Genomic DNA, 141,692 nt, shown 5'->3' with positions numbered 1-141,692 from the left:
TGGTCCTAAACCACAGTTTTCCTTTTTCTTCTCCCCCACCCAAAGTCTTTCAAGATTTCCCCGTTTAAGGTTGAGAGCTATTGGTAATTGTGTTTCATCTCCATGCATGATGCAGCCTGATGAAATAAATGCCTCCATTGATCTGAAAGTGGATTTCTTTGTGTGTGTGTGTGTGTGCGCGTGTGTGTGTGTGTGTGTGTGCACGCGCATAATTACTGACTGCTCGTCTCCAAAGATCACGGTATGACGGGGGAGGCATGAAAAGCCAAGATGTATTATCATGCTGTAAATTTTGGCCTAATCCCATTGGAGCCAATGATTCTCCCTAGCTGAGGTTCTGGCCATGGGCTTTTAGCAGGCGGGACAGAGGGAGGATTTGTTTCTAGGAAAACTCATGAATGCTGAGCTTCTTGGGAAGGCGGATCTCCCTCTGGTGGCATTTGATAGACAGCCTTGGTGTGCTTCCCCCCTCCCCGTTCCTCTGCAGCAGCTTTGGTACTAGGAGGAAATTAACAAAATAGAAGACTTCCTCTTTTGTTTAATTAAAAATTAAATATTAATGGTAATGGAGGATGGTGCTGGCTGCCCAAATCCCCCCCGTCTTATTGAAGGGGGCACCCACTGCAGTCCAATTGCAGCGTGAGAATGGGCTGCCTGAACAATACCGGAGTAGCCAATTAAGCTGAGGGCCAGCTGGTGCAGGCTAAATTGGCTGACATTGCCCTGAGGGAAACAATTCTGACTCCAGCTTTCGGGAGGAAAACTTCCACTCGTTTGAGATTCATTATTCTGTAATTGACAATTGAAGACTCTGGCTCGATGAGGGGCCCGTTTCCCCTTCCCCCCTCTGGGTCCTACATTGTGGGTGCAAGCTCAGTGCTCTGGGAGACTGACAAGGCATGAATCCCAGGAGATGAGCTGGCTGCCTTCCTTGGGCCGGAGCCTGCAAACACTTGCTCCCAATTACTGGGCTTTTAGTGAGGGCTCCATGATGTAAATGGGCTTCTCACTGGTGGTGAGCACTGTTGCTGCTTGGGGCCGGATCACAAATCTGCTGCCATCAATGGCAGTTTTACCATTGACTTTAACGAGCTTTGGATCAGGCTCTGTTCGTGTGGAGACTGCTCTCTGGGAAGGCTGCTCACAGCTGCTTTTAGAGGAGGTTCCTGAAGTTAAATACGAGCACTCTTGTTTGCTGGCCACCTTGGGCTGTGATCATGTGGGCTCTGATAAGCTAAGCAGAGCCAGGCCTTGGATGGGAGCCCTCCAGGGTGCTGCAGGGAAATCACTGATGTATTTCAATAGATCACACATTGATCTGCAGCCCCAGGCCTGCTAGGAAAAGGCACTGGTGGTTCAGTAGGATGGGCTTTCCCCCCAGAGTGAGTGTGGGGCTCTGCTGGAGCAATTCTACACAGGGGTGAGAACACCAAATGCCCTGCCCGCTAGCACACCCTCCTGGCATTGCTCTTGCAGGAGTCAGTTATTGAACATGGTGTACTGGCCCGATGCTGCTGGGAGTCAGTGCCTCCTGCACTTTCAGTTGGCTACGGCTTGACTTCTATTCCCTAAAGTCAATGGCAAAACTCCCACAGGTGTCAGTGGAACAGGATCAGACCCTCACTCCCCTACCTCACTGTGTGTAGCATTCCCATGTGCGGTTTAAACGGCTGCTGTGTCCATCCCAGATGCGGCTGCCTTTCAGGGGCGAGGGTAATGATTCCTATGGACAGCATATAGGGCAATCTTGTGCCTGTAGGGCCTGAGCCGAAGCCAATGGAAGCTTCCACTCCCTGCAGTGGGCTTTGGGTCTGGCCCCTAGGACACAGCCTTGTGCGGGGTGCATTGCCCCTGTGGGAAGGATTTGTGTCAGCAGTTCGGAGCTCTAAGGAGCTCGCCTGCTGCACTGCCCTTAAAAAGGCTACAATGTCGGTGGCAGTAGGACAGGGAGGCTGCAATTATGTTGGCTCCACTCTGCCTCCTCGGAGAGGCTTGCAGCGCTGCTGCCATGGAGTCTGTGTGCACCCCAAGTGCAAAGGCTGATATTGGGCTCCCCATTCCCTGCCCAAGGGATGGAGACCGTTCTCTTGCGCAGTCAACGAGCAGGCAGAGAGTTGCCTGACATCTGTCTGTCTCATGGGGTGGAACGCTGCTCTATATTTGCAGCTGTCCTTTGTGCAGAGTGCTCCCTTGGCCCCACAGCGTTAGAGGCAGGAGAGTGGCACCACAGGGTTAGCAGGGCAGGAATTTAGTTGATGGATCTCCCAGCAAATCAATTTCTTACACGTAAAACATTGCCATAAATGAGGAGCAGGTTTCTCATCTAACCACTTTTTCACTTCTGGGACCAAGAGGCGGCCCTGAAGTCTCAGAGAAATGAAATACACAGCATGCAGGATGGCTCGATGTTCTCGTTTGTGGGGGAAAGGGTAGGGGAGAGCTGTAGTCAAGATTAAAGGAGGAGACAGCTGCTACCAAATGGTGCACTCTTTTCTAACACAATTTGGAAAGCGAGGGGTGGGGGCACAGGAGTGGGAGTTTGTGTGATGAGAGATCAGGGAGTTAGAGAAAGGAGTGGATTTAGGTTTCTCCTAGGACTAGGAGGTTGTTTTCCTGTCACTAGCGATAAATGATGTTTGACTTGCAGTTCATATATAGCAGCCTTGTACCAGAGTGAAAAGTATGGGCAGTAAAATTTATTTTGCAGTGTTCTTGTCACTGGCTAATTACATGCTCATTTACTTACAGAGAGGAAGGATGGGCCTGCAGCTAGGAGACCTGACTTCAAGTCCCTGCTCTGTGTGTGACCTCAGCCAAGTCACTTAGGCACCCAAGTCCTAGTTATAGGTTTCATTGTGATTCACTGCTGAACCCTGTAGGCACCTAAATTCACTCGTTGCCTAAGGCTTTGCAATGAAAGTTTCCTAAGCATCTCTGACTGTCTCAGAGCCAGCGCACTGGATGCCTGGCTGCTGCCTGAGCCACAGAGCGCTTCACAAACCAGGGGATGTGATGGAGTAGGGGCTGTCTGTGTGGGGAGTGGGAGAGCAGGGGAGGACTTTAGGGGATGGACGATGCCAGGGCCTGTAACCTGAGCTAGGTAAGGGAGGGGAAAGGTCAACACATTTGCCCGGAAGGGGAACAAAGGAAGGGAGTGGCAGGAAGGAAGCAGTTTGAGTTTGGGCTTGGGGCTGGATGGGTGGAATTCAGGGTATCCTAGCTAGGATCCAAGCACCCTGAAAGCCCAGAAGGACTCGATGGAGGGGTCCTGACTGTGCCTGCAAGCCCCGCTGTAACCTGTGTTCCTGTTGTCCAATAAACCTTCTGTTTTACTGGCTGGCTAAGAGTCACTGTGGGTCCCAGGAAGAGGGGTGCAGGGCCAGACTCCCCCACACTCCGTGACAGGGGAAGAAAGGCATCCAGCCACCTAAGTGGTGTGTGGGGCCCAATCTGGTAGGTGTGCTCAGAGGCTGCCCACTGGATCAGGCCCCTTGGGTGATTTCATGCAAAACAGCTGGGCTGGACCTACCTTGTGACTTTTAGCCCAATGGGTTGGGGTACTCACCTGGCCTGCAGGAAATCCCCAGTTCAAGTCCCCCCTCCACCTGATGAAGAGAAGAGGTTAAACAGGGATTTACCACCTCTCATGGGCGCACTCTAGCCATCGGGCCATTGGGGATGCTGATGTGGGGCTCCCTCAATCTCCCCTGTTGAAGCTGTTTCACTCTGCTTAAATACTTAGTCATCTGGGCCAGAGAGATGCAGAGCACCAGAAGGGAACGACTCTGTGCCCTGGTGGTTAGAGCACTCCCCCAGGCTGCAGAAGACCCACGATCCAGTCCCACTGCTCCAATGACTCTTTAATTATAGTGGAACAGCATCAACAGAAGAGACTGAAGGAGCCCTGTGACGGGGTGTCTGGCCCATAAGGGGTTAGAGCATCCCTTTGGAGGCTGCTTAGGAGACAGCCAATCCGAAGAGAGCTTATAGGAGCGCAGGTGGCAGCCAATCAGGACCAGGCTGTGCCATATAAAAAGGGCTGCCGGGCAGAGCGGCTGGAGTCACTCCCTGGAGCTCAAGGAGGGAGGACTGGCTGCCTTGCAGAAGGAAGGAAGATAGCACTTGGGACAGGGGAGCGAGCTACCTGCTGACAGACTGAGGCCCTGAGACAAGGGTGGAGAAGGTGCCAGGGCTGTGCGGAAGTGGCCCAGGGATGTAGACTGCGGGGCTGTAAGGGACACAGCACATGACTGCCGGCTATCGGGTCCCCCCCACCTTTTGCCGCCACTTGCCACTGAGGAGGAAGTGGCTGAACAGTGGATTGCCGGTCCCCAGGACGGGGGAGAACCAAGTAGGGCACAGCCGGAGGGCTATGTCTGGAATTGGATGCTGCGGTCCTGGCCCTGGAACAGAAGTGATGGTAGCAAGATGTCCCCAGATGAAGGCGCACTGGTGAACTAAGCTAATTCCCTGGACAGCCAGCAGGAGGTGCCACAGCAGTGAGTCCACATACCCCCAACAGAATATTCCATAGCCCTAGGGCTAGGGGACTCACCGGAAAGGTTGCAGGTCCTCCTAGTGGGCCATTGAACTTGGGGTCTCCTGCATGCTAGGTGAGTACCCTAATGTCTCGGAGTGTGGGGGAGTCCGGTCCTGCACCCCTCTTCCTGGGACCCACAGTGACTTTTAGCCAGCCAGTAAAACAGAAGGTTTATTGAACAACGGGAACACAGGTTACAGCAGAGCTTGCAGGCACAGTCAGGACCCCTCCATCGAGTCCTTCTGGGCTTTCAGGGTGCTTGGATCCTAGCTAGGATACCCTGAATTCTGCCCACACAGCCCCAAACCCAAACTCAAAACTGCTTCCCTCCTGCCACTCCCTTCCTTTGTCCTCCTTCCCGGGCAAAGGTGTTGACCTTTCCCCTCCCTTACCTAGCTCAGGTTACAGGCTCCGGTATCGTCCATCCCCTAAAGTCCTCCTCTGCTCTCCCATTCCCCACACAGACAGCCCCTGCTCCATCACACCTAACCAGTAGGCTAAAAGTCAAGGGAGGGTTCCCCCTTTATCCTCCTGCAGCTTGTTGCAATAAAACACCCTACGTGCCTAACTCCAAGAGGGTTCCTCTTTGTGGCTCGCCAGCAGAGCTAGGTGTCTCTCTGCAGCCTGGACTTAGGCACCGATGTCTGTGAGATGGGCAGGGCTTTGCACACGACCTTGACATTGGCATCCCCTATTGGCTGGCTTAGGTGGTGCCCCGCCTAGTGTGCTGGCTTTTGTGAGTTGCTATCTCAGCCCCTTCATTCAGTGTAGAGGGAGCCTAGGAACCTGGCTCAGGCTTTGTGAATCACCGTGATTTTCTGGACGCCTAGGTAGCTTTGTGAAGTTAGCCCTTAGCCTCTCTGTGCCTCAGTTTCCCATCTGTATGATGAGGAGAATAGCCTTGCCCTACCTCACAGGGGCATTGCAAGGATCAGTACAGCCACCGTTAGGATGCCCTGATGATGGGGGCTGGAGACAGATGGTTCTGCCATTCCTTGTGCCTTTACAGGTTTCATTGGGCCTGAGTTTCTGGGGGATTCAATGAGACCCAGGATTAAACCAATAGGGAGTAAATCGGAAATCACTGCAGCCATTGGCTAATACCTAGACCAGTAGGATGTGCCTCTACCACCCTTGATTTCTAAGCAGCCTGACTGGATCGGGGTGTTGGGGCCCTTCACAAGGGAGAGCAGTATGCGTGGCAGGTCAGAGCGCTTTAAACAAGACTGAGATGTGGGGTTGGGAATGGGGGAGAGGAGTTATTTCACAGTTAATGACTGGTTTATATCCAGAGGGCAGATTCACTGTGTCCCTAATTGTCCCTCATCAGAACAGTTCCAGCCCCAGATTGAATTGCCTGGTTAGGTCATCTCTGGGTCTCCTAATCGTGTGTGACATCAAACGCTTATTCAATGAAACTCTCTTCCCCAGAACTAATTATTAAGCATGAAAAGCTGATATTGAGCGAGGCCATTGAGCCAAGACAATTCAATGACTAGTGGAACCGAGCAGAGATCATTTTAATAAAATAAGTCCTCTCGAGCCAAATGGAGTTCCGGGGGTGCGCTGGGAGAATGATACATGAGATTGTCCTCTGGCTTGTGTTGGCGACTCTAACTGCGCTATTAAAAAGCCATCAAAGAAACCAGCGTTAGGGGTTGTAAGAAGGGAGACAATGAGAATGAGGGGAAAATTCAGGGCATTTCAGACAAAACACAGGGTCATGGAGGGGAGGGGTGGAAAAGCAGCCAGATGTGGTTGGGAGCCTGTGAACTTCCGTGTGACCATAAATGAGAGAGTTCAGTATTCACAGGGCAGGTTTACTTATGGACTTCCACAGGGGTGCAGAGGCAGAGATTACAAGATGACCCCTTAAGGAAGCTCTCCACACCTCTGGTGGGAAAAGCAGGTGAGTATCTGAGACTTGAGGAGCCCCAGTCCCGGAGCAATAGTATCTGAGCTCTTCAGGAAATAAAGGGATTGCTCTTCACTCTGTCCTCTATTGCTACGCAGATAGGTGCTAGGTTAACATTTCAAATGTGGCCTCCTATCCTGACTGGGTCTGCTTTTTGGGATCCTGAGTTGAGACATCTTAAACTGCTCTTAGACGAGAGGATAGCGGCAATGACTAGGACATCATCTCACCGGCGACCTCTAGCCAGGAGGTTGTAACTGTTTTAGATGTAGACTTTGCTGTCCCCATCTCTGCCTTGGTCTCTTCAAGATTAGTCTTGCAAAGCATTCCATGCATACCTGGAGCACGCCTCCTCTGGCCGGGAGGAACTACAGAGCTCGCAGGAGTGTAGTGGGGGAGCTATGGAGCCCTCTCTCCTGGCCAGCAGACACGTGCCTCGCAGACCCTTGCAGAGCAGACACTGAGTAGTCAGCACTGCCTGCCAGCAGAGAGCATTGTTGCATAGATCAGGAGAACCTTACTAGGGAGGGTGAAGGAGGCACTGGAGGAAGGCACTCGAGGACATCGGGGTCTTTGTCCTAAGACCAGATGCATGCGTGGTGAGGCTAGCAGCCACCCGAGACAACGGGAGGGGTGGGATGCGTGAGCAGCGTGGTGCTGCTGGGGTAGTTGGGTGCTTTGGTGGCGGTATGCTGGGTTGGCTGGGAGATACCTGAGGAAGAAGGAGTGGGTGGGTCGGGTATTGGTTGGCTTGGGGTTGAGCAGGGGAAGTTGAGGGGGGGCACCTTGGAGCTGGGAGTAGCTGAGGAGGTGCTGGGTGGGAATTATGAGATGGTTGCATGGCAGCTGAGGTGGTGTCTGTGGAACGGGGGTGGCTGGTTAGGCTGAGAAGAGTCTGGAGTTGATATTGAGGGTCCTGGGAGGTGAACAGGGAAAGCCGGGGGTGAGTCTGAATTGAGGCTGGGACCAGTCAGTGAGGCCTCTCCACTACTAATGGTTTAGTGGGTGGGTGTATAGCCACCTGCTGCGGGGTGGGATTTCACCCTTAACTCTAGTTACAGGGCTTCACTTGGTGTAAAGCACTTGGAGCTGCTCGGAAGGAAGGTGCACATCACTGCTGCTGTGTGGAGAATGGCTGAGCCTTGCAGCCCTCCCAGCTCCCTTCTACACTCAGCCCGGGTGGGAAACAGCCTTCCACACAGATGTTCATGGAACAGCCGCACTCAATGGGGGGAGAGTAGGCCCACACTCAAGCAAGCTCAGCATTCAGCCCAGCACCTGGGAGCTGGTTTTCCCACTGAAGCCCAGGTACGTCTCTGTTCTGTGGCTAACACTGGGGGTCTGAACTGAACTGGTTACGCAGCGATCCCTCAGGCCCCCATATTCTTCTGTTCTGCTCCAGCCCCTTCCTGGCACCCCTGCTCTTCCAACTGCAATCAGATTTGGGAAGTGGAGTAGAGAGGGGATGCTCAGCCTGAGAACTGCCGCCTTCCCATGGCCTGGCAGGTGCTGGGACAGCTCCACCAGCACAAAGTACATTTTGCAACTGGCAAATACTTACTAATTCTCACATAGCCGTTGTTCAGAGACAGTTACACTTTGGACACCGCTATGAGCATCTTCACGGGCATGGCTGCCTAGCCTAGACCATCTAAGTGACACCAGCCTTATACTAGGGGCCATGGCTGGCGTCCTGGGGGACCCACCTGGGCATCCCAAGGAGGAGCTTTATCTGATCCCCAAACTTCCCTCACCCTGTAACTGCCCCGTGAGGATAATGTTGATCAGCTGCAGGTTTTCTTCCAGCGAAGAAAGCACATTCTGCTTCATCTGGCAGCAGAGACGCAAGAATAAACTCATCTTCTGGCTGGGCATATTTATTTCATTTTAAAATGTATGAAAATGTAGATTCAAATAACAGGCAACCGCTATGTCCTGGACAGGTGCCAACACACCCGTTGGCCTTGCAGTACAAGATACCTGCCCACGGGTACCGGGTCAGTTTGGCCTGCCCTGTTCTGAGTCCTAGACCACAGGGTTGTTACACTGCTGCTGTCACTTGACTCTGAGGGTGTCTTTCCACTTTTGCCCCTCATTATTACCTGTATTAGCGTAGTGCTTAGAGACCTAAGCCAGAACCCCACCTTCAGCTGTCACCAGCTTCCAGTGTCTCATCTGCTATTTCTGCAGGCGTGCGGGGAAGAAGGATGCCTTGTGGCGAAGGCACTGGGCTGCGACATAGAGTTAGAGTCATAGATCATTAGGGTTGGAAGAGACCTTAGGAGATCATCTAGTCCAACCCTCTGCTCAAAGCAGGACCAATCCCCAAATGGCCCCCTCAAGGATTGAACTCACAACCCTGGGTTTAGCAGGCCAATGCTCAAACCATTGAGCTATCCCTCCCCAGGGCTCAGTTCTCAGCTCTTTCATTGACTCAGTGCGTGACCTTGGGCAAGTCACCTTGGCCAATATTTCCAAAAGGGGCCTGGTCTGAGGCACCATGTTTTTCTGTGCCAGATTTGAGACAATTTAAGATTTGATTCCTAGACTGAGAACTAGAGTAACAAATGGCAGAGAAACCCCCTGACTCCAAGGGGCAGATGCAAACCTCTCTGTATCTTCTAGTTTCTTCCCCCAGTCAGCCAGCATAATTTCCTCCACCTGTGGAGCAAGTCTCAGCCAGTTTGCTCCAATCCCTGCCCCTGTGCTGAAAAGCAGATCTCAGACCTCACCCTGGAAGGCTGCTCAGCAAGAAAAGACTGCAGCTACCCCATCCATCCGGTGTGGCTCACAGGTGAGTCAGCAGTGCCTCATGCTCAGCGTGACTGTGCTAAAAATATCCGACATTACTCTTCATCCATCCCCAGGCAGGGGTCATCTCTCAGAGCTGCTATTAGACAGCACAGACTCTGGGGCCAAGCTCTTAAAAAATGGCTGGTAATGTGAGTGGTCAGCTTGAAAGGATCTGATCCTCAGAACGTGCTGTGCAAAATCAGGCTGCTCTGAGGTGTCTGAATCTGGGCACCCAAACGTTGAGTCAACCAAACCAGCAGATATTATTGAAAGGCTTGGCCTTGTGTACATTTGGACTCCCTGGCCCTGCTTCGATGCCATCTCTTGGAAGAGAAGATGTGTGAACGGCTCCCTTCTATCTGCATTTGTCTTTTCACTTACTTCCTCTTGCTTTTCATTCCACGGCTCATCACTGGCCACATTTTCCAAAAGACTTCAGACCGATATCCATGTGCACGCTCACATGTCAGACTGTACATGCGCCGACTGCGTTAGCCAGGGGTTTGCATGCACAGAGAAGATTGGCGGGTCCATTTTGCGCTTGCAAATGATAAATGTGCAAAAATTGCATGTGGCTACGTGCACAAAACTGTATGTGCACAAAACAGAAGCTGTGCTTTGAAAATGAGGCTCTCACTGTCTGTCTTTACCCACTTTCTCCAGCTCCCTCTCTTTCTCTTGCACCCTTCTCTGATCTTTTTTGTGTTTGTCTTTCTTCCCTTTTCATTCTCTCTTTGCCTTTTTTGCCTCTGTCTGCTATTTCCTTCCCTCCTCAGGTTGGCCTGATCCTTTGCACTCCCACCTCCTTTGAAAGTCAGTGGGAGCTGTGAGTGATCAGGGCCTGTCTATCCACACCTCCTTTTCCCCTTCCTCCTTTCCCCCACACTGTATGAAACCTCTGCCTTGCACCCTGAGACATTGCGAACAGCCCAGAGAGGGAAGGCAATGCCATCCTATAACAAGTCGGGTGGTATATGACATCCAATTATCCGAACAGGATATAATGTAATTTCACCCATGGGCAGCGCTGAAAGGAATGAATTTCCTCGGTGTGTGATGTATGAAGCCGCTGCTGCTATCTCTGTTTACCGAGCCTTCTGCTTCATTCTCGGCTCCTTGGTAAATCTCTAAAGCTCAGAAGATGCTGGAGCACAGCACGTTTCACAGCTGAGGAACCAAGATAAACCCTAGACATAGCAGCTTGTTGTTAAAATCCCAGAGCTAACAGAGGGAAATTAATGGGTCTATCTATACCCCTCCTTTTCGCTCTTCTGTTTGTCTTTTCCTTTCTTGTTTCCTCCCCTCCTTCCTCCTTCCTTTGTTCTCTTCCTTCCTTTGTTTCTTGTTTATGATAAACATGATTCATGCCACAGTGGCATTTAGCTCTGGGAGCTTTGCTTTACATCAAGGAAAGGGCTTGGACAAGACAGGACAGTCAGGGATATTAGCGAAGAGAATGTAACTAAGGCTTTTCCAAGGGAAGGGGAGAATGGAGGAGCTGTGCTGTAGGGAGAGGCAGACAGTTCCTGGCTGTAGTGGCTGGCAGAAGGGGAGCTGGGTGCTTTCAAATATGTATTGTCCCATCTATTTTGAAAATGCTGTGAAATAACATACTGTGCAATAGCAAACAGGGAATCTACCGTCTTCCTGGTTGGACAGCTTGGGCCAGATTTTCAAAGGTATATAGCTGCCTACAGGTGCAGATAGGGAGCTATAAAGGCTGTGTCTACACTGCATTCGCTACAGCAGCACACCGGCAGCAGAGCTGTGCTCCCTTAGTACCGGAGTGCAGATGCTTCCTACATCGATGGAAGAAGGGCTTCTGTCGGTGTAGTTAATCCATTTCAAGAGACGGGAGCTAGGTTGATGGAAGAATTCTTCTGTTGACCTAGCAGTGTCTACAATGGTGGTTAGGCTGGCCTAAATAAGGCACTCGATGAGAAATTTTTCACAGCCCTTGAATGATATAGGTTGATGTAAATTTTAAGCATATACCAGGCGAGGTGCCTAACTCCCCTGGGTGCCTATCTGCATCTCCTGGTGCTTACCTCCCTCTGACAATGTGGCCTTTTGTTCTGGGCCCTGGTCCATAATACACAAGGCTGCTGGGACTCATCTGAACAGCATCTGTGACTTTGCTAAGCACCTTGCACTCCTGTGGCTGAGTCTTGGACCCTGAGCTGGAATCTACTCAATATAGTGCCATCCCCTAACCCAGAGTGCCTCAGACAGCTCTGAAAGGGCAGTAGAAAGACATGAAGGCTATTAACATGCCAGCCCAGTGCGCCTGAGACTTGCCTTTTAGAGGAGAATTGTCCGGCCGGGAGAAGCAGATGATACAGTGACGAATGAAGCCCAGGTGTGGGAGGAAGAAGAAGGTGTGGGGGAGGAAGAAGGAGAGACTCCCACCTGCTGAGTGGGACAGTAAAGCGCTGCCCTCGCGGCCCCTGAGTGCAGCTCCCAGTGACAGCGATGACCTTCAGGCCAGAATTAGACCCTGTGTGGCTCAGCCTCAGCAACTGGCTGAAGAAATGTCTTGTTGCAGGTTGGAGTTGACGGACCTAGGGTCAGAACTCCATCATGTTGCAGGCTGACCCCGTGGGGAGACCCGTTTTGATCATTCCCGGGTGTTGTGGGAGGAGTTCTCCAAGTGGGAATCTTCAGAGCGGGTGGCCATGTCCAGCTCTCATTCACGCCACTGTAAATTGGGAGTAACTCCATTGACGTTGGTGAAGTGACTCTGAATTTACACAAGCGTAATTGAGATCAGGCTTGGGCCCCAAGGAATTCAGATGTTAGGCCTAATTGGAGGACAAAATAATAAGGGGATGGGCTACTCCACTCATCTGCCGCTTTGTGGGTCCTTAAAGAAAGACTTTGCGGGGGCAAGAAGAGATGGAGGCTACTGGGGAGAGCTGCTCCATCATGGCCACTGCTCCCACTGTTTCCTGGAACCCGGGGCCTTCATCAGCCTGATGCCCTGACCAGAGAGAGGGATCCAGGTGGCATCACCACCCTAGCTAGCTCCAGTTGAATCCCAGCCATCACCTGAGGTAGAATGAGATCGGACTTTAACAACGGCAGCTCCAGCTCATCGCCACTAACTTGGTCTCTTTTCTCCCAAAGCACAGCGGTTACCATCTTTGATACCATCAAAGAGACTGTCAAACGAGGGGGAGTGGGGGGTTTTTCCTCTCCAGCTAAAGGGAAAGGCAGCAAGAAGTGCTGTTAAAATGAGAGCCTGGCTTAATATGTTCCCTCTCAAACCCTTGAACTGCTTTTCCTTCTTTTCTGGTCCATTTAATGATGCATCTGTGCCGCTGAGTGGTTGGCCCAGGTGTTTGTAACTATTCCTGGGGAAATTCCTGTCTCCCGAAAGCTGGACGAGAGGTCTGCCCTCACAGCAAGTGGGTGAGGATTGGGGGAATCCCCACCATACGTAAAATCACGAACAGGATTTGAGGAATACAGGAAGGACTATCTAGGCCGAGAGCTGAGGATAATCCTCCACTGGCAGCAGACGTAATGCCAGAGATGAGGATATACCACCTAGGGTCCCGGGCCCACTGGTGACTGGTTTATGGGGAAAAGACCAGACCAGCTTGGTGGTTTCCTGAGAAATTTGGAATGCAGCCTCCAGGATCTATCACCGACCTGAGCATCAGAGCTGGGGTCCTGCATGGCTGCTGGGGAGGAGCTGTAATGAGGCAAAAGGACACAGATGAAAAGAGTAAAAAGCCCACTAGGAGTTTGCTGTCGGTCTCCAGCTGGCCCTGCAGTGTGCTGAGTGCATGGATCCTACACTGGCACATGTCCCCAACAGGCCCTTTCTGCCAATTGCCCTGCCAATTGTCTATCTCCTTGTTACTTAGCAGTTGTGAAACAAGAAGACCCAGTACCTGGACCTGAACTTCAGGCTGATTGGGCAACAGACGCCTGGTGGAGCACAGGAAAATCAGAACCAGTCCACCTCCCACATGCTGTTCCCAGCAGCGCTGGTGGCATACGATTTCCACTCAGTATTTGGGGCTTGGCTGGGGATGGACTGGAGCTCTCCAGTCAGTGGAAGAACACACAACATCATCCCTGATGATACAGAATCGGGGGAAACAAGTGGTCCAGATCCCCAGGCCAAATGTCTTTGTTTCTGCAGCCCCAGGGTTGGTGGCTGAATGGTCCAACTGCCTCATTGATGAGGGGTGTGGAAGAATGGAGATGCTAGCTGAGGCCAAGCATGGTGGTGAGGGGGAAGACAAGGAGTCAAGAGAAGGTCTGGGAAGAGGCCTGTGACAAATTCAACCAGACAAGTGGACTCTTTTGCAAGTGGTGTGGGGAAGCCAGCTATGCTGAGTGGAGTTCTCAGGGCGCAGGATAGAGCTTTGAACAGAAAACAATGAGGCCTAGCACCTAACTGGGAGTGGTCTCTGTTCATGGGGCAGTCCCCAAGCATCTCTGTCCTCTGCCACAGCGTGGGGATGGCTGCCCTGTGGGACGCTGGCTTGCATGAGGCTAACATCCAGCAGGGAAGGTTCTTCAAGCACTGCCAACAACACGTCAAGTCAGTTCCTTTATGAACTGCCTGAGGTCGTTTGCACTGGGCTGTCAGTGTATAATTGCTCTGGTTAATTAACCATGTGTGTAACTCCTGTACCTTGTCCTTTCATTGGCACTGGTTCTGAGACACGTGAATGAGGTTGATAGAAGCGTTGGAATAGGTCCTTGTGTCGTAATGATTCCTGGGTGGATTCCTGCCTCCCCAGAGGTTATAGGAGGCTTCTCCACTCTGCAGCCAGTGTCTGGGAATTTGGGACAGCGGAGCAAAGAGGACAGCGGCTGCTGCAGCACCATTCAGTCAGGAAACATGAAAGGGAAAGTTGTCTGAGGAGCTTTAACTCTTCCCCGCTGTGCGTACACACTGTCACTCAGCTGTGAGCGCACACAGTCTCCTCCATAATGCAATAGATTGAATACCATGCGCTGTCTGTTCTAACTGCTCAGTTGCGGGCCAGGACTGCAGCGTTTCGTGAAGAGAGCCTGGTCAGCCTACCCATTGGTAAATGCCAGCAAATGTCCCCAAAGCCCATGGTGCAGACCCCTATTTGTTGGGTGTTTCCTTTTACTCCTGGCCTTGCCAAGGCCACCATGCAGGGGAGCTGTCTTCCCAGGCAGAGCAGCACCATCTATCCATGTTGCATTTGTCTTCCCCTCCTCCTCTGGACCTGTAGAGTGGGGTTCCTTCCTCCTCCAAACTCCCCTCTGCCTTGCTGCCCCATGTAAATGTGAGCGGGGTGCTCCAGTGGCGGCACCTCTAAGATCTGCCCTTGGAAAGGGCCCCTGTCCGGAGCCGTTCGCAGCGTGTTCACCTTTCATGCTTATTGGGTGTGGGTTTGTCAGGGGTAGAATTTAGGACTCTTGGAAAGAGCCTGAGCACCTGGCCGACTCTGTTTGCTGAAACCAACCTTAGAAAGGAGCCTGTTGCTCTTTCATCCCATTGTATAAATTAGAATAACTTGACCCAGGCCCTTTGGGATGCAGTGCTGGCTTAAAACAATTCTCTTCAGTGGCTGGCTACTCTGGCAGCCCCACTGTGGAAGAGCTGATTTGGGGGGAGGGTTTGAGGGCTTCTGCTTTCAGGGGCTGCCTGTGTCTTCTCCGTGCCCCAGAGGGCTCCAATCCTTTCCAAGGAGCCATGGCTGAGTCAGGCCTGAAAGTTAACCTGACACGCCATCGTGGGATTGAGGGGAATGGAGTGCAGCCAGGGTGTGTGAGCACTACAAGGTCCGTGATGCTTCCCCTGGTGTTGCAGACAAGTGAATGGTGCACAGCCACACTTCATCGTACGCTGTGGTCTGTGATCCCACCTGGCTGGTTCAGGCAAAGGGCTCACGCTGGGGATCTGCAGGGATAATGGAGTCTTGGGACCACTCACTGTATCTATGTACAGCTGACTGTATGACGCTTGAATCTCTCGGGTCTGGGACTCTCTCACTGGCTGCGTGTACAGGTGCAGGGCTCACGTTTCCAGGTTCTGTGACCGCGCCTCTGGCCCCAACCAACCAACTGGTTCTGTGTGTCTGTGAGAGCTGGACCCATTTGTGTGCTGACAGTCCATGATCTCTGAGGTTGAAAGGCTAACACAGAGTTCGGAGTGAGAGTTCCTAGGCCCCGCAGGGATTTCAAAGTTCCGTAGCCCTCCCAGGGCGGGTAACTCAGCCCCCTCGTGCACAATTGATTGCTGCCTTTGGTGATAAATTCCCAGGCTGTAATAAATGTGGCCAAGTTTCAGTTGCTGTGGGAACCAAAACTTTGAATTTCCTGACTTAAATAATAATAAAAAAGAATGTATTTGTAGTAGGGGTGTTTTGCTTATGAATCAACATGTTAATATTGATGCAAGGGAAGAAGAAAGGGAAACAAACTTCTAAACAGAAAACACAACATCAAATAATGGTCTGTTTATTTTCCTTTCTGTAAAGTCCTCCTAATAGGCAGAAACCTAGTGATAAAAGGAAATATATTTATATATAAACCAGGAAGCAGAGGGAGAGGAAATGACAGTTGGGGGAGTTAAATGAAATTGATGAGAGATCAAATGAGGCCATTTACTGGCTGGGGATTGCAACATAATTGGAACTGCTGGAAAACCCCAACCTATAAACTAATCCCTGAGCTCAGCAGTCTCTGAACCTGTATGGGCAAGACAGGGCTGTTGACCACTCTGCCTGTGTTGGAAAGGAGTGTGCGGCAGGTCAGGGCACTGGTACCCAGGGCAGGCACTGAGGAGCACTAGGAGCCTGATCCAGTGTCCATTGGAGTGAAATGGGAATCTTTGCACTGGCTTTGGATCAAATCACTATGGGAGTGAAGCCCAGAGCAGCTCCCGTTTCACTCTCTTACAGGATACAGCATGCGCCAAAGGCCTTGTACACCAGCCAGGGGAACATGAGGAGCAGGGCAAGGCCAGGCCATGGCCCTACCCCCTTTGCAGAGCCCATCTGCACCGGAGCGAATATAGCAAATGGCTTTGTAACCACGTAGGATGCTGTGCAGCTAGCTTTCAGGGCAGGCATCCCCATCCTGGTGTGCACTCCCCTTACCTTGCTGGAATGCAGTAGCTGCACTGCACAGGCACTGGCCAGGAGACTGCCTGAGCTTGTCTGCACTGCGCTTTTACCTTAAAGTTTCTGACCTTTGCCCTGCCACCAGCACCGCTCGCCCACAGTAGCCGCGGTGAAATTATCAAGCTTCTGCTCCCCCAGGACCTAGAGAAGGCCGGGAGGTGTTTGTATAGGAGGCTGGGTAAAGGGTGGGACCTTCTGGGTGGAAAGTTCTTCTCACTCTTGAAGCGTGAAGCCTGATTCTGATCTCACTTTCACTGGCGTGAATCAGGACTGACTCCATTGAGGTTCACGGTGTCACAGGGCGTAAATCAGGATTAACGGTGAATAATTAGGCCCTGGTTGTGTGCCTCAGAGTTCCTTGCCCTCCAAACAGCGTAGGCAAGGTGCTGGCATTTTGGCCACCCTACTGGCTAAGCCTCAGCACGCTGAAGATGGTAAAACGCCTGTGCCCTGTTGACACCAGACTTCTACCATCATCAGTGGAGCTGCACTCGTGGGAAAGGTAGGGAAACGCTCAGAGCAGAGGCTACCTACGGTGCTGGGGCCTGGAGAGTTTGCTAGTGCACTGGGGTGCTCAGCTCAATTATCTTCTTTTAATTGCTGGCTTATTTTTAAAATGTTAAATACTTTCCCTTTCCCAGCCAACAGTTGTTGTGTTGTTATTTTATTATTACTGGGTTATTTATTTGTACTGAGGTAGCACCTACAGGCACCCGTTAAGGATCAGGGCCCCATCGCGCCAGGCGCTGTACTAACACAGAGCAAATGACAGTGGGAAACGTGCCATGGGTGGACAAAGTTGAAGGGCAAACATTTTGGCCATGATTCCCAAAAGTGATTTTGGGCACCCAGTTTGAGATGCCTTAATGGAGCCTGGTTTCCAGAGGGAAGTACTCAGCGCTTCCTGAGAACCCCCCTTCCCGGCATCCCCTGCCAAACCTGAGTCACCGCAAATCACTAACTGCTCTTGAACCTCTTGGCCAGCGTGTTCCTGACCCAATTGATGGAATAGTTCAAACAATTTGAAAGATAAAATCAATTGGGGCCCCTTTTGGAAGCTGTTGGGTGCAGGAGACAAAGGCAGACATTAGCAACGTGAAAAATTGATGGTTTCAAAAGCTTTGGCTGGGCCCTTGTGTGACAAAACCAGCTTTGTTTCCTAAACACAGGCGGGGGATTTATTTACCCAGCAGCCAGCGCTGACTGAGCAGGAGTCACTCTGGTGTGCTAGATAAATAATGTTTGTAAGATCATTGTGCACACCACAGCCCAGAGAAATCATCATGGTCGAAGGGAGAATACATCTCTGGAGCAGATTATGGATTTAACATTTTAGCTGCTGGCTGGCTCTGTGATGAGATTTTTAACCGTGTTCCGCCGCAATCAATTGACCATCAAGGTGGACCATTCTATGCTCTGTTAGGGTCAGACCCAACTCTCATTGACCTTATTTGAAACCATGTGCATGTCCAAAGGGCCTGCTCTTCCTGCCATTGTGGACAAGCACCCGGGCTTTCCAACAGAGCTAGATCAATGGACTTAAATGGTCACCAGCTCCCTGGGAGCAGAGAACCTCGCAGGTATTTCTAGATTTAGCCCACAACATCTCTGGGAAGTCTTACTGTCCCCACATTACGGGTGGGAAGCCAGAGATTAAGGTGATTAAATATCTTTGAGGATCTGGGCCGATGTGACTTGCTCAGAATAACGCAGGGAGTCTGGCAGGAAAAGAACCCAGGTCTTCTGAGGGTATATCTACACTACAGTGGCGCTGCTCCTGTGCTGCAGCACTGTAGTTGTAGATGTTTCATATTTCGATGGAAATGGTTTTCCCATTGGCGTATGTGATCCACCTCTCCGAGAGGCGGTAGCTATGTGGATGGAAGAATTCTTTTGTCAACCTACACCGGGGGTTAGGCCAATTTAACTATGGTCTTCAGGGTGTGAAGGTTTTCACATCTAAGTTTGAGGTGTAGACTAGGCCTAAGTCCCTGTCCAGCACCTTAACTGCCAGCCCATTCTTTTCCCCCTCTGATCTTCAGCAACATGTACACTATCAGAGGGGTAGCCATGGTAGTCTGGATCTGTAAAAAGTGACAGAGAGTCCTGTGGTACCTTATAGGCTAACAGATGTTTTGGAGCATAAGCTTTCATGGGTGAATACCCATTTTGTCAGATGCATGTAGTGGAAATTTCCAGAGGCAAGTATAAATATGCAGGCAAGAATTAGTCTAGAGATAACGAGGTTAGTTCAATCAGGGAGGATGAGGCCCTCTTCTAGCAGTTGAGGTGTGAACACCAAGGGAGGAGAATCTGCTTTTGTAGTTGGCTAGCCATTCACAGTCTCTGTTTAATCCTGAGCTGATGGTGTCAAATTTGCAGATGAACTGAAGCTCAGCAGTTTCTCTTTGAAGTCTGGTCCTGAAGTTTTTTTTGCTGCAGGATGGCTGCCTTTAAATCTGCTATTGTGTGTCCAGTGAGATTGAAGTGTTCTCCTACAGGTTTTTGTATAATGCAGGGGTCGGCAACCTTTTAGAAGTGGTTTGCTGAGTCTTCATTTATTCACCCTAATTTAAGGTTTTGCATGCCAGTAATACATTTTAATGTTTTTAGAAGGTCTCTTTTCTATAAGTCTATAGTATATAACTAAACTATTGTTGTATGTAAAGTAAATAATGTTTTTAAAATATTTAAGAAGCTTCATTTAAAATTAAATTAAAATGCAGAGCCCCCCCGGACCGGAGGCCAGGACTCGGGCAGTGTGAGTGCCACTGAAAATCAGTTTGTGTGCCGCCTTCGGTAGATGTGCCATAGGTTGCCTACCCCTGGGTATAATGCCATTCCTAATATCTGACTTGTGTCCATTTATCCTTTTACGTAGGGACTGTCCAGTTTGGCTGATGTACGTAGCAGAGGGGCATTGCTGGCACATGATGGCATGTATTACAGTGGTGGACGTGCAGGTGAATGAACCAGTGATGTTGTGGCTGATCTGGTTAGGTCCTGTGATGTCGCTGGTGTAGATATGTGGGCAAAGTTGGCATCGAGGTTTGTTGCATGGATTGGTTCCTGAGTTAGAGTTACTGTGGTGCGGTGCGTGGTTGCTGGTGAGAATATGCTTAAGGTTGGCGAGTTGTCTGTGGGTGAGGACTGGCCTGCCTCCCAAGGCCTGTGAAAGCGAGGGATCGTTGTCCAGGATGGGTCGTAGATCACTGATGATGCGTTGGAGAGGTTTTAGCTGAGGACTGTAGGTGATGGCCAGTGTAGTTCTGTTGGTTTTTTTTCTTGGGCTTGCAAGCAGGAGGCTCCTGGGTGCATGTCTGGCTCTGTTGATTTGTTTCCTTATTTCCTTGTGCAGGTATCATAGTTTTGAGAATGCTTGGTGAAGATCTTGTAGGTGTTGGTCTCTGTCTGAGGAGTTGGAGCAAATGTGGTTGTACCTCGACGCTTGGCTGTAGATGATGGATGGTGTGGTGTGTCCAGGATGGAAGCTGGAGGCATGAAGGTAGGAATATAGGTTGGTCGGTTTTCAGTATAGGGTGGTGTTAATGTGACCGTCACTTATTTGTACCGTGGTGTCTAGGAAGTGGACCTTCCATGTAGATTGTTCTAGGCTGAGTTTGAGGGTAGGGTGGAAGCTGTTGAAATCATGGTGGAATTCTTCCAGTGTCTCTTTCATATGGGTCCAGATGATGAAGATGTCGTCAATGTAGCATAGGTAGAGAAGGGGGGTGAGTGGACGAGAGCTGAGCAAGTGTTGTTCCAGGTCAGCCATAAAAATGTTGGCATATTGTGGGGCCATGCAGGTGCCCATAGCAGTGCCACTGGTCTGGAGGTATATATTTGTCACCAAATTTGAAATAATTTTGCATGAGGATAAAGTCACAGAGCTCAGCAACCAGTTATGCTGTGGCATCATCAGGGATACTGTTCCTGACAGCTTGTAGTCCATCTGTGTGTGGGATGTTTGTGTAGAGAGCCTCTACATCCATGGTGGCTAGAATGGCATTTTCTGGAAGGTCACCATTGCACTGTAGTTTCCTCAGGAAATCAGTGGTGTCACGGAGATAGCTGGGAGTGCTGGTGGCATAAGGTCTGAGTAGAGAGTCCACATATCCAGACAATCCTTCAGTGAGAGTGCCAATTCCAGAGATGATGGGGTGTCCAGGAGATTTAGATTTGTGGATCTTGGGTGGTAAATAGAATAACCCCAGCCGGGGCTCTAAGGGTATGTTGATTTGTTCCTGTGTTAGTGTAGGGAGTGTCCTGAGTAGATGGTGCAGTTTCTTAGTGTGTCCCTCAGTGGGATCTCAGGAAAGTGGCCTGTAGAATTTGGTGTTGGAGAGTTGTCTGGCGGCCTCCTTTTGGTAGTCAGACCTGTTCATGATGACAACAGCACCTCCTTTATCAGCCTCTTTGATTATAATGTCAGAGTGGTTTCTGAGGCTGTGGATGGCATTGCGTTCTGCACGACTTAGGTTATGAGGCAAGCGATGTTGTTTTTCCACAATTTGTGCCTGTGCACGTCGGTGGAAGCATTCTATGTACACTGTGAGTCTGATTTTTCAAAGGGGTGCAGTGACGATCTTGCCCTTCTCCCGGTGGAGTGGGGGCCTCACATGGCTGCTTGCATTTCTTGGGCCAGCTCCTCCGCTGGTGGAAATTGGGGTAGCTTTGTAGAAGTCAGTGGAGTTACTTTGATTTCTACCAACGGAGGAGCTGGTGCCTTGTGTGTGGGGCCGTGTTCCCAGCTGGGTTCATTTCAGTATCTGCATTTGGTTTCTAAGAGAGAGAGCAGTGTCCTGAGGAGGGTGTGGATTGGTGGGACGGAAGATGGGATCGGATGGAACAAGACGGCTGGAGCTCTGGAGAGACTCCTCCCCTCTTTCATTGGAAAGAGCAGGGAGAAGGGAATGTGACACAAGGTGAACACAATGGTGAGACCTTCCTGACTGTCCCTGGGCATAGCCTGAGACAGGAGAGGCTGAGATCTGTGTTCAGAGGGGACGAAAGCAGTGGGTAAGTTACTCAGCAGTGTGTGGACGCTGGCATCACTTGCGCACTGAGGGGGACGGGCAAGAGGTGGGGGCTGTGGCAAGAAACTAACCAAGATGAAAGTGTGAGTAACAACGCGGAGGCAATCCCTGCTCCCCCGTGAGCGAGGGGTTAACTGGCTTCCCTCCGCTCACACAGGTACTTAGGGAACCTGGGAAAGGAGATGACTTTTGGGAAGGAATGGGTTGGCACCCTGGTTCTAAGGACCAGCTTTGAACCTGAGACAGGACAGGGCTTTGTGTTATAGTGATAGAGATTAGCTCCTGACTAATGCTATGTGTCTACTGAGTCACTCCACCCGGCTACAGGGGGCCTGTCTTACCATCCACTTAGCTGCTTTTCCTGCCACAGCCCCGCCTATCTGCCCCATCAGTAAGTAAGTTATGTCCACTCACCCTTGTTTACTGATGTCCAGTTTGTACCATCATTTGTATCACCTCTGAATTTGGGCCCGAGAAAGGGAAAGAAACAGAGAAGGAACAAAAGGAGTTCCAAGCAGGGAACCTCTAGGATGTGATCATCATGGCATAGATTGGTGATCTCCTGAGTGTATCTTTGTTCCGATTTGTAACAAACGTATAAAACGGGGAACCGCCTTTCCTTATTCTTGTCATATTGAAACAAACTGCCAGTCTCAACTCATCTTGGGATTCTTCATTGGTTCCGTTTCCTTTCAGGAGGGAAACAAAAGACACCAGCTCAGCTCCTAGTTAAGAATGAAAAGGAAAATCACACATTCCTGCAAATGTCAGAAAACATTAAAAATTATCCTAATGGTAAAAATGGCCCAATTATACATTGAAAAAGATCAAAATATCCTGAGAGTCATGTTTTGTTTTATGAAACATGATTCAGGCACTATATTTTGGAACTGTCTCTCCACTTAGCTCAAATTAAGGTTTTGTTTTTTTTTTAATTTGGACTGCAAGATCTTGGCGTGGCAAGAATATGAAGAAAACCAGGCTTCTCACACATTTCAGAAGTGTGTATATAAATCTGTATATGAACAATTCAGTGTGACAGGGGAACTTTTCCTTTTCCTCTCATTATGCAGCAGATTTAGAACGAGAGGGCTTTGTTATTTAGCTTGTCTAGGAGTAGATTCCTATAACAATATCTTGCTTTTGTATAGTTCCTTTCATTCTAAAAGGCTTCGCAGACTCTAGATATGTTCAGGAAACACTTCACCCTCATTTGACCGCAGCCGCTTCCTGTGTAGGGGTAGCACCTTTGAAACAGCGTACAGCGTACACGATGTAGTGCTGTCAGGCCTGATTGACTCTGTCGCCTTGCACCTCATGTCATTTACAGCTGTGCAAAGGGAGAGGGGAACTCTACCATTTTGCTTTGGGAGCATTTAATGGCCTCTGTGCATGGGTGTTAATGATGCCACAGGCCCCAATTCCTGGATACCTTTTCTCTGCTTAATGCCAGCTAGGTTGTGGCAAAATAGCCACTTGGCAGGCTTAAGGAGGGGCTTAAACGTCCTGAAGTGTAACATGCTTTAGAATCATGGCTCTAAATGGGAAACTCTTACAACTAAATCAACGGTAAACCACCCCAAAGCGAATGGACCCTGGCCGAGCCTGTACTTGGCGGGTGGCCTGTTCAGAATGTCTTGATTTCTAACCCCTCGCTTTACCTGTGTAAACACTAAACAGCAGCTGTGTCCCAGCTCACTAAAGCAGAGGGCAGAAAGCCCTGGGCTGGGAGAGCTCAGGGTTCCCTACCAACAACCCCTGTGCCAGTCATGGGTCATAGCTCTTGCCACTAGGCTCTGCTTCCCAACCAAGCCCTGAGTGAGGATCGTTACAGGGAGAGAGCGAGCGGGAGGATGAGACTGAGATTGATGGGAGGCTTGTGCTGCAAAGGCAGCAGTCAAAGCACAGGGTATTCTCCAGCTCTGGGATTAGCCTGGCTCCGGGGTCCAATATTTCAGATTATTCTCACTAAGACTAGTTCTGCATGGCTACTGCCTGCACCTTGCATGACTGCCAGATGTGTCCATAGGCATGTCAGCAAAACAGCCCAAACAAACCGTGCCCAGACAATGCTCTGTCTGCGTTTCGCACAGAGCATTGTCCCAGAGAGGGCCCGGAGGACTCTGGAATGCCATAGGGCTGGGGAGGTTCTCCCGGAGTCAGTCCTGCTGCTGGCATCCTGCCGTATGGCTCCCGGGCGTGCCTCGCCTTTGATTTCCTCAATAATTTATCAGTGTCTTTAGGGTTCATTAAAGTAAGGGACTAATAAAGCTGGCGTCAGCATTGACTAATAGCAGCCAGCCCTGTGGGCCTGTGCTTGGAAGCTTCCCATCCATCTCTAGAACAGAGATAGTTAATTACTTGCTGGAGTGTAGGGCTCATAGATGGCACCGTAACCTCCTTCCCTAGAGGGCCCTCTTCACCAGGCAGCTCTGAGTGCGTGCGTTGCACCGACCAGCATTCCCACAGCCTCTGGAGCAGTGTGTTCCACTCACAGCACGGGGACTGCCCTCAGCTGCGCTGTTCCCCTCTGAACGTTGTAACCACCTTCCCATGGGATACAGCACTGTCCACACATACCCCCCAGCACCCGAGCCTCATCCCCTGCAGGGTGCTCTTCTGCACACTCGATCGCATGTTGAAAGGCTATTTGGAGTTGGCTGGATGGGCCTGATCAATCCTGAATGACTTCCTTGTGGGAAGATGCTAACACTACAGTAATTTTGGGCCTGGGCTCTGCTGATGGAAACTGGCCTCCCTCCATGTGGTTCATCGGAGCTGCGCTGACTTACACCTGTGGAGGATCAAACCCTGGTGTTGATAGTTAGGCAACTGGAGGGCCTGGTGCCATTGGGGTTAAATCCATGGCATACTGCAAGCAGCAGCAAGGTCTCCTGCTCCTTGAGATCTGTAGAGAGAGGCAAGGCTGCCTGAGAATCCATCACTTGGTTGCCAGCTGCTCCTCTGAGCTGGGCAGCAGAGCCTGGGGACTGCAAAGAGGAGTCCAGCAAAAGGCCTTGCAAAACTCGCTCACGCACCCAGTGACCCAGCTTCAGGGATCCGCAGAGCACGCCAATCCCACTCTCTCAGATGTGCACAGCCTTTGAATTATAGCCACATCAAATATTTGATTTCAGTCTAATGTGAAAGGAAAGGAAACTTCCCATCCTTCCCAGCTCGGGGTGGGGGACGGTGGGAGGGCTGGGGGAGCAGTGCTCTGGAAGTGTGGATTAAACAACATGAATATATATGAGGCTCTAATTGGCTCCCAGACATAACCAAGGTGCCTGAAGGCCCAGGCATCCTGGCTAATTGTTGTAGACAATTAATAACTTGAATTTTGTTAATTCCATATTGTGCTGTGGAGTTCATTCGAGGAGCAGGCACCCGGAACCTCTGTGAACTGCTTAGAGCTAGGGAGGTTTTGTCTCAAGGCTCAGTGGAATGGCAGGTCATAGCTAGGCAGGCCCCGTTCCCAGACTGCAGGGCATGCAGGGGTAGAAGCATGTCATTGCTAATGCAGCCCATAACTCCAGAAGCCCCTGCCTCTCGCTGTCCCTGCACCTGTCTTAGTCGCTGTCTGGGCTGTGGGGCTGCATCTTGCCCTGGCCCATGGGTCCCTGCAGGCAGGAGCCTGGGAATGGGTCCATGAGCTCAGAGCGGTGCTACCGTCAAAGCTGGGTAAGGAACGGATTCTGTGGTGCGGTGGCAATTTTGAAAAGTGAACTGAAAAATCACTTTGGGTCGGACTGAAATCAACAAATGTGGAACTTTTCAGGGAGCTGAAGCAGCAACAGCAACGTTGACCGTTTTTCGGCTTCTTTGGAATTTTTACATGAAATGAAAGGAAGTGTTGGACTAGGTGTTTTGTTTTGAAAAATGTCCACATGAAATGGTCTGAATGTTTTCGAGGGGCTGCAGGCTCTTGGTGCAATTTGCACAGACGCAGATTCACAGAACGTTTCATTGCTGCTGAATCTGCGGGTGTTTTTTAATGGAAAAAAGAGTTCTGAAACTTCACCCAGCTCTTCCCGCCCCCTCCAGCCAAACTGACCATGGGCACAGGGTGTATGTGTGGGGTCAGGCTGCCGGCTCCTCTCCCACTCCAGCTGCAGAGGAAGGAAGCAGGGCCCAGTGGTTAAAGGAAAGGACTTGGGTTTAGTCCTGCCTCTGCCACTGGCTCACTATATCGGAATGTCTGTGTGCCTCAGTTTGCCTGCCTGTGAAATGGGGATAATGGGATTTCCCTACCTGACAGGAGATTGATTGCAAGGCTGTATGGAGCCAGTCCATCACCTCTCAGTAGCAGCAGGGCTCTGATCCTCTTTGAAGGCTGGTAGAATGCGCCAAAATCACAAAGAGGAGAGAGGGATCCAATTTTACCCGCACTGAGGCTAACCTGCACGTTCCAAGTCCATTTGAGACTGATCGGGAAAGGCAGAAGCCTCCCACCACAAGGCTGTCCAGGTGGCCCCATCTTATAATGCTTTGATTCCCTCATGCTAGAAAGGCTACGGTTCTGTTATGCTCCATCCAGGCTGGGCCGGGCCCTGCATGGTCAGATGGGCTCTGGCTGGTTCCTGGTCCTGTTCTTTACTTCCCGATGGCTGGGGCCCTCTCTCCAAAGAGGCGGGTGAGGAAAGCAGCCGGGCTGCAACCAGACGGTATATTTGGATGTTTCGTGACTCCACACTTCAGCCCTTCATGCTCAGCACCCTTTGGCCTCCTGTATCCACACCCTGCCCTCCAGTCCCCATCGTAGGCCCAGAGCTAAGAGACCAGGCATAAGGGAGGAGAGTGAGGCATATTCCAAACTCTCCCTCTACAACCAGCTGACACTCCCAAACCCCTGGCAGGCCTGGGAGTGGGTGCGAGTGCCTTGTGGTGGTGGGGACTCCTGCTGGGGTTGGCGGTGCTTCCTCAGGTTTGGGCTGGAAGTGGTTTGAACAGCAACAACCCCTGCTTTGCAGACTTTAATAAAGTCCCCTTTCCTCAGGCTTAATTATGTGTCACAGCAGCGTTCCTCAAATGCAAACAGCACCGGGGAGAGCATGGCTCAGCCGGCCTGGAGAGCCTAGGACATGGATGGTGCTTGGTGGCTGAAGCACAAGGCCTGGCAGCTACCAATTTTTCATGGCATTTGAACAAGCAGCCATTGGTTTCCCATCCTCCACCCCCCTCTTTCAGCCCATCAGTAGCATCAGCCCTGGATTCTCATGGCACCCTGCGTGTCCAGCAGCCTGAGCTTGCTGGGCTTTTAACAGCACTGCCCCAGCTAGTTTTTGTACCTTCTATTTCCCTTAATTTGCTTGTCTCTTTTCTCCCAAAGGCAAGTTTCCCTAGGTGTTCAGTCTGAACATGAGCCAAGCACCCCTGTGTCTGTCTTCCTGTGTGTCTTTGGTGTACCCTTCAGCATAGTATCTAGGTACCGGCTTCATATTGGGCTTTCCTTTACTGTCTCTCTCTGACCCTCCTCTATCTCTCCTACACTGTTTCTTTCCCTCTGTTTCCCCTATTCTCTCCTCTTCAGTCCCCTCTCCTTTCCCTGCCCCCCACCCCACCCCACCCCACCCCGTCTCTGTTTGGAAAGCTGGTGGGTGATCTGTCAGCCAGCTGCTGGCATCTAGATCCTAGATGTTCAACTGGGAGATGAAATCTCACTCCTAACCTGCCCGTCAGCCTCCCAAAGCTCCAGGATGGGAAACGTGACTGAATGGAAAGGCCCCTTTCCTCTCCCTCGCAAGAGGCAGTCATGGGGCTGCATTTGGTTTCTATGATCTTCTGGCTACAATACTGACCTTTCACCCTGGGATGGGAGAATCTGTGGCTACTTTGTGGGGAAAGGAGAGGGGGTGGATTTGCTGGCCTTCTAGAATTTTTTTTTTTTTAAATATTTTTTAAGTTTTGGGGTTTGCCAAACTTCTCTGGAGTTTTCTGAAGCAGTTTCCCCTTTAATTTAAACCATCGCTCTTCCAAAGGGGGCACTGAATGTAGGAAACTCCCCCCTGAATTGTCTCTGAAACAAGTCATTCTAGTGCCTTCTTCCAGGCTGGCCAGGGGAATAAAATTAACCAACAAATCCAAAGCAGCAACCCGGAGCTCCTGTACTGTGAGAAGCTAACGGAAGTTTGCACCTCGCAAGTGTCAAATTTAGTCCTAACTCCATATTGCCACATTTCATCGATCAGTGTATCTAATCTGCTTTTTATCTATAGATTCTCTCCCTCGTCTCTATCTAACTTGATGACTTGTCTTATCTATATATCTACACATGATCTCTAGCTATAGCTTGTCTATTTATCTAGTTAGCTAGCTGCATTGAGTTGATCTCTTGCCTAATCCATCTCTTTCCTAGATCTAGCTTGTTTTCCTGTCTCTTCTCTATCCGTCTAGTTGATCTCTCACCCATGGCACTACCAATCGCCATAGTGTCTAGGGAACCAGTGAGTGCTCCTTGGTTTCCTCCCCTGTCACACAGAGGAGTCCTTTTCCCAGCTCTGTGCTTTCCGCAAGGCCTGAGCCGCCCTGTGAACTGCAATGTTTGCATTAAATGAAACAAGGCTTGGGCTGTGCATAAGCAGAAGCATTTCCTGCTTGCGCCAGGTAAGAAAACCATATGGGCTTTTATTCCATTTCATCCTCTAAGGCGGGCTGCCTTGCTTGGCAGGGTGGACGGACACTGCGATGCGTAGTGTCTCAGTGTATAAATAGCTGTGGCTGAGATAACTCTGTCTCAGCTATCGCAGAATGGGGACAAAGGTTTATTAGCCACACAGTTACCATGCAAAATGCCTCCCCACCCCCAGATATATGTAGGGGGGGCGCATCTTCAGCTGGTGTAAATTGGCTTAGCTTTGCTGAAGTCAATGGAGCCAGGTCGCTTTACATCAGCTGTGGAACTGGTCCATGGTAGTTTTCATTTGAAAGTCTCTCACAAGAATGAAATAGATGCACAACAGAAACGAGTGGTGTTTGAAGAGAGATGATGAACAATGCAAAACCCTCTTCTCCTTGGGCATTAAGGCAGAACTGGCACAGCCTTGCTGGAGGGACATGGCCATTCAGGAATACTGAGGGCACTGCTAATTTATGGCTGGATTAGTGAGCCTGATTTGCATATGTTCTGCACACCCGCAGGTCCCATTGACTTCCACTGGGGATGTGGCTTTCAGAGCTGCTGAGCGTCAGGATCCTTGTTGTTATGAAGTCTGAATTAAAGAGCAGTAGCACCCAGAATGTGACAGGTGCTGTAAAGACAGATAGAAAGACGTGAGGCCTGATCTTCCAAAGAGTTCAGGGACAGGTTTACGAGTGCTTAGCCCATAATGTGCACCCAGTATGCCAAGGTCTTTTGCAAACCTGGGCCAGACTGCGACCCCTGATTTTTTGATATTTCATTTCCCTGCATTGTGCGTCGTCATTTATACCAGTGCAAAGTGAAATGTAACCACTGTGATTTGGTAGCTTTCTGCACCCGCTCACTCATTTTGCACTGGTATAAATGACTACATGACTACAAGGCGCAGAGCAATGGAGACCTGGGTGTAGAGTCCCTACCCTGAAGAGCATAGGTGTATCATCATCTAATGCAGGGGTGGGCAAACTATGGACTGGGAGCCACATCCGGCCCTTCAGATGTTTTAATCTGACCCTCAAGCTCCATCCAGGAAGTGGGGTCGGGGGCTTGCCCCACTCCACGCGTGCTGTGGCTCTGCACAGCTCCTAGAAACAGCAGCATGTCCCCCCTCCTGCTCCTATGTGTAGGAGCAGCCAGGGGGTTCCGCATGCTGCCCTACCCCAAGGGCCGCCCCCACAGCTCCCATTGGCTAGGAACCAGGCAGCACGCAGATGTGCCTGGCCACTCCTCTGCATAGGAGCTGGAGAGGGACATGCTACTGCTTCTGGGAGCTGTTTGAAGTAAGCGCCACCCAGAGCCTGAACCCCTGACCCCCTTCCATGCTCCAACCCCCTGCCAGAGTCCTGATCCCCCTCTTACTCTCTGAACCCCTTGGTCCCAGCCCAGAGCACCCTCCTGCACCCCCAACCCCACATCCTGAGCCCCACCCTGGAGCCCTCCCCCCTGCTCCCCAACCCTCTGCCCCAGCCCAGAGCTCCCTCCAGCACCCTGAACTCCCCATTTCTGGCCCCACCCCAGAGCCTGCACCCCCCAGCCGGAGCCCTCACCCCCCTCCCGCACCCCAAACCCCAATTTCGTGAGCATTCCTGGCCCGCCATACAATTTCCATACCCAGATGTGGCCCTTGGGCCAAAAAGTTTGCCCACCCCTGAACTAAGGGCTGCATGTGGCCCTCGTCTCTGTGCTTGGCCTTGCTCTCCTCACTATGTTTTTTCTCAACCCAGTTGCCCAAAAATAAATCAAATTGGGGATGGAATTATCCCCTCTCTGTCTCAGCTCCGAGGTGAATGTGTATTGCAAAATCTGAGCCAAACTGGTTCTGCTGGTTTTGAGTCATGCAAGAGGCGTGATCCAGAGACCCCTTTTCCATATGTTCTAATGGAGACATTTGTGCTGCCATCACTCAAAGAGGGCAGAGGCTGGGAGCATCAGGTGGGGTTTGTTTTATAGTCCTTGTGGAGAGAGCAAATACAGTCCCAGTTTCAGGGAAATCTGTTCCCCAGCTCCATGAATGTTTCCAGTGCCAGGTTCATCTGTGCCCATTAGACCATCTTCTGGGCAGCTGTTCATGGTGCCCTTCAACTAGAGCCATTTAGGCTGATGGGCAGCTCAAGCCCACGTCTACTCACAAACTTGCCTTAGTTGAGTCAAACCGGTTCAGTTAAATTGGTGCAAACCCTTATGTAGACATTCTTAATATGGTGTGAGAGGCGCTTATTTCACTTCAGCGTGCACCTGTTCTCAGCTGACTTAAGCTACACCAAAATAAACCTAGTTCAAACCAAACTACTCTACACAGCCTTTTGCCAAACTACTCTACACAGCCTTTTGCCCTGGTTAAAAATCACACCTTAAATTAACCCAGTGCAGTTCTGTGCCTGACTTAGTTAATCCGGTGTCTGTTGGTATGTGGACAAGGCCAAGGACACGTAAAGATGGCTGAGTTAAAGATGCCTCAGTGGCCCTTTCGGTCTGACATTCCACTAGTGCGATGCATCAGGGAGGCTATGCAAACCTCAGGCTTCAGCACTCGGGGCACCCCAAATCCTCCATCTTACAAAGCTGGCCGGGAAGCAGCTCCCCCACCCCCTGCCAGATCTGCAGTGCCTCCCCTCTCTGGCTGCCCCATACCCAACAACCTCTTCTCCTTGCCAGCTAGTTGACATGCACTTCCTCTTGTCCAAGAGCGTGGCTGACAACCAACATACCCATCCTTGCCGACTGGAAGCTGTAACTTCGTGTGTCTGGTTCATGCACCTCTTAGTCCCTTGATAGGCTCCCCCATTGGGCTTCCACTTGTTTCATCTGATCAACCTGCACCCAGTTCTCCTTATGCTGCCTCTCCTACTTCCTCTTCCATTCCACAGCATCGCCTCCTAGCACCTCGGGTTTCTGCTTTCCATTGCCTGCCTGTCTCTCCCCCATCTGCTCCTGCTTCCCTCTACCCATCCACTTCTCTCTCGCTGCACCTTGTCTCCTGCTACTTTATCTGCCCACTACTCCTCCCCTGTCCTCTGAGTCTGCCATTTGGGCCTCTCGCACCCAGCGCTCCCTTCCTCCCTGCTCCTTAGGAACATCTTCCTCCTCCAGTGCACCCCCTCCAGCAACACCCTCGCAGGAGGAATTAAGGATGCGTCAGTTAAGGAGATCCAAGTTAAGGATGGTTAGATTAAGGGAACCTCATTTAAGGATGTTTCCTTTAAAGATGGCTAAATCAGGTGTGATTGTATTAAAGTTTTCTTTTCTTTCACAAAACCCCTAAGGAAATACAAAACCTATTGTTACTGGAGCATTAAGGTTGAGAAACACAGAAGTCAGAACATTCCAAAAGGTTAGGTTTCTAGCACTATCCGCCGGGCTTTGTTACGCATACGTACACCGTCCTTTGTCAAATGTCAACCGTACGATATTGCAGTTTATTTGATTGTGTCGTGAAACACGTGGGCTGGGTCACGTAGCTGAGTTAGGGCCTGATTCGGTGCCTACTAAAGTCAACGGGAGTCTTTCCACTGACCTCAGTGAGCATCGGATCAGGCTCTTTGGCTTCAATTCTGCAAAGCACTTAAACTCGTGCTTAGTTTTAATCACATGCTTAAGCCACATTGGTTTCAAGCAATGAGAGTCAAGCAAGTCTTCAAAGTGCTGTGCTGAATCAGAGCCAGAATGCATTGGGAATCAAGGCCAGCATTTTCAAATCTAGGGGCCTAAAGGCAGGCTCCTATCAGGGTTGCTTGGAAATGTTTCATGTAAACTATTTTTTGACAGAATTGGGTTTTTGACTAAACACTTCCCCACCCTCCAAAAAACTTGTCTTCTTTTTGTGGAACATTTTGATTAGTTTTCGTCGTCACCCCCACAAAAAAGAAATAAAGTGAACACCCAAAATATTTCAGCCCAGAACTGACATATTTAGATTTTCAACCACAATTTTTGAGGAGTCAAATGGAAATAAAACACTTTGCAGCCAGCTCAAGCTCTCACTTTTGAAGTTAGGCACCTACGTAAGTGGCCTGATTTTCAGAAGGGCTGAACCCCCAGAAATAATATTGAAGTCAATGGAAGCTGCACGCCACTTGTATTTCTGTGTTTAAATCTGGATTTGGGAACCTAACATTAAACACCCTGGTCTGAAAATGTCCCTTAAATTCTGGAATGTCCTGACTTCTGAGGGTTTGATTTCTCTCTCTTATGGGACTTTTGCCTTTAATATATGTAATATTTCTATTTTCTCCCATTCATCAGGGACTTTTCCGAGGGTTTTGAAATGTCAGTCTGTGGTGCACACCAATCGAGACAATTCGAGATTCCTACTGCATCTAGGTCAGGCAGCTGCTCGGACATTACTGGCAGTGAAAATGCAGTTGAGTAGCTCAGTTAACAGCTTTCCCTCTGAGGTGACTGGGTGGCTTGAGGGATTGGTAATGGAATAAAAAGCCCTTCCCCTCTGGGTCTCAAGTGCACATCCATCTCTGGTGGGTAATGACTGAAAACCATTATCAGCTGAGAGCTTGTTCAGTGGCCTCTGTGGAATGAACTGGGTGGTGAATTCTCAGCAGGGGTACCAGACCGGGAGGGCTGGTTCCATCACTTTTAAAAGTAGGAGGGCTATGGGCAAGTAATGGGGGGAGGGGGCAGAGAGGAACAAATAGGGAGGGGCATTGCCATGGTTCAGATGCCGGTGGCTTCACCCCTCACTTTTAGGGAACTTCCGCTGCTCCTCTCAGCCTAGTTCTTAAGGGCTAGATCTCGGTGGGAATGAAAGACCGTGCCCAGGAAGGGTGGCAGCTGTGAAGGTGTGAACCCTTGTATTCACCCCTTGCACACGACTGTAGTAACCTTTGTGCAAAGTATGCTTCGTGAGATACCGTTTGAAAACTCATAATTTGCTGGTCAATATTGTCCTGATAAAATATAGTTGGCAATATTGTATGGAAAGTTATAAGATTCCACTGTATGGTGTTAGTAACACCTGGTCCAAACCACAGCCCTCCCCAGACAGAAGTTGGCAGACAGGTCTGTCTCAGACAAAAGTAGCAAAGAATCCTGTGGCACCTTATAGACTAACAGACGTTTTGGAGCATGAGCTTTCGTCTGTTAGTCTATAAGGTGCCACAGGATTCTTTGCTGCTTTTACAGATCCAGACTAACACGGCTACCCTCTGATACTTCAGACAAAAGTGTGCTCTGCTTAATTTGCATTTTAAGCAGTAAGCAGAGTCATCAAAGACAAAGAAAGTTCCAGCAGGTGGAGAAACCAGCAGATCTCCTCCCTTGGAGACTTTTTGTCTCCTCAGCCCGAGGGCAGGTCTACATTTCAAACTCTGCATTGGCACAGCTGCATCAGTGCTTTAATGAAGATGCTCTAAGCCGAGGGGAGACAGTTTCTCCCGTTGGCTGAGTTAATCTACCTCCATGAGAGGTGGTAGCTGTCATCAGGAGAAGCCCTCCCGCCGACACAGTGCTGTCAACTGCTGTGCAGCGACTTTACCATGTGGGGGGTGCTCGACCCCTGGCTCTGCCCCAGACCCCGCACTCACTCCATTCCTTCCCTCAGGGCTCTACCCTCACCCGCCTCTTCCCACCCCTCCTCTTCCCATCCCTTTCCTTGCTCCTCCCTAACCCTCCCCGAGCTTCCTGTGCACTGCAAAACAGCTGTTGGAGGCAGGCAGGAGGCGCTGGGGAGAGGGGAGTTACTGATACAGGGGCTGCTGGTAGGTGCTCAGCACCCACCATTTTCTCCCTGTGGGTGCTCCAGCCCCGGAGTTGGTGCCCTATGACTACACTGTTGCTTAGGTTGGTATAACTGTTGCTTGGGGTGTGGATTATTCACACGCTTGGGTGATGTCATTATACCAAAGTAATTCTGTAGCATAGACCAGGACTCAGCTGAAAATGTTTTCTAAGAGGTGGACTGACACTATGAAAGTGAGGGACAAACACCCCACGGCACCTCTCTTCCTCCTCTTTCACGCTCTGTCCTTCGATGGTCTGCTCCAGAAGGAACAAAGGAAGCAGTCGTTACGTGGAGTAGGGATCCTGCCCCAGAAGTTTTGCCAGTAACACTATTGAGAACACTTGGTGAGAGAAACTTGCTTTGAATTTAACGTAGGCATTAGTTGCGGTTTTATCTTCATTTCTTGTGTAATCATTTCTGACTTTTATGTCTCATTACTTGTAGCCACTTACAATCTCTCTCTTTGCAGCTAATAAATGTGTTGTATTATTTTATCCACACCAAACGCTGCATTCAGACTCTATTTATGTTAACAGGATTTGTGCATATCATTTCTACTAATAAATTGGCGGACTCTAGCTGAGCTTGTATTGTCCAGGAGAGGGCTGGATAGCACGAGGTGCATGTTTCTGGGGAGAAGGCTAGGAGAGTCTGCTGGCATCACTGAGGCTGGTAAAAGCCTGGGGGTGACTGGCAGGTTGCAAGTGCCCACAGCCGTAGCCAGGAGCAACTTACTGTTTGTGAGCAATCCAGGAGTGGAGGCTACAGCAGCAAAGCAGAGTAAAGGGCACCCCAGGTTACAGGGCGGGGTGACACAGTTACTTACTAGTCTGGATTGGATCCTGGGTATGTCACACACACGTGTGGGGTCACAAGCGAGCTCTTGTGGCCAGAGAGGCCGGCTGAGTCTTTGCTCCCCTCCAAGCACCTACAGAGAGAGCCGCAGACGAGGGAACAGAAGACAACTGTGCCACCATAAAAAGCACCCAGGCCTTTCTCACCAGCTCAGGATCTGCCCCACACTTGGGCAGTGTGCTGCATTGGTAGCTCTTGCCTTTCGCTATTATTGTTCTGTTTGCCAGAAGCTGGGAATGGGCGACGGGATGGATCACTTGATGATTCCCTGTTCTGTTCATTCCCTCTGGGGCACCTGGTATTGGCCACAGTCGCCAGACAGGATACTGGGCTAGATGGACCTTTGGTCTGACCCAGTATGGCCGCTCTTATGTTCCATCTGAGGATCTCAAAGCTCTTTAGAAATTCTTTGATTTAGCCTCTTAGCCTGCCCTTGAGACAGACATCGTTTAGTCTTGTGGCTGTTGTAATAATGCAGCAGCATCCAGAGGCACTAACTGAGATCATGGCCCTGTGGTGCTGGGTGCTATACAGATGCATAGTACGAGTCTATAGTATGAGACACTCCTGCCCCAAAGCTCACTGTCTAAACAGACACGACGGGCAAAGGATGGGAGGGAGAGCAGAGGCACCGTGTGCGGCGAAGTAGCCCAAAGTCTCACAGCAGGTGGGAGGATGAGCTGGGAGGAGATCCCAGGTCTCCTGACTTCCAGTTCAAGGCCCTGCTCATTGGACTGTGCTGCCTGCCTAGAAGCTGTGATTATTATTGATTTTATTTACGAGCAGAGGAATCATTTAAAAAAATTTGAATTGAAAACTGTATTTGGGATATTCCACCTTCGTGCCCCTTCTGGGGCCAATTCCCTTTGCCATTAGAACAGTGGAGCTTCTCATGGCCAACCCAGCAGCTGCATGGAAGAGATTATTCATTATGTATTATGTGTTGAGCTCTGATTATTATCCTCACTGGACAGATGGGGAAACTGAGTCCTGGAGAGGGGCTGTGACTTGCTCAAGAGAATAAGCGAGTCAGTGGTAGAGGAGGCCCACACTCCCATGCTCCTTCCAGAAGACCCTGGTGCCTCTCAATAGTCAGAGGTAGTTTTTGAACTAAAGGGAAAGTAGGTTGGTTGGTACTTCCAAGTGGGGACGTAGGAGAAGGGTTTGCCTGTTGGAGATGGTTTCACTGCTTGGTGAAAATTTCCCCTGGTGGGCGAGTGTATATTATTAGTAATTGTGTTAATTACAGTGGTGACTGGGAAGCAACCAAGACCAGAGCCCCATTGTGCGAGATGCTTTACAGGAGAGCAGACAGGCCCCGCCTCAAAGGGCTTCCAATCAAAATGGATGAGACAGCCCAGGGGAGGTGAAAGGTCCAACACACAAGCGGAGGGGTCAAGGGGATGGTGACTTAATGTCAAGATTGTGTTTGTGGGGACAGACAAGATTGTGTTCGTGGGGATTGGGGTGGGGATCAGCTAAACAGAAACACAAGGGGAGAGGAAAGGGCAATGGGGACAGAACAGGTGAGGAGAAGAAGAGCAGGGGGGTATAAAGGGGAGAAGCGTGTTGAGGTTGAGGTGAAGAGACACAAGGGTGGACGAGGGGGGTTGGTGCCAACAGCCCATCATCACAGGGCAGAGAAAGACCTGTCAAACCTGTAGAAAATATTATCGTTGTCAGTCAGTCCTGATTAAGCTGCTCCTGCACTTCCTCCACCGGCTTCAGTTTCATCATAATCTGTAACAGATAACCTCAATAACATGCAGCATTATCCCCCCCACCCTTTTTGTACAGATGGGGAAACTGAGGCAACTGGAGCAGGGCAGTGACTCTGCCAAGGAGCCAGTGGGAGAGCTGAGCACAGGACTGGGATCTCCCCAGCATGTGTTCTATTGACTGAAACACATAGGGCTTAGTAAACCCTGAGTTTGTTACGAGAGGATAAAGCTTTGCTGCCTCTGTCTTTTTTTACAGTGTCTTTCAAAAACCAGAGACTGATTTGCATTTTAAAAAACCCACCAGTTACTGCACAGAAAAATGCGATTCAGATGTTCCCAGAGCTCAAGAATAAAAATTCCTTCCCTTGCTCTTGGTTCTTCTGTCTCAAATATATTTGGGGCCAAATTGCACAATACTTATTGCTAATGTTTGTGCCATGAATATTCATTGCATCCGCGGGGCCTCGAGACTCCAGTGGAAAAGCAAGTGCAGGCGGCTTAGCAGCCCTGCATGCTGCTGTGCACTGCTCTTTGGGGAAGGTAAACACATCGGGGTGGGGGAACTTGTTTGCATAGGATGGGAGCTGTGGGATACTAATGGCCTCTCGGAGTCTTTAGGGAGTGCTGGTGAAACTCCATTAAACAGCGCAGTGAAGGCCTTTTAAACAAACAACTCACATAAAACCATTAAACTGACTTAATTGCAAGGAAAAAGCCCTGCACTCAGCTGGGCTTTTGAACATACTTTGTCTCGCTCTCCGTCTTGTTTTCTTTCTTTCTCTGAGGCGCTCTTTGGGGGGTATCCCTGCCCCAGGCCACAGGAGATTCTCCCATTGACCAAACTCATAGGGTCAGACTAGTCCCCACTGGGAAGGCTTTATTGGATTGTCAAGTGCAACCCTGTGCTGGGGCATCTACCCCACACAAGCCCTGTGCAGTTAACCCTGTGACCTGCTGCACCCGGAGGAGTGCCAGGGCTGATTGGGCCTAATTAGGGTGACCAGCTAATAAGTGTGAAAATTTGGGTTGGGGTGGGGAGGTAATAGGCACCTATATAAGATAAAGCCCCAAATAGTGGGACTGTCTCTAGAAAATCAGGACATATGGTCACCCTTGGCCGAAGGGCTGATGAAGCCCAGCTGGCAAAGGAGCTGGGACAGGTGTAAAAAGAGGACGTTGAAGGTAAGAGAAAGGGCTGCAGGAAGGAGCTCTTTAGTCGCTTCCAGGAGAGAGTGGGGTCTGCTCTAGTCTAGGGGGAGTAAGCCCTGGGATCCTGCCTGCGAAGATAGACTCTGGCAAGAATCTGAGAGGGTGGAGTATCCACATGGAGCAGAGGAGACTCCAGGGGTAGGCCAGAAGACAGAGAGAGGAAGGTAGGAGAGAGTCCAGGGAAACGGTGATAGGGTCTGAGGCTGGGTAGACTGTAATTGCTGGATACAAGGTCCGTAGAACGTGGAGTAGTGGATGGACCCAGGTTCCCTCCTCAGCCAGTGGGGAAGTGGCACAGTCTAAACAGTGGAAGGGAAGACTGCCTGAGACAGATCATCCAGTGGGACTTTGATCCCCAGAAGGAGAGAATGACAGTGTCCTAGCTGGAGCCATGAAGAGGTAGTACTAGAGTTCAGAGAGAGAAATAGAGGGAGCAACCAAAGGTGGGATTGTCACACTGGCTGAGAGCTAATCCCTAGATGTGGCCCCAAGTGGTGAGTAGCAAACCTCATGTCACACACACACAGCTGCAGATGTTGCTCAAATAAGGGCAGCCCTACCCCTGCTGCCTGGGGCTCCTTTCCTTCCCCAATCAGTCTAGTAGCTGCTTTCTCCCGCCCACAGCCCTCCTCAGGGCTACTTTTAACCCCTTCCTGGCAGGAGCGGGTGATCACCCCGCTACAGCTTGGTTTGGGATTGTTTTGTGTGTGCCTTTTTGCGGTAGCCAACCTCTGCTAGAGACACCTGCATAGGATCCAGGGACCCTTTGCCAGCTGCTTGTGAAGCAGAACCTCCCTTTGTTTGTGGACAGGGCCTCTTTTTGTCCTGTGCATGGTGGACTGGCTTCCTTGTTTTTTCTCCATGACCTCATCCTTGGCTTAACCTCATTGCTTTGCTCAAACAAACAGCCTCATTCCCCCTCACTTCCCCTAGCTTTGAGCTCTAGCTGCAGTTATAAGGAACATCAAGCACTACTTATTTGATTGGCAGATGGCTAAAGCTATTCAAATAGCAGCAGGGTAGACTCCCAGGATCTGCCTCTGCCCTCAGTTGCTGCGGTGTAAACCCAGACTGACTCTACTGACTTCACAGGAGCGACTCCAGATTGATGCTAGCCTAGCTGAGCCCAGAATCTGGCCCGCAGACCCGGGCCTGCTCCTTTTCACGCTCACACACGGACAGTCTCTCACTCGCTCATGCAGACCATCACCTTCCTCTCTGTATGTCTCCTTGCAATCAGCAGGCACAGCACATGCCACCGTGCAAACCCTTGTAGGCCTGGGTACACTCCAGGGGCACGCAGGCAGGCAGGCTCCATGTGTACACATACCCATCAAAGTCTGGCTCCCATGCCACCGAGGCTGTTTAATAATGTTCGGTTCTTGGATGTTACCCAGCTTTCTGGCTGGCTGGCTGGCTGGGTACAAGCCTTTCAGGAATCAGGCAGTAATTGAGCTAGTGGAAGCAGAATGTCCCCCAGATAAAATTTACAAGGCCTGAGTGAGCCTGCTGGTGGTGTCGAGCGCTTTGGTAATGAGCATCTGAGCAGGCCAGATTGCTTGGGTAGTTTTATTCTGCATAGATGAGCAGACAGAATTTCAAAAAGAAGTCATAAATATAAGCATGCCCAATACCCGGCAGTGGTTCATTTTTGCATGGAAGCTGACCCTGGTAGGGGTGGGGAGGATCAGAGAGCCAGGAGGAAGGAAACGTTTCCAGCTGAGAAACACTTCCAGTTAGAAGCTTTAAGCTCCCTCCTCCCTAACCCTAAAGACTTTCTTTAGCAAGTTTCAATGGGTTTTTAATCCACTGACAATTCTCTTTTCTTGTTTCTCTGTGTGCGTTGTGTGTGTTCTCAATAAAGATTGCACTACAGTGCTAATAGCTCTCCGAGTGTACATGTATTGTGAATGTAGATTAGGATAGTGTGTGTGAATGTTGGTTGGGATACAATTCTAATGTGTGGGTACGGTATGTTTAATGGCACTATGTTTAAAATACAGTTCTATTACCTAGGTGTGTGGGTGTGCAGTTGTAATATTACCAGGTTTACAATGCATTTCTAATACCAGTGGGTGGCTAAATATGGAGGAGGTTACATGTGATACCATTTGTGTATCTGTCAGTGCAGTTTATGGCTCACGTTTGAATGTCTGAACATGTATGTATTAACGTGCACTAAGGCATAGCTGAGGTCACTGGGAACTGTGGTCCAGTGCTTATGTCTGGGTGTATGGTAGAGTAAGGTGTTTCTCCTGTGTGCACATCTCATGTGTGATCGCTGATCAATTCTAATACTTGTGTGCTGGGAGGGAGGCGTTTGCATATATTGCACATGGTTGTCTTGTGGAAACTAGAACACAAGTCTAATGTCTGAGTGTACAAAGTTTGTGTGTTGTGGTATGGAGGATTGCGATACAACTTGTGCATGTGAGTGTGAGCAGCCCTATGACGATGGGTTTACATCTGTTGGCTGCTGTGTGTGTGTGTGCGTGCGTGCGCTCAGCCAGGTGGCACAAGGAATGTCTGTATGAGGATGGGTTTACAGGGAGAGATTGGGTTTGCAGGTACGTGCCGACTTGTGCTGGCACAGTTGCTGCTGAGGAAGACTGTGCTTGGCTGAACGCCTGTGTGCAGCACTGAATGATAGCTCACGGCTGTTTCTTGGGCTCTGTGTGTGACTAAATACTGTCCCTCGCATCAGTGTGGACTCAGCTCACATTATTGAAAGTTAGAAAAAAATGATTTTTCTTCTCATTTACTACACACTCTCCGCTTTCAACAGAAGCGCTACCCCGAGTGCCGCCCTCTCTGCAGAAACTTCCATCACTGGCAGACAGGCTCTAAGATGGTGGGGTGTAATTTTTTTTCTTTATTTCAGGAGCCTCATTAAATCCCCATTTACTGGAGCCTCCGCAAGCCAAGGGTTGGTCTGGTTTTGCCTGCACAGCTTCCTAATCCCTGCGAGTAACACACTGGAAAAAGGTTAATACCTCCCATATGGACCACCTGCTTGGAGATGGTGACTCAGGTCTGTTCCCCGTTTTTCTCTGCTGTTCTCTGGATGCTACTGGTTGACACCTCTGTGTGATCGGATAGGCGTGGGGTGTCTGTGTGTGGAAAGCGTCAGGGGCCGTGGTAGGATCAGGGAGTCGATGACTGGACCTAAAGTGGAGCTTTACACTTTTAGTTCAATCTGGCATAGGCCAGAACTGATTAAACATTGTTACCATCCAATGGCTGTGTGGCAGTCTGTGTGAAGCTATAACTGGCACCATTATTGGCAGTCCCAGCAGACAGGCAGGACCTGAATGGGGAGTGAAGGTTGAATGGCCATCTGGCTTCCTGCAGGTACAGTGGCGCTGCTTCACCACTGTAGTGCTTCAGGGAAGATGCTGCCTACGCCGATGGAAGGACTTCTCCCATGGGTGTAAGTAGTCCACCTCCCCAACCAGCGGTAGCTAGGTTGATGGGAGAATTCTCCTATTGCCCCAGCACTGACTACGTTGGGGCTAGGTCAGTTTAACTGCATTGCTCGGGGGAGGGGATTTTTCACTCCCCTGAGCCACTTAGTTATACTGAGCTAATTTCCTAGTGTAGACCAGGCCTAACTGATACTGGCACATGCCATTGCTCCTGGTTGTGCTGTAGATACATGCATGACTCCAGTTTCTGGTGCTCTCCCAACAGCACCACTCATCAACTACCTCCCCCCTAGCATTGAAAAATGTCTGTATTATAAGCATGACTCATTTGGTTCCAGAAACCCAAAGTTAAGTGACCATTGCCTGAGTTATAGGAGAAGCTATGCAGGCTGGTTAGCTGCCCTAGTGGGGGACAAGACCATAAAAAGGACTCTCCATCACTTGAGCTAATAACCATGGTCTCCCACCTCTCCTCACTAAATGTTTCTTTCAGTCTTTGTCAATGGGTAATCCTGACACGACAGTTGTAGAGAAAACAGTGTACTAGATAACTACTATATGGAGCATTTTCTAGAGGCAGGGGTACTTGGGTTGTGGCTTAAAAAAACAATTCCAAAAATTCTAGAGTAATGGCTCCCAGTGCTACTGTGATACCGCAGTGCTAGGGTGTGACTGCAGAATTCTGTCGCAGGTTTGTTGTAAGGTGGTTTCATTAAATCCCAAGTCGGATAAGGCTAGGTCAGCATGATGCCAGAGAGATTCACTTGCACCAACAATAACTAGATTTCCGTGCCCACAATCTAACTGCTCACTGCTCTAGAAATCTCTGTCCTTCAAGTTCTGTCCTCTCTGCCATCCTCTGAGATAGAGGGAGTCTGATGGGCAGCCGTGAGGTACAGGGAAAGGGCACTCACTATACCAGAGTTGCAGAGTGCAAGTGGGACTCCTACCCCAACAGAGAGTGCTCCCACTTGCTTCTCCTGCCATCTGCACCCTCTGGGAGAGGAGACTGTTGCAACAGAATTAGAGGCCCTGTAAGTAAGAACTGCCCTATAAGACCAAGTGGGTGGTCCTGCTACACTGTCAGTGGCCTCCCTGCCAACAGTGGCCAGTAATAGAAACGCAAACACTTAACCCTTTCAACCCTTTCTGCACATTAACTAGCAAATCCTCACAATATTCAGCAGAAGAGTCTCGTGGCTAAAGCCCAGCAGATCTGGGTTCCAGCTTGCGTCAGAGCTAGGAATTTTGGTGTGAGCTTGAGTCAGTCACGTAGCCTCTCTGTGCCTCAGTCTCCTCATCTATAAAACACGGGTAATATTATTGCCTTCCCTGGGGATGTGGTGTGGAGGCTCATGTGTTCCAGTGATAGCTGTCAGGAGTCCTCTCAAGCTGAACAGGGTGAAGTGAAGTTCTGGAAACCATGCTGGCCATCAACCCTTTTTTGTGCCTCAAAGCAACATCTGATGGCTCAGGATAGATTCAGAACATTATTGAGCTGCCAGAGGCTGGGAATGAGTGACAGGGAATGGATCACTTGATGATTGCCTGTTCTGTTCATTCCTTCTGGGGCACCTGGCATTGGCCACTGTCAGAGGAGAGGATACTGAGCCAGATGGACCTTTGGTCTGACCCAGTATGGCTGTTCTTATGGGGTGTTTGTGAAGCTTCCTTCACCAGTGTGGAAGTGGGTTTGAGAGTCTCAAAAGAAAGGCAGAAGTGGGAAAACTCACCCTCACTTACAGGGGAGGTAGCTGAGCCAGGGGCTAAGCAGTGCCTACTTTGGAATGAAAGAGATGCTGGGGTTCAAACAATTTTTTTGCATTCATAACTGATGGTGCAAGCCCAGAGGTGCCGGGGCTCAGAACAGCGGAGCCCAGAGGTGCTGGGGCTCAGTCCTGGCACAAATTAAGCACTAAGTGATGGGTGCAAAGTGTAAGCGGGGGAGCGAAGAGCAGAAGGGAGGGACTGGTAATGCACAGCGCCTCTTAAGCTGTCCACAGCCAGCTGCTTTATGAGGAAGGCCTGAAACACCTCTGCAGGGCACCTGCGGTGCGCTGCTGTGACTGCCAGTGCTGGAGCAGGGGAAGGCTGCCCCATCTCAGCGGGGGAGCGGCTCGCTGCCGCACGCAGGCAGCCAGCACGAGAAGTGTAGCCCCGCCGCCCTGCGCAGGAGGATGGGCCAGGCAGGCTGGGTAAGGAGCAGGACCGGGAAGCGGTGCAGCAAAGCACCCTCCCCGCCAAGCCTCAACTCGCGACTGCCCCGGCGCCGGCCTCTGCCGGCAGCAGATATAGCTCGGCTGAACCAAGGCTGCAGTCCCTGCAGGGGGAGAGGAAAGCCAAGCCGCCTCGCAGGACGCCTCGGGCGCGGCGCGGCGCCGGCTGAGCCCCGGCACTGCTGTCACCCCGCGGGCGGAGAGGGGGCTGCGAGCGGAGGGGGCGCGCGGGGGCCTGATTTCAGCGCCCTCCCCCCGGCGGGCCGGCAAGCGATGGTAGGAGCCGAGACCAAAACAAAGCTGGGCGGCAATAAAAGGCGGCGGCGGCGGCGCCTCGCTGGGCTGGGTGCTGGGGAGACGCTCCGGCTGGTGGGGCTCCGGGGGTGCGTGCGCCGGGCGGGCCGGTGCGCTCCGGGGGTGCGTGCGCCGGGCGGCTTAGGAGCCGGTGAGTTCCCGGTGCCTTGGGTCAGGGCCAGAGGAGCCGGTGCGCTCCGGGTGCCCTCGGTCCGGGCTGTGCCAGGCGGGAGCGGCGCCCTGCGGGGCGGTGGGGAACAAGCCCGCTCCGGTGCTGCGGCAGGAAGGGGAGCCCCGGTCCTTGGGCATCGTAGCGCTCGGGCGGGGGGGATCCAGCAGCCCGGTGGCCGGGCGCCCGCCGAGAAGAGCGTCTCCCCCCTGCCCACCGCTGTGTTCCGGCCACCGGCCACCCGCACGGCTGCTCCCACCGGCTGGGCCGAGGTAAGCGCTGCCCCCACGCCGCGCAGGGGTCCGGAGGTGCAGGGCACAAGGCTGCGGCCGCGGGGAGGGAGCGTGGGGGGGGGGTGTCCCGGCTGGGGGGGACCCAGGAGCTCGGGACCCAGCTGCGTCCGATGGCGGACAGGACCCCTCCTATCCCGGCTCCGAACCCCAGCCGCCCCCTTAGGCCCCTCTGGGTCACTTGCCTCCCCGTAGCTGGCTCTGAATGCTCCCCGTGGGGCTCGGCTGCGGGGTCTGAGTCTGGCAGGGCCGAGGGACGGCAGGGGCTTGCGCTGGCTGCCGCGGATCAGTCCCTGGGCCGGGGTGCGTGCAGCGCGCTCTCCGGGTGGGCTTTGGAGAGGTCCCGAACGGGCCCAAAGGAGAGTTTCCGCGGGCGGTGACTCTGTCATGCACCGATTGCGCTGGGATCTTTCTGTTCGCTCCAAGCGGAGTGTCAGGACGGAGCCGCCCTGTGTCCCAAGCTGGGCGGGAGGCTTGGTGCCGGTCCTGAGAACCAGCAGGGTGGAGAGGGTCCCGGGGGCGCACAGCGTGTGTGTGAATACGGAGATCTGATCCAGATTGGCAGCTCCTAAAGTGCAGCGAGGACAGGGTCCTGTCTCGGGCAGTGGCCCGCACCAATGTGTCCGAGGATGGCGTAAGAACCCCACAGCAGCAGTTGTGAGTCAATCTGCTCCCCTCTTACCCTAACAGAGCTCAGGGCATGAGTCCAGGGTTTGAACTCCAGCTAAAGCCTTCTCTCCCCCTACCACCTTCCCTCAACACACACATCCTGCTAACCTGGCCTTGGACCCAAGACCCCATGAGAGTGGAGGGTCGGAGCCTGAGACAAGCTGGCACCCAAGGTTCAAGCCCTCAGTGTACTTGTGTTTTGGGCAGACTCCCAGAGCAGCCATGGGCTGGCTTCCTTTGTCCTCTGGACAGTTCGGTTTGGTGGGCAGGGAAGTTTTCCCACCCGGCACCATGAACAAAGGGCTACAGTGGCCACATGGTGGGATGTCTGGGATGTGGGTGGTTGGACTCCAGCCTGCATAATGCAGTGCAGATGCTGAAGCCCCAGGCTGGGGCCCAGCCTTGGACAGTGCTATCCTGAGGTTACAAATGAGAGTAGATGCCCAAGCCCTAGGTTAGCAAACCCAGTGTCTGTTACTTTGAGTTCTGCTAACCCTGGTCTTCCCTTGCAGTGACGTCATCAGGAGAGCAATATGTGCCCCCCAAACTAGACCAGTTTCTGAGGATTATTGTGTATTGTTTTGTTGTCTGTATTGCTGTAGCTCCTGGGAGCCTCAGTCGTGGACCAGAACCCCATGTGCTAGGTGCTGCACAAACCCAGAACAGAGAGAGCTCCTGCCCCCATGGGTTTTACTGTTTATTCTGGTTTATTATTAACATGTGAAGGGCTGGGCTATAGGGATCAGACTTTTCAAAGTGCTGGGCATCCACTGAAAACAAAGGGAACTGCTCTGAGCTGGGCTCTTTTGAGAATCTGTCTCTAGGGTGGCTAGGAAAGAGGCCTTGGGTGAATGGGGGTATATGGGAATGAGAGAAAATCAGCCCTCCATTAGGACAGGTGCAGGATGCTACACATGTCCTGCATTGAACCCTGGTTCTGTCCTGTTCCATTTGTTTCCCACACAAAGAAACCCTTGTACTCTCCCGGCAGTAGCATGCCAATTATGTTGCTTCTGCTTATGCAATTACTAGGATAGCATTTTGACAGCTGAACCAAGTCTGTTAAGGTTTAATGTAATATACCGGCAAATCAGAGCCTTTTAAAACCAGGCTGGTGCATGCTCTGTTTTGCCTCTGGAGGATGCAGGATCAGTGAAAGAGGGTGAGTAGGTGTGTGTTAGGGGGATCAGTCTATCAATTTGCTGCTGTTGTTCTTGAATCAGAATACACTCCAGATGATGGAATAAACACGCACACATGTAATGTACCAACCTACCAAACTCAATGAAAGGAAAAAAAAAAGTCTAGCCAAAAGTGGGATTAGATTTTGGAACTTGGTTGTGTTATTTCGTATGAGACCAAACTTTATTCAGGACCCCTCCATCCCACTCCTCCCTACCCCCCCTGTCAAGCACTGATAAAGCTATCCCCAGCACCAGCGCCTCTCTCTCTCTGATTGCTCTTTTAGGCTGTATCTGGATGGAAACCTAGCAACACAGTAACTGCATTGTGGGAAAACGTTTCAATAGCTGGATTTCTTTTATCATACTTGGAACATCTTCAGAGGTTAGAAACATCAAGCCAGTCTCTCTAGCACCTTGCAGAGGCTTATAGGTTGATGGGCTCAGAGCCTAGAATAATACAGACGTGGGTTGGTGAGAGAGACAACAGATGGAACGAGTCTCTTCAATATGGTGAAAGATCTGCTCCCCACCCCCATCACTCTCCTTGCAAAGACTGCCGTTCCTATGAGGGGAACACTTCCTTGGGGATGGGCAATTCATATCTTATAGAAAAATCATGGAAGGGGAAACTAGCCATCACCATTTTTGACTGTTTCCCCTAGATCAGGGGTCGGCAACCTTTCGGAAGTGCTGTGCCTAGTCTTCATTTATTCACTCTAATTTAAGGTTTCGTGTGCCAGTCATACATATTAACGTTTTTAGAAGGTCTCTTTCTATAAGTCTATAATATATAACTAAACTATTGTGGTATGTAAAGTAAATAAGGTTTTAAAAATGTTTAAGAAGCTTCATTTAAAATTAAATTAAAATGCAGCACCCCCCAGACTGGTGGCCAGGACCCAGGCAGTGTGAGTGCCACTGAAAATCAGCTTGCTTGCTGCCTTTGGCACGCGTGTCATAGGTTGCCTACCCCTGCCCTAGATACATGCTGGGGAAAGCTAAAGGACCAATGGCCCAAAACAATGTGTAATGGCACAATATGTGCCCTCCTGACTGGGGACTGGAAAATAGTATCCGTATTGTTCCAGTCAGCCACTGCTATGAAGAATATGATTCCGTTTCTGCAGTATGTGGGGCCAAATTCATTCCTGGGGTAACAAAACTGAAGTCACTCGTTACACGATGGCTAGATTTAGCTTTCTGGGCTGGATTTTGCCATTCTTACCTACAGTGAGAGATACCTTGCCCTGCAAATAGTCCCTTTGATCTGAGTGCGTAAGGCACCTCACGGTGAGTAAGGGCAGGAGAACCTGACCATCTATATTTAGTATTAGGAGTACTGCAGAATTAAATGATTTAATGTGGAAAAGCCTCTACTTGGTTTGTCTAGAGATGGTCACAGGTTTTATTACCTGTTCTTAAAAATAATGCTTTGCCCTTTATCGTCCATGGTTGATTCCATCCAAAGTTCTCATGCTTTATGAACATTAAGCCCCACAAACACCCCTGTGAGGCGGGTGAGAAGAGGTGATCACTTAGGGGAGAACTTTGAACAGTTGGGTGTTGATCGTTCATTGGCTGCAGATCAGGAGGGTGAGCATTTTAATGCTTTGTATGGTATGAGTGTGTAGGGGTAGTGTGTGTGGTATTGTGAGTGATTACGTAGGGCTGTTAATTTGTTGCTGTGGATTGGGGCAGAGGGTGTGGGGGGGTGTCAGGCAGTTTACCTCCCCCTCGCTACTCCAAAATCCTCTTATGATGTCAGTTATCCAAGATAAAAACCCCACTGCTTGTATAAAAACTTGCCTGTTGTGTACAAGTGCTTAATGAATAACCTCCCCTGAAAGCAGAGTGGGATTGGAGTTTTTGCCCTGGCTCAGTGATTTGAGCATTGGCCTGCTAAACCCAGAGTGGTGAGTTCTGTCCTTTAGGGGGCCACTTAGGGATCTGGGGCAAAATCTTGGTCCTGCTAGTGAAGGCAGGGGGCTAGACTTGATGACCTTTCGGGGTCCCTTCCAGTTCTATGAGATAGGTATATCTCCATCTATCTATATGTCTGGAATATCTGGATAAGTCGTGATTTTTATTTCTGAAGTTACAGTTGGGCAGACTGTGAGTCTGAGTGATATTGCTGTGATCTGTGTGTGCCAACGCACAATAAACCCTGGCGTGGCTCTCTTAACAGGGAGCATTTAGCATAAAGTTGGTTTAATCCTCTAATCTTATCAAGCAAGGACAAAAATTAGAACTCAACAGTTTAATTCATTAAAAAAAATAATCAAACCCTGTTATGTTTGTCTGTGTAGAGCGTATGATTTCTCTCCTTTGATTTGTTTTATAGGCTTATTTTATTATCCATTGTTTGTTTAAAAGCCTGTAACTATAGATACAGGATTGGTGGTGAAAGGTACCTGGTAATTAACTCTCCTCTTCTATAGGCTTATCTAGTATTCATGTAAGTTGTTTTCAGAGCTAAGGCCAGCAAAGTTTGAATGAGAGGGATCTGTGTGGCATCCCCAGCTGTTGCTGGTTTGGCAGACGGAGACAGTGGGAGTTGTGGGTCTTGGGATCGGGCGTCTCAGTGGGGAGAAGTCCCATTTACTACTTGTCTCCTTTGTTTCTGTCAAGAGGAGCAGGCACTGCCCTCATTTTTTCACGTAGTCACCTATATGCCTGTCTATGTGTGCGGGTAGGGGGATTGTGTCACACGACCCCCTGTCTGGTCACAGTTCTCATGAACATCTTTTCCGAGGGCCGGATTCTGCCTCCCTTATTCACGTTGGGAGCACCGTACTCCTGAATTCAGGGCGGGGGCTACTCCAGGAGTAAGGAACTACACCGTGGATGTGACTCAGCACTCACTGAAGTGCCATTGCTTTCAAAGGGCTGTGAATCAATCCCAATACAAGTCAGGGGGGCGGAATCTGGCCCTAAATTAGTAACCGAAGAACATGAAGATGACCGTAGGCACTAAAAGCCCAATCTGGCTCCCAGTGACTTCTGGGGGAGCTGGGCTGGGTTCTGCAGTGCTGATTCTGAATATACATAAGCATGTGCTTAACGATGAGCATGGAGCCATCCTATTGAAGGCAATGTATTAAAGATCTAGATGTGGCTAGATCCCTTTCTGACCCGGGAGCCGGTGGTTACTGTAAGAGCGTTGGTGATGATATGGTACCTGGTGCTGTCATTAATACACCTCTGCAGCACCAGGAGGGAAGTTTTTTTTGTGAGATCTCCGCATCACACTGAGTCATGCAGAATAATATATAAAGACCAATTAGTAACACACATGGTGTGTGGGGGGGGATACAGATCTTTTTTAAAAAAAACCAAAACAACAAAACTGTCAAAACAAGCCACAGGTATGTAATTTTGACTGCGTAGGATCTGTGGGGCTTTTTCTTTTTTGGGGGGGGAATAAATAAATAAAAATGCTAAACCAGCGACAAAAATAGAAGCAGTCTAGTCCTTCGAAGCATCCCTTTAGAGGAGTTAAAAACTCGCATTGAGCAGAAAAACAGATCAGATTCTTGCTCCAGCCACTGGATAAAGGCTAAAAAAAGAATGCATCTGAGTGGCTGAAATATTAGGTTGTCTCAAGAAAACATGATTGGTTTTTGGATGCGTATTTTTTCCGTGCTGGATTATGCCCTTTTTTGTCACTGGAAGTGAAGCCCCTGATCCTCTGCACTCCATTCCACTTAAGTGTGGGCTTAACTTTAGGCACATGCTCAGGGCTTGAAGTTAAGCCTGTGCATTAGTAAATAGGAATGGATTCAAGCATGTGCTTAGAAGCTTTGTTGCAGTGGGGCCTAAAATATGCACATTCCACCCCTTTAAAGTAATACCAGGTAAGGGATTCTTTTGAAGCCAATTGGATTGTAAACTTGTTGGCCCAGGGACTGTCTCTTACTGTGTGTGTGTGGGTCTGGCTCTCTGGCAGCCTAATTTTGGTTGGGGTGTGTCAGCGCTGCAATAACACCAATCATGAGCAAAGCTAGTGGAATGTCTCTTAGGGAGCCCAATGGGGTTTGGAAAAGGATCCAAAAGAACAGACTAGTTTTAAACGACAGTTTTCCATTCATTAAACCAGAGCCCCCAGATGTAGAAACCTAGAATTCTTAGTTCCTACCTGACAATCTTGTTTGATCCAGGAGAAGACTTAGATCTGGGCTGGGCTGGATACGTTTTCTGTGTCCCATTTTGAATAGAACAGCCAACTCTTTAGAAAGGGGCTCACCTGTGGACCTGGTTTGCTTCCTTATATTCCTTTACTTGTTTAACAAATCGCCACTGGATTGTCGCTCAGTATATTGTATAATCCAAGCTGTGTCCGGTCCCTGGGCTTGTTTTATGCTGGCAGGCTTCAGGAGCTCCTATGGGGTTGGTTGAGGAAATGTGAGCAGAATAGAGGCTTCCAGGGTTCTTAATCCCCTTGTATTTGGAATTGCTTCAGAAAAAGAAAATACAGTAATAATGTAGCCATTCATCTGTGCATGGATCCAAACAAACAATTTGGGGCCTGAGTCTGCCATCCTTGCTCAGGCAAAACTTCCAGTGATTCCAGTAGGCCTGAGTGAAGACAGCAGAATCTGGTCCCTGAATGGGGGCATTAGCTCTTGAGAACTGTGACTCTCCGGTGGTTTGACTGTTTAGTTGCACTGCCTTGAACAGATGTTCCATCCATCTGGAAGGTGGCGGCATTATCTGTAGTGGAAGTCGAGTCACAATGCAAGGATGGCTCCTCTTGGCCTTTTGGCTAAGACGCCTAATGCGTCCAGTCTGGGGGCCTCTTCCAGCTCTCATTAAAACTGTTTTTGCCATTAATTTCAGTGGGAGTGGGATTGGGTGGTCTGGGGCTGGTGTCCGATAGGCTCTTCCATCTCTGAACGCTGTGCTCTGACCCATTCAGACTTCTGTCCTGGAGGTGCACGAGACACAGGCCTTGAGCTCTGTGGCTTGTCCAGCAGGCTTGGAGTCCATAGTCCAGTCCCTGGCCAGATGCCAGCTCTTTGTAGATAGCTAATTGAGATGGTGGTGGCAGGGGGTGGCTTTGTTCAAAAGCAATGCAACAGTTTCATTAATTGGAAACCTGCTGTGGCTGGAGTGGGATCTACTAATGAAGGTAGCTGGATACCTGCTCATCTAAGTACATCCAGGGTCTTGCTTCTCCTGTGAATAATGGCCCTTTTTGCCCTATGGCTCATTGTCTCCGTGGCAGCAATACTGGTGACACACACATTTCAGGCTGAACTGTGGGAGCTTTTCCCCTGCAGACTTTGATGGGGTCAGGGTTGGTCCCACTGTTTCAAGGTAATAAGGGTGGAATGGAAAGGACTGGAGACTGAAACCCGAATGGGCAGCAGAACTGCCTGGATGTCTGCCTACAAGGCTTGTGACAGAGGCCCAGCATGTCCATTTCACTTGTGAGAACAGCATTTCAGAGCTTGGTGGGTGGGGCAGGGAAGGAATGAGTAAGTAGTTGCTTTTTAGCTCAGGAGTGGGGAGGAAAAACACCTAGTGATAGCATTACAGGTTTATTTTTGGGGGAGGGATGGGAAGGTGTAGAGGTAGTGCTGGATAATACTGGTACTGCGCCTTTCGGGTTCATGATGGCCCCATAGGTCAGATGCAAGAGGCTCATCACTTGATGGGGCTGTCAGTGGGTTTGGGGAAAAGGAGCATGATGTGTAGGTGTGATTCTGGGATTATGGCTTTGCAGCTGGTGTGTGATGATGCTATTCTTGGAACTGGCAGAACAAACAGGTACCACATCTCCTCCTACTCGGGAAGAGACTATTTGGGAATAGACTCTGGCTTCCATGCAGCATAGACAGCTGTGGCTTTGTGAGTTACTGTTCATCAGAGATGAAAGAGTCGAATCTCGCTTCATTTCTGGCCCAGTTATGTAGAAATGTCCAGCTTTTCCATTGTGATATTAATTTGATCCTTGGGTGAATAAGAGAGTGGCTGGCTGAGTAGAATTACATGGGATGGGAGTATGACAATCAGCAGGCTACGGTTATTACTGAATATGAGTGATTTATATTGCATTCACCAGCCTGCACTTCTGTCTATTAAGGCGTGTGGATTAGCTTTATTTTCCATAGGTCTCTCGAGTAAATGGTTCTACTCAGACAGCAGCTGGGACAAGGAGCAGAGTTAGGATTTAACAGCCTTTGACTGGAGTTTATACCTTCCTGATCTTGGAGCTCTGAGTTCTTAACTGTAACGGTAGGTGGCACTGCTCTGTGCATCTCAAATCTCGGAGGCAGCTTCACCCACTCCTCCCTTGCCACCTTCGGCTTTCAGCAGCGAACAGTTCCCCTTGACAACGCTTTACGGTGGGGAAGGGGGGCTGAGCTCAGATCCCATAGTGCTTGATGTCTTAGAAATACCTTAGTCAACCCCCCAAGAGAGCCTGATGTTCTGTGAATAGAGTAACCACCTCGATCCCTGGCGTGCTGAGCGCTCCCAATGCCTCTTGACATCACTGGGTGCTCAGCACCTCATAGGCAGGGCCGCCTAGAGGATGCCGGGGGCCTGGGGTCTTTGGCAATGGGGGGCCCCCGCTTCGGCGATAATTCCCCAAATGTAGGATCTGGTCCTCCTGGTCATTGGTACCACCCCACTGCCTTTGATGGGAGCAGCATTGCCTCCTTGTCTTCCTTCCTGAGACTAGCAGGGCCTCACTCTCCTTAGCTGAGGGTGAATAAGGCACTCAGCAAAGACCTCTGAGCAGTCCCGTGCCCTTGCAATCAGCCCAAAGGCCTGTTGGGAGTCGAGAGAGGGAGGGTTTTACAGGCACCGGGGCTCAGAGCAGAGTGCGCATGGCACAGATCAGGGGCCCTCACGTATTTTCGATACTGACATCAGAATTCCACAGATGGCTGTAACCTTGGACACCTGCCCCCTTTATTTTTGTCTAGAGTTCTCTGTTTGCTGGGAGAGGAGGTGGGGGAAGCTGGGCTGGAATACTTTCTCCGCCATCTGCCTTAAGGCATCAGACTCGTGAGCTGGCACCATTAATTTCTGATCTCAGCCAAACCTTGTTAATAGAGAACATTCCTGATGAACTGAAGGCAGTTCATGTTCCATAGACTCTGTGGAGGTGGGGAGGCGGCTGTGCATGCAGGGGATGAAAAGAGAGGCTCTGACAGTCCTCTGTGTGGTTTTATTTTAAGCTGCTGATCCCTCCGAGTAACTGTTTCTTCATGCAGGGAAGTCAGAGGTGAGAATCATTTATTTGCACACTCTGGACTCGAGGGCTTAGCTGTTACTGCAGCTGGGGCCAGATGCTGATCTCACTCGCTCCAGTGTAGGTCCGGTGACATCAGTGGAGTTGCTCTGGATTTACATGGGATATGTGAGCTCAGGATCCAGCCCTTGGATCATGGTGTAGCAGAGTCCTGAGTAGTGGGTGTCAGTGATGTCTGCTGGCAGTTGCCCACTCTCTTCCTTCCCAGCATGCCTTTGCCTGGCACTTGTGTAGCTGGTACGAGAGTCCTCTGTGCTCTTAATTAGCCCTGGGTCTAGAGTTCAGATCCCAGCTCTGCTGACTGACCTGGGGCAAGCCACCTACCAACCCTGCCTGAGTCTCCTTCACTGCCTGCTACTTTTTGCTGATGGGGTTAATCAGAGAGATTGTCTGTAAATGCTCAGTGCTGTTAAAGGGAGAGGGTGGTCATGATCCACATCACACCATAGGTCATGCATGTGAGTGAGCACTCCTTGCTGTGTCAGCAGGGTGTTTGCAGTGGAGGAAGAGGAGACATATCTGGGAATCAGGAGAGCCCCAACTGGCCATGCTGCTGCTGTGTTGAAGGATTAATGTGGGGGTCCAGGCCCTTGTGTCTCTGTCAGCCTGCCACCTGGGGGCGAGGGAATTCTGGCTGGACTTATCCCAGGCTGCCCAGGGAGGTTCTGTGCAGCTGCGGAGAGGTGGGATGCTATTTGTTCCAGGTGTTCCTTTTGAGTGACTTTCTCCCTGCCGGGATGCTCATCAGGATTACCAGCCCTTATGATACCTGTAGAATGGTCTGATCAGCTGCTGACTGTCACGTGACCATGTCATGTCCTTTGCATGGGCTCTTCTCTTCCCGTTCTGTTTTCTCCCACCCTCTGAATGGAAATCTCTATCGATGCTATGGCCCAGCTTGGATATCGGCACAAGTGGGCACAGCTCCATTGACTTTAAGGGAGTTGCACCTGCTTACACCAGCGGTGAATTGAATAAATAATAATACGTTGCCTTTTCATGGCACTTTCAATCCAAGGATCATTTGGTCTGATATGTTTCGTTCACAGTCTAGCTACAAAAATACATGGCTAGAGTCATGCCAGCTCCCCTCAAACTGTACCGAAAAGAGCCTTAGATTTGCAGAATGACAGCGAAGAAGGAAATCTGGGTCTAGGCGTAACAAAGTTTTGCTTAATTGCTGTTTTACTCTCTGTTGTGCCTGGGCTTTGGAGGGGTGTCAGGATTCCTGGCTCCTGTTTAGGGTCTGCCACCAGCTTGTGTGACCTTGGGCAGATCACGTAGGTCAATATATCAAAAATGGCTACTGATTTTTGAAGTTCCCAATTTGGGCCTCCCGTCACTGAAGCAATGGGTGCTATTGCTTTTGAAAATCATGCCCGAGGTTCTGAATTGGGTACCCGAGAACCGAGGCAGGTGGGATCTGGGGCTACTTGATCATTTGAGCCATAGTCTGCTGGGCCTCATCTTGCTCTTGCTAAAGTCACCAGAAGCTTTGACTGAATTCAGGGAGAGCAGGAGCAAGTCCCTCGTGTGTTCGTTTAGTAATGTGTAAAGTCGGGTATAATCCCCACACCCTCCCAAGGGGGCTGCAAAACTTACTAGGTGTTAGTGAAAGGTTTGCAGAGTCTCTGGTAAAAGAGGATGTGATCTAGAAATGCAAAGTGTTGGCTGCTCTGAGAGAGATCTGCTATGTGCTGGCTTGCTGGTCCTTGTCTGTCGAGTGACCTGCTTCTTAGTGCTGGTTTAGAGAGAGTTTGACAAATCCTGATTCTCCCCCTTACTCAGGGAACAGCCACATGTGCAACCCCCACTCCCCCGATCAAAGGAAGGGCTTTTTGTTCTCTTTATTTAAACAAGCCAAGCCGCCTCCCTGGGAAGAGGGAGTTGCCATTGAACTCTAGCCTGTGGGAAGGTTTAAAAGGCATGAAGTGAAGCGCAAGCCTCCCTCCTGCTTGTAAATCAAAACCAACCCAAACAGTTTTTCTTGAAGCTTCCTCCTCCTCCTTCCCCCGCTTCTCTCCCCGCACTTGCTCTCCCACTAACGATTCCTGCGCAGAGTTTAATCTCCAAGCCAATTCTTCTGGCTGAGTTGAAATGAAAAGGCAGAGACAGGCCCACAAGAGCATGAAAGGGACTCACTAAAACAGTGGACTCCATTTCAACTGGGGTCTGAGAATCTGGACAGCCCAGGCCGAAGCTTGTTTCGAAAGCCAGATCCATTTTTCTGTAGCCCCTGTGCCATTGCTTAAAGCAGGTAGAACGCGGCTCTCTCTGGTGCTTGCTGCCAATTGCTGCAGGCTCAGAACACCCTGGTACTGGGCCTGTGGGGGGGGAGAGATGCTTGTGTCTCCGCACCCACTAGGATTTTTTGCAGTGGCTTGTACTCTAGCTAGTTTCAGACTTGTATGAGGATCCATGCAGGCATTTAAATAGCTATTTCTGGGAGTTCTCCCTCCACCGAAGTGCCTTTGGAGCCTGCAATGCATGTTGACATCCATCATTTTTACACAAATGAATTCAAAGTTCTGAGATCAGCCACCCCCACCCCTAATTACCAACCCCCACGTCTCGGCTCTAGTGGGTCATGCGTGTTGCTTAGAGAGAGGCTGTGGTCTTGGGTGTTGCTCTTTCTCTTTGGTCACTAGTGTCTGTACATCCGGGCACAGAGCGCAATAAAGATTCTGCAGCATCATACGCAGCAATAAAGCACCATTCAGGAGCACGATACATCTGCAGGTAAACGTTTTATTTCCGACGGAACTGCTTAATCTGTAGAGAAGAAGCCGCCGTCTTGTAAATCTGCTGCCGCTACACCGAGCGAATTCCTCTGTGAAAATCGCTGTATAGTTACTCTGGACACTTCACGGAGCAGTTCGCCATGTCACTGGTGCAGTGAAGCGATGGACCTTGTTTAGATCCCAATTACTGGGAACGAGGCTTGGAGTAGCACAGATGGTAAGCCTGGGATGACCTTTCCAATGGGAAAAGCCTCTTTGTTTTGTCTCCTGTGATTCAAAACTCACTGGGTTAAGACATCCCTACTGACCTAAAATCTTTGGCACACATTCACCCCTGCCACAACTCCAGTGAAGTCAATAGAGTTCCAGCAGGATGAGTTTGGCCCCATATAGCCCATCAACTTCAGTGTCCTCTGGGTCAGGCCCATGCCCACCAGTGCTGCCTCCGTCCATTCTACTCCTCTGTCTCAGCTGGGGGGTGGCTCCAGTGTTTCTGCTGAGGCAAGCCAAGGGCCTGACTTCCTGAGGGGCCTGACATCCACAGCACCCATTGGCTTCAGTAGGAATTGAGGGAGCTCAGGTTGTCAATGTCTGCACCTTGCACAGCCAGCCAGTTCTCTTTGCTGCCTTGGGCCAACACCAGCTGGGAGTCGGCCCTGAATGGATAGAATTTAAAGAGCCACAAGTATGTCAGGCTTGACAGATGGTGGAAGTTGCAGCACATTCACTTAAATGACTTGTCCAAGGCCTTGCAAGAGAACCTGTGGCAGAGGCAGGAAGACACAACAGGTCTGCCTTGACTCTCACTCCTCTGCCTTCTCCAGAGGATGGCCTCGTGGCTAAGTGCAGCATTTGCCTCTGGCCTTAAATAAGAAGAGGAAGCAGCGTCTCAGCCTATGAAGGGCTCTGTGAGGGGGTGTGTGAGGTGCATCTTATGAGCAGATCTCCTCGGGTACCATGTGGTATATTCTGTTTATTTCTCTTGGGCTGGGTCATTGCACTGCATAGGGGCTAGGGGAAAACTCTGTGGCTGGACTTGGGAAGCTTCCCTGTAATTGTGTGTGTGTATGTTTGGTAGGGGAGAAAGGAAGGCTGGGAAGTTATTTGTCCCCTGCAGACCTGGCCTGGCAGGGAGATCCATGCTGATCTCAGGTCGGCCAAGGCCCATCCCATCTGGGTAGGGGCATTTTGCCACCACAGCCTGGCCCGTGATCAGTGTGGTTCTTGCAGAAGCTGGGCTCCCTGCAGGATGATTTTCTCTTCCACGCAGCACCTCTAACGGAATGAAGGGGAAAGCATGTGACTTGATGCTAATGGGAATCAGCACAAACTTTTATCAGCAACAGTTAGTGGGTATCAGGGGTGTGTGTGAGGGGGGTATAGGAGGGGGAGCATAATCCTGTTTCTTCATCTGCCTTCCCAGCCCTCCTTGGCCAGCAGCTCCCACACCCTATGGAGCACCCTCGCCAGTGCTGCAGCCCAGGACCTGCCCCACCCGGCAGCATGCCCCTCTCTCTCAGGTGCTAGCCAGGCAAATGCCGGGGAATATCTCTTTGCAGCGGCCCCTGTTTGCATTGGAAGGATCTTGGGCTCTAAATGAGATCAAGGCGCCACTAAAGCATGTTTCCTCATTCTACCCATCTGTCCCCTCCTGCACCGTATGCAAATGGTCTGTAGGGCTGTGCCCTTTGAGCCATGGGAGCCCTTGGTGTGTTTCTGCGTGGCTGGCACAGTTGGTCAGAGCTCTAAGCTCTCGTCCTGGCAGGGCAGCTGCAGATGTAATGTTTAAGCACCAAAGCACCCTCTTTTCCCCCCCCACCCCGCCCCATCCCTGGGGAAGTTTTGGGTGAATCATGATGCTGCTTCCCTCCCGTGTTTGGCCAGAGCTGTGGTGCCGGAGGCACTCCAGTCTCTGGGTTTTACGCCTCTGCTTCCAGATTTCTTCCTGATCCTAGGAAGATGAGAAATTAGTGCTAATTGATCTAATTCTGGAAGTGTCAGGTTTCCATGTGAGGGGAGCTGCTGGCTGAATACATTTCTAAGGGGAGGGCAGCCCAGCAGGGGATACGTGAGCCTACTTATACCCTGCCCTGCAGGCTGCCAGGACCTCAGTGTAGGATGATGTGAACCCTCCTGGGTCCAAAGGGAGCGTTTCTGTTGATTTCACTGAGGGCAGGCTTTGTCCCAGTGACCCCAAAGCAGCTGTAGTGATTTGTCATGAAAAGGGGTCACTGGGGAATGAACCCAGGAATGAATTCAGCACTGAAAGCATGAGTCTCCTTCACTTGAGTTCAAGGGATAACTCCATCACCTGGTAGGTGTAGGACACTCTTATCCTCTGTGGACCAGCTAGGAGAAGGTGATACCACAGACATGCCCTGAGTAGTGGGGTACACAGGGACACAAGAGAATGATTGGGGCAGTTGAGAGACAGGATCGGCCAGGGATTAGGCCTCTAGTCTCAGACTTGGGAGAACTGCAGTCAGTTCCTGTTCTGCCACAGACTTCCTGTGTGATCTTGGGCAAGCAGCTCAACCACTTGATGCCTCGATTTCCCCTCTGTAAAAAGAGGGTAGTAGCATTTTTCTACTTCTCAGGAGTACAGTGAGGACAACTACATAAAAGACATGGGGAGGGGCTCAGGATTCTACGGTTATGGGGGCGGATAAATACCACAGACGCACTTGCCTTATGAGATTTGAACAAATCACTCCTCCCCCTTGTGCCTCCATTTTCTCCTCTGTAAAATGGCTATGCCAACCCCTACACCCTTTTGCAAAGCACTTTGAGCTCTAGGGATGGAAAATGCCGTAGAAGAGCTGAGTGCTGTTAAAGTGCCATTGGGATCAATTTTCTAGCACTGATAACGTCCCCTCTAACCTCGATAGCTGGAGTCTGGCATTTCTGGTGTCAGTAAATGATAGCAATAAAAGTGAGACCTTCTAGTCCATGCAGAATGGAAGTTAAATTGTGCCTGGAATGAGGGATGGCTGATGTATGTGGCTCGTACGCACCTCCCATCACAAGTTACTGTCATCTCATGCCTTCCACGCCTGGGCAGCAGGGAGGGCGTGTGGAACTGGCAGAGCTATCTCAAACAGAAAACAAATGGAAAGAAGAAACGGTTGATTTGTGTGTGAGGCTGGGTCTCTGCTCTGCTGAGGCAATGGCTGAAGTCTGAGGGCAGGCCCGTACTGGGGGTTGTTGTACCAGTGTAGCTACATGGGCGTGTAAATATGTCGCACCAGGGTAAGCGGTTCCAGTGCGAGCCTTGAATTACACCTGTGCTGTGAGTCTACGCTCCTGTGTGCTGTAGTTAAGCTGACCTAAGCCTTGGTGCAGATATGGCGATGTTTACAAAAGAAGTCTTCTGTTGACCTAGCTGCTCTCCTTTGCATCCAAACAGCAGGAGGGCCCCAGACGGGAACTTGTGCAGCTAGCCAGAGTCATTGCCAATGCCGGTGCCAGTGCCGCAGGGTCCGTGCAGCTGCTTTTCATGCCCTAGCACGAGCCCCACTAACACAAGTCTGTCTACCCAAGCTGAGAGGCTCACAGTGTGGACTGACGCCATGTGCCACAAGCCTGAGTCACAGTGAGGCTTTACCATTAACAATACATAAATAACTCCAGTAGCAAACACGGCAGAAGGGGTTTTGTATGATTAAAACCAAGGTACTTTGCTTCAGCGCCCCAATAATTAGTTGCAATAGCCCAGAGAGACACACGATTAATTTTCTTAGCCAACCTCCATCTGATTTCCTAAGATCAAGTGTCATTTAAGATGTGAAATGCTCTCTAGGGGGTGGGATTATACTCTGCTCTCGATTTTATTCTCTGTGCTGTGGTAGTGCCCGGAGGCTTCAATGGAGATCAAGACCCCCTGGTGCTAGGTGCTGTACAGATGCAGAAATAGACAAGACCATCAAGGCGAGGTGAAATGACTTGCCCAAGGGTCACACAGCACATCAGTGGCTGAGCGGGGAACAGAAGCCAAATCTCCTGACTCATAGTCTAGTGAACGATCCGCTGGAGCAGGATATTCCAGGTGGGGCTGATAGCACTGCCTGCTAAGGTTGTCTGACACTTCCCATGATAAGACCCTGGTTTTGTTTTTTTATAACTTTGCCAGTTTTTAATCATTTGGGCTGAAATTTTCCATGCCAAGTGTCTGCCTCAGGCTGATCATAATTTTTTTGGTTTGTTTTTAATTTCTGCCCAAATGGTTCAGCTGCTCTTGAGGGGAAAAAAATGCATCATTTTCCCCATGTTTAAAAAAAAAATGCTGGTGACTCTCTTTCTTTGAAGAGCTCTCACACCTTCATGCTTTGGAGCAGCGACTCGACACTTGGTAGGCGGGTGCTTTGTGCCATGCCTGTGTCTTTTGCTGTCCCTGTGAAAATCCACCCACATTTGGCTGTTATAAAATCTGTGGGGGGAAAAAATCCCACTTCTCACATGCTCAGTACAGATTTCTTAGATTTGCTCTGAAGATTCCATCTGCGCTGGGCTTGTTCCAGCCTGGGGCTGAGCAGGACTTTCCCTGCAATCGCAGCTCTGGGCTGCCACAGGCCACACCTTGCTTCAGGTTCATTGGCACAGACATACCCCAAAATGTCACGCTAAGCACTCTGAAAAAATCAGGTCCTAAGTGTCTCAGTTTAGCCACCCCAAAATTAGTGGATACTTTTGACCTTAATCTGGGTCTCAGTTCCCCATCAGTAAAATGAGGATAATACCACGCCTCACCTCAGAGGGGTGCTGTGAAAACAACTCCATTCATGTTTGCGAAGCACTCGGCTGTTACAGCTCTGAGCTCCAAAGGAAAGTCTGGGAGGACACTAACAATTCTGTCCTCAGAGCAGTGTTTGACTAGTGTGCCATAAATAAGACCTGGGACCGCACAGTGGAAAAACAAAATATTGAATCGCTGAGCACCATCCATCCAGGACACTAAGGGAAAGAACCTGTAGAAAAAATAGCACGTGATACATGACATTAAAGACTATCAAAGAGCACACACAAGGGGACTGAATTAAGGTTACACAAGGAACCTTAATTCTGGCATTTCCTAACTTCTGAGGGTTTGACTTGGCAACCATATTGTCCTTTTAGTGCAGGATTTTTGTGTGTAATTTAAAGTAGGTCCAGTCACCACTTGTAAGACCACTGGGATGGCAGTTGTATGTGGCTACCAAGGGTATCACAGGTGTTGCAAACTACAAATGTTCTAGCCAGCCTTTTTGCCTGGTGGAGACAAGACCTTAGATCTAACTGGCCTCTTCCCTCTCTAGCTGTGCTGATGTTAACCAGGCTGAAAACTTTCCATGCAGCACGCCAGGCAGGCTTGAAATGAAATCGAGGGCAAAGGTGAGACAGAGACGGTTATTGGTTTGAAAGAGAAGGCCTTAATTAGCAGTGTGTGTGTGCCTGATCCCCTGCAGAAGGGTTGGGAGTTTAGTCAACTTTCCCTCTTGCATATGGCCTGTTGTGAAGTCTGCCCCCCTCCCTCTCCGTGGTCTTCAGATGGCAGAGGATGGCCCCTTTAAGAAAAAAAGCAAAATCCAGTGGAATTCATTTCCTCTGACTTCTCTCCCAGCAAACCCGTGTCCACATCATCGCCCGGCAGTTCCGACACCAGCATGTTGCTGGGGCATCTTGATGTCGTTCTGATCTGTAAAGTGCCTGGGGGCCTATGTGCATCTTTCCAAAGCATTTGGAGCGAACGGAAATGCAAAGAGCCAAGAAAAACAATGGATTAACACCTTGTCTCTGAGCTGCATAGTTCAATACCAAAGTGGGAGCTGCTCAGCACCCTGGGGCTGCTGCTCTGGTGGCCTGGGGCTGGCTGCCAATCAACTGGTCCGCGGTTGGCCCTGCGCCCCCATCAGCTGTTGAGTGGGGATGCCCCACTACTTGCTCCTCTCTGCCCCTCTCCCCCCACTGCCCTTAAGGCAGGAGGGGGCAGAAAGGAATGAGTGGTGGGCAGGAGGCACTCGGGGAGGGGCTATCAGGGGAGGGGGTGGAGCTGATGTGGGGCACCCACCAGCAAAACCAAAAGTCAGAGCCTATGTACGATACGAGGAGAGAATCTGCATGGCTTGCAACAGCTGGGGGAAGGATGGATGGGTGGCTCTAGCACAGGGCTTCAGGAGACCTGGGCCCTGATTCAGCAAGGTGCTTAAGCACATGCCTGACTTTAAGCATGTGAGTATCCCTGTTAACAACAGGACATGTCCCAGCTGGTGCCCCTGCTGAGCCCCACAATGCCAGGGGGGTCTCAGCATTTCTGAAAAGCCAATGCTTGGTGTCTCCTGTTAGAGATGCTCACAAAATGTAGTCTTCCCCTCTGTGTGTCTCCTTTTCCCCATGGGTGAAAGGGGGGTGACACTGCCCTACTTCACAGGGCATTGTGAGGCTTCATGAATTAACCAAGCCATGGTTGTGTTGGTGTGGGGCAGTGGAGACCAGAGAAGACCCTGGACCTCATCAACACAGGGTTTGCTGGCTCTTCCACCCGGCGATATGGCTGCTCCTCTGAGCTGGCACCTGATCAAATGATTTTGCAAGCTGTGTGAGAAGGCACAAAGCCCCCCCGAAGAGACTTTATTTAGATGACGAAGAGGCTGAAAACTGCCTCCTGTAGCAACTCTGTGAAGTTTCAGGAATACAATTTCAGCCTCAGAACGGTTAGCTGGGCTCTGGAAGCTTTGCCCAGGGGGGGCTGGGAATGTGAAGTTTAATTATTTTGTCGATCGGGAGCTCGCATATTACAGAACTTGTCTTTCCCTCTCACTTCTAGCCTTTTTCTCTGTCTCCGTTTCTTTTTGTCTTGCTGGTGCGCACAGTTCCCCTTTTCCTGTAAAAGGAGCAACCGAGTAATTGAAATGGAACACTAGCAAGGATTTTTTAATCTGAAAGTTGGCATTAATTAGTCAGGTCAGGTATAATTAGCTTCCTTGTCTGTCACTGCCTCTCCCTGACTAGGTGATGACTTGCTTTGTATCCCAGCGTTTACTAAATCGAAATCATCCTTAGTCATAGAGGTTTTGCTGGGCCTGGGTGTGAATTGATGAAAGTGCTTGCAGATCTTTGGGGGCACGAGCTGAAAGGTCAGGTTCTGCCCACTCCAGTGACTGGAATCAGCAAGAGTTTTACCAATGTGGCCCAGCCTCCTCTTGTATGCTGGGAGTTGGGTGTGCTTACAGAGCTAGAGGAATAATGACTCAGAGCTTGGTGCTTCCCTGGTCTGCAGCCCCTTAAATGACTGACTAACCCATTAGTCAGCCTGGTAAGTGGCAACACAATGCCAGGTTGACTTGCTCCCAGGTAGAACGGTAAGGTTCGGATTTTACAATCCGAGTGGATTCGGGTCCCAAGGGACCCGTGGGCCTGGTTCTGCCTGGCTTTGCCCCTTGTGCCATCACGTACGCCCATGCTGCAGGGGCTTGAGACCCCGCTGATAGCATTTGATGCGGCCCACTCTGCCCAGGCGCAGGTGATGAGCCCCAGGGGCGAGACAGAGGGGAATGGGGCCCAGCGAAATGGTGGGGTCTTGGCTTCTCATGCTGTAATGCCTATTTGTCTACAAAACTGGAGAGCGAGTCCAAGCAGTAGCCATGACTTCTCCTGCCCACCCAAATTGACATTAGCATTACCACAGTGCCTAGGAGCCCCAGTCATGAACCGGGACCCCCCTGTGCAGTGCATTGCACAAACCCAGAACACACGTCCCCTGAGCTGCTTGTGCTGGTGGGTGAGGTGCAGGCCCAGATCCTCAGCTGGTGCCCGTTTGCATTATTGACTCTACTGTCTTCAGGAGAGCTGGGCCCTTTTACATCAGCTCAGCCTCTTGATCCTTGCAGGACCATGTGCCTGTCCCAGCCCCTCCTAGGTGGCAGGCTGAGCTCCCTGCTGTTGGCAGCCTTGGCAGGCATCCCAGGAGGATGAATGGAACTGAATCGTGACTGGCTCTGGTCCATAGGGCTGGATGCTGAGGAACCACAAAGGCTTTTTATTTGCTTGATTAGGGACTCGTCCCCGCCCCACACGCTCCCTGGAGCAGATAGTTTTCTGCACGCTCACCCCCAGCTCAGCTGTGCTGCCGAACCTGCATCTTTCTCCCCCTCTCACTATCCTCAAGATGCAGTCATGCATCTGACGAAGTGGGCATTCACCTACGAAAGCTCATGCTCCAAAACGTCTGTTAGTCTATAAGGTGCCACAGGATTCTTTGCTGCTTTTGCTGTCCTCAAGTGGCACTTAGCTGGCTGAAGGAGGAAGGCACCTCAGAGGAGCATGTGTCTGGGCAAGATTGGGGTGGGTGTGATGCACAGTCCCTGCTCAGCAGAAGCAAAGGGAGATCTCCACCCAGTGATTTCCCGGGGAGCTGGTGGGATGTGCGGGGAAGCTGCCACTGCTGGAACCAGTGGGTTAGGGAGAGGGCTTGACTCTCCACTGCGTGGCTTTGCTGGGTCCAAGTGGGCGCTAGACCCCTTTACCAGTGACTTGCACCGGCTTGGCACTTGTGAGGGGGTTCTGCCATGGTGCGGTCCCGCAGGGTAGCTCTGTGAGCAGAGGGCTAGCAGAAATGGAGCCTGCGTGCTCTCCAGCTGGGAGTCTGGATAAAGTCAGTGCAAGGGGCGGGGGTTGACTGGAATGGCCATCATGTTGCTCAGATCACAAATGCAAGGAGACCCCACTCAGCAACAGCATCTAACACTACGCTCTCTGTCGGCCCCTCTGCCTGCGTCCCTTTGCTGGACGTGTCCCTTTCCATGCTACCTTTTCCAGTTCCCGGTTGCCGCCCAGAATGGGCATTAGTGATGGGAGAGGCGATCTGAAAGCCAGAGCGTTGCCCACGCGGTGTGCGTTTGCGTGGGAGTGCAGTGAGCAGCAGCCGCAGAGGAGTACTGTGCCGGGTGGGCTATGGGAAGGAGGGATGGAAGAGCGAGTTTAGCAGCTGCTTGAAAACCAGATTTTTCACCCGGGGTCATCTGGTGTGGGGCAGGGTTTGCTCACAGGCAGATCCAGGCCTGCAGATGGGGTGGCTGTGCCAGGGGAACAAAAGCATTTTCCTCCTCCGCAGGGTGAACTAGCGTTTGCTTTACGAGGGCTTGTGCCTTTTTTTACAGGCAGCAGCTGTGATCCCTCGTGTCCTGGTGCCAAGCAGCAGTGGCGAGACTGTTTAGTTTTCAGGTATTCCCCTGCCCCCCGCAGAAAAGGGGATGGGTGTGTGGCTACAAGGCCCCCGACTCTGATTCTTCCCGAGCTTCTCCCTGCACTCGGACATTCCTGGGGTAAAAGCCACTGGAGAATCAGGATGATGTAACTTGGGGAAGGACAGCCTCTGGGAGCTCTCCACTCCCACATACAGCCTGGAAGCAAGGATCCGGAGGGGACTGGTCCCTGCCTGAAAAAGCTTGCAGTCTAACGAGGCCGAGCAAGCTGCGCAGGGAAGCCATAGCTACGTTGTCAAGAGTGGAGTGTGCAACTTGGGGAGCATGGCAGATGTTTGGCGTCTGTGCATTTCTGCCATGCTTTTGGATTCAATTTGTTTTTCCATGTGTCTCCTCGTTTCTCTACCCTCCTGCATCCTACAGGACAAGCTGGAGCTGAGCCTGCAGGGGGGTCCTCAAATCAGAGCCTCACATCCCCTCGTTTCAGGGAGTTCAGCCACCCTTTGGGGTCCAGGATTGTTCCAAAGTTGGAAGGGGGATGACAGCCCAGGAGATTCCCTGCCATTGAAGCCTAACCTAACCCTAGCCCTGGTTTGGCCTCTAACCCAAGCCCAAATCTGATCAAGGTCCCAGCGCCACCCATTAGTTCCCTCTCTAGTGCAGCCCTCCCAAGCAGATCCCTGCTGATGCCGCCGTGGCAGAGAGAACTGCCCCCAGAGACTCCTAATCCTGCTGTTTTCGTTCCACGAGGGGTGCGCTGTGTCGGTGCCTAGTCTGGGCATCAGGGCTGGCTCCAGCGTTTGTGCTGCCCCAAGCAGCAGGGGGGTGGAGGGAAGCCGTGATTGGTGGCACTTTGGCAGCAGCTCTACCCCGCCGCTTCATCCTTTGGCAGCAATTCGGCGGCAGGTCCTTCCCTCGTGGAGAGGGACTGAGGGACCCGCCACGGAATTGTCGCCGAGGAGCCGGACGTGCCACCCTACTCCATTGGCCACCCCAAGCACCTGCTTGCTCCGCTGGTGCCTGGAGCCGGCCCTTCTGGGCATGTTTGGCTGGTGCCTCTTCATCCTTCCCCTTACATGTGGCGAGCTGCCCAGTGCCACCTAGGTTCCAGGGCTGCCGTCCCTCTCGTGCCGGCCCTTTAGGAGACACGTGTGCGCCTCGGCAGCAGCGTAACTGCAGCCAGCAAGCGGCTCTCTTTGGCTGGCGAGTGACTGCTCACATGGCGCGTGATCCATGGCTGGTGAGGGAGGGCCGCGTGAGCCCTTTCTCTGCATGGTGTCGGCAGCCTGAGCTGGCCTTGTCCTCTGATCCTGCAATCCCGATGCGGGCATTGTCCCCACAGGAGCCAGCTTTGACTAGGGCTGCAAGATCAGGGCCTGCTGGCTTGACTGATGCTAAAGGGAAAGGAACACGGCCTTATCTGAGCACTGGCAGTCCCTAGACAACACAGCAGCCAGCAGAGGGAAGGCGAGCTTGCTCCTGAGTGGTAATGAGCAGAGGAAATGCAGTTCTCTCAGAGCTCTCTGCTCTTGGAATCATGCTACCCATCTCCTTCGGTGCCGTGCCGGGGGTTAGATCAGCTTTCATCTTGACCCAGGCGGGAACCAATGAGGGGCTGTGTGAGAGCCGAGTCCCAGGGGTGAGGCTGGGCTGCATCTGGCTCTGCACCCGCACCCGTGGTGAAGTCTCCTTTGAAGGATGTTCAGAGCAGAGGAGGAGGTGCAGAGCTGAGCAAGGGGAAAATGCTCCTGTTGGCTGGCCCCTCCACCTGCAGAGAGGAGCAGGAATTGTTTTGTTGTCAACCAGGCCCTCCTCCAGGTCCTTCCTTTTCCCTAGGAGCAGAGACTAGGCCCTGAAGATCTCACCCCCCTCTTATATCCTCCTGCCTTTTCCCCTCCCTTCCAATCCACCTTCTGGAGACAACTCCCTTTGGATCCCACCCAGGGGCCAGACTCCGATTTCACTTACACTGGGATGTGTCATCCTGGAGCAGGAACTCCATTGGCATTCGTGGAGTGACTCTGGATTTATGCTAATAAAGGCCCCAAACCTCTGGTAAGAGGAGGTGTCACTAGACAGGGATACAATGTAGCTTCCCAGTTATAAGCAGCTTCCCAGCCCCAGTTGGGCTAGAAGCAATGGGTAGGGTGGAGATCTTGACATCTGATATCCTGCCTCAGGCCCGATCTGCACTACAAAGTTAGGTCGACCTAAATCGATTTGTCTCCAGCTCATGGTGCATGCGTTTCTGCCTAAATTGCTTTCCTGCGGACGTAAGCCCTCCGTTTCAGTGAAGCAATAACACCACCTCTCCAAATGACTTCTGTGGATGCGGTGCAAGTGCAGATGCTGCTTTACTTGTGTCCACCCTAAAAGTCCTCCAGTAGCTGTCACCCAATGCCCTGCATCATGGGATGGAAGGAGCGGCTTTGTGTGTACTTGACCCCTGGTTCCTAGCAAATCCCTGGGCGAATTGCTGGTGTCTCACAGAAGCCCTGTGAAAATGTCCCACGAGGCTCGCGCCAGCCAGTGGCATGGGGCATGCTGGAAAACCTACCATGGTGCACGGCTTTTTCCATTGACACAGCCACTTGTGAGTACACACAGCACTGATGCAAGCAGCCAAGCGGGCATGCACCCGAGCAATAGACAACAGTCAGCGGCTGCACACTGATGCAACGTGAATCGACCGAACATTGTAGTATAGATGTGGCCTCAGATTGCAGCTTCCTGGGCTTTGGTCAAAAAAGAAGAGAGTGTGATTATTTTTCCTCCTGCACTGTTACCATGTCAGTTTCTCTCTCTCTCTCTCTCTGTGTCCCCTCTTCCCTTTCTTGTCACGCACCGACACTCCTGTTTAGGATTACTGGCTTTTCCCATCTTTCCTCAGAAGCTCAATAAATGCGGAATGATTATAGCTTTTTACCTCTCTTTCTCACAAAGATTATTTAAAAAAAATTCTATACCTGCCCTTGGCTGGGTCCTGCGGTACTCCCATCCCCTCAGAGGGAAATGGGGGCCCAGGTGGGGTGTCTGGGCAGTGGGAAGGGAGATCAGAGGAATATAATTGCATGTCCATAGCATCATCTCCGCATAGGTTATCAGCAGGGTTTGGACCTACAATCTCCAGCACCCATACACAAATACTGGCTGGCTGGGGGCTGGCTTGAAGTTGATCATGTGAGCAACACTAGCCTTTCTGCTCAGTGTTGTTAATCTGCTTTTGGCTTTTCCCCAGGGCCTCAACCCCGTGCAGTGCTGCACGGATGTGCAGTGAAACCCAAGGGTGCCCTGCCTGCTTCTGGAATGTGCACGCTGGAAATTGAATAACCCCTTAGCTGACCCTGAACCCAGCCCCCTCCCTCTGTCGTGTCCAGGATCTTCCTGAATGCTCTGAGACACCCCTTTGCTGCCTTGCCCCGGGGATAGTGCTGGAGCTGCTGCTTTTTACGGTGGGGAAATGGAGCAGAGGTTGTGAGGCAGACTCCAGTGCCCCCCTTTTGGCCCGAGTCCCCTTGCACCCTCAGATATGCACTTAGAGTCTGGTGAAAGGGAGGCTCTTTGGCTGTCTGGACATCAGCCATGTCCCCTGCCTCCGCACTCTGGGGGAGCGGAGCAGCGTGAGGGGCGAGGGTGGGAGCTGGGCACAGCTCCGTTCAGGCTGGTGGAGGCAGGCAGGCAACACACTCGTGTGCATGGCCGCTGAGCCAACTCTTCCCTCTGTAGACGCAGCAGATGGGCAGAACAATCCCGGCGTCTGTGGCTGATGAGTTGGGATTTAATGTGTTGTGACAATTCCCAGTGTTGCTGGTGGCTTCATTGGCTGGGCTGGAAGGGGGAGAGGGGAGAGGTTGGGGGAGACAGGAGCTCCTCACCGAGGACTCGCGAAAGTCCTGGGTGGAGGTGGGGCAGTGACTCAGGGTAGCTTCTCCCACAGTGACATGAGAGTGGGCTAGTGTACAGGGCTACTGGCCGATTGGGTAGGACTGTGTGCCACAAGGCAATGGCCAGGCCGTCGCAACCTGTGTCCGGGGTTCCCTGGCTGTCTGGAGAGAGGGGGTCCCCAACACACTTTTCTTTAACCCAGGATGGGCTAGGCCAAGAACCACAGTGCTAATAGCTTCCTTATGGAAAGAAGCGCCCCTGCTCATGCTTTGCCCTGAGGTGTCCGTTCATCTCCAGGGTGTGTCCTTGTCTTCCCCGCTGCCCCCACCATGAGCAGGCCCCACCCTCCCCAGAGAGCTCTAGCCGTGGGGTTGCTTGTAACTTCGTTGTTCCATAGCAAGGGATGCAAATTCATGTGGTAAACCCTGGCGATGGACTCCCATGGCAAGGGGTTGAGGGGGGCCCCGAGGCTGGGCAGTTCTAGGCCGAAGTGTTGGGGTAACTGCTGGTAAACCAGCCTGCCGCTTTTGCCCTCGGGGACCATGGTGTTGCAATTGTCTCCTGGAAGTTAGAAGCATTTTTCATGCGTTGCCCAGGAGAATCCTGCCTGGCTGCCCCTACCCTGCGTCGGCAAGGTTTGGGGACTGATACCAAGGACCGGGATGAATTGTGCTTGTGCACACTGTCAGGGAAGATACATAACATGGCTATAAATATCTGGGTTCTCAGCCTTAGTGTGAGGAGTCCTTGGCAGTGTTCATCTGACGGCATAAACTATTTCTGGGCACGAAGGGGAGGCCGGGTAACTGAAATGGCCCAGCTGCTGCAATGCAGGCGGGGGCTGCGTGCCCAGAGGATTCCCTCCGGTCTCTGGCCGATGGCCGTTGAAGGCACGCAGGGCCCCTCGACAAAGCACCGGAAGTTGGGACAGCGGTGCAGGCCGCTTTCGATCCCTGTGTCTGAAGCGCCTGGTGTGGATGGAGCTGGGCAGGGTCCCAGCATTTGGTTGCTATGGGAGCTTAGCAAGGAGGCAGGGTTGGCATGGCTGTAGCTGGGGCATCAAAATAGAGAGGCTCTCTGCTGCCTGAATGAGCTGGGAGCCTGGGACTTCATCCCTCCCTCGAGCCTGGCATGCCTAGGTCATTGCTGTGACTCTGTCTGTGCTGTCTGGGACAATTCCTCTGTCACCCCCAGCTCCTTTGCAGTGCCTTGGTGGGCCCAGCCATGGCTCCCTCCCATGCTCTCTCCATCGTGTGGGTGCCCTGCTCACTCCTGTTTCTGTCCCCCTTCGCCACAGGCGCTGGACATGGATGCTGAGGATGACCCCTTGTTGCAAGACGCTTGGCTCGAGGAGGAGGAGGAGGAGGAGGTTGCCTTTGGCCCCCGGAAGAGGAGTGAGGGTCCCCAGCTGTGTGGCAAATGCCAGTGGAATCCCAGGCCACTGCCAACAATGCTGTCGGTGTCTGGCTTTTGGAACGTGCTTGGCTGGATCTTCACCAACCCATGCTGCGCCAGTGTTATCCTCTTCCTGGGCTGTGCCATCCCCGCTGCCCTGGCCATCGTCATGTTCCTACACTACCCTACCCTGGATATCGACATCTCCTACAACGCCTTTGAGATCAGGAACCACGAGTCCTCGCAGCGCTTCGATGCGCTCACCCTGGCCCTCAAGTCCCAGTTCGGCTCGTGGGGCCGGAACCGCAGGGACCTGGCCGATTTCACATCGGAGACCCTGCAGAGGCTGCTCTTTGAGCAGCTGCAGCAGCTCCACCCCAACGACTCTCGGCTGGGCAGTGGGGCCAGACCAAAGCGCAGTGCGGCGCTTCCCACGGGAGGAGAGAGGACTAGCCCTGCTGGGCTCGAGGCCTGGCGGAGCCCAGTGAACCAAACCTCCCGCCTCGCCCGGGGCGCTCCGCACTGGGACTACTCCAGCACCTACGTCAGCGCCAACACCCAGACACACGCCCACTGGCGCATCGAACTCATTTTCCTGGCCCGAGGGGACGCCGAGAACAACATCTTCACCTCCGAGCGCCTGCTTACCATCCATGAGATAGAGCGGAAGATCATGGACCACCCCCGCTTCCGGGAGTTCTGCTGGAAGCCCCATGAGGTCCTGAAGGATCTTCCTTTGGGCTCCTACTCCTACTGCTCCCCTCCCAGCTCCCTCATGACATACTTCTTCCCCACCGAACGAGGAGGCAAGATCTACTACGATGGCATGGGGCAGGACCTGGCTGACATCCAAGGTGAGCCTGGGAAGGTGGGTGGACTTGGACTGAGGTGTGTCCCGGGTCCGGGTCTCCTTGTATGGCTGGACAGCGCCTATGTTGTGGGCCCAGCCAGATTAGATACAGTAGTGCTGATATCCATCTGCCCTGGGAAGGCTTGGCTGGGCTGAGGAATGGGGAGCTCAGGGTTTTAGGGCATGGGGCTCTCCCGTTGCCTTTCCAGCCAGGCTCAGGGGTTATGCCCCTGGAGTTTTCCCACCCTGGCCTTGTGGGTTTGTCACTGGATCAGCGAAACCGACTCTGAATTTGCCCTCTCGTCCCTGTTTCAAGACTTAGTACCTGTCTTCATGCCATGGAGATGGGGACCTGGCAGAAGCCCTGCACGTTGGGCAAGGATCCTGGGTCTGAGTCTTTTCGGCCTGATCCTCTGCCGCCCTGCCCCTTGTATTGTCACGAATGCCAGTGCAAAGTGGGTGCCCTTCTGCTGTAATTGCACCGGTGTCAATGGCAGTGCGAGGTGCTGAGCGGTGGGGAATCAGGCCCTTTGTCCCCTCCATCTGCCCAATCCCCAAGTCAGACCATGGGCCCTGGACCCGCTGCTAGCGATTATCATAGCGCCTAGGAATCCCAGTCAGAGACCAGGGGTCCTTTGCGCTAGGTCCTGTAGAGACAATCGTTTTGCCTTGGAGAGTCTCCTGTCTATGACTCCGTCTACACATGGAGCTGGGGGCGGGGGTGATTCCCAGCTCACGTAGATGTGCTCATGCTGTAGTGTAGCTGCATGAGCCCGGGGAGCAAGGGCTAGCATCCCCGAGTACCAGCCCGCCTGGACCCCCTAGGTATGTGCTCGGGCTGGCTAGCCCAGGCCTGCTACCTGTGGCTGCAGCCCCTCCTGCAGGGGAGGGTTTCAAGGTAGCTGGAAGTGAATCACTGCTAGTCCGTGGGAGGGATGTGGTTGTGGGAAGCAGCTTCCATCTGTCTCCCAGGCATATGCTGCGGATTGAAAGCCAGCCAGAGCAGCATACAGGGAGCAGGCACGTGATTTACTCCATCTGCTCCATTGCGAGCAGCAGCTCTGCTACCCGTTACCTGCTCCAAAATAGGCCCTTGGTCCTTGCTGCTGGACTCATTGCAACCTGGAATTCACGGATTTGTGACTCAGAGCCACCCGGCTCGATTCGTTGCAGTGCCCTGGAAGAAATGTTCCCCCGCCCTGCTGTAGGACTCTGTTTTCCAGCATGCATGGGAATCCCAACCCCTCACCTGAGTTGGGTGGAGCAGGAGCCGCACACTTTTTTCGCCACAGCAACCCTATGATCAATGGTGGCTTTTGGCCTGCGTGATATACGATGCTGCATAGCGTCCCACTCTGGCTAGTGCATCCCACCCTATAGGATACCACTCCTGGCTTCCCTATCCTGATCCCGTGGGGCTGCAACAGAGGCAAGATTCCCTAATGACCCTGCCCCCAATCTCCCACGGGGAATGTTTGGCTCCATCTTCCCGTTGTGGACCTCTCAGATTGCTGCACTCAGGAGCCTCTGGGTAACAGGGCCTGGGGTTTCTGAGCTCCAGGCCACCAGTTCAGAGCAGCTGTGGTTGATACTGGTGTGGTCACCCCTTAGCTCTGAGCACAGGTGACATGGGGAGCAAAGCAACCGTGTGGAGACAGGATGGCTGTCACAGCCGTGAGCCCTCTTGTTGGCCTATCCCCTTCTTAGGTCGGGTTGTCCAGGTGGCTCTCTGGCCAGGAGAGCAGAGGATGGGAGAGATCCCACTGAGCTGGCTGCTCTCTGATGAGACAGAGGGCGAGAGCGCATGGGGCTCTGTCAGCGTCAGGCTGGCGCCATACGCCGTGCCCAGCCGGAAGAACTTGACTTAAAGGGTTCTGTGATTGTCTCTCCCGCAGGGTCCCTGGAGTTGGCCATGACCCACCCCGAGTTCTACTGGTATGTGGATGAGGGGCTGTCGGCAGAGAACATGAAGAGCTCCCTCCTCCGCAGCGAGATCCTTTTCGGGGCCCCCCTGCCCAACTATTACTCAGTGGAGGACAGGTGGGACGAGCAGCGCAGCAAGTTCCAGAGCTTCGTGGTCACCTATGTGGCCATGCTGGCCAAGCAGTCCACCAGGTGAGGCAGGAGGACCCTGCACGGAGCAGGTGACTTACTATCCAGCCTGCAGAGGAGGAGATTGTCTGTCACTTACATTAGAGGAGCAGCTGGTGTGTTAGGTGCATGAGGGGTTAATCCAGCTTCCATCAGCTGTCACTCTTTGCACTGATGCTGGGGGGGCGAGGCTCTAAGGTGCCAGGCAGCCACGCTCCTGTGAACCCTGCTGGGGTAAGTCCAATTAGGAGGCTCTCCTCATCATTGGAATGAGGATGCAGGATTTGGCAGAGTGGCTTGGACCATAGGCCAGCCTGGGTGGTCTCCTCCCTGCAGAATGCCCTTGCCACAGGTGCTGGAGCATGTGGCAATGAATGGGTCACACCCTTCCTCTTTGCTTTAATACCTCCTGACCCCAGCAACATGTACGAGACCATGCAAGGACCTAATGCTTCAGGCCAGTGCTAGCTGGCGTGGGGCTCGGCTTGTGAGCCCGGGGCAGCCGTTCCTGCGACGAGCCAGGCAGAATTACTCCCCCACACAAAGGGTGTTCCAGTCTAGAGGGCCGGATTCTGCTCTCATCTGCCAGGGTGTCAATCAGGAGTAGCTGCAATGGATGGCCTGGTATACCAGTATAAAGGTGCCTCACATCAGTACACCTTAGTCCCCTTCCCATACGGGAGTAGCTCTCTATTCAGCTCTAACTGCATCCACACTAGGGCGCTTGTACGGTTTTAACTATACCAATACAGTTACCATGGGACAACGTGTGTGTGTGTGTGGGGGGGGGGCAAGGCCTGAGTCTGGGGGGCTCCTGGGGGTAGGCACAGATGCAGCTGACAGCAGAACCCGGCGCTAGGTGAGGCTGTCCTTGCAGGGCCTGGTTCAGTCAGGTGGAGGTGTATACAGATACATCGGGCTGTCACTTGCATCCATCCTGCACCAGTCTAATTCCACGGGCTTCGGCAGAGTTGCCCCTGTTCACACCTGAAGGGTCTGAATTTGGCCCTTGATGACGTACTGGCCTGTTAAAAGAGGTGGATGAGTCTAATTAAAGCCAGGGCCGGCTCCAGGGGTTTTGCCGCCCCAAGCAGCCCCTCCTCCTCCCCCCCCAAAGCTGCGCTCGCGATCTGCGGCAATTCAGCAGGAGGTCCTTTACTCCGAGCGGGAGTGAGAGACCCTCCAACGAATTGCCACCGAATACCTGAAAGTGCCGCCCCATCCAGTGTTGCCGCCCCAAGCACCTGCTTGATAAGCTAGTGCCTGGAGCCGGCCCTGATTAAAACTAACAATTTAAGGACCTGACTCTCCACTTGGTCCTGGTGTCAGGCTGGAGGAAGACGACTAAGCCTAGCAGAGCCAGCGAGTATTACCCAGAGCAGGATTTCCCCCTGTAAACGGGAGCTTGCCTCCCTGGTGTTCTGTGCTGCTGGGAGCCACCTGGTCGGATCTGGGCTTTGTTCTGTGCCTGCTCCAGCACCTGGAGGGGGAACCTCATCTGACCAGTATGGAGGAGTGGTCCCAGGGAACCAGATGGCCAGGCAGTGGCTTGGAAGAGGGCTTTCCAGCAGGCCACCTGCCTGTGTCAGGTGTAACTTCTCGTTCTCCAGCCATCTGCTGCTCTGGATCTCGGTACTCCTGACCTGTGGGGACTCTGATCTTCATCAGCCAAGTGAAATCCAGCCAGTGCGGGTCAGCTCTGAAATTCCTCCGAGTACAGGGCAGGGGAAGGATTGCAGTTATGGGGAGCAGGGAGGGGAATAGGGATGTGGGTGCATATAAGCCTTTAAAAAGGCTGGATTACGGGCATGCTCCTGCAGTGTAGGGCTATTGTATTCCTGGTTTTGATTATCTTAGATTATCTCTGCTCAGACCCAGCTGGCACCAGCAGAGGCTGGTAAATCATGCAGCGGTTCACAGGCCCGAGCTCTGCCTGCACCCTCTAGTTATTACATCTGCGCTTAATATAATAAGCAGTGATTTAAGATTCCAGATGGGAATGGCTTTGGAAGCTTCCGGAGCTGTTTGCTGACAGCAAGAACTCTATTAACACCTCTGACCGCAATACACCGGCGGAATTTTAAAAATATGCGACCTGCTCTCCTGATGCAAACCTCGGCCACCCCTCCTTGCAATCTGACTTGATCCGGTCGCACAGCGGCTTCCCAGGTGCTTTGCACGCATGACCTCCCTCTTGTTTTGGAGGAGATGCATGTGGTTCGATCCTCCGGCCTTGCTCACTGTATATTTTCCTCTCTGCCTTCTCCCTCACTCTCCCCACCCCAGCAAAGTGCAGGTGCTGTACGGTGGGACGGATTTATTTGACTATGAAGTGAGGAGGACTTTCAGTAACGACATGCTGCTGGCCTTTATCAGCAGTAGCTGCATAGCGGTCTTGGTCTATATCCTCACCTCTTGCTCAGGTAGGTTGCATTCAAACCCTCCTTCCCTTCTCTAAAGCAGGGCAAAGTCTGCAGTGAGCAGTCTGATGGAGTCCCTGCCTCAGATCCCAGGAGAGTCCCTGGGCAGGTCATTCTCCAGCCTGCTCAAGAATGTGCTGCCCCTCTTAGGCAGAGTAGCAGGGCCTCCTATGGCTGCAGAGACACAACCCGAATTGTCCAAGGCAGAGATTTTCAGGGGAGGGCTGGTGGTGTGGGGAAGCAGTGGAAGGGCTTCTTTGAGGGGATGAGACCAATTGAGAAGCAGCTTCTCCACTCACTAACTGGTGTAAATCTGGAATAACTCCACTCACTTCAACTGAGCTGATATAGATTTACCCCAGTTTAATGGAGATCCAGATCGGGATCCTTTCCCTGCTGATCTGGACAAGAGTCGAACTGGTGGGAAGTGGAAGACTCCATGTCCCATTGTGTGGTCCTGGACCCTCCCCACCGCTGAGGGGACACTTAGGCTGACCTGGTCAATAACAGCCTCTGACTTTGGGTGCCTGAATTGAGACTCCATGCATCTAATTTCCAGAGGTGCTGAATGCCCGCAGCCCCCACTAACACTTGCAAGAGAGGTGGGTGCTCAGCACCTCTGGATATCAGGCCCATGACACCTCAAAACCACCGCCCATCTTTGGAAACATCATCAGGCCTTGCCCCAGCCAGCACAGGCCAGAATCCCTCCCTCCTGACCAAGACGCCCCTGGCCAGGTCAAAGTTCTGCCCGGGGCGGGAGCAGGCCAGGTGCCCACACCCTATGGGCAGGACGGGGATTGCAGCCCAGGCAGTTCCTGTGCCGAGATTCCTAGAGTCACTCTCCTCCCGCAGTGTTCCTGTCTTTCTTTGGCCTGGCCAGCATCGGGCTGAGCTGCCTGGTGGCGCTGTTCCTGTACCACGTGGTGTTCGGGGTCCAGTACCTGGGCATCCTCAATGGCGTGGCTGCCTTTGTCATCGTGGGGATCGGTAAGTCTTTCCTAGCCTCTTTCCTTTGCTCCACTCCTCGCCCACACCAGCCTGCAGCACGGGCTGCCCTGGCCTCCCTGGGCGACAGGTGGCAGGAGGCGCAGGCTCGACAGTGAGCTTGGACTTTGGTGGACCAGGTCCCCAGCTGCTGTGAGTTTGTCTAGCCACACTGACTTCAGCAGAGCTGTGACGCCTTACGTGCCCACTGAGGAACTGGCCCCAGGCATCTCTCCCCAGTGTTAGCAGCATTTCTGCCCCCTCTGTTGCCCCGCTCAGGTGTCGATGACGTCTTTGTCTTCATAAACACCTACCGCCAAGCCACCCACCTGAAGGACCTGCAGCTGCGCATGATCCACACCATCCAGACGGCAGGAAAGGCCACCTTCTTCACCTCCTTGACCACGGCCGCGGCCTACGCCGCCAACATCTTCTCGCAGGTGCGCCAGGGCTTTGCAGCAGCCCCCCCCCCCCCCGAGGTCACAGCCACCTGCTAGAAGGCATCACCCCTGGCCTTTCAGCAGTTCCCCTGCCATCGTCATGGGCCTGCTCTGGAGGGAGACTCCCTTGAGCTCTCAGGCTCATGTAGATGCTCCTTGTGTGCTCTCCCCGCTTGAGACTGATTCACTCCAGGCCAGCTCTGTTGCCCTGGGCCTGTGGCTATCCTGGGGCTTTGAGCCGTACAGCTTTGCAGGGAGCTGGAGCTCAGCTGATGTGCTGGGACTCCTGTTCCCAAGGCTTGTGGCACATGCAATGTGCTGGACCTGGGAGGCAAATGAGGCATGTTGTTAACGTTGTCATCTGCTCCTGGCTCTCCTGGTCTGGCTCTTCCAGCTGGGAAGGGAGACTCAGTGGGAAGCAGAACTGGCATGTCTAAGGGTCACAGGGTCCCTCCACAAACAGATCGGGAACTTTTCCCTTCCAGACTCTGGTCCCATCTGCCAAATGGGGGAGCTCTGGAGCCTGAACTGCAGCGGGAGGAATCCCAGCATATTCCACCCCAGGTTTTCCTTCCACTTCGTGCACACCAGTGCTGCTGTCCCTGCCAGCGCTGTGCTCACCAAGCACAAGGAGGGAATTGAATTGGGTCTTCCCCTGAGCCACAGGGGCGAGCTGTGCCTCCCTCTCCTGCATGTGCACAGGGCCAGATACATGGGAGAGCTTCCCTGGCCTCTTAGCAATGCAGTAGGCCCCTGCCCCATGAACACCCCGACTGCCTGGACAGCATCTGCAATGCCAAACGATCAAGTGCCACCCATCGGCTGCGCCCCAGGCTGGTGCCAGCTGAGCAGTCAGCTTTCACCAGGGGCAGCTGGCTCCATGGCCTTTGGGCAGCATGAAATGGCCAGTGTTCCCGCCCCCAGGCTCCTCTTGGGTTCGCTTCCCTCCATTATGTTACCTTAGTAGGGCCTCTTGCTGGAAGGTCTCAGGGATCCACCTCCTCTGTCCTAGCTGAGCGTTCTCTCTGCAGATCCCGGCCGTGCACGACTTTGGTCTCTTCATGTCACTGATTGTGTCCTGCTGCTGGGTGGCCGTGCTGTTCACCATGCCAGCTGCTCTTGGAATATGGACCCTCTACGTGTCTCCACTGGAAAGCTCCTGTCAGACCAGGTGAGAGCCCTCGCGGGGCTGTTCGATCAGCGGCAGGGTGTGGGCTCTTCCTGTCTCCCCCACAGCAGCCTGCCTGTGCCAGGCAAGGAAACCACAGCCTGGGCATTGATTTCAGGGAGCAGCTGGTCGCCTGGGTCGTCCTAGCCATGGGTTAGTGCATCCACATGATGCATCCAGACATAGGGCACCTTGCGGCTGTAGTTCTACCGCTGTATTTTGGGAATTTGGAAACACCTATTGCGCAGTGCTCAGCCCTGTTGCGAGGCAGTGCATTGTGGGCCCGAGTTCAGAACTGGCTGTCTCAAAGCAGCTGCAGCCTCTTCAGGCTTCCTCTCCAGACCTGAGCTACAGGAGTTGCAACCAATGCATCGAAAGTGCCGTTGCATGTGGGCACCAGGCCCTGTCCAGCACTGTGAGTGCCATGCATCCCAGCCAGTCATGTGCCTCTCCTCTAGCAACACCCTTCGCCCCACACGCCTCCAGCCTCCTGGGCAGTGGAGGTGGCACACTCTGACCTGAGAACTCTGCTGCCAGCAGGATTCAGCCCTTACGGGAGGGGAGGTTTATTCTCTACCTTCGGGATCAGGCCAGGAGTCAAGGGCTGGATTTGGATGATGTTTCTGCTGGTGTATCCAGTAGATAGACCCAGAGTGGCTGCTGCAGAATGACTCCAGATTTATAATCAGAGGAGCCAGGTTCCCTGCTGGCATCAGTGGGTGCAACCCCATTGACTTCCATGGAGTTTGCCTCACTTACACCTGCAGAGAACTTGTCCCAGGATCTAATCTGCAGACTGAGGCATGCAGGCCCTGCAGAGGGACAGCCCAGCCCTTGGGGACACGGGGATGCAGATTTGTATCTGTAAGTCTGTGTGCCTTCCCCTTCCCCCCTTGGGTGTGGCACAGCAACTGGCCGGGTTTAATTCCTTAGCTGGGTGATGAAGAGCAGAAGCACTTGGGAAACCCCTGCCCCACATCTAGCCCAAACTCTGATGATTTGCTAGCAGCAGCCGAGCTCCTGATACCTCCCAGCGCATTAGCAGTGGAAATGGCTGGCTTGGTGTTGGCAGTGGAGGGCCTAGCAGGTCACTGGAACAGTCATTCTCCTCTCAGAAAGGAGACCAGGCAGCAGCTGTTCACAGGGTACGTAGCCCAGAGCTGCTGACTTTGGCTGCCTTCCTCCCCATCCAGCTGCAGTCAGAAGTGTGGGAAGACGAGCACCTTGCCCATTGCTGATGACCTGTTACTCGCCTCCGAGGACGCTGCCAGTCCAGGCCAGGGGCCGCTCTCATACCTCGATGATGACATCCCACTGCTCAGCGTGGAGGAGGAGCCAGGTAGGTGTTCAGAATCCAGGGACAAGGAGCCTCCCCTGAGGGAGTGGCAGTCCTGGGTTCTCCTCCTGGCTCTGCCACTGGCCTGCCAGGTGACCACTGGCTGCTCTGTGCCTCGGTTTCCCCATGTGTGAACTGGAGCTAATGATCCTTTGCTACCTCCCAGGATGCTGTGAATCTGAATTTGCTGATGCCTGTGGGTCCTTGGCTGGATGTCACTTGAGGCATGATGTTATTATTCCTCAGGAGTCCAATTGGGATCCAGTTTTGGCCAGAATAACGAACTACCCTATGAAGGGACCCAGGAAACATCTGGCTAGAGCACCTGGGCAGTACAATCTTCCCTCATGCAAGGCAATATTCAATTAAAATCCAATTCCTCTCTGTAGTCTTTAATGTAACATTGGGTGAGCACGTGTGAGTAAAGGTACTTTGTTATTCTTCAGTGCCTGGTGCCTGAGGCCTCGGAGCACTTCACACACATAGGTAGTTGAGCCTCACAGCCACTCATGAGGCAGGTCATTAGAATTATTCCTTCTTTCTAGGTGGGGAAACTGAGGCATGGTGCAGGGCAGTGACTTGCATGAGCTCAGAACTGGGAAGAGAACTCATGAGTCCTGGTGGCACTGCTGTGCCTTAATGACCAGACGGTCTGATTAGCCCTGGCTGGAGAGAAGGGTATCCTACTGGGAAAGGCCTCTCATCCTTGGATTTTTAAAGCTGACTTTTAGCGCTGCCTGGTTGAAACTGCAGCGCCGAGCTCTGGAGAGTCCCCATCAGACACAGACTCTCGGGGATAGCAGCAGGCTTGGCCTGGTGACCAGGGAGATGGGAGGTACAATGCAGCTGTCTCCTTAGGACAGGTTTAACCCTCCTCCACCTGCGAATCCTCCCCCTTTCACGCTGCCCCGTGCTGGTGAATTCACCAGTCCCAGAACAAACAGAGGTCAGGCTGCTCTTAACATGCTGTTGGGCTCCCGCTGCAAGGGCCGAGCCTCCTCAATATGCCAGAGCTGCACAGGATGGTAATTTATGGAAATAGCTCTTCCTCCACGTTTCTGGACCATACTATACAGAAAGACAGTTTCCTGTAGGGCCCCTTGGGCCCTGGGCAACTTGTGAATGAGGCAAGGACGTGACTCTGCACGGAGGCCCCATGTGGTGTGCTGGGGCTGCCAGAAGGCACCTGGTGCCCTCTGCAACCCCACCGGAGAAAGCTCCATCTTGCCCCTTGCAAATGAGAGGCTGATGCTTCATGGCACAGAGGCAGCATGTGGCTGTCTGGATGAAAATTGGATGCTGCCATTCTCCTGCCATGTTAAAGAGACTGGAGTGTCTGCTGCCTCAGAAAAGCCCTGGGGGGTGGCACCCTGGGGTGTGAGGGTACAGGGGGGACCAGGTTGTATTGGGGGAAGAGGGGTGGAGGGATCACAGTTTCCTTGTAAAGGTGCTAGGGATTATGATGGGGTTCCTACTGAACCCCAACATTCTGCGTCACAGATTGCTTTGCTTTCTATAGGGCTGGATGCTGCCAAGCGCTGAGTGACCCACACCCAGCACAGGCAGTGGGAACAGAGGGTGTCGGTACTTTTGCAGGATGGGGACTCATTTCCTACTTGGTTGTTTGTGGCCATGGGTTTCATTGGGGGTGATTCCGTAACAGGGAGGCACATAGGTTGATAAGTTCCCTACTACACAGGACATGCCAGGTCAGATCCTGCTTGGATCCATGCGTGCTGTATTGATGGCAGAGTTCAGACCAAAGTGGGGGAAAGAACCAGCCTAAAGCATAGGACTGGGACTCAGGGCAGCTGGGGTCTGTTTCCTGTTTTGCCTCTGGTTTAAATGTGTGATCTTGGGTAAGTTGCAGACCCTCTTTGTGCCTCAGTTTCCCAATCTGAAAAAAGAGGATAATGGTGCTTCCCTGTCTCATGAGGGTGCTGCGAGACTCAATTGAAATGGTGTTAAAGGGCTTGGAGATCCTATAGACCTGCTGAGTTATTTATTCCCATTTAAGAAGTCACCCAAACCTTCACCCAGGGGCTACACTGATGCCAAATATATTAGGAGGTTTGAAAGAAAGTGGAATGTAACATTTTTCCCCTCTTTCTTGGTTCCGATCGGTAGTAACCGTGGAAATGCTAAACCCCAAGAGAGACAGGGTGTTATCAGGGCATCCTAAGCCAGAACAGAAATCCTCTAGTCCTGCTCTACAGTCTCCAGAGGTTTGGATACTTCAGATCAGCAGCCCAGCCTTTGTAGGGGGTTTCTCCAACCCAAGTGTCTCAGAGGGCTGCTGCTTGCTCTCCTTAGCAGTGTGCTACGTGCCCAGGTGAATAGGGCACTAGACAAGGACTTAGGAAAAGGGCTTCGTTTCCTCCATTGACTCGCCGCATGTCCTTGGGCAGCAACTTCACCTCCCTGCACCTCTGTGCCCCCCCACCCTCTGTCAGCTTCCCTTGTAAGAGTTTGTGCAGCATCGATAGCGGCTACCACAGTAGAGATGAGAGCAGCAGGTAGCAGCTTGCTGGGCACATACGGCTATTCGTAAGAGGAGCTTTAAGTCACTGCCTTGCTCGGCTCTGGCTCCTGCTCCAGCCTGGCCAGTGGGTTTGAGGCACTGAAGGGCGCAGGGCGCAGTGAAATTTGAAGTGGCCCCGGACAGCTCTGGGCTCCAGGAGAACTTGCCTTTCTCACTCTCCTTGGTTCTTTGCTCTGTGCCCCTGCGAGGGGCTTGGGGGCCGAGCCAAGCTCTGAGCCTGCCTTTGGTCTCTTTCTTCCCTAGTGGCTCTGGAAATGGGGGATGTGCCCTTGGCTTCGGCGCTGCTGGAGAACTTGCAGCTTCCGGCCGAGAAGGTCAGGAAGGGTCACTTGATCGCCCATCTGCAGGAGCTCCTCCAGCACTGGGCGCTGTGGTCTGCGGGGAGGAGCAGATGGGTGATTGTGGGTAAGGATGGCCAGAGGGACACCCTTCCTTAGGGTGCCTAATTGGGCAGCGCTCCCAGAATTCCTTAGCCTTAACAGTGAGGAGAGGCCTCGTCCCTGTGACAGGCACATGGGACATAGATCTCCCCTCCTCCTGCTCTCCCAGGAGAATGACAGTGGCCTGAGATCCTGCTCTGTCTCTGCCACCTTCACAGCTCTGTGTACGGCAGATAACTCTGCCCTTTTTCCGCTGGCACAGCACTCCCCCTGGGCTTTGCCAGCCACCTTACATTTAGGGAAGACCTGGTGCTGCCATGTTCTGAATGGCATTAGGCTCACTCTCTGCTGCTGGGTATCCAGCACCTGTCGCTTCCCTGCTAGCCGGGGGAATCCCACGGCACCCTGCTCCCCTGGGTGCCACTCTATGGCCAGCCCCTGGGGAGACCGTGCGGATGAGAGATCTGTGTGTGCAGAGTCCCACATGCTGGCCGCGCCTCTCATTGCAGGGCTCTTTGTCATGGTCCTGATCCTCTCCATATTCTTCGCTAGCCGCCTCCGCCCAGCTAGCCGCGCTCCTCTCCTGTTCCGGCCCGACACCAACATCCAGGTGCTCCTGGACCTCAAGTACAACCTGAGTGCCGAGGGCATCTCCTGCGTCACCTGCTCAGGTGAGAGTTCCTAAGGGTCGGATGGGGGCAGCCCTTCACTGCTTCTGCATGGCAGGGATGGGGTGAATAGCCGCAGGGCATCGGCGCTCCCCTTGCAAACCCTGTCTCCTGTCCGGGGCGGCTCCAGGCACCAGCACACCAAGCGCGTGCCTGGGGCGGCAAGCCATGGGGGGTGCTTTGCTGGTCACTGCGAGGGCGGCAGGCAGGTTGCCTTTGGTGGCTTGCCTGCAGAGGGTCCGCTGGTCCCGCGGTTTCGGCAGACCTCCTGCAGGCGTGCCGCCGAATCCTCGGGATCGGGGACCTCCCGCAGGCAAGCCGCCAAAGGCAACCTGCCTGCCGTGCTTGGGGCGGCAAAATACCTAGAGCCGACTCTGCTCCTATCAATGCCAGCGTCTCTTGCCTTCTTCTGAGCCCTCCTTGGCTGCCCTCTCTCCCCTTTCCCTCTGCACTGCTGGCTTCCATGGCCCGCTAGACGTGCCCAGGGACTTGGGGAGGGAGAGAGATTCCTGTCGTGTTGGACCCCTTTTCCCCATGCTCTCCGGTGCTCTCAGCTCAGAGGCATGAGAAGGAGAAACCCAGGGATTAGGGAGCAAATGTTCCCTTCCTGCCATGGTGATCAGTGTTAACCCCATGCTTGTGAGCAAGAGCTGCCCCTTTCTGGACAGCTGGGGTTGCTGGTGGGATTTGTCACTGTGGTGTCTGTGTCTATTGGCTGGCAGCAGGCAAAGGCCTGTGCTCTGAACTTTTGTCTCTAAGCAGGCTGTGCAGGGTGGGGGTGGCAGCCTGCCAGCCCTGGGGACTGGAGGAGGGAAAGCAGAAATGCAAGCGCTCAGCACAATCTGTCTCTGGGAGCTCACAGCCCTTCCCCTCCACAGCGAGAAATGGCCACACCAGCCAGGATCTGGCTGGGGGCAACTCCAGGGGAACTCCCCTCCCACAGACTCCAGGGCAGCGCTGCTGCTGCTGGAACTGAGATGGAGACGTTAGCCCTGTGCAGAGCCCCAGGGGGAGTGATATTGAGGTTAAGTTAAACCCTCTCTTTATTTCCATCTATGCTGCTGTGACAGCTGGTCTCCTCCTCCCGCACCCCTCTAAGGGAACTTTGCCCGGACGGCTGAACATTGCGCTGTTCTACCTGTGCTGGGCGTGGGGCCGAGGTGCTGGAGGTCCCGGGGTGTGACCGGCCCAGGAGGGGGGAGCGCTGGGTGTGGGGCCGAGGTGCTGGAGGTCCTGGGGTGTGACCGGCCCAGGAGGGGGGAGCGCTGGGCGTGGGGCCGAGGTGCTGGAGGTCCCAGGGTGTGACTGGCCCAGGAGGGGGGAGCGCTGGGTGTGGGGCCGAAGTGATGGAAGTCCCTCTGTTACTGGCACACCGAGCTCTGGCAATGCCATTCTCCTTTTCCTCCCTGACTAACCTTACGGGACAGGTTTGTTTCAGGAAAAGCCCCACAATCTGCAGAGCAATATCCGAACCTCCTTGGAGAAGAAGAAACGGGGCTCGGGGCCCCCTTGGGGGAGCAGAGGGGGCATGGCTGATGCTGTGCAGCAGGGTGAGTGCACAAGGGGACTGGCCATTGCTCATTCTATCCTGTCACTGATTTCTGGCCAGGCCCGAGATCCTGTCTGGGAAGGGACATAACAATGGTGGGCTCTGAACAGACAGAAAAGGGATGTAGCTTCAGATGCCTCCCTACCAAGCCCTGATTTGATGCTGGGCGTCATATGGTTCAGGGAGTGACAAGCCACTGAGAACATTCTCCTTTCTCCTGCCCCAAAATAGTCGTTGCTCCCAGCGCTTCAACTTGTCAGAGCTGCACAGCAGACAGGCACTTGGGAAGAGCAGCTTAACAGAGTGGCAGTGTGGTCTAGTGGTCTGAGCATGGGACCAGGAGCCAGGAACAGCCGAGTCCTAGTCCCCGCTCTGCTACTGACTTGCTGCCGGGCTTTGGGAAGTCATTAAACCTGTTAGTTTCTTCAACCTGCACCCCAGGGGGTCAGATCTGGAGCTTCATAGCCCCAATGGGGTCAGTAGGGATCCATAGCGTGAGCCAGCTCAGGATCTGGCCCTGTGTTCATAGAGCATGTTGGAAATGGTGCCATCCTGTGGAGAGGCAGAGAGTTTTGTTTGGCTAGTGCTGGGAAGAGGACAGACCGGACGCCCTCTGCGTTCGCTCACCTGGTTTGTAGCGTTAGCCGACCGATAAATGTCTTTCACCACCGCTCACCTGACTGTGGTGTGTTTTTGTAGATCCCCAGGGGACTGTGTATATCTCCAAGTCCAAAGGCCAGGGCAGGCCAACCATCTACAGGTTCTCCCTCAACGCCAGCGTTCCTGCCTCGTGGCAGATGGTGTCCCCGGGAGATGGGGAAGTTCCCTCGTTCCAGGTGAGTTAAGTGTGTGCATTAGACTCTTTTACGGCACGCTTGCATTGCAGAGCCTCCTGCTCTGCAGGAAGCCAGCAGGAGCTCAGAAATGGCATCAGCAGGGCACTGCTGTGAGGAAGCTCGCACGACTGGCTTCCCAGTTGGCACAGACAGGAACACTGCTTGTGTCCTACCCGGTGCTGCTGGGATGCCAGGTGTCGATACTGGGCTGCTATTGTGCCACCGTTCATCCCAGAGCCACTGCTGGAGAGCAGGCGGGAGGTGGCGAGGGATAAGAACTGGCCTGGGTTCCTCAGCTGAACTGACCTGTGGGAGATTTCTGAGCCATTCTGGAGTCCCACGGGCTGAATTCTCGCTTTGTCCGTCTGTCCATGTGCAGGCAGGGCAGCCGAACAGTTCAATCGCAGCCTAAGGGGCTGAGCCAGGTCTGCACAAGGACCCTGATGGCTGTCCAGCGGGGATCCCCCCCCGGCACGTGATTTGCAGCAGGGCTGAGCAATCACAGCTCCAGCCGCAGTCTAGGGGGGCTCAGCTCCTCTGACAGCCAGGCTCTAGCTGGATCCAGCTCCCCACACTCGGGGAGGCGGCAGAGGCATGGGAGGGCCAGGTCTGGGTGGCAATGGCTTAGCTCCTCCCTGCAGAATCTTTTCTCTCTGGCCCTGTGAGGGCTCAGGGTAAAGCAGGGGTGGGGGGTGCGTGATGCTAACATCTCTTTGACCTTTGCCTGCTCTGCGGCACTGTGCGGTTAAGTGTCTGTTTTCGTTAATCCATTGCTTAGGTGTATAGAGTTCCTTTCGGTAACTTCACCAAGAAGCTGACAGCTTGTGTGTCCACAGTAGGGCTGCTTCAGCAGATGAGCCCCCGGAAATGGATGATGACCACCTTATCCTGCAATGCCAAGAGAGGCTGGAAGTTCGACTTCAGTTTCTACGTCGCGGCCAAGGAGCAGCAGCGAACGAGGTAACCATCCCAAGCAGGTTCAGAACCGTAAATGCTCAGCAGCCAGGGAGTGGCGCTGCCTCGTGGTCAGTGCAAGGAGCAGGGAAATCAGGATGCCCAGGTCTCTTCTCAGCTCTGCCACAGACTCGCTGTGTGACCTTGGGCAAGAGGCTTTGTTTCTCTGAGCCTCGGTTTCCTCATCTGCAAAATGGGTCTAATTCTGCTACGTATTGTGCACTGTTGCCCTCTTCTGGGTAGAATTGGAATTACTCAGCTATGCACTATAGCCCCTTCTGGCTCATGGAGAGTCTAGCCTGTGTGTTTGGAACAGGAGATTCTGAGTTCAGCATGAGTCCGTGGCACCCTGCCCAGGGAGCTCTGTGAAGTCATGAGTTTGTTGCTATACTCTCATAGATTCATAGACTTAAGGTCAGAAGGGACCATTACTGTCATCTCTCACCTTTGCAAAGGCCACTGGGGTCACAGAGTGGGAGGTTCTGTCCAGGAGCGTGGGATCATCGATGCTGCTAGTGTAACGAATGGATGGTTGTTAGTGGTTTTCTTATGTGATAGAAAGAAATCCCTCTCTTCGCTATGTGTGGCTGTGGGCAGTGCAGATACCCTGCTCCTGTGGGCACAAACTCATGACATCTTTTCACTGCTTCTCCAGAGCTTCCTTCCCTCACCTGCTCCATTCTTCCCTCTCCTCCCCCCGGCACGGTTTCCATTGCCAACCCCCTAAGCCTGCTTCCTAAGGGCCCAGCCACACTGGGCTGTTTTGTGCTGGCATCTCGTGCCCACCTTGCTGTGCTGGGTGCTCCGTCATGCCCTCTGTTTGCCCTGCAGGAAGCTGTATTTCGCCCAGTCGCACAAGCCCCCTTACCATGGCCGAGTGTGCATAGCACCCCCTGGCTGTCTTCTCAGCTCTAGCCCGGACGGACCCAACAAAGGCTTCCTCTACGTGCCCAGCGAGAAGGGTAAGCTGGGGAGGGCTGCAGGGGGCACGTGGCCACGGCTGCACTGGAAGGGCTGGCCAGGTGGAGTGTTGGCTCAGTTCCTCGCTTTCTCGGCTTGTAACCCTCCCCTCTTTATTTGACAGCGTCCCCCAAGGCGAAGCTCTCGGCCACCTCGGGCTTTAACCCATGTGGGAATGCCGGCTGTGGGAAGCCGGCAGTGCGGCCACTGGTGGACACGGGGGCCATGGTGTTTGTGGTGTTCGGCATCCGCGGGGTGAATCACACCCGACACCCGGATAACCACGTCATCGGAGACATGGTACACGTGCTTTCCTGCATGCGGGCCTGGCAAGCCCTGGGGTGGCTGATGCAGGAGGACTTCCCTGAGTTAGATTGCGCTAATGCCTGCCTCCCCGAATTCTCGTGCACACCCTTGACGCTCCAGCAATCTCTCCCCACCGCTGACCGGCTAAAATAGCAGAGGCAGCAGTGCTGCGATGAGGCACTTAATAAAGCACGTTCGTTGTTTGCAAGCTTACTACAGATGGAAATAATTTGAACCAGGGGATCCTAATTTACAACTCTCCAGAGCCCAGGATCTAACCACTTACGTTTGAGACCCTCTGGGGTTTGTTGTGGATTGTAGAGGGGGACCCAAATCAGACTCAGAGTGGGAACTTGGCTGAAAGTTTGACTGTGGAGCAAGAGCCATTGCTGCATAATTATTGTCTGACCTGTGGTGAGGTATTAGATTAAATAAATACGAGACAGTTGCTCTAGGGAAAGTCAGATTGTCCATGTGCAGCCTAGTTCCCAAATCTGCTAGCTGGACACACAGATGCTGCTTCCCCAACAAACACCCGCTTACCTCCATTTCCAGGCAACTGCAGACACTTCCCATAGTGCAATGCCACTCTGGAATGCAGCCAGGGACAGAGCCCCAGGTCCCACAAGGAGCTGTCTGGGCTGCTCCTACAGGAGGGGTAGGGGGTCCGTCTGCTTATTCAGCATCCGATCAGCCATGCTGTGAATGCCCTTGTGGTCACTTGCCCACACTCCCCTCGTCTAGCCTGGGCGTTTGATTGTCCAGGGCCTGCTCTGCCCTGGGTTTGTACCAGTCTAATGAGGAGTTAAATCAGTCCAAACCCTGGTGTGGATGCAGTTATATCAGTATAACGGTGCCTCTTCCTTGCAGGAATAAATGATAGAGCTGTAAGCACCGTCACACCAGCAGGGGGTGTGCCACTCTAACTCTACTGGGCTAGTTAAAGGGGCGCTCTGTTGGGGTATGGATGGGGCTTGTATCTCGCATGTAGAAAAGCCCTTGGGGTGTAGCTGTAACACCTCCGGAGCTCTGGTTGGATCTTCAGACTTGTCTCGGTGATGCTGGGAGCTGGGCAGGGTTATGAGTACAGGGGCACCCCAGGCTAACCTGCTGAGCAACCCACGTTGCCTCTTCATGCCACTGCTCCTGGTGTTCAAGGCAGGACTCCAGCTCCCGGAATTAGGATGCCAGTTGTTCTCTATGCCCAAAGCTGGGGCTCTGGACCACGTGCCCAGCTGGGGGGGTGGAGAACGTGTGGTCAGTCATATGCGCAGGTCCTGCCCCCCCCCCACCAGGTGCTGGGCGCGTGCCTCACGTGTCTGGCTCTCGCTATTGTCTCCTTGTGAAAGGGCAGCGTTATCTACGATGACAGCTTTGACCTCTTCAAAGAGATTGGCAACCTGTGCCTCATCTGCAAGGCCATTGCCGGCAATGCTGAACTGGTGAAGCCAGGAGGGGCCCAGTGCCTGCCCTCAGGTATGTAGGACGAAGGCCACCTGGCCTGATCCTGGGGACAGGTCTCTGTGTACAGGCCGAGCCTGCGCTGTGGGTGGGCTTGGTCAGAGCCGTACTAATTGCCCCATCCTGTCCTATTCTCCATCTCCCTGCAGATCTTAGCTGAAATCATAATTCCCGAGTCTCCTGCCACCTGCTCCCAGGGGCTGTGACCCTTTGCTCCGTCGCTCTGTCTCGTGCTTTGGGGAGTAGTTAAATAACAGACACTGGGCCCAGTGGAGTTGCTCTCCTACTCATGCTGCTAACCTTTTGCTGTGCTCGTAGCTGGGTTTGATCAAGACATGGCCCTAGCCAGGCAAGCTGCAGAGGGGATCTTTCAGCTTCCTCCATCTCTATCTTTGTGGACTCACTCCTAGAAGCTCCATCACGGAGCTTAAAGATGGAACAGATCATCCAGTCCTTTCCTGTCATGGTGACTCCATGATGTCATTGGAGTTCCTCAACTTTACCCCAGTGCAAAGGAGAGCAGGATCTAGCCCACAGTTCCCACAGAGCAGAGACTCCGGATAGCGAACCAGTAACCCCTTCTGGGTACGTGGCACTGCTTTGTAGTCACTCACCCGGCATGTCGCACCCCAAGGAGGTGTCCCCCTGTGCAAGGATGGCTGGAGCCCATGGTGGAGATGATGCAGCAAACTTCTGTGTTGGGTGTGGAGGGAGCTGCAAGTTACCCCGTATCGGGAGTAGCCCTGGGCCAGTTTTAGACGTGAGTAAGGAAGGGCACCCCAGGAACCTACGGCAAGGCCAGCAGTGTTCTTGGAGCCGGCCACCCCGCCTTCAAACAGCTGTCACTCACCCTGCCAGCAAAACTCTCCTGTTGATTTGGGGTGTCAGTGTTGTCTCCTGACCTTGCAGCTCTGCAACCCAATGCGAAGTCTCTCTGCCCCAATGTAAATGCCACCGAGTGTTCAGGAACTGCGCTTGGGGGGGGATCCCTGAAGGCAAGCCCCACCCTCTCACAGCTGGGGAAGGGAGGTGAAAAGCTAGCAAGGCAGATCCTAAGCTGGCACAACGCAGTGCCACTGCATTGACTCCAAGCAAGCTGTGTCGACCCACATCAGCTAAGGGCCTGGCCTAGAGAACATAGGGGGTCACTGGCCTACCACCCCATCCTGCTTGGAGACTAGCATCTCCTAAGAGGTACCAAATGCCCTCTGCTCCCTTCGAAGCCAGCAGGAGCTGAGGGCTCTCGACTCCTGGTAGGACAGGCCTGGTGGTGCCAAGAATCCAAATCTGTAGCCAGGGCAGAGCAGGTGACAGGAGAAGCAGCTGTTCATGAACAAGAACTGCAACTCTGTCTTCTCTACCCCTTCACTCCTGTGTGTCCCTCCTCCCTCTTCCCCCTCTCTCTCTCTCCAGGCTACAGCATCTCCTCCTTTCTGCAGATGCTGCACCCTGAGTGTAAGAACCTCCCTGAGCCGAACCTGCTCCCCGGGCAGCTCTCCCACGGGGCGGTGGGGGTGAAGGATGGCAAGGTGCAGTGGATCTCCATGGCTTTTGAATCGGTGAGGGCACTTCCCTGTTCCTTCCCCTGCTACCAGCTCCCCCAGCACGTGACGCGGGGTTGCAGGAGGAAAGCAAGCAGCCGCGTTTAAGGGGCTGTCCTGATGGCATCATTGGCTTCCGCACCGATTCTCCCAGATGTTCGTGTATTAACTTGGCTCTCTCCAAGGCTCGGCTTTGCAGCACCAGCCCTGCTTTATCTGCAAGGATCATTTTGCACTTGCCAGTAGCTGTGCTCCCGCTGCAGGTGGGCGTTGACTGCTTGGGGGTGCAAATGACAGAGGCATCTTACTGCTACGATTCGCGCCCACAAAATGGCCTGGACAAAGGGGGCCAAGGCTGAGAGCAGGCTGCAGGCCTGGCACATAGATCCCCGAGGTTTTTCTCAGCTGCCTGTGGGAGGTTTTTCTCCCCTGCCTCCTGGGAGCTGCAAACCCAGCTGCCTCTTCCCCAGCCCTAAAGAGCCTGCCCTGGTGGTTGTGATCACTGGTTTTGGCCCATCAGGCTGGCTGGCTGGCACTGGCTTTGCAGCAGCCGGGGCACCATGTCCTGGGTTTGGTTGTCGGGCGTGCATGGAGAGGGCGTCCTGCAGACCAATACACCTGCTCGTCTTGCTGGGCTCCAGAGCAGGGCAGCTGAGTGGGTCCCCAGCTGAGTGGGGAGAGCTGGGGCAGGTAGGCGTGAATGGGGGATGTTGAGGTTGTGTTAGCGACTCTAAGAACCGGCCCATTTGCTTCCTTGCAGACGACCTACAAGGGCAAGTCTTCCTTCCAGACCTACTCCGACTACCTGAAGTGGGAGACTTTCTTGCAGCAGCAGCTCCAGCTCTTCCCTGACAGCTCCGCTCTCCGGCATGGGTTCCAGACCTGCGAGCACTGGAAGCAAATCTTCATGGAGATCATAGGCAGGGAGCTTCAGCACCATATCCTCCCTCCGTCACCCTGGCTCGGTCATGGATCTTCACCCCAACTTTCTTATTCTTGTGTGTTGTGGGAGCACCCCCAGACCCCAGCCAAGATCAGGCAGCCATTGTGCTGGGGCTGTACGAACACCTGTCCAGATGCTCACTGCCCCGAGGAGCCCACAGGCTAAAGAGACCAGACAGAACCAGGCTGGGAGGGGAAACCGAGGCCTGAAGAGGAGAAGCGATTTGCCCACGGTCACCCAGCCAGGCAGTGGCAGAGCAGGGGTAGAACTTGGCTCCCCTGACTCCCACTCCATTGCCCCAGCCCCTTCATCCTCCCCGTCACGTTTGCCCCAGCGGGAGTTAGTTCCAGCTGGGCGAGCTGCCCCATAGAAAGGCCCTGCTCAGCTCAGCTCAGCTCAGCTGGGAGCGTAGCCGCTGCTGCAGTCTGGGGCTGGAACCAGGCCGCTTGCTCTCTTGCAGGTGTGCAGAGCGCCCTGTACGGTCTCCTCCTCTCGCTGGTTATCTGCGTGGCTGCAGTCGCCGTGTTCACCACCCACCTTCTCCTCCTGCTGCCCGTGCTGCTCAGCATTTTAGGTAAGACACCCCAGAGGTCTTCTGCTTCCAATTGCCAGCAGGAATCCTACAGGACTTGATTCTCCTCTCGTTTACACTGCTGTGCTCCTATTGACTGCACTGGAGTCACTGCTGATTTACAACAGAGTGACTCCAATGGGCCTGATTCTGATCTCGCTTTCGCCAGTGTAACTGCACTCGCCTTGCTCCTGATTGCCCAGGGAGTGGGTGGGAAGGGACTCAGGATCCGCGTTTGCAAAGGGTCCTTATCTTGAAAGTAGATTTTTTTGTTTTCCTGTCTAGTTTCTGGAGCATTTTCTCTACACAATCTCCTCTCTTGGGTTAAATAAGGGTTTTAGCTACCCAAACTCCAGCCCTGCCTCTGGTGTATAATAATGTGATTAAGGCCCGTGTGCTCTGAATAACAATCACTCTCCTTTCCTAAGATCCTCAGTAGGAGATTATAAACACGGAATATTTTAGTGGGTTTGTTAGTGTTTTAAACACATTTGTAAATAGCTTGCCTCTGCCTGGCTGGTGATTTGACCATATTATGGACTGAGCATGTTGCTAAACTTCCCTTTTTAAAAAGCAAATCTATCATTTGAAAATGATTTAGTCTCCCACTCATGACTCACAAATAAACATCACTTTCTTCTAGAAACCAAACACATGCAGAACGCAGACAAGCAAATCAAAGGGGTTTTGTAACATGGGTGCTGCACCCTCTCCCTTTTGGGCTGTGCTTCATTACCAAAGGTTACTTTTGATCAGTGGTTCTCAACCAGGGGTACACGTAGCCCTGGGGGTATGCAGAGGTCTTCCAGGAGGTACATCAACTAATCTAGAGATTTGCCCAGTTTTACAACAGGCTACATAAAAAGCACTAGCGAAGTCAGTAGAAACTAAAATTCCATACAGACAATGTCTTGTTTATACCATACACTGAATATTTATATTCCAATTGATTTATTTTATAATCATATGGTAACAATGAGAACGTGAGCAATTGTTCAGTAATAGTGTGCTGGAACACTTTTGAATTTTGATGTCTGATTTTGTAAGCAAGTGGTTTTTAAGTGAGGTAAAACTTGGGGGTACGCGAGACAAATCAGTGTCCTGCAGGGGGTCCAGTTCTCTGGAAAGGTTGAGAACCACTGACAGTGGTCGGTCAGTCTGTATATCCCCATACATAGTCAGTCGGTCTGTCTCTCTTGTACAGTCCCCAATCACTCTAGTATCTGAGAGCGTAATTTGGAAGCTCCACTCCTAGGTTCTCAGCAGAGCTGCGGGGGAATTTTTAAGCAAATCGTTTTTCACCAAACAAATACAGATTCTTAGAAACAGAAACTGTTTGTGGAACCAGGTCCGTGTCGGAGGCTCTCCCCACTTGAAAAAAATCATAAAAAATTAGACATTTTCTGGTTTGAAAGGACTTTTTGTTTTGAAATTTAAGCTAATTAGACTGGAAAAAAAAAGGGCAAAATCAAAATAAAATCTGTCAATCGGCAGAAATGAGAAAGGTCTGGGGCTTTCTGATTCATGAGTGTTTTCGAGATGTTGACTTTCCATCTCGATGGTAAGAACGTCCATACTCCCGGAAAACATCTGCTATGAGAGGAGAGCAGCGTACCCAGTTCTAGTTCGGGGTCTTTCTCTGTCCGATGCGGGGAGGAAGGGATCGGCTGGCTGGGATGCCCTGCGGTCGGCGGCGGTGCACAGGGCCGTAGCTGCTTCATTGACTTCAGTGGAGCTGCTTGGATTGCTGCTCCCTGTCCAGGGACTGCAGGCTTGATCTAGCCCGAAGCCTAACTTCGCTTGCTGTTCCCCTTTCTCTGTGCAGGGGTCGTCTGCCTGGTGGTGACCATCATGTACTGGTCCGGCTGGGAAATGGGAGCCGTGGAGGCGATTTCTCTCTCCATCCTTGTCGGCTCCTCCGTCGATTACTGCGTGCACCTGGTGGAGGGCTACCTGCTGGCAGGGGAGAACTTGCCCCTTCAGCAGGCTGAAGTGAGTTCCACCCCGGCCTCTTCCTCACGCTGATGTGGGGGCATGTTGGACGCTGGCCAGGGCAGGGCCTTTCTCGCATGGAGCGGAGTGGGGAGGGGAAGCAGCAACAAGGCTACATCCTCCTTGGGGGGATTCCTTCCCCCCCATCAGCCCCAGAGGAGTTCCCTGGGGCCCAGGCTGCACCCCCAGGCTTTGACACAGGACTCTGCTGCGCCGCGGCTGGCAGAGTGGTGGTTCTGAGACGGGGCCTTGTCCCTAGGACTGGCCCCTCCCTAGTACTTTGCCCTTATGAAGACAGTCCCTGTGCTGGGGTGGTCGCTGGAGTCCAGGGGCCCCCGTCTCTTCCACTCCCGCTATGGGTACGTCTATCGTGCAGCCAAGACACTGCAGCACCAAGGCTCAATGGCCAGGACGACTGGCTCAGGCTGCGGGGCTGGAAATAGCAGCCTGGCTGTCCGGGCTCGGGCCGGAGCCCGGGCTTGGGAACTCAGCAAGGGGGAGGGTCTACGCTGCTGGTTTTAGCCCTGCGAGCCCGAGGCAGTTGGCCAGGGCTCTGAGGCTTGCTGCTGTGGGTCCTGTATTGCAGTGTAGACACACCCTGAATGCTGTGCCTTGCTGCGCTTGGCCAGGCTCCTTCGGGGCAGGACAGCTGAAGGGCCAGGAAGTGGCTCTGCTACATCTTTGGCCCCATGCTCACTTTTCCCACTCCAGGGGAATGACTGGGGCTAGACGGGGGGCGGGGGGGGAATCTGCAATGCAAGGGTCAGACTTACATCCCTCAAACTGGCGTAACTCCGCTGGCTTCAGGGGAGTCCCTCCACATTGACCCTGGGGTAACGCTGCTTTACAGGTCTTGGCTCTGCTGGGATTGTAACCCAGGTGCAGGCTGTCAGCAGCAGACTTGCACCAGTCCTGTGCGATCTGTATGGGGGCTGCACTGGTGCCACTTACCCTGAGAGCACCTCTGCACGAGTGGCTTGCACTGCACTGCTTGCAGCTGCCCCGGGGACTAAAAATAGGGTGACCAGACAGCAAATGTGAAAAATCGGGATGGGGTGGGGGATAATAGGAGCCTATATAAGAAAAAGACCCAAAAATCGGGACTGTGCCTATAAAATCAGGACATCTGGTCACCCTAGCTAAAAACCCCATGCAGACGAGGCCCCAGCCCTCCTGTGCCTTTTGGGTGCAAGCACCCGCTGCCCATTAATGCCACCATCTGCCCCGCCAGGACGCCACCTCCTGCCGCCAGTGGAGGACGATCGAAGCTGTCCGGCACGTGGGCGTGGCCATCGTCTCCAGCGCTGTCACCACGGTGATCGCCACTGTCCCGCTCTTCTTCTGCATCATCGCCCCCTTTGCCAAATTCGGGAAGATCGTGGCCCTCAACACGGGCGTCTCCATCCTGTACACCCTGACTGTGAGCACTGCCCTGCTGGGCGTCCTGGGGCCTAGCACCTTCACCCGCAGCAGGACTTCCTTCCTCAAGGCTCTGGTGGGGGTTCTCCTGGCCGGCATCCTGGGGCTGTGCGTCTGCCTGGCCCTGCTCCAGAGTGGTGTGAAGATCCCCCTCCCCAATGGGACATCCCTGTAGTCCCCACGCCGGGCTGCCTCCGTCTCTCTTTCTCCCTATTTTTTTAAAAGGATATTTTTTTGTAAAAATGAAAAAAAAAATCCCTTTTTCCAGATGTTTTTTCAACTCCAGAGGCACTTTATTTTCTACTGGGTTTTGCTCTAAACTCGTATTTATTTTGGCGGTGATAGATGGACAGACTGACAGTGTACCAGGGCCTCAGTAACTCACGGCCTCCTCCTCCTTGTTCATTAATGAAGGGAGGGTTCGGAGACCCTGGCACCCACCCCCTGTGGGACATCCCTGTGAAGTACGTGCCACCACAGACATTCCGCTTAGGCCTTCAAAATAGGACTTAAGGGAGAGGCAGGCCTTGGGAGTTTCATCTCCTGGGCCTGATCCTTGGTTGGGGTAATCTGTCTGCTGATTTACGCCCGTGGAGGGTTGAGGGTTTTTTTGGGGCACTGGAGAAAGTCCGTTGAGGCTGTCCAAGGGTCAGTGATTCCCAAGGAAACTCCTGCTGCCACTGGTCTGTGCCCCAGCTTGTGGGGATCTAGAGTGTGGACTGTCGTGGGAGTTCTTGGCTGAACTTGCTTGTTGCTTTGGGGTTATGCCTGTCTGGTTTGGCTGATGCAACTGCTGATGTGTCCTTTTCGGGTGCAGTCCCAGGCCGAGAGCTCAGCGGGGTTTAGGGGTCCCTTTTCCTGAGCGTGTTGTGTGCTGGGAATGCGTTTGCCTGATACTTTATGGGCACATTCTCCTGCCCTGGCACTAAGGTGAAGCCCTAAGGTACAAGCAGGCACCTCTGTGCCCCAGGTTCATTTTGTCAAGTGAGCTGCTCCAGGGGGCACTGGCATGGGGTCGGCGGCAGGTAGTATCTTCCCCTCTTCACTGGGGGCACTGCGGAGCTCGCCTCCACTGTTCTGAACCCAGCTCTAACGGACGGGCCGGTGCTCCCCTCTCCCTCCTGGGGCAGGGACCCTCCACAACTGTGCAGTTAGTGCGTGGGCATATTTACAGTCAGCAATGCAGCCACTGCTCTGTCTGTCTCCCATCCCAGCAGCCGGGCTAAGGCAGTAACAGCAGCCAGCACCCACGGTTCCTACCACTCATCCCCTGTGTCTCGGCATGTGTAACACCTTCCCCTGCCACCGCCCCTGGGAAGAGAACCCTGGGCATTCAACCCTACCGCACAGACCTCTGCCACTGGCAGCAAAGATGCACATAGCCCTCGTCCCATTGATAAACGGGTGGGGGGCTCATCTTATGTGCTTTGGTGCTGCTGCTGGCTTGGAGCAGATGGTTTATATTAAAGTAGAATGAAATTGCAAAGTGGTGCCATTATCGAGTACATTTTAGGCATCGCTGATTCCATCATACTCTTAAAATGGAAATAACGAAGTGTGGGCATTGCTATGTGGCACATCTGGTCCCCGGCAGAAGGGGCGTGGGACAGCCCAGTGGGATCAGCATTAAACATTATTTACCAGGAGACGCGGCAGCAGGAGTGGGGCTGGGATCATCATTTGTTTGCAGATCCTGAATCCCCAGTGGATTCGGGTTTGCTATCTGGATTGAACGGCCCCTTTTAAAACATGTAAGCGCCTAGTGGGATTCGATCTCTCCATCCCCCTTTTGCTGCCTGGGCTGGTGACCACATCACTGAGGTCAGCAGCTCCTTCTGCTCGGGTTAGTGTCCCCAGCTCAGGTCCCTGGCGGAGTCCATGGTAAATTCACTTTGTGCATTTATTGGTGCCTTTTGAGGTGCAGGATTTTCGCTGGGCAACCGGATTTAGGACCAGACCTTACCAAGGTGTTTGGCTTCTGTTGGCTTGAATGAGAGCTGGGGGAGGGCTCAGCGCTCCTCTCCTTGCAGGAGTGGGCCCTTCATCCCTTTCACTCCCTGTAAATTCAGCTACCAGATTGTCTCTTGTGCCGCTTAGGAGGGACCTGCATGCTGAGAGGTAGCCCAGCTCTGAACGCAGCCTGTCAGTGGTCCTGAGGCCAGGGGAAGTTAGGAGCAACTCTACTGCCGACAGAGAAGTCACGCTGGTGTGAGAGCAGAATCAGGCCCAGGGTTTTCCTTTTGTCCCTTCCTGCCACAGCTGCTTTGGCATTCGATGAATCCTGGGCCCATTAGTCATTCCCCATTAGCTCAGACTGCAGCGGGGGCAGGTTTTGTGTCTCTGACCTGCACTTCTCCATGGGCCTGCAGAGCCCTACTTCCCCTGATTTCCAAGCACCAGCTTGCTCTGATGTCCCAACATCGAGATGAATTAGGCGGGGCACTTGGTTTCACTGAGCACTGGTGGCTGGGGTACAGGGTGTGTGCCTGTGACACTGGCAGAGAGTGAGTGTAGATGGAACCGAACAGCATCACCAAAGCGATGGCGGGTCTGACAGCAGGACTAGAACTGAGGAAATGCTTCAGCCTCCTGAGGCTGATTAAAGCCGCTGTTTGTTTGTTTCCAAGTCAACAGACGGAGAAGAGGAAAGGGGCCTGTGTGTGTGTGTGTGTAATTGAGAGAGAGAGAAAGAGAAACAGAGAGCCCCTGGAGAGTCACTCCCGCTGTGTGTGCTGGGAAGGATTGGAGTGTCTGGGTTAGGACAGAGATTTGTCTAGCCCTGCAAAGTGCTCATTAGAGCGAATGCGAGCCCAGGGGATTCTTTATTTTTTTTGCTGCATATACAAAGATTTCTGGTGTAAGTCCTTCCCCCTCCAGGTGAGGGGACCGGGAACTGCATGCTGGGATCGCCAGCTCAGCCACTCCAGGGAGGCAAAACAAAGCAGCTGGAAAGTTTTTATATCTCTTGAGGACACATGGCAAACCCCCCAGGGCAACCCAGCACCTCACCAGATTGAACCAACTCCCACTGTTGTTTGGGAGTTGGAAGCCACTCAGGACCTGGCAGGACTAGGGGCTGTCCATAAATTATGCAATGCATTAGGGGTGGGTGGGTAGGCACTTAACTTTGTGGGTTTGTTTCAGTGTCACAAAGGGCAGGCAGGTCTTGAAAATGACCAAAACGATGTGTGTAATTAATTTATGGACAGCTCCTTGGGGCTCTCCTCCTGAGTTCTGGGGCCTGGCTGCAGAAAGGTTCCCATTGTTTCTTTCTCCCCATCCCAGCTCTAGTAGGGGAATGGTGTTTGGCTAGTGTCAGGTGCAGGATGTGATGTTCTGCTTGTGGCTTTGGAAGGTGTTAGACAAGGAGGAGGAAATGAGAGCAAAGAGCAGAATAAGTTAAAAAGTGAGGAGACTGAGGCCCCATTGTGCCAGGTGCTGCATAAATGCACAGTGAGAGGCAAAACCTACCACAGAGAGATCCATCTATGGGGCAAGACCCAGCATTGGCGGGGGGACGGGACTGAGGCACAAAGAGATGAAAGTGACTTGCCCAAGGTCACCCAGCAGATCAGTGGCAGAGCCAGGAATATAATACAGGTCTCCTGACTCCCAGGCCAGTGCTCCATCTGCTAGAGCACACAGCTCCTATCCTCTAATCCTCCCCCACCCCCCGAAACTTGGGTGATATGACCATTTAACTTCACATATCAACCTGCTTTTAGCAGCTTTTCCTTTAGGGGCCCAGCTGCAACATCCCAGCCACCTCTCTCTTTTATCCAGCAGCGCCCTGGCCATCAGCACACCCAAAAGGAGATCATGGCGGGACGTGAGTTTCAAAGGTTGCTGTCTCCTAGCAGCGCCCTGGCCGGGTCTCCCCCAAGGGCTGCCTGTAAATAGCTGTTGGCTGCTCTCCCCTGCTGATGACCCTGCCTGCTGGCTGCCTCTAGGATGCACAGGTCACTGGGCTGATGCCTCCTTTAGCAAATACCACCCAGAATGTGTATAATGGAGCAGGACCAAACCACCCTATAAGGTGCTTCAGACCCTCCACCTCTCCAAGCATCTGAGGAGAGGGCCCCTCACTGGCAAATGTGCACGCTTGGCCCCAGGGAGCCAGGGTCTGCATTGGCCTTATCGCCTGTAACAACAACAGTCTCCAGATTAGAAAATGACCCATTTGCTGGAGCAAATGCAAAGGTGGGTCTGATGCTGCCATAGTGGGACTTGGAGCCCTGAAACAGCTGCTCATAGCACTGGGAACCAAGAACCAGCTGGCATGGTCCCAGCCCTTCAGCAGATGCTGTGTCTAAATCAGCCCCTCCCAACCCTCACCTGTCTCCCCTAATGGCTCCTCTGCAGCCTGCATCTGCGAAGAGGCTCCGCTGGGGTCCTATCCTTGTAATCTCCTGGCTGGGAAAGTGTAGCCTAGTCTGGGTTCATTTCTCTCACGCTCCCCGACCGCCACACGAATGAGGAGTCCCGTTGAAATCAATTAGAGTTGGGTGGGAAATGGTTTTCCCATCCTGCAAAACTTTGAGATTTCCCACATCCCAGGTGAGTGCCAAAGCCAGTGGGCTCCAGGGTCAGTCTCTCTCTGGGGTCCCAGGAATACTGAATCTCTTACAAAGTGGAACAGCTCCAACAGGAGCAGCTGAGAAAGCTCGGGGACTTGAACCCGGGTCTCCTAGGAGAATGCCCTGACCACCAGCTGATTGGCTATGCTGCGGGGAGGATCTCACTCACTCCATCTCTCACCAGAAATTCCCTCCTGGACCTGGGAAATCTTTCCTGGTGAAACTGGCCTGTTCCTGCAAAAACTTTTGGTTTTGCCAAATGGGCATTTTCTGATGCAAAGCCATTTTGTCTAAAAAATTCCTGCCCGGCTCTAAACGCAAGCTCTTGGCGTGGGTCACTGCACAATGCAAGGAGGGGTGGTGGGGGCAAACTCTGAGAGCCCACGGAATAGCAGGGCAAAGGAGGGGACCTGTATTTAACAGTACCGTGGTGTCAAAAGGCTGGGGGGCTAAGATCAAGTGTAGTTCCTGTTGATATTGTCTGACCTAATCAGGATCCGGGCTGCGTGTGCTAGGCGCTGTACTAACACACAGAAAGACCCAAATCCCTGCTCAGAAGATTTCCAACAGGTTAGTCCGACGCAAGGGTTCACACGCAACATCTATACCAACACACAATGTTTGAACCCAAACCACTACTGAACAACCGCACCGCATAGGAAAATGCAAACTGATGCTGGACACACACAGCAGCAGTGCGCAGGCAAAGCCTAGCTTTCTGGGGTAAACTGGTGCTGCAGGGTCATTAACTCTGTCATGGCTTTTAAACCACTTGATTCCTACACTAAGCCCTCAGAAACCTGAGACTGAACTATTTGTCATGCAGCATTGCCTGTGTTGCATGGAATTGTGAGTTCTGGTCCAGTGGCTGAGGAGCTGGGGATTAGCTGGTTCAGGGGATCAGTGAGAGAACGGGTTGGGAATTTCCTGGTGGAACGATTTTCACTGGAAAATACTGATCTGTCCAAGACGAAATGTTTCCTAGAAATGTGGTTGTGGGGGTTGTTTTTGACAAAATTGTATTAAAAAAAAATCAAAAGGAGCCTTCTGCCACAGCACACATGCTCTGTTTCAACCATTGCAGTCCGGACCATTTTGATTTTTCCGTTTCAAAGCAATTTTTAAATTTTGTATATGATGTAATACAAAAAAACCTGAAGTCATAATTGGAACAAAACGTTTAGACATTCCCGAAATGAAACGTGTCCATCGACCCAAAATGAATTTTTTTTCAGAATTTTGTTTTGCAGGAAAATTTCAAAATTGGGTGTGTTCATTACGTTTCGGCCTGGAAAACACTTCCAAAGGCATGGAGCCTCCTGTAACATGGAAAACCCTGTTCCTCCCCAGCTGTAAGCAGGAGCCTCCCACCACTTGGCTGTAGGTGAGGATCGAAGGGTGTTGCTATTTGTTGTTGTTTGTATTACAGCGGCACGGCTGTACTATGACAATACGAATGTAACTGTTGTTTGTGCTACCAAGAGGCCCCGAGTCAGGTCAGGACCCCACTGTGCTAGGTGCTGTACGGACACACAGTAGGAGGCAGTCCCTGCCTCACAGAGCTTACGGTCTATGTTGAATGGGGGAGGGGGAGAGGGGAATCGAGGGCAGGTTCTACGCTAGTGGCAAAGCTGGGAATCGGATCGTGAGCGCGCTCCTAGCCTGGTGCATTGCCTGCACTGCCTCCCTTGAGTAACATGCTGGTCTCTGTAATGAGCTGATGGGCTTAGCCCAGATCCGGGTGAGACGTTGGCCTCCTTTTGTGGCAGGTTCAGCCTGTAAGAGCTGAATGGGGCATGGAGCTCAAACTCTCTCTTTGAGAGGGTTCTCCTGGCTGGTCAGTGAGCACAGCCCCGTGGTGCTGGCCCTGTCCTGTGGGGCATAGGGCACAGCAGATGCCGTAAAGCCAGCTTGAGAATTAACTAGGAAAAAGGAATGGAAAATTGGCAGCATTTGGTCCGTAGGGGGAGAGGGGAACAGGCCAACAGCCAAGGGAAGGGGAGGACAAGACGGTCACTCCTGGGGCCCCCGAACCGTGGCTCTATTGGAGCCAGATTGGCATGGTTGGTTTCCTGGTCTTCAAAGATACTTTTCTGACCCTTCATTTTCTTGCTGGAGGATCCTGCTTTCCTGGAAAGCTATACAAGGCCTGTTATTTATCACGACAACTAACCTAAATCCTCCTGCCCTCTCCTGCAGCTTAGCCTTGGCCAGTGATTTACAGCCAAGCAGGGCAAACTCAAAGCCTCCTGGTTATTCCTTTTAAAATCCCTCCTCCCAGTGGGTAGCGTCTACAGCTCAGCTCACACGTTTTTAATCAGCAGGAGCATGGAGCCTGAACGCCCCAGAGCTAGGGCCCTTGGTAATGCAGTTGGGTGGGGTGGGGATACCTCAGCTAACTCCCCATCTGCCCTGGGTTAGGTTCAACGCTGCCTCTGCTGCCTGGGGGCAAGTGTCCATCAAGATCTGGTCTCCTCTCTCCAGTGTAAGCAGGCAGCTGTCCTGCATAGGCTCCTATTCTCCCCCTCCGCTGTAGGAAGGCTGCTGGGAGGGCAAAGAGGGGAGAGGGAGGCTGAGCGAGCTGGGCTGGTGGAGCGGTGATGGGGCAGGAAGGTGGGAGGGTGAGGGCCAGGCAGGGAGTTCACACAACTTGGAAGTGGGTGGGCAGAGATTGGAGAGAAGGGATGGCTTTGGGAAATGGAAGAGTGGGGAGTGAGCTAGTGGGAGGGGGTGGGCTGAGAGCTGAGGGTAGCAAGGGCGAAGGGCTGGGCCGCGGCACCTTTCACCTCGTATGCAGATGCGAGAGCGCTGGCTCTCCGAGTGATGTAGCACAATCTCCGATGTCAGGCACCCACGTTACTTTTGTAGGTCCTCTCCTGCCCACACTACTTTCGGTGTTCCTTGACTTTTGGAGACTGTTGTAAATAAAAGATTTTGACATTCACACTCGTGCCTCCGTTGGTCTGTCTCAGGGCTTGCACCACCATTTGGAAGTAGCTTGGTACCTTTTAAAAGCTCGCAGAAAACTTCAAAAGACTCTGGACCAGATTCTCCAGTGCCCTCCCTGTTGTGTCACCATTTACACCAGTGCGACGTGCATGCCAGAGTGCCTTCTGATTTACTAGTGTTTCACCCCCAGGCATTGCTCCCGTTGCACTGGGGTGAGTGGCTCCATGAGCGTCAACACAAGATCTAGATCTGAGGCCTTCAGCATCTCAGCCAGAGGTTCTGAGCCCATTACAGGAGTGGGAGGGTGAGATTCTGTATCCTGTGATGTGCAGGAGGTCAGATTAGCTGATCACCATGGTCCCTTCTGGTCTTAAAGTCTATGAATCAGGGCCTGATATTGGTTGCCACACTCCATATCTGGCTATAATTCCCTATGGATTGTGCTGAGTGGAGAGCATTTAACCATAGTTGAGGCTCTTAGTAAGAAAAGACAGGCCTCCTAGGTCCTTAAGGGTGGCTGATGAGGGGAGTCTTCTCATAGGACGATAGCGGTGAGCATGTCTGCTGCTGTCCCAGTGTTTTATTACCCAGTTACCTGCTGAAGAAGCGCTGGTCATAAGCACATGGTCCAGCCTTGGCCTCTTCTCTCATTAACATTCACGTCCATCCCAAAATTGTCCATCTCCTCAAAAGGAAGTAAAATATTGTCACTCCTTTTTGACCTGAGCAGCTAGTCAAAGTTCGGGGTCCCGGGGACGTTCTGGTAGGAAGAAGAAATTGATGGCCTCTGCTATTTTCTTTGATGCGATCTTGTTTAGTTACAAGGAGTGTGCAAAAGTCCCATGTCTCTGAATGGAGAAGAAACCAAGATCAAAAGGAGCAAGGTCTTCGCTTACAGCCCTCAACCCTCTCCAGCCAACGCCAGACTCCAAAGTGCTCGCCCTTGTTTTCTTCAGGGTCACAGCGTGCTCCCAGGCTCCTGCCTTTGCCTCTCATCTTCTCATTTCTCAGTTTCTCTGAGTTCTCTCATACATGGTCATCCATCCACATGTGGTCCCAATGGTGCTAGTTTCTGGGCAGACTCGGTGGGTATGTCTGCACTGCAAAGAAAAACCCGCATCTGGCTCTTGCCAGCCGACTTGGGCTTGCGGGGCTGGGGCTGCGGGGCTGTTTCATTGCTGTGTGGACTTGTGGGCTTGGGCTGGAGCCTGAGCGTTGGGACCCTCCCACCTCGCAGGGTCCTCAAGCCCCGGGGTCAAGCCGGAGTTTGGAATTCTACACAGTAATGAAGCAACCCCGTAGCCTGAGCCCTGTGAGTCCGAGTTGGTTGGCACAGGCCAGCTGCGGATGTCTAATTGCTGTGTAGACATACCCTGCTAGGCTTCATTTTAGGTGTGGCCCCTTAACTGTCTCTTACAACTATCTTAAGTGAAGGACCCATTCCCCCATCAGTTTGGATGAGGTTTTAACAGCCCATTACAAAGTTTGACACAGCTCATTACAATCTAACAGAGTACAACAACAGCCACTAGTTTTGTCTAACAATCTCAGAGCACTGTTTGAACCCCAGTATGGCTTCACAGCCCCCTCTGGGAAGTAAATCTTCTCCCCTTTCAAATGGGGAAACTGAGGCATACAAAGAGCTCAAAAGACTTGTCTGACATGCCAGAGCTTGACCCGCAGCCCAGATCTCCTGACTTTCAGAGCGGTACTGAAACCCCCAGGCTCTGTATCCAGTGAACTCAGCAATGCCCCTTTCCCTGGCAGGATGAGACTACGGCACAGATGCACTGTAGAGTTACCCTCAGCTCTTACGGAGGTTTATGAGTATGAGAAAACACCCTGCACTGTTGACACACACAAACGTTATACCTGGGTTTGGAGGTGCTTTAAGCCCAGAGTAGTTTGCCTGGCTTTGGGGGTGGCGAGTTAAAGCCTAGACTCTGCTTTAACTGTGTCTGGACCATGCTCCCCCCCCACCCCATTTTGCAGTGAGGACGCAGGCTAACTCGCTCCAGTGCTAATAGTCCTCCAGGGCATCCCCACAGCGTGTCCCCAGATGGAAAAAGAACAGCTCTAACCATTGACAGCGGAAGAATCCTACTTTGTCTCGGCACAAAGCACTCTGGGAAATGCTCCCAGGCAGGCACAGGGGAGCATAGCACCTGAGAGGACCTAGAGATTGGGGTAGAGCTTTGCAGTGGGGCTGCTCACGCACCTGGGCTAGGTGGCCTCAGGTGCCAGTCAGCTGAGTTCACCATGCTGCACGGACGTAGTTCTGGGGGTGGGCATTCACTGGGCAAGGGAGTTTAGCACAGAGGCGGGTCAGGTAGTTCACTCAGCTGTCTGCTCCTGCTGCCTGCCTGACTATGAGAAGCCAACCCTTCAGGGCAGGAAATGCCAGCAGCCCAGGACAGCCGGCTCCTATGGGCATACTCTGACCCGGAGGAGGACTGGATTGGGGTGGGAGTCTTGGAGGGAAGGTCACTCCTTCACCAAGTGACCAGCTGTCCCGTGGGGCCGACGATGGTGTCACAGGGATAACGAGCCTTAGCGCTGGTGTGTGTGAGTCAGTCGTTGTCCGGCTAGCAGGCCTAACTTGCTCTAATGATGCAAAGTGCCAAAGACCTGGGTGAACCCAGCCCCACCTTACGCTATAGCCTTTCACTTCCAACACACTGTCCTGCAGCAGGAAAGTGCTTGTAACAGAGCCGGAGCCCCACAGACACGGTTGTGTCGTCAGGAGGAGCCCATGGCGCCGAACGCCCAACTCAGGAGAAGTGTCTCAATTCCATACACAGGAACCTGGTGCCCCAAAGTCATTGGCTTCCGTAGGGGAAACCTACCTGCCTGCTCTCTCCCACTGGGGCCATGGAGGAAAGCCCAAATGAACTCAATGGGAGGATTTATGATAAGAGGGGAAAGACTGTGACTCTGCCCTGCTGAATAAGGGCGTGGTGCCTTTAACAAGGTGGGCATGTCTTGCTGCAGGTGGTGGGAGGTACCAAACCCAGGGCTGGCCTGGTCCTGTAGCTCCACATGCTGAGCCAGAGGACAAGCTGCAGGGATGCAGGGCCTGCGAGGCCCAAGGAGGGAAGCACACGCTGCTGCTATGAGTCTGTCAGTAGCTCCTGGAGTGCCCCTTGCTTTGGTGAAACCTGCTCAGGTGCAGTGACTCCCTGGCTGTGGGTCTAACCCCAGGGCACGTGATGGGCAAAAGGCACTTGGGTTAGCTGGGCTGGTGCCTGAGGTGACCTGGTGCTGAGTCTCCTTTGTGGAGGGGTGAGGGGCAGGTTGGAATGGAGGCAGATGTGTCTGACTGGATGGGGAACTCTGATTTGAGTGAGGAAGAAGAGTGGTAGCCGGGGTGGGTGCTCTGCCCCAGCAAGGGCTGAGAGGGGGGGCTTCAGGGTTTTGCCCCCATGTTAATAGTGAAGATCAGTGAGTACTGGCACCTGCTGAGCATGATTTGGCAGCAGCTCCCGGCCTCTCTGACCCCCTCCCCATTCCCCTGCCTGAGGGCAAGGGCAGCGAGTGCTGGCTCAGTCCTATCCTTCTTCTCTAGCTATGAAACTGTGGTGCCTCTGTCTGCTCTCTCCTGCGCCTTTATGTTTCTGAGGCGGCCTTTGCCTCTGTTAACAGACAGCAGCTATTTTACTCTCCTAGCTGTTGCAGAGCGACATATGTGTTGTCCTCTCTCTCTTATGGAGCTTCTACTGTACCAAGAACAAAGCAGAACCTCAGCGTGACCAGCCCCTGGGGAAGGGAGGTTGTTAGTAACTCTGAACAGTTCCTAACTCTGAACAAAACGTCATGGTTCTTTCAAAAGTTTGCAGTGGAACATTGATTTACTACAGCTTTGAAACTTTACTGTGCAGAGGGAAAATGCTGCTTCCCTTTGTTTTTGTCAGTAGTTTGTTTAACATGGTATTGTATTTGCTTCCCCCCCTTGTCTCTGCTGCTGCCTGCTTGCCCACTTTCAGTTCCAAATGAGGGATGTGATCACTTTGTAACTCCAGTGTTCATAACTCTGAAGTTCTGCTGTATTCCTTCAATTTAAAGTATGCCAATAGCATGGTTGCTTTCTGTGCAGGAAAACCTAATCCAGGCCCCTTTTACTCATGATTCTAAAAGTGCAAAATCTAGCTCTTGCTGAAGGACTGCACTCCAGAGCCTAAGCTTCCTATCCCCCATGGTCATTCAGAAAAGCTTCTGCATATGAAGTGTGATGGAGGCCTGCCTGAATCTGCAGGGGGCTCCAAGACGAGTGAAATCCAGTGGTGCAGATTTCGCTGTCTGTGTTGTTAGCCATTTCACTGTTGATTTATTTTAGCTTCCAATGATTGTCCGTCCTTCCTCGCCTTCCTGGGTGCCCTCAGCCGCAACTGCCCCCTCCTCGAGCTTTAAACCCTTCGGCTTCCTCCCTGATAACTTGCTTAAAAGAAACCTGTGAATTCTGCCAAAGGTGGAAGATTAAAAATATAGAGGACAGTGTAGGATAAATGGAACTGAACAACAGCAGGCACAGGTGGTGCTGGTTGAGTTGCTTAGTCTCATATTTAATTCAGTAAAAACCTCTGTCTCCTTAAAATGTGTCTCATGCTGCCACTGACCCTCTAGCCTGCTGCGCTGGGAGTGCTGCAGGATTTAGAGCCATGGTTCTCAACCAGGAGTACGTATACCCCTGAGGGTGCACAGAGGTATTCCAGGGGCTACATCAACTCTTCTAGATGTTTGCCTAGTTTTACAACAGGCTACATAAAAAGCACTAGCAAAGTCAGTACAAACTACAGTTTCATACAGACAATGACTTGTTTACATGGCTCTATATGCCATACGTGGAAATGTAAGTACAATTATTTATATTCCAGTGGATTTATTTGATAATTTATATGGTAAAGTTGAGAAAGTCAGCAATTTTTCAGTAATGGTGGGCTGGGACACATTTGTATTTTGATGTCTGACTGTGTAAGCAAGCACTTTTTAAGTGGGGTGGAAGTTGGTGGTACACAAGATAAATCAGCCTCCTGAAGGGGGTCCAGTTCTCTGGAAAGTTGAGAGCCACTGATTTGGAGCATACTAGCTGCACAACATGAGGACCTCAAGTGTAATTCACAACAGCATGGAGGCAGGTGCACGGTGTTCTTCTCTGTAGCTTTAATGTGGTTCCCTTATTGAACGGCAGTTATATTAATTCACCCCACAGTCTGAAGCACATGGGTAATGGGGGTTGAACCCACTGGCTTGCAGAGAAGCTGGTGAGCTTGTCCTTTGCCAGGGCCTGCCAGTTCTTTAGAATCTGTGATGAGTGGATGGTGGCAGCAATCCCAGCTGACTCTTACCTGTGTCTGGGCTAGAGGATTCCTGTCACATGAGCCTAAGCAATATCGCCTTGAGATTTATACTTGGATCTTTAAACACACTGCACACAGGCCCCCCACTGGCAGCTCTCTGTCTAGTTTTACAGCACACAATAAATTCCTAGAGTTCGTTCTGACCCCAGTACCAGCAAGAGGCTAAAAACCAACAAATGCTCAGGGCTGCGGCTCCCGTGGCCTCGAATAACTGTTAGACCATGATCCAGCCCAACGTGTCCACCATACAGGGGATGAGAGCAAGAGGAGATGTCTGTCGTCTTTCAATTGCTTCCCCAGAACCAGCTTGAAATGCTTTTTTTGTCTAGGACCCAGCATGATGGATAGGAGTCAGCCCTTTAATTAGTTTTCATCCAGCCTTGATCAGATCCTCCTCGTAACCAGCAGCGGGGCTGTTTGCAGGAAACTGCTCTGCTCTCCCAAGAGGGGATTAGCCCAGCATGCTGTGTGCTGGAGCAGATTGGGAATGGATTATTAGGAAGATGGCGGTGACATGTTTAAGGGTCCCTGGTGGCTCCTGATCTCTCACTGCACAACCCTTGTTTACAGGGCCTGCCTCTGATCTTGCTGATGTGGGTATAAATCTGGAGTGGTGCCCTTGGGGAGCGTGAGTTGCACTGGTGTAAATCAAAGCAGATCCTGGTTTGTAGAAGCTGTTATGGAGGGAGGTGTGAGATGGGGCTGTGTGCAGAGGGCCCCAGCTGAAGCCAATGGGTGTGAAAGGGACGGTTCCTGCTGATGAGCTTTGGATCAGGCCTCGGGGCGGATTTCCAAAAGCCCTCGATGGTGGCCCTATGCTGCCCTCACTGTAGTCGATGGTCAGAACCCCACTGCCACAGTGGGAGAGAGCTTGGCCAACGTGGGAACCTCCAGCTGGACAGTGCATGACTCCAGGGGTATGCTCACTGTGGATGGGATTAAAGTAGCTCTGCGGTGGAGAAACAGTGCTACAGCGAGTTTTGCAAACAGAGCTGCTAAGAGGGAGTTTCGCAAGGGAGTTTGGAAGGGGAGTGGGAAGGGGGCAAGGTTCACTTGCCGTCCTTTTAAACCTGTAAACTAAACTATATTCAAAACTTTTTGATTTAAACAAAACCCTTTTATTAACCTGGGTAGCTGTAAGGGAGAGTGCAGGCAGAGTGGGGGCTATCCAGTTTATTGCGCTGAATGCAGCATGTATGATTACCCGCCCTGTGGTCGGGTGGTGTATGTGTGCATTCCGTACAAGGAGCTCCTGACTCTCAGAGACCACGTTCAGGCTTTGGAGGCCAGGGTGGCAGAACTGGAGGAGCTAAGGGAGGCAGAGAGGTATGTTGATGAGGCTTTCCAGAACACTGTAGAATTGTCCCACCTCTGGTCAGACAGCCCCTACACTGTTAGGGAGGATGAAAGGCTCAGAGAAGGAGAGCAGTCAATGGGAGCAGAGGGAAAACTTCCCAGAGTTGGGACCCTCCTCCTAGATGGTGTTGGGGTATCCTCTCACACTGAGGTTACCTCTCCGGGAGAGGGAACTCCAGTCACTAGGAAAAGGCAGGAGTTTCTAATGATCGAATCTCCCATTACTAACATAGCTGGGTATGTGATGACCGGGAGAACCTTATGGTGACTTGCCTGCCTGGTGTGAAGGTTGTGGATCTCTCAAGGCATCTAGATAGACTTATGTGCAGTGCTGGGCAGGAGCCGGTGCTCGTGGTACATGTAGGTACCAATGACATAGGGAAGGGTAGGAGAGATGTCCTGAAGGCCAAATTTAGGCTGCTAGGGAAGAGACTGAAATCCAGGACCTCTATGGCAGCATTCTCAGAAAGCTCCCAGTTCCACGCACAGGGCCAGATAGGCAGACAGAGCTTCGGAATCTCAATGCGTGGATGAGACAATGGTGTAGAGAGGAGGGGTTTAGATTTATTAGGAACTGGGGAAGCTTCTAGGATAAGGGAAGCCTGTACAGGAGGGATGGGCTCCACATAAACCAGAGTGGAACCAGACTGCTGGCACTTAGCATTAAAAAGGTTGCAGAGCAGTTTTTAAACTAAGAGATGGGGGAAAGCTGACTGCTTCAGAGGAGCATGTGGATCGGATGGAGACTTCCCTTAGCAGAGAGTCTATTGATAGAGATTCTCTAGGTTCTAGTCAGGAGGAGTGGATGAAAAAGGATAAAGTAGGGGCCAGATCAGGCAAGAAACATTCACATAAAAAAGAATCCGACACATCAGAAAAGGACAGACAAAGAAACATTCTTATGTTATATATTTAAGGGCAAATTCCACTCTGGATTCCCCCCCTGTTAAGCCAGAGTTTCACTCTGGTGGCATTTAATCTAGATTGACAACAGTGTGCCTGTAAACAGAATTGGGCCCAACCTGTCCCGGCTCTTCATTTTCAAATCCCCCACCCGGCCCCTTTCACAGAGAAATGCAGAGCGATGAAATCTTATGCTGACACTGCAGCGTGGTGTCTCTGCCTCGCATTCTACCGATGAGCACTGAGCCCTCCTGATTATCATGTTGTTACACAAACTCCAACACATGCAATGATTCTTTTTCCCTTCTACGCACTATCCCTTTTTCACTTGCCCATTTTTTCATAAACACCGCCTTGTACACAGACCTATGTGCAGCAACCTTTATATGTGGTGTGTGTATGCGCAGATGCAGGCACTTCTCTGCCATAAATACAGCCACTCCCTTTGCACAGGCAGAAAGGGGGTAGTGGTGGTGGGGAGTAGGTGGAGTTGGTGGGTAGGGTGACAGACAACTGCATGAAGTAGCTATTGAATTCAGTCAATCATTGCTTCCCAGGCAGTCCTGAGTGGCTCATTATGGGCCTCTGAGTAAGTCAGGAAGTGCCTTCTCCCTTTGATGATTGACACAAAGGTCAGTCAAAGAGGATGATTCACTTTCTTTCTTTCCCTGGCAATTTGTCACCACCTAGATGACACATCTCAGTGGCCCAAACAGCTTTTGAATGGAGAACAACAAGGCTCAGGAGTGCTTTCAGGGCATCTTGCCTTGTAATTCTCTGTTTCTTCCCTCTCTGGAGGAGGTCAGGTTTGTTTTCCTGCTATGATGCATGCACTGAAGCCTTTGGATAGGAAAGGGTGAAGGACGTGGATCTGGGAGGCTGATGTGTTTAGTTGGCAGGGCAATGTAGGGTCATTTGGAAGGTTTGCAACAAGTATTTGAGTGCTGGTCCAGAATGCTTGTCTTTATTTTTGTCTTGAGTTACAGACAGCTTATTGTTCTTCCAGCTAGGCACGAAAGCATATTGCATAGCGCTGCACGCAACAGGCAGTGGGAAAGGGCCAGTGAGGCCAGCTGCTGAAATGCTAGCAGCTGAGCTGTCATCTCGTCATCTCGTCAGCGGAAAAGCAATCAAGAGGCGGGAGATAAAAAGTAGACTCAGTAAAGTCTGCATGGGGTGGATCTGCTGGGCCTCTGACTTGGGCTGTGGGATTATTGGAGGGTTCAAATTCCAAACCTTGCATTAGGATGAGGAGTGCTCACAGCTGAGAGTTTCGCTACTGGTTTTGGAGAGGACTTGCATAGCACGCTTCCCAAGGATCCCAAAGTGAGCCACAGTGATACATGGGAGGGGGAGGGGATCAGTGCGTAATCTACCAGTAAAATGCAGCTGTTGCTGGGCTGAAATGCATCAGCTGTTTGACAGCAGCGCTAAACATCAGTGGATGTGGAGGATGTTGACTCCTGTTGAAAATAAAGGCTGGAATTGAGGCAAGAGGTAGAATTGGTCTGGGTACAAACCTATGTCATAACTGTATGAGGAAGGTTCTGTGACTGGAAAGGGAAATGGGGAGGGAAGACAGCGGCAATGAAGGTAGTCTATAGCTTTGTCTAGGGGGAAAAAACCCAGTTCTCCTGTGTCTAGTCCCTCACTATCTCTACAGGCACGATGCCTCTAAGAACATCAGAATGGCCATACTGGGTCAGACCAAAAGTCCATCTAGCCCAGTATCCTTTCTTCCGACAGTGGCCAATGCCAGGTGCCCCAGAGGGAATGAACAGAACAGGTAATCATCAAGTGATCCATCCCCTGTCACTCATTCCCAGCTTCTGGCAAACAGAGGCTAGGGACACCATCCCTGCCCATCCCGGCTAATAGCCATTGATAGACCTATCCTCCAAGAATTCTCTGACAACGTCTCTCCCAAGGAGCCGTAACAAACGGTGCTATTGAAATCCAAGCTGAGTAATGCAAACCCACCTACCACCCGAGAGCAAAGCAGTTGGGGGGCTGAGAAGGAGCGATTGGTGTCTGAACGAGCGGATCACAAATGCCACCCTGAGCCTTGACCACGCTTGGTCTCTGAAGCGGTCAGCACAGCTGCCAGAGCATGGCCAGTTTGATTCTGTAGTGGGGCGGGGGGGATGATCAAAGGGAGGCAAGGGTTGTCTCTTGGTAATGGTCAGCAGCATGGCTCTGCAGCTGCCTGCTACGCTGTGCCTGTGAAGTCTTTTTTTTTTGATGGACGATGTACTAATCTCACTAGAGAGAGAGCAGCAGCAGCGCATCTGGTAGCACATCACTGGTGCTGGAGGCTGGCTGAGACACTGGAAGAAGCCATAAGCTCTTAGGCAGTCACTGGCAGGGTCCTGTGTTCCATCTCTGCTCCGGAGATAGGCGTGAGAGCAGCATCCAGCCCTCTCTGAGCACCTGCTAGCAGCATGAGGAGACAAAAGTGCCCCTCGTGAAAGGGTAGAGCGGCAGCAACAACAAATCCTGCTAGTTCGTCTTTAAGCACAGAGATGGGACTTTTTGCGGCTAGTGTAGCTTGTGTGGCTTTTGTCTGGCAGGGAAACAAATGAAACCTGTGTTGAAGCTGCAGGGGTGATGCTGTGTATTTGTTTCTAGGAGAAGGGATCTTCATGAATCCACTGGGGGACGCTTCTTACGTTGCAGCACATCTCCTCTGCACTAGTACCGGGCAGGCCTGCAGATGCTTGGCGCTTCCTGTGCTCTCTGGGCTAGCTGGCCCGCCGTTCTGCAGCATCAGGCTGGGAGTCACATGTGCACAGACTGCCTTGCAAGGATCCCTGCACTTCTGCTCCTGGCTGGAAGCACCATGAAAACAGACTCTGGTCCAGGGCTGAAAGCAGAAGAGCTGCTAAGATGGGCGAGGATGTTAATGAGGCATTTCGGAACCTTGGTTTTAGTCTATTTGGGAATGTTGGCAAGACTCTTTTGAGGGGTGCGGGGAGCGAAGCAGTGTGCTGTCTTCTGGACTGGGTCTGCCCTTTCTCTGGATGACCCTTGCTGGGACTGGTGGGTGTTTTCTGACGTGGGTCCCCAGCTGTGATACTCCGCCCTGCAGGCAGTTTGTTGAATGTCAGGGTGGGGTATGAGTATAGTTCTGTTGTAATGCAGGCAGCTCGGACCCCAGAGCCTCTGACCCCGGCAGCCAGTGCAGGAATGCCTGCAGAGCTAGAGCCAACTCTCATCAAAGTACGTGGCAAAAATCCCCCTCCCTGCAGTAGAGGTTGGGACAGGACCCTAGCTCAAAGGGTGGAGGCTTGAGCTTTTGGCCCTCAAGGTCCATGGTCCAATCCCTGCTGATGACTTTGACTGCACCCAGACCTCTGGCCTCACTGGTTGGTATTATAGCTGATTGGGGCCAGGGGAGTGAGCGGGGTCTGTTTGTATTGCCAACTGCAGGCAAGTTTATACAACCACCGGGCAGTTTGTTCCATGTGGCTTTTCTCAGTGCTAGGTGGGCATTTTAAAAAGAACCGAAGCAAGCAACACAATATATTGTCACCTAGCAATTCCATGTCATAAACCTCCTTTCACCCTGTGAGCCCCTGGATCCGGAGAGGGTACTTCACAAGTGCCAGCCAGCTGAGCAGTTAATCCTTTCCTCCCTCGGAGTGTATCATCTGCTCCCTGAGAATTGTATCCCTGGCTTTTGAATAGCTTGAGCTCCCCACCATTTGATCTGCTATGAGTGTTTCTAAGATGCTAACCTCTATAGAACAAACTCTACTCCCTTTAACCCATGGCACTGTGTCCTCCCTGGGTAAGCTGGGCAGAATGCTTGGCATCTCGCTCGTTTCAACACTACACTCGTTCCTGGGGTGACGTCATTGACATCAGTGCTGTTACAGAAGAGATGAAAGTGCCAAATACTGGCCTGGTCCGACTGAGTGTATTAAGGTGCATGGAGTGAGACCCTCTTACACTGGGTCTAAATTTGCCCTGTTGCATATAGTTATTTTATTACTTATGTTATAGTGCTTAGAGGCCTACTGATGTCAGGAGCTCCGTTATGCTGGGAGCTGTACATGCTTACAGATAGTAAGAAACAGTCTAAATAGACAAGATTGTGGGAGAAAGGAACTAATATCCCCGTTTTATAGATGAGGAACTGAGGGTCAGAGAGGTGACATGACCTGCCCACGGTCACACGGGAAGTCTGTGGCAGAGTCAAGGCTAGAATCTACATCTCCCAAGTCACTATCCAGGACCGCCTCCACCAGACCATCCTTTGTCCCCAGGGTCTAGCTTAGTGGGAGATGAGGCTTCCTCTTTTTCAAGAATGGGACTGTGATGGGGTGTGCGCCCCACTCAGGCCCTGAAGGGGTTAATGTGGGCCTGAGAGGCCCATTACTAGAGCTGGCAAGTGGCAACACTTGGCCTGCAAGAGCCAGGCTTGACTGAGGATGAGGGAACTGGCCAGTGAACTCTCAAGCAGAGAGAGGCTGAAGTCACTCTCTAGGGGATAGAAGAGATAGGAAGCGGTTGGGAAGCAGCAAGGAGTCTGAGGGAGTGGACGTGGGGTGACCACTGTAGGGTCCCTGGGCTGGAACCCAGAACGGAGGGAGGGCCTGGGTTCCTCTACCAGCCACTAAGGAGGGTGGGGTGAAACCCCCTGAAGTGAGGCGTGTATGGACCATGGAAGGTTGCTCTGTGGCCATTGGGCTATAGATTGGTTGGACTCTGTTACCCCCAGAAGGAGTGGACCAAAATGTGACCTGGCCAGAGGGCCAAGTGGCCGGAAGAGAGACCACTGCAGCAGTGAAGAGACCGTGGGCAGGCAGGCGCCATCTGGGGAGACAGCCGCTGTGCCACATCTGGCCAGAAGAAGGTGCTCTTGCAGTGAGATTACCCCCATAAAGGTGTTCAATTAACAGCCTAGCATTCGTCGTTGCCCCTCCCACTCTGAGCTGGGGAAAAGCGTTTGCTTCCTACAGTGTGTCAAGCCATATCGGGGACAGAGTATGACCTTAAAAGCCAAGTCTACGTGGCCAAATTGTGAGGGCTGGAGCAGCTTTGCTGTCTGTAACCACTCATTTCACAGCTAGCTACGGAAGGAAATTGGGCTTATCCCTAGCTCAGTGGCAGGACTCCACTCTGGCGGCTGGAGCGTGTTATTGATGGACCTATTGTAGAGTGGGTGATTGTTTTCTGCAGAGCATGCCAGACATGTTCCAGGGGCTAGCGGTGTAGAACCAGCCAGCAGGAGCCTGCCCGCCTCCCCAGCCTGCTGCACTCCAAGCAGGAGTTAATTCTCAGTTATGGTTCTGCCTCATTTCATGGCCTGACCCCACCACCTGTTAATTCAACCCGTGTCATTCAGAGAGCTGATGATCAGAGACTTCTCTGGAGGGAGGGAACCAAAATACCCACCTCCTGCTTTGTGAATGGAAACCAAGTGAGACCAGCCTGTCTCCAGTCCCCAAATGGATGGGAGTCTTGATTTCCCACTCCCGTTCCCTGCAATATACACTCTAGCTGTCATGGTTGACTTGTGGATCCTGGCCTGGAGAGTCACCCCCAACCATGGATGTGGGGGGGGCAGGAGAGAGGAGGCTTCAGTCTTGGATCAGAGTTGCCCTGTTGGTATGAGCTGCTGAAAACGATGATGAATCGTGGAAATGGGCAGAACTGTCCCACCAGACTCTGCACCCGAGACTTCAGGAGACATGAAAGGGTTGAAAAAGATGAGGCGACCCTCTCTAGTTGGTGGGTAGGGGAGAAGTGAGAGCACCCTGCGTTCACTTTGCTAAAGAGGTGTTCAACCTCCCAGAGCTTCAGTACACCAAGCCTTGTGGGCTTGCTGGCCAAAGTGACACCTTGCTGTGACAAATCCTGTTTGTAAATCGCAATTTTAATCCTAGGCTCTCCAAGCACTTCAGGGGGCATTGACAATTGCAAACTCCCAGCAAGCTCAGCCCCTGTGACTACAGATGGGGAAGACAGAGGCACAGGGAGGTGAATTCTCATTGAAGGGTCAGAGCTGGGAACAGCACTTGGGAGTTTTGGTTGCCCTCCCCCTGCTCTGATTCCATGACCGCCCTCCCCGGGCTGAGGACCGGCATAGGCTAGGTTAAAGGCGACTCCTAAACCATGAGTGGCCCAGTCAGCCATCTGTGTGCCTGTTGCCGCCTCCTCCATGGAAAGATTTCTGCCAAACACTTTGGACTCCTTGAGGAATCCAGCCTGCCCCGTGAGGACACAAGCTGCTAATGCCACCGTGCACAGGAGTCTGCCATCCTAGTTATTAGAGCATTAAAAGGTGCTGTCTGGACTCCGAATGGCGTATTTACAGAGCTGACACAAACAGCTGTCCCAGTCAGCTCGATCATAACAAATGGGACCGCTGGCTGGAATGTTGTTTTGCTGCGAGGGGGTAATGCATCTTATTACTAAACAATGAAGCACATGATGGATGGTGATGAGTCTCTTCTTTCTCTCTCCTTCTCAATGATCACACAGACAAACAAACATCAAACCACCAGTGGTTCCTGGAGACTAAGCAAAGGCCATTCACTCTGCCAAGGGAGAGACCACTTTAGAAGACCCTTGGTGCCCGCTGTGGAAAGCTCTCTGCAGCAGGCTATTAGTTATGCTATCTTCTTTCCGAGACGCGTTGCGACGGCATGGGGGAGAGACTGGAAAATGAAGGGAGGAAGGAATCAGAGGAGAGAGGGAGTGGAGGCAGCAGAGCAGGCACAGGAGAGATGTAAAGAGACAGGAGGGATGACTTGTTAGCAGTTTCCATTGTTTCCCCATGAAAAGTTCTCGGCTAGCTGCACAGAGCCAAATATACTCCTGGTGTAAGTCCAATGGGCCTGACTCTCCTCTCTCTTGCACCAGGAGGAGCTTCACTGAACTGGGAGTCGGGGGAGACTCAGGGCCTGTTGACATCACCCCAGAGCGGGGTGGGTTCCGTGCGGTATAACTGGGCCCTCAGTCAGAGGGGGACGTGCCAGTCACTCTGAACTTGGCAAGCTGTGAAACCGCAGGGCACGACAAGCCACGCAGCCTCACCCCGTCTGAGCGGGGAAGCTGGCAGTATAGGACCAGCCCGCTGGAGGAGTTGCAGGCTTCCCTGTGGCAGGCTACAGCTGCTGACAGGCCAATGGTAGGATCATGGGAAGTGGAAGGCAGGGCCATGTGTGTGGAGGGGCTGTGACTCCGAGATGCTTTTCACCCCCTTGATACAGACAGGAGCCCAACACTGACCTCATTACAAAGGAGGCAGGGGGACTATGAGGCCCATCTCATTGCTTCCTCCATTAATTTTCCAGTCCCCCCCCGCCCACCCGCAGCATGTGTCTCTGAGAGAAGATTGCAGCAGTTGTTAGTTACACCGAGAGCTTTCCACGGCTGGCACCAGCGGTCTTCTAAATTGGTCTCTCCCTTGGCGGAATGAATGGCCTTTGCTTTGTCTCCTATGCCACTGAATGGGGGTTAGGCTACTGACCTCGGGAGGGGAGCAGGATTAGATTAATGCTGGATTTAAGACACTGCAAATCCAGCATGAAGCCATATTGCATCGTGGGGAGAGGAGGATTCAGGGAGGCACGATCAGTCCCTGAGCCACATGGGTTTCATGGTTTGCATCACTTTAAATTCGTGTGTGCATGGAGTTTTAGCTGATAACCTCCCCATGGACTCAGCTAGGGCCAGACTATATTCTCGTTCACACCTGTGTAAATCTGGGGTAACTCGGCATAGTGTCACCGGAGTTAGTTTGGATTTAAATGGGGTTGACTGAGATCCGAAGCCTCTGCTTCTGAACAGCCACAACTAGATACAGGCTTGTTCTGGTATATGAACAAGGGGCCAGACCCAAAGCTTATCTAAGAACAGTGCAGAGACGTCAGTAGACTTCGGGGTCTGGCCTCACCGGAATTGTGTGAAAGTAGTGGGCGTTTTGGGGTTACTAACTTCAGGAGGTGTGACACCCTGTGCCTCCTGCTGTTTTTGAGAGCAGCTGACATGGGGATGATTGGTTGTTGTTTTTTTTTTTTAATTTATTTGTGAGCATGTTTCCTTTTAAATTGAGACTGTGAAGTGCTCCGAACAGGTGGTGCTGCGATTTCACACCAGGCTAAATATGTGTTGGAATGACACTGGGGGTGAGAAAACCAGAGACTGGTGGAAACCAGCCTTTCCTTCCTTCCTCTCCAGACTGACGGCGCTGTTCTGTGCTTCAGACTGGGACAGGGAAATGGAATTCGGCATGCAGCCCGCAGAGGAGCTGCACTACGCACCAGCGTCGGGAAGCCAATTAAAGCTTACTTAATATATTAGCATATCAGCAGGCAGGAGTTTTTTCCAGTTGGATTGATTTCACTAGGGGACCAGGGCCAATATTCAGCTGGCAGTTTTACTTTTAACCAAATTACCTCTATCATCCAACCTGCCAGAGCATCATCAGGAGCTGCTAGAGGAATGAAAGCTAGGGGCCAGATCTTCAGCGGGTGCAAAACTGGCGTCACGCTGTGGAAGTTGATGAGGCTGCACTGATTTAAAGTAGCTGAGAATCTGGCATTCTACTCGGGAGCTGGGGAAAGAAACAGCCCCTCTTCTACCATGTGTAAAAAGAGCTTTCCAAACCACCCCGCAGAACCTTCCTTCTCTGCATGCTATGCCCAGCCCATATTTAAACTTAGCATCTCTTCAGGTGAATCTGCTTAGCGTTTTTCTGGGAGATGTGCTCACTGCTGAGCGGCCTTGTCAGTCAGACAGTGAATGCAGTCTGAATGGAGCATAAATCAGAGAGGATGGATTCAGATTGCAGGTGTGCATATTCCAGGGCGTGCCCAGAGGTGCCAACCAAGTCTGGGCCTGCATTACAGGGTGTTGTACAAACACACAGGGAAAGCCTGTTCCTGCCCCAAAGAGCTTGCAATCTAAAGCTCTGATCCAGACCTCACTGAAATTAATGCCATTTTCAGAGTGGTAGCTGTGTTAGTCCACGAAAGCTTATGCTGAAATAAATTTGTTAGTCTCTACGGTGCCACAAGTACTCCTGTTCTTTTTTGATGGAATTAATGTGAGTGTTTCCATTGACTTCAATGGGCTTTAGATCAGGTCCTACATAGACCAGCTGGAAAAAAAGGTGGGAGTGTGATCAGCCCATGTCATACATGGAGAGCTGACTTGCTCACCTTAGCACAAGGACGCTGGAGTGAAACTGGAGCATCCTCGTTAGAGTGATTCTGGATTTCTATCTAGGGATAAGTGCTCCTGTCAACTGTTCCACTCCTCTGGCACAATGGACCTTCTCACCATCAGGGTAAAGCTTGTCCATGCAGGAGATCAAGTTTTCTCCGTGGCCAGTCCGAGACTAGGGGATGAACTCCTCCAAGAACTATGGCCCATCACAAACCTCCCCATTTTCCATTGCAAGTGCAAGGCACGCTTCTCTGACCTTTCATTCTCCAGCATAAACACAGAGCAGCATGGAAGATTTTTTTTTCTAAAAGCAAACAAAAACCCTGCCCTGTGCGAGGATGAGCGAGAACAGACCGTGTGTGACAAATATAATGGCCGCTTCACTCATTGCATTTCTGGAAGAATCTCTGTGAAATAGAAATAATGGGTGCCCCAGGGTAGATGTTTAAGTCCAGGAGTTCAGAGGTGCTGACCTTAACTTCAGAAGGAGCTGCAGAGTTCTTGGCACTTCTGAAAATCCACCCACTTAGACAGACACCTAATCATGGATTTAGGCTTCTAACTTAGCCACACAGCTCCCTTCCTCTAGATCTACCCCAGAGTGGCCCATCTGGGTCTGCTGATCATCTACACGGCAGCTGCCTGGCTAGCTCCAGCAGTTCTTTCCCCTTTGAAAATGTGTAACGAGATGGAATAAATAGCCAGAGAATCCAGTGTTTAACAATGTGCTGAATGTTTCTAATTACGGGGAAAATTTAATGATTGTGCCTCCCTCCCTTCCCCTCCAGAATATTGAAAGTTTCAGATCTCATTCCTGACTGCTCGCATATGATTACCAAAAGTCGAGCCAAACAAACAATTTGCAACAAATAATTTTTTCAGTGGCTGCTGCCTCTCTTTCAGCTTGTGGACCATCTGACAGAACATCACGGTTTCCTCAGATTTGTTTGCTGTTCAGACTTAATTCAATCAACAGTTTTTCATGTTTTTATTTTTTACTCTGCATATTGATATAAATATTCCAAATCTGAGCTGTGTTGCTTAGTTGCGACTGGACAGCTTGGGTGAGTGTGCAAGCAATTCTGCCGTGTGTGAGAGAGAATGAGTGCATACGGTGCATGAGACACCTGGACACCGCAACATGGTAAGGTAATATAGGGCCTGGCTCTGGGGACCTTACTGATGGGAACAGATTTATTGAAGTTGGTGGGAATACACCTCTGAAGGACAGCTTCCCATTGGCGATCTAGAAGTTGCCATCAGGACCCTAGATCAAAACTTTGAAATTCCTTTTCTGTGAATGCTTCTGGTCAGTGTCACTCAAATATTTTCAAGAGATGGAATGCCCCCCCAGTGCAGAGGTCTTTGCCTATTGAACTCCTCAAAATAGGACGTGAGTGAGAAATATGCTGTATACAGGCCTCATGTTGGCTTTTTGCACAGGGGGCGAAGTGCATTTAAAAAGGAAAAAAGTGCATGTGACTGAAGCCAAGTTTGGTAAAAACATGGCTAGAGATTTGCAGAACAGTCCTTTTCTTACCATGATTTCTCCTGCTATAATTAGTAGGCTGGATACAGAAACCCTCATATTATAATGTTCATGAGAGTAGGTTCACATTTGTTTTACTCTTGTTCTTAAGAGACCTCTTATTAAGGGGGTTTAATGTTTTCTCACTAAGAGGCGTGGGTTCTGAAGCTTTAAAATAACATGCATCTGGAAAAGCCAATTAATAAAACAAAAGAAAACACACAAATCTGGCGTGGCATTCCCCTAACTGAACAATTTATAGATAATTTACAATTCTCATGTCATTAGGCAAATGTGCTTTAAATTGATTTCAAATTAGTGGGTTAATGATTTCCCCCGAGTATCATTTCAAATGGGCAACAGGCATGGTGTTTTTTAACAAAGGGGCAGGTTGCAATAACCCTCTCTTCATTCTGTAACTGAAGCAATGGTTGGACCGATGGTCACATTCGAAAGCTGTATTGATCTGCTTCAAAAGACACTTCTGAATGTCTCTATCAGTAGAACCAAGAGGGGGTGGGGAAGAACTCAGAACAATACTGCAACCTTGGCATATTTTCATTTTTTATTTTTTTTTTAAAGAAAATAAACTTCTGTTTTCTTTATGTTAATTCCAGTTAATGGGCTAATGCATCTGATTTGGTATTGTTAAATAACCTTGCAATTTATAGCGCTATTAAAAGTTATTCAGCAACACAGCAATCATCGCTATAAGGGGACGATGGTCCCCAACAGCATTAAAATAATTCAGTGGTTGATACATGGTTTCTGAGCTCTTAGGAATAAGAGAGAAGCTCAGGGCTATGAGATTTAGAAGACAGATTAGAAGGCCATGAGCAGAAACTAGGTCACTTCTTTTGTGGGGCCATGCATTATTTTGTCACCTAAAGGCTGAGAAACTAAATTTAATGCTGCAAAAACAGCATGGTCTGGTGGAGTGGGCTCTGGGCTGGGAGTTGACGCCTGCAGGTGAGCTTGGGTAAATCACTTCACTTCTACGTGCCTCTCCCCCACTCTTTGTTCCATCTTGTCTAAGTTGTAAGCCTTCTGGGGCAGAGACCAAGTACTTATACAGTGACGGAAGCTTGGACGGAAGTTTGGCCAGTTATTATGGGCCACTTCATTGCCTTAAAAGGCCTTACTCCTGGTTCACACAGGCAAAATTAACATCTGGGAACCCTTGCCATGTGGTTATATATGGTGTCCATTAAAGAATTGATCCTCTGGGAAGTAAGAAATGATCATCCTCATTTTACAGAGCTGAGGAGTGCACAGAAGAAAGAAGGCCCAGAGCCTCAGAGGTGTTTAGGCTCCTAACTCCTATTGAAATCAGTGGGAATTAGGCACCCACCTACCCTTTGAAGCTTTGGGCATAAGTGACTTGGCCAAGGTCACAACGTGAAGTTTGTGGCAGAGCTGAGAACAGACTCTTATCCCTTGAGTCAAGTGCTGTAATACAAGTGCAACCTTCTCCTTAATGGGACTGAGAGTTGTGGTATAAGTTGGGAACAGCCTGGGCAGTGTTGGGCTATTATTATTCAGCACCATGGATGGAGACTTAGGTTTAATTTAGAGTTGTGGAGGACTGTACTTTCAGAACCACGGACAGTGACTTGTGAATTAAACAGCTGTGGAAATGGATTTTGTTGGCAGTACATATTTGTGAAGTGCAGTCTCCCGATGGCTTGCTGTTTACACAAACTCTATTGCTTCCAAGTTTTGTATTAAAAATTGATATTGGATGAAAAGATTGAGTATTCAGGGGAGGGTGGGGAGGAAGTTGGAGAGAATTTTGTGCTCCCCTTCCCTGTTCCCATAAAAGCTATCCCAGAGATCTGACCCACAGCTCTTTGGATTAGTTTATAGCAGTGCTGTTCACAAGGTGAGAGTGACGCCTTCAAATAGGGGTGATCCCACTAAAGATGAAATTTATGCAAACTATGGGAAAAGCATCCCTTAGCATCTCCTGCTCTCCGTAGGTGTTGAAAACAATTTGCAGGGGTAGATTTATGGAGGGAGTATCTCCTCACAATATGTTTAGGCTTCAAGGACACTGAAACAGTCTATTGCTTGTGGCACCGAGCCACTGCTGTGAGCACACTATTCAGCTCATAATTATGGTCTTTCATCTTATTAGAATATGAAAGAGTTTTTATTTTTGTTTTATCCAAACATTCTTAATTTATTAGGTGTCCTCTTTGTGTCTATTGTACTTTTAGGGCATAAGGAATGCTCCGCACTTGGTTTTTTTAATGTAAATTAGATCTTAACGATGCACATCAATCTGGAGACATGCTCCTACCATTTAAACAGGATGCCATAAGATGTGTATGAAGAGGAGCTTAATGATTTAAAGCCCCATCTCTGCACAATACAATACAATTTATTTTTATATAGATCTTTTCCTTTGTGTGAAATATAATGATGTGCTTTACAGTGAGAGTCAATTAAAGCAACAGGGAGAACTGTGGGGGGAGGCGAAGGAATTACGGTGAAGGAATTCAAGAGAAGTGGCATGGTGCTGGCGGAAGACGTGGGCTTTGTAGATGAGACGGGGGAGCAGGAGAACCCCAAGCTGCGGAGAGTCCAGAGGAGAGAGGCAGACATGAGAGCAAGTTGTGAAGAGCAGAAGATGGAACTGACCCCAGAGTAGAGGGTCAGCAGACAGGCTACCTAGGCACTGCCTAAGTGGCACGTAGGCCGTATGCTAGTGCTCTGCACAGGGGTGGGTTTTCCACAGAGTGGGAATTGCGGCGTTCCCACTAGCAGCTGGGTTGGTTCTGAGGCTGGTAGCTGCATCTGAGTGCGGAGAGGCATGATGGAGCCTGTGTAGTATGGGTTTTGATCCCTTTCTGAGGCCGGTGTATCAGCCTCGGTTTTCCATTTCCCATAGCCCCAGTGCTCCAGCTGCAGCAGTTCTCACCTTGCATAGGTTACCGTGCGATGGGCTTTGGAGCAGGCTCTTGACCACAACTGGAGTCTTTCTGTTGACTTCCATAGGCTTCTTCATGGCTCCGTCCTGTTCCTGGAGAAGCCAATGACATAACACCCACTGACGTCAATGGGTGCAGAGGTCAGTGGGACTGGCCTGGTGTAGCAGAGAGGAGAATTTGCTCCATGTTCCAGATGTAAGTGGCTGAGTTTCTTAGTGAAATTGTGCCAGGGCCTCCTGCATGCCCTAGCAGATGACTCAGTGGTTTCTCTGGTCACGCCGATATTTAGTTCTTTGTGTGAATTCCTTCTCCCTTTAAAATGCATTTGATTTATTTCTGCCTTTTTGGCTTCAGACGTATATTCTGAGTCCCCAGGAATTGTGACCCGATGGGATTATCTGTCTTCAGCACAATGCAGTTCTGTGGCGGGCGCGATGTGTGGCTTATGCAGAGAGAGAGGGATTGCAGTTCCTGTAGGCTACCATTGCTGAAGTGTGTTTGCCTTCTTAATATATGAAGACTGTCTCTCGGGATTAGCCAGGGTAGCCAACGCTATTGATTTATCCTCTGAGATGGGGAAGGCTGGAAGGAGGACCACTTTCAAAAACTGTGTCAGACGTGCTTGAGTGTCAAAAACTCTTTGTTAGGTAATCAAGCTTTTTCGTTTTGTAGTTGCGGCCTGATCCAAAACCTATAAAAAATCGTGGAAAGACTCCCACTGACTTTGGATCAGCCCTACCCCTGAAAGTCCCCATTCTAAAGAGTTGGCTCTACAGAGAGATAAAAGAGGAGAAGCATGGTCCAGTGGCTAGGACCTCTGGGTAGCTACTGCGATATGAGTATCTTGCGAGCAATTGTAAATACCTTGCAGCTGTGAACAATACAAAGCCAGAAAGATCATATGCCTTAAAGTCCCCTTGGTTTCACCACCTTTTCCAGATTTTAAAACTGCCCTTTTCTTCTTTCAGGACCCAAACTAAAGTGTTCAAGCATCAGGTTTAATACATAAGAACAGCCATACTGGGTCAAACCAATGGTCCATCTAGCTCAGTATCCCATCTTCTGACAGTGGCCAGTGCCAGGTGCCTCTGAGGGAATGAACAAAACAGGGCGGTTATCAAGTGGTATGTCCCTGTCATCCGGTCCCAGTATCTGGCAATCAGAGGCTTAGCAGTCTTGGTTGATAGCCAATGATGAACTTATCTAATTCTTTTTTGTACCCAGTTACATTTTTGAGCTTCACAGTGTCCTCTGGCAGTGAGTTCCACCGGTTGCCTGTGCATTGTGTGAAGAACTACCATATGCACACCCACGTTCTATTGCTCAGGGAACGGTATGCAGCAGTGCCGATGGTAAAGCTGGGAGGCAGAACACGGGGAAAATGGGAAGGAAACTTTATTTTACTTCAGCTCTCTCTCTGCCTGTTTCCCCGTCTCTTTCTCAGGTCAGGACTGGTTAGTTGACACAGGGCTGGTGCTGAGTGGTTGGATATGTAAATGAACTCTCATTTTCATCTGGGATCTTGGTAACAAGAAAAACCATTAACGCCATCAAGGCTCATCTCTTTTAATACCCGGCTCCTCTCAGGAGAATAGCTAATTGTTTCTTATAAGACTCCGGTGACTTTTACTTAAGAACTGTGCTTAGGGGGACAATTTCCAAACATTTTCTGTCATTTCCAAATTAAAATAAGTCACTTTTTTTTCTCTCTTCCCTCCTCCCCTTCCAAATGAACAGCTTCCATTTCTGCTGTGCTCTTGGCCTGCAGCCGCCTCTTAGTTCATGCTAATATAACCCAGGTTGATTAACACAGCAGTGGAAATACAAGGCGAGATTCCCATCCCCGGTCCCCCCTCTCCCGCTGAAATCCAATGGGGTTGCGTGAATGTAGTGGCGTATAGAATCAGGTTCCATGGGATAGCTGTCAGAAGGTGCAAATCTGCAGGACGGAGGCAGTGTGGGCTAGTGAGTAGGGCAATGGGAGACCTGGGTGCCATTTCCAGCCCTGCCGCTGCCTGCTAGGTGGCCTTAGGCAAGTTGCAAATTGTCTGTGCCTCAGTGTCCCCCTCTGTGAAATGGAGATAATACCTCCTTTGTAAAGCACTTTGGGATCTATGGGCTAAGAGCTAGGGATTACTATTGTCTGTTGTCTTCAATGGAGCTCTGCTGATTGGCTGCAGCCCGTGGGAGGATAATGTGCTTGAGCTTGCAGTGAGTTGGTGGGGTGGTTTGTTTCATAGAAACCTTGAGCTAGGCCAGAACTGTCTTCTGGATCAGCCATAAAAATGATGAATGGCTTTTCCTGAAGTGAAAGGTTTTACCTGATGTTTGAAGGCAGGGAGCGGCCGGAATGGCTGGTCCCCTTGGAACGAAGGGAAGAGATCTAATTAGACAATTTGCAGTCTCATTCCTTTTTATAGCTGTGATGCCCTTCACAGTCGGGAGGGAGGGAGAGGCGAGAAGAGGCTGATGTAGGGGGGGGAGAGACAAGGGTAGAGCATGCCATGGGAAATGCGGGCAGAGGAGAGGCCCAGACGCAGTGAAGGGAGGGAGACTAAGAGAGTGGTGGAAGAGGAAGATGTGCATGGAGAGGGGAGGAGGAGGTGGGGATGAGGAAAGAAGGTGGTGAAAAGGGGAAGAAGAGAGAAAAGCGGAAGAGAATCTGTGAAATGTTTTCTCCGTCCCTCCCGTCCCTCCGTCTCCTTCCTGCTGAGCCCTGGCCCCTGCCACTGCTCCAAACCCTGGGAGGGGGGCAGGCATGCTCCTGAGGAAACCTTGGGAAATGTCCAGGAGAGGCAGGTCACTCTCTAGCACCAGCATCTCTGCTGGTCACTGGAAGGCATCTTCCCTCTATGACCAACTTCAGTTTAATACCTGGGGAAGTGCTGTGGCCACCAGCCCTACAGGTACCAGGAGAAAGACCAGAAGATCCGTATAGCAGCAGCTCCACCAGCCCCTCCAGTGCCCCCAAGCCATCTCTGCACGCGGCTGCAGGGAGCACGCTGGTGCAGTTTGGCCCTGCACTGCATGGGGGCTGCCTGCTCTCTATGGAGCCCCACCAAATGTAGCATCCTCTCCCAGCGATACTTCTGCTTGGGCTCTGCACACTTGGTGGAGATAGGGACAGGAGAGGTCAGCAAGGAATCCGACCTTGGCCTCTCTGCTACTGCCCCATCCAGAAAGCCAGGAACAGCCCTGATGTACCTGTCCTGCTGGAGTGCCTCCATCCCTGTATGGCTGTAACCTGGGGGACTGTGGCAAAGATCCCATTAGAAAGCCGGCTACCTGAACAAAGTTCTGGTTTTGTGCTTTAAAGGGCAGGGGGTGCCTTGGCTGGAGCCACTGTCACTAAATAGCTTCTTGTGACTCTATTGGCCTCTTAAATTGATCTTGGCCTCCCTATCTCTCTCTTGGCCTGAGGGCAGTCATGGTGCCACCTAAAACCATGGTTCTCTCTGGGCCACAAGTGGCCTGTGGGCTATCAGCACAGCCTATGTGACATCCTCAGGGCCATATAGAGTATCTGTGTTGCGTGGATGCGGCCTGCATAACACACACGCAGTGGATGAAGCTCATGTGGCACCTTTTGTTAGGCAACTGTTAGGTGCCTTGTTTTCATAACGGAATGTACTTCTGCAGCCCTTTTATGGTCAGCCCCGCATGCATGGTGCACATTCTGCCTGGCTTTGTTGGCCGCCTCCTCTGAATAACTGGCAGCACCTGTCTGATCTCTGCCACTACAACCATTTTGGGTGCAACTGCTAAAATGGAGGCCCTGGGTTGGAGACCTGGCCCTGCCTGGCTGCTGTCCATTGGTTGCAGTCAGAAGGTCACGGGTGTGTGTGTGTACATGTGTTAGCGCTGACACATCACGGGCCAGACCCTCAGCTGGTGGAAATGAATGTCGTTCCATTGACTTCAGATCATGACTGATGTGAGCTCTGGTGATTTGCACTGGCTAAGGTTGCAGCCCCATGATTCTAATACCATTTTACGAAGAGTTCTTCACTGCCATAGCTAAGATTTCAGCATCCTCGCTGCGGGCTCCTGTGTTTGCCAGGGCCGCCCGGGGGGCGAGTGGGGGCAAGTGGGGCAATTTGCCCCAGGCTCCACAGGGGCCCCCACGAGATATAGTGTTCTATAGTATTGCAACTTTTTTTTATGGAAGGGGCCCCTGAAATTGCTGTGCCCCAGACCCCTAGAATCCTCTGGGCAGCCCTGGTGTTTGTGCTCAGGTAAAGGCCAATGATGCACGCTCCAATTGAAGAGGCTCTTCCAGATGGAAGATGAAGGACAACAGTCTCTCCTCCCTCCCTCCAGAAAATCTTCACAACCCACCAGCGTGTCCTATGCTGGCTCGTTTACAGAAATGCAAACAGTTACTGTTGTGTGCGAGCCATGGTGCTCATGCTTTAATGGCACTGCAAATTACACTCATAAATTTGGAGTGCAACTAATTATCTTATAGAGTAGACGGTATTTTTTAATTTACAAACACTCTGATGCCCTGTTGAGCAAAAGGCACTTTATAGAGGATGGGAAGGGAAATCCTGCCAGAGCCAGGGAAGAGGGGATAGTTGTAGTTAACTTCTCAAGGGCACTTTCGATGCCTTTGGGACGAATCCGCTGGAGACCCGTTCATTCCCTGTTGGAATACAGCACAACCTGAGCACTTCCAGCTGACCACCGAACACAGCAGGCTTTGCGAATTGCCCTGTTATTTATATGATGGTTGTGCTCAGAGGCACCAGCTGAGACTAGGATCCTGGCTGTGCCAGGTGCGAGACACCTGCATTGTGAAAGAGATTCCTGCTCCGAAGAGCTTGCAAATAGATGAGACGGCTGAAGGGAGTGTGATGGTCCTCGGGTGCGCAGATGTGGAACTGAGATGCTGTCTGCGGTGTGTGACGTATCTGGGAGCATGAGTCAATGTATTGGACTCTGGCCCTAGGTGACTGGCTTAGGGTCGCACAGGGGAATCAGTGGCAGAGCCAGGAATTGTTCCCGCATCTGCAGAGTCCCAGGCTAGTGCCTTAGGCACTAGCCCATCCTTCCCCCACAGGGGCTTCATCCCTACGCTCATGGAGGTGAATAGTAAAGCCCCCATCTATTTCAGTGGTTGTGCATCAGCCTCTCTAACCCCCCGAGGGGAGATTTTAGTCCTTTTCTGCTCCTAGCATTCTCACATCACTCAACGTTTTGGAGTCTAAACATTTTCCATGAGGTGGGCAGGTGAGGAGGACTCTGCTGCAGGATATGGGAATCCCGTCTCCTCCCTCCCCGCCTTCAAGATCTCTCCCTCTCCTCACCTTGAGAGCAGATCATTTAAAAAGCATCTTTGGTGCAGGCTCTCTGGGTCCCCTATTTATCACCTTCCCTCCTCTCTCTCTCTTTCAGACCTGGGTTCCCTGCACTTGATTGGCTTGATCTCTTGAATTTTAAGAGGGTGACTTTTTACGGCCGACTGCGTTTTAATGCTGTTTTTACTTGGCAGGACAGGCAGCTTTATAAATAAAACTCCTGTATTTTATACTCTCTTGCGGCCAGGCTCTGATCTTGGTTACTCCAGTGCATACTGGGGGCATAATTCCACCAAAGTTGATGGAACTGCTCCTGATTTTACCCTGGTGTAACTGAGCTCAGGATCTGGCCATGCATATCAGACCTTTGAGGCTGTGGCTTTCCTCTGGATTTTTAAATAGGCAGATTTTAATAACGAATCTTCACCGTGAGCGCAGCTTCTGCTGAGTGTGCACGATTTATTCCCACATTACAAGAGCTGGAAATGTTGGCAGTGGCTGAGCTTGATCTACTGTTGGAGTTTTGGCTTTGGTTCGGTTCAGTAGACTCCGGCATTGCTTTGCGAGTGGGTGGTGGGCTGACTGTGAAGTCAGCAAATAACGGCTCTGAAAAGGAGGGGGTGGTAAGAGGGGCTTGGCTTGCAGGGTGAGAGACACTGAAGAACTTGCCTGGAGAGAAAGTAATGTAAGAAAATATCCTAGAGGACTAAATATGACACTTTTTAATTATTAGTAGTTATAAAGCTTAGAGCTTAGCTGCTGATTTGTGTTCAGAGCATGTTAGAACCACTTGTATAGAGGGGGTCAGTGAGTGCTAGGATTCCTCCCTGCAGTGCCCCCAGTCTCTTTGGAGAGTGCCTTGCACAAGAGGGTTCTCTTGAAAATGTTACCCTGGGTCTAAATTCCATTTTCAAAAGGGATGTGGATCCTGAAGCTCCTAAATCCCTTCAAGGTTTTTGAAAATGTTCTGCGCTGTCCCTGCCCCCAAAGATCTGGTAAGCAAAGTCCCTTAAGCACATGCTTAACTGGAAGTATGTTGGTAATGCTTCTGAAGCTGGGTTTTTGAGAGGGAGGCCCCAGGAAAGAAGTAAAGGTGAGGAGAAGAACTTAATCCATCAGATGCATGACCTTGTAGTAAATAAAATACTCAGCAGCCGTTAATATCCTCATTATTAAGGCTCCATTTCAGCCAGCCCCTCAAATACATGCTTAATTTCCACTGAAGTCAAGGGACCTAAGCATGTGCGTAAGTGCTTTGCTGAAGAGTGATGGATGGCTGGATCAGGCCTCCTGGGCTGCTAAGGGGGTGTCTGTGACCCGATGTGGAATAAGACATCAGTAGATCCATTGGTCATGGTTGCAAAGCTCAGCATATATATCTATACAAAGTGGTTTGGGTTTCATGTCAAGTTATTGCTGGAGACTCCCATTGTAATCACCACCATTAATATCTGGTATCAGAGGGGTAGCCGTGTTAGTCTGGATCTGTAAAAGTGAAAGAGTTCTGCGGCATCTTATAGACTAACCAACGTGTTTCCACTACATGCGTCCAACGAAGTAGGTATTCACCCAGGAAAGCTCATGCTCCAATACGTCTGTTAGTCTATAAGGTGCCATAGGACTCTTTGCCGCACTGATATCCGTTTAACTTTTTTAAAACACCTACAGCCTTTGAAACATAAAGCAGTGAAGGGGAGAAAAGGAAGGCAAAACCATGCTAAGAAGGCGGTGGCAGCAGGAACCCAAGTCTCCCACCCCTGCTGGTGGTCAGGATTGAGCCAGAGCTGGTGGAAATGGGAGCCAGGTGATATCACGGCTCTCTGGCTTGCTCTGGGCTGGGTGTCTCGGGATCAGGACAATGGGTCTAGCAGTGGCAGTGTGGGTCTTGGAGGAAGGTGGGGGGTGGCAGCCTTGATGGCGTAATGCTCACTGCTTCCAGTCTATCCCTCCCACTGCTCCGTTCGGTGACATGTTCTCTACCCCCATCCCCCCAATAAACAGTGCCCCCAAAGGAGTGTCAGCCTCATCCCACTAACGTTAACCCGTCAAAACACGTTCTAGTGATTTCAGCCATAATCATATAGTGCTCCCCAGGACTGCATACCGGGAGCCCTTAGCCCGGATCCTTCAATTTAGACTGGAATGAACAAAGCTGGTTTTGCTGAATATATTCCAAACAATTCTCTCTAATCTCAGACAACTTAGAACCCAGGCTTCTGCGTAACTGATCTAAGACTGAAACTCCCCTTTCACACAGCCTGACTATTCTGTAACCCTCGAGGCCTCGGCACTTATGAGTAATGTGAGTTGTGTCCAGTCCAGTGTCAGTGTGGGAGTCCGAAACCCCGGCTTCTATTCTGCGCTGCCGCTGACTCAGTGGGTTATAACGAGGCTGATGATATTTACCCGCCTCTGATTGGAAGGTGCTGTGTCAGTGGCTTACTGCTGGTGTGATCTGGTGTTGGTGTGGCATGAGTTTGTCATGGCTGCATTACTTACCCGTAGCATTTTACAGCTTGCGTGTCTACACTGCACTAAAACACCCAGGGCTGGCCTGTATCAGCTGACTTGGGCTGGGGCCAGGGGTTATAAAACTGCAGTATAGACATCTGGGCTCAGGCTGGCACTTGGTCTCTGAGCCCGAATGTCTACACTGCCGTTCTGAGCCCTGTAGCCTGAGCCAGCTGACCCAGGCGGCCGTGGGTGTTATCCTGCAGTGTAGACGCACTCTGTGAGGGTTGCAGTACATTGCAAATGAATACTCACAAAATCTTTACACCGCGCAGCAGCATCGTGTCTTGTCTTTGTGCAGTGTATAAGGGGAAGTTATTTTTTAAAATGTGTAATGTTAACATTTTGGCTTGGTGCTGCTTTTCCTGTTCCTCTGTCTCAAACGACAGCTTCCCTTTGTTATGACGTGGGTTGTTTGGAGAGGCAAAAGCGAACGCTAGTAAAATACAATCACTCTTTGCAGCAGTGTCGAGCTCTGCTACATAACAGGCTCCCAGGGACGTAGCACCATACAGCGGAGATTTCAGCTTCTCTGCAGTGTGTGTGTGTGTGTGTGCATGTACAAATATATTAAGTGGGGGAGAGGCGGACCCGCACAAACTATGTAATTAGAGCTTGTTTTGAAAACAATTATTGTAATTTTGGAAAAACTTGCATCACTCTAAGGTGCTTAAAAGCAGCAAGAACTTTTGATTTAAAAAAAAATCAAAATATCCAAAATTGGAACATACTTCAACAAGCTCAATTAATGATATACGTAAAACACTGGAAACAGCTGCTCTGTGTGTGTGTGTGTGTAGACATATATGGGATGACCTCTGAAGGTCTCTTCCAGCCCTACATTTGTATGATTTTATGATTAAAAAACAAAGCAAAACCACCCAAACCAAACGAGGTGTTTCCAGACCTAGTGACATACCAGATATGGGTCTTCAGTCTGCCCCTAATCCAGGATTGAATAGGTCTAATCTTGCTACTGACACTGATGCAAACTTCATTCTCAGCTTTTCTTTGATCGGGGGAGAGACAGGAGGGAATGGCTCAAGAGAGAATTTACTGGCTGGTTTGAAAATGACAATGATGTCTGGCAAGTTAGAAGCAGTTATACCAGCATAAACCTGTTTATGCCAGTATAGGTTACTCTGGTTTGTCAAAGAGAAATATACTTTAGCCTTATAAAGTATAACTGTGCCCACGTTAGGCTTTTTACTGGCATAACTTCGTTGGTTAAAAATCATATCCCTCATTGACATCATTATGCCAATAAAACTCCTGACGTGTTGTCCAGGCTTAGTGGGCAGTATGTGGGAGAAAGTTTTGGCTTTTGCACTCAATGTCCCCAGTTCTCCAAAGCATATTTAAATATATGCTTAAAGTCAAGTGCATGCTTCAGTCCCATTGACTTAATGAAGTCAATCAGTAGGAATAGATCCAGGTTTTAAATGAACTTGGTTTGATGACCTTGATAAATGCCCCCTCCGGCCCCCATCCACCCACCCACTTGGCCATGATAATCCTGGAATAAGTGCCTATAAGCACATGCATCAGTGTTTGGCTGAATTGTTGAGGCTTCGATTAATCAGAGTTGGGGAGTTTATCCCATGATGGCAGAATATGTGGGTGGGTTACGGGGATGCGTGTGCTCCCTCTCCTTTGCCAAGATCATAAAAATGGAATTCAGTGGAATAAACCTGCCTCTCTTCTTAGGGAACAAATTCCAGACACTCTCTACAAAGCAAGAGGGAGGCAATCAAAGAAATGAGGTTTAATGTAATTGTCATCAGCATGCAAAAGAGGAAGCTCTTCTAGTTCCACCACTGGAAACAAATCATCAGCCGCTGTCTAAATACCCAGCAACGCACTGAGGAGTAAATAAAAAGCCTCCCCGATGCGGCACGTCTGCCGCGCCACGTTCGTGGTTTTATTTACTACTTCATTTCACGCTTTAGCAGGGCTCAGGGCTAGCGGGTATGCTGACTTGCGGCCTGTGTGATTCCACAGACTGCCATGGAGTCTCCTGGGCAGAAGAATGGTGGCTCTTTTTAAAAGGACCCTGCTGGAACAGGCGGGACAGGAATTTGTGCTGCTAGCTGGGTTGTGGCTCCCACTTACTAAAGCTGGGCGAATGGCGTGAAGGGCCGGAACTCATGAGCAGCAGGGGAGAGCAAGCCCTACTCTCCCCAGGGAGGGGTAAGTCCAAAGGTAGGGTGATCGCCTCCCCCCAAGGCTGGCTTGCAGAGCACAGCGAGTGCTAGAAGAGGGAGAATTGCTTAGATCCTGTGCTCCGGGAACACTGGGTTTGTCTGCAGTCTGTGCTTCTCTGTGCAACATCTAGGACAGGGCTAATGGCTAAGCTCAGCCCCCAAGCATTTTTCCTCCCCCTTACCGGTAATCCAACTGTTTGAATGACTCTGCTCTGTCGCCTCCTTGTGTGTGTGCGTGTCCCGCAACCACCCGGGCCGTTTGGGTTTTACTCGTCTGTGTTGCAGCATCCGATTTACGCATGTCTTTGTGGCAGAAATCCGGGAACACTGGCAATATCGCATGACTCGCTTGGCCAGCACAACTCAAATATCAGCGAGTTGTGCTCAATTGAGGGAATAATCTAGTGGCTGTATAAATTTGAACATCTAAATTGCAGTCTGCTTGGGGATGTTCCCTGAGCAGATAGCGGCGAAATCCACCTGGCCTGACTTGCCAGAAATTGTTCTCTCAGGCTTGGCACTTCCACGCAGCCAATGCTGCTGCTTGTGGGCAGGCCGGATAGTGAAACAGCAGAGAAGCAGGATTGCTTGGGGGTGGCTGGGGGGGGTGTGTGGAGAAAGAAATAAGGATCTTTTTATTGCTGAGGAAAGATGTTGACTGCTCTGGAGCCTGACCCCGCTTGGCCCCCATACCAATGTGCCTTGTCCCTGGCCATCTATGGGGACGAATGAGGAATTCTGGATCTCCGGCCCCTCTGCTGAGACACGCAGCCCATTGCTATGGTGTGAATGCCTTGGCACTAGGAACAGGCCTGAGACCTGTCAAACTCATTTCACGTACTGCACCGGATGAAATAGCAGCAGCTCTGTGCCGTGACCCACCCGGTTCGATTTGAACTGGTGATGTGTGGGTGATGGGCTCTGCTCCCTTGAACCATCCATTTCACCATCCTCTGTCCCAGGTTGCTTGCAAGTGTTAGCCTCGCCCCTGCGCGCTAGAATGAAGTGGGCAGGTAGAGTGAAGGATTGGGGCAATGCACCACTGCATTCACACGCAAACTTGCCCAGATGGGAGCTGGCAGAGGAGCACAGTCCCCTAATTCAGATATAAGACACACAGACACCGGTCTCGTCTCATCAACTAGTCTTGAGCAGTGTGTCTCTCTCCACTTCGAGGAGCCAGGAGGGAGCAGATATGCAAAGCGCCTCCTTGATGCTTCCTTGTCGCCTCTCCTCAGCCTCTGAAATTGCCACTTTATAGCTGCAAACAGCAGGAAGCGCAGAAAAGATGCTTCCTTTGACATTTAAATTGTAGACAACGTTTCCAGTTCAATTTCCCTTCCCCGCTAGATGTTGGTTCCAGCATTTTTTAGCCTTTTTATTTTATTAGGATAATTATTATTTGTTGTCGGGGCTGCTCATGATGCAGAACTCACTGGCCTTTTGCTAGGAAGGTTGCTGAGTGCATTCTCTGCCCATAACCTTTGCTGGTGCATGGGACTCTGGCGTTGGGCATCCAGCCAAGCCCTGAGCCAACGGGACAGGAACCAGCCTCACGGCTCTCGTGTACTGGGATCTGCAACCCCCACCAGATGCAGCACATGCATCAATCCAGTGCTCTTTAGCTACTGACTCTTCAGCTGTTACCACAGGACTAGCTGCTAAATCAGAAAGCAGCAGGGTCTCCTGGGAGCTCCCCTTTCAAAGGGATAAAGCCCTGGATTTAGAATCCAGCCTTAACATCTCTTAATGGATTTATTTTAAATCTTTCATTCTATGGGATGGATAAAGGTTGGTTGGTTTGGTTGGTTGGTTGGTTTGTTTTTAACTCATGATGAGAGATGGTTCTTGTGAGTGCTGTTAATTTCCTAGGCTGGGCAACCATATTGTACCAGTGCAGAGAGAGAGACTCAGAGAGACTGGGAGAGTTTGATGGGAGGTTGGGGCAGGGGGGAAGAAAGAAAGAAGCCTGACAGAGTGGGAGAGAATGAAAAAGGTGGCAGGCAGGTGAGGGAGGGATGGAGGAGTAGAAAGAAGGAAGGCTGGTGTGTGTGTGTGTGTGTGTGAGAGAGAGAGAGAGAGAGAGAGAGAGAGAGAGAATCACCATTTACAATGGTATGATTAGGGTGTTCAGATAGCAAGTATGAAAAATCAGGATGGAGTGTGTGGGCGTAATAGGTGCCTATGTAAGAAAAAGCCCCAAATATCGGGACTGTCCCTATAAAATTGGGACATCTGGTCACCCTAGGTATGATACTGATTTGTGTTTTGTGTCCTGCTCTCTCAAGCCAGTCATGGAAGAAATCCAGGGGGAAAGACCAATACTTTCTAGTGGTTCTGCCTCCTGATCCAGTTATTTCCCACCCTGTAACTTACTGGGATTCAATCCATGGGTCCAAAAGTTCTTTGGTGCATCTGTATCTCATAGGGAGACCTCTGGCTAGTCTCTGGCATTGCACAGTGCTGATCCTAGGAGCTCAAATGAATGGGAGGGACGGGAGAAGGAACCTCCGCTTTCCTGAAGGCTGTTGGATGCCCTGCTCCTGCAGAGTGGGGGAGGGCATTCCATTCTGTTGTGCAGAAGTCAGGCTGTGCAGAGAGGTCTACCTGCCTCTGGGGAGTACCTGTCTTATTGGATCATAACCAGCAAAGACTTTGGATCTGCCAGCAGGAGAGTCACACAACGGTCAAAGAAGTTAGCCATATGCCTTGTGTTCACTTTCTGTCCAGCGCGTTGTGATGCAGCCAGGCTTGGCTTTACTGAGGGATCCCGGGGCCTTTTCGTCAGCCCGGCTTTACAGGAGATGCCCTGGGATCCCGCCGCGGGGCCGGCTTTGGCATTGCAGTGAGTGTTGCAGGGATTTAGCTTTGTAGGAAATTGTGTCACTAAATCCCCTTCTGCTGCTTTGCAGACATACTGCTGGTCACGTGACGTTACCGCTGCTTCGGTCAGAGCCAGCTCTATCCCAGTGTATTCAGGTGGGGAGAGCCAGGGCCCGAAGTATTGCTGTATGTTACGGGCCCTCCTGCTGAATAAACGCTGGTATCAGGATTCTTTGAGCATAAAAATCACCTGCTTCCAGTCGCACGAGTGCAAAGCCAGTGGTGTAATTTTTGAGCACTTTTTGGCCCATGGCCTTTGTTCTCTAGTATCCGCATTGTATAGATGTGGGGAACTACATAAAACCTCCCATGAGATCCCTTTGAAACAGACGCCTCTAGTGCTCTTCTTTGCCCACCATGGGATACGTCTCCATCCCCGGGGCCCTAGCTGTGGGGTTGACTGTAGGCTGCTGCTAGCTTCACGGCACAGAGTGTTTGCTGGGGAACTTGTTCTGAAGTCCCATGGTCTCACCCAGGTTTTACGAAGGCCTCCTGCCTAGCTGGTCTGGGTCTGAGGAGATGCAACTGAGCCTCATTAAGCAAGTCAGCCAAGCTGGGCAGGTAACCTCAGTTTACACCAGAAAGGCAATTAAAAAGCTGTGGAAAGGGAGCCTGTCTGGTCCGTAAAGCGTGAGTGATCGTGTTGCCTGGAGAACACAGATCCATAAGAGTTGGGATAACATGCTGGATAATCAGAAGGGATTTTTAAAATGCTGTTTCATTCTCAATGGGGTTAAGATGTATTGGATTAAAAATACAGCAGGTGGATTCTGGACTGCAGTGCTTTTAAATGGAAGGCTCAGTCTGCGAATGAAACCAAACCGCTTTCACATTCTTGTTCCTGTGGTGTTGAATGGCTGCCACGTCCAAGCCCAGAAGTGATTGCATTTTAGTGGTGGGTGAGCTAATTCTTGTCTAGGGGGCCTGGAAAGATTCAAAGTGCTTTGGAATCCTTCAGAATGGGAAGGGATTCATAATTGTGAGAGGCCTGGTTCTCCTTTCACGTCTGCCTGTGTAAACCAGGAGTAACACCATCAAAGTCAACGGAATTACCCGAGGCTGAATCAGACCCCGGCTGATGACTGAAGTGCCGGCCGTGTCTGCAATGAGCAAATAAAATATTGTAACTTCAGCAATGATGACGGCTGTGCATCTATACGGCCTCTTTCATCTGAGTCTCAAAGCACTTTATAAACATGAATGACCTGAATCCCACACGACCCTGCAGAGTAACATAGCCCCTGGCTCACAGAGGAGGAAGATACGACACTGAGGCTCAGGTCACATGTTTCACAAGTGTCTATGAAACTCTTGGGATGCCCAGCTTGAGTTACGTAGGGTCTGATTATTGTTTTAATAGGTGCTAAGCACTCACAACCCCCTTTCACTTCAATCTCTGGGGCTTCACTCACCCCAGGTCGTATAGGAGAACAACCAGAAATAGAGCCCACGCCTGCTGATTATCAGCTCTGTGCCTTTAAAAAGTGCTCTGATCCTGTGCTTGAAGCTTGCTTCCATCCCACTGATCTTATGGACTTACTCCTGACTGACGCTGGTGAGCGAGAGCAGACTCAGACGGGTGGAGTATCAGTCATGGAGAGCTCCACTGAAATCAGTGGCACTACACTGGGTTCCATGCAGCAGCGCGGACTGGGGGTCCTCATGTGCAATAGAAATACAATGGTGTTTAAGCGTAGCACAAACACTAAAAAACTGATCAATTTCTATTATAAATGTCTTAAGGCTACTTATCTTTTTAAGATCCCCCACCATACATATTTTCTCTTAATTGACTTATAGACTCATAGACTTTAAGGTCAGAAGGGACCATTATGATCATCTAGTCTGACCTCCTGCGCAATGCAGGCCACAGAATCTCACCCACCCACTCCTGTAACAAACCCCTAACCTATGTCTGAGTTATTGAAGTCCTCAAATTGTGGTTTGAAGACTCAAGCTGCAGAGAATCCTCCAGCAAGTGACCCGTGCCCTATGCTGAAGAGGAAGGCAAAAACCCTCCAGGGCCTCTGCCAATCTGCCCTGGAGGAAAATTCCCTCCCGACCCCAAATATGGCAATCAGTTAAACCCTGAGCATGTGAGCAAGACTTGGCTTTATTTAAAAATTCTCTCTCCATAAATCTTGAGTGACACTTTATTCCACAACAGGGGGTATATCAGCCCAGGGTAACATTTCCTCTTGGCTTCTAACCCTAGCTGGGAAAGAATGATTAGGCCAGGTAGCTTGTCTCCGCTCCCGACAGTATATTCTCCCCTATGTTTGAGTGTTCCAGACTTAAATGAATTCAGGGGTTGGGGATCCCACCCTCCGCACAGGAAACGGTTCCCCAGCATAATAGACCTTTTTCCTGATGATGCCCTAGTTATTTATACTCCCCTTTACCCCTCGAAATACCCCCTGCTCCCTTCCTCTCTAGGGAAGTGTCTCTCCGAGGGTTAGTATCTGAGAGAGGATGGATGGCCTTGTGGCTAAGCCCTTGACTGAGAGACTGATTCAATTCCTGGCTCTACTCCAGGCTCCCTGCATGACCTTTGGGTAGGTCACGTGGGGCCAGGTTACGTGAACCCTTTGCTGATTTACTCAATAGAAATTAGAGGCTCATATTCTGGCCCTCAGCTGCCTGGTGTCTCCGTTACTAGTGGGGTAACAGTGCATTAATTTTCCCACCCTTTGGCTGGATGGTCTATTTCGACTAGAAGTTCTTCAAGGCAGGGAGGGTCTTACTATGTGCACAGAGTGTGGTAGGGACCTTGATCTACACTGAGGCTTCTAACACTGCCACACGACAGATAATAAGAATGGGCCCAAGCTCGACCTGTGTAGCTCTCGGAACCTTCTCAGACTCTTCTCCTCCAGAGAGTAGTCAGCTTTGCAGCTGTTCTGTGCAACCTCCTGGCTTTGTTCACCTCGTTCTGGTGCGAAGAACTGGACGCAGCCAGATTCTCATGGCTTTTGTTGTCTCAATGACGTTGCACGATGCTCTAACTACAGGAGAGGGGGTGGATCGCTCGAGTCTTGGGTATTACGCAGGTCCCAGGAAAATCCAGGTTAATTGCAGAGGTTCTGTAGGGAAGGAGAGCCCTTTATGTTGGGCAAGTAGTGTGGGGACTGGTGCAGGGAGGGGCCCAAGCTTCACCCCTGACTAGGTCTAGCAGCACCATTTCCAGCGATCTGCTTTTCAGAAGAGTGGCCAGCAGGCTTCAGTGGTGGTGGAGCATGAGATCAGGGCATCTTGGGACACAGCTGGCGTTAGCTGGTGACAACAGCAGAGGTCAGTGACAGCTCTGTCTGTAACTGATCCGTGGAAGAACAAGCTCAGAACTGCAGGTCACGAAACAGCAGCTGCCATTGCCCCGATAGGCCTGATACCATAATCCTCTAGTAATACCAACATCATACTAGCAGCTGTCGGGAGAGAGTGGGAACAGGGGAACTGGAGCTCTGAACTGGGGGTGAAGGGAGGTGGGAGAGAAGAGGTTCAAGGAGCAAATGTCCCGATTGCTGGCTGGAGAGATGTGAGGAGTCAGAGTTTTGGGATGCGGGTGGGGAATGCTCCAAAAGTGAATCCTTGAAATGGGAAGGCTAGTTTTGGTTCTGACTTCCTGTGGTGTTTTGGATTCAAATTTTGTGTTGGCATCTCCCTTGCCTGCTGAATCCCACATCTGTTGCTTTGGCCAGCAAAGGAGATGCACAGAGCACTTTATGGGTCAGCTCCATGGCCTGACTGGCTGCACTGGTTCTGTGTTAGTTACAAAGCTTCCCTCTCCTCTGAGAAGGAACCATGCTGATTTGCTTGGCAAGGGTGGTGATTGGAAATCAGCAGTGACTTCCAGGCTGGCAGGGCCAGATTAGCGCTGGGGCTTTAGGGGCTGCAGCCTAGGATCTCAGGCTAAGGGGGGTCCCATGGGCTGGATGGGGCCTACTGCTCCTTTTCATCTGGCCTGCGGTGCTGGGGAACATTCTTTCTAGCCACTTCCCCCCAGATCTGTTACAGGCCAGGCTGCTGTTCTGCCAACGTGCATGCAGCAGATGTAAGCTGAATAATGTGATTTGTGGCATCAAATCTCTCATTAACCAGCAAAGACAGGAAATAACTCTCTGAACCATGGGGAAGCTAGTGCTAGGGGTAGCTGTATTAGTCTGTATCCACAAAAACAACAAGGAGTCTGGTGGCACCTTAATGACTGACAGATTTATTTGGGCATAAGCTTTCGTGGTAAAAAAAACCACTTCTTCAGTTTTTTACTCACAAAAGCTTATGCCCAATAAATCTGCTAGTCTTTAAGGTGCCACCAGACTCCACTTTACAGATGG

At 51.6% G+C, this 141,692-nt stretch overlaps 1 protein-coding gene across 3 annotated transcripts; it reads left to right on the top strand.

Moving 5' to 3' along the window:
* Positions 1-40,553: 40,553 nt before the first annotated feature.
* Positions 40,554-98,966, top strand: DISP3 (dispatched RND transporter family member 3). Of its 3 annotated transcripts, none has more exons than XM_030537719.1 (21): positions 40,554-40,592; positions 70,169-71,120; positions 73,012-73,231; positions 75,494-75,630; positions 76,483-76,617; positions 76,894-77,054; positions 78,086-78,225; positions 79,416-79,561; positions 82,344-82,505; positions 82,990-83,151; positions 84,576-84,698; positions 85,397-85,533; positions 86,312-86,493; positions 87,319-87,449; positions 87,572-87,747; positions 89,103-89,229; positions 90,628-90,773; positions 91,516-91,675; positions 92,159-92,272; positions 94,095-94,261; positions 95,493-98,966. In XM_030537719.1, the coding sequence occupies exons 1-21, from the start codon at positions 40,581-40,583 to the stop codon at positions 95,853-95,855; spliced, it is 4,053 nt and encodes a 1,350-aa protein (XP_030393579.1). In that variant the 5' UTR covers positions 40,554-40,580; the 3' UTR covers positions 95,856-98,966. The 3 variants fall into 3 exon arrangements, with proteins under 3 accessions (XP_030393579.1, XP_030393580.1, XP_030393581.1); XM_030537720.1 differs by lacking the exon at positions 40,554-40,592 and adding an exon at positions 43,444-43,478; XM_030537721.1 differs by lacking the exon at positions 40,554-40,592 and adding an exon at positions 43,886-43,937.
* Positions 98,967-141,692: the final 42,726 nt, after the last annotated feature.

Source organism: Gopherus evgoodei, chromosome 18 (genome assembly GCF_007399415.2).
Source record: "Gopherus evgoodei ecotype Sinaloan lineage chromosome 18, rGopEvg1_v1.p, whole genome shotgun sequence".
NCBI classification, from domain to species: Eukaryota; Metazoa; Chordata; order Testudines; family Testudinidae; genus Gopherus; species Gopherus evgoodei.
This window is presented reverse-complemented; position numbering and strand designations above follow the sequence as displayed.

Excerpts from the sequence above, each read along its gene's own strand:
- DISP3 (XM_030537719.1), top strand. Across the intron at positions 76,618-76,893 it reads CTTTGTCATCGTGGGGATCG|GTGTCGATGACGTCTTTGTC; the intron begins GTAAGTCTTTCC and ends TGCCCCGCTCAG. Across the intron at positions 82,506-82,989 it reads GAGCAGATGGGTGATTGTGG|GGCTCTTTGTCATGGTCCTG; the intron begins GTAAGGATGGCC and ends CTCTCATTGCAG.